Source organism: Loxodonta africana, chromosome 22, assembly GCF_030014295.1.
Source record: "Loxodonta africana isolate mLoxAfr1 chromosome 22, mLoxAfr1.hap2, whole genome shotgun sequence".
In the NCBI taxonomy this organism is placed as follows: domain Eukaryota; kingdom Metazoa; phylum Chordata; class Mammalia; order Proboscidea; family Elephantidae; genus Loxodonta; species Loxodonta africana.
In genome coordinates, this window is record NC_087363.1 from 29,961,983 (window position 1) to 30,078,853 (window position 116,871).

Below are 116,871 nucleotides of genomic sequence, written 5' to 3' on the forward strand. Positions count from 1 at the left end.
GAACAATGTGTCGAGTGTGATGCTAAGCCCTTTACATTCACCATTGCATTTAATCTTCCCAATTACCTTAGCCTGCTAATATTGTCCTCACTTTACAGATGAAGAAACCGTGGCTACTAAGGTAGTGATGGCAGTCATGAATCCAACTGATTCCAATAAATAAATAGCTTTACATCCACGTGAGCCACATCTAAGAATTTCCAAAATCTGACATAGCCTACACATCAAACCTAATTTACCACTGAAAAAAAAAAAGTTGGATGTTTTTGGACCATTGGTGTGTCATTGCTTCCATGTCTTTCCCACTATTCTGCTTGAAGGCATGATGGTCTTTTTCATCCCAAGTACCTGGCATTAGTGCCTGACTCAGAGATATTCAGTAAATGTTTGCTGAATTAATTAAAATAAGGAGGTTTTGTTTTTTACATTCTGCATCCTGCTGTCCCTAGAAAAAAACAAAGGTACCTATTTCTACTTAATAAGCAACAGTGACATCTGGTGGCGAGAGTTGGAATTTGACTCCACGCTTAGGAACCTAACTACGCGGAACTTCTGCACCATAAAGTCAAGAGGCTTGGTTATCAAGGCTGTGCCTCTTGCCTCATGGATGAGGCACTGTCACTTAAAGACTTGAAATTCAGGCTCTTTCACCGTGTAAATCCACAGCCCATCACATATTTACTAGACCAAAACCAAGCAGAATAGATTTTAAAATCTTTGTGTATCAAATGGTGGAACTACCAAGTCACATATTTGATGCTGTTTTGAAAGCTCGTCAAACATAATGGGGAAACGGGACAGCCGTCTTGATTGGGCTGCCTTATGCCCACTTTATTAGCGACTGATTAATCTGTTATAAGTTCATGAGAGAACTAACTCTGCTCAGCCATCCTAGGTTTACTCTCAGTCAAATCTCTCGTTAGTCACCGAAATGCGGCAGAAGGAAGAAAGAATTTGCTTTTAGCAAGGCAAAAGTGAGATTTCCTCCTAAATTCGGTACTGATAAATGGCTCAAGAGTGGAGGCCTGTGTCCACTTGGTCCTCTCAGAGAGGGCCAGGAATGGATCCTCTCTAGTATTCTGGGCTTCTCCTAACACTGGTGTTCGGTCCTTTTCCTGTTCCCAGGGTAATTTGGAAGTGTCCCAGAGCAATTAAAATTTAACAATGTGAGGGGGAAATGCCGTTATACATTTCAGCTAGAGTACTACTAACACCTGAAACTCAGCTTGTCTACAACCAAATTTATGATCGTCCCCACTGGTACCCCTTCCAAACTCTATTTCTGTCAGCGATCCCCCTACCCCATCCCCCAGCTCCCACTGTCATTCCCTGGGCTCAGACTCTTAGAGGTGTCTTTCCTTCCTCCTGTTCTTTTATTATCACTATTAAACCAGTCAGCAAGTCCTATTGGGTTTTCAAAAGTAGAGTCTCCTCAGATTTGTCCTTTTCCTCTCCCTACTCAGAGCCCTGATGGTGCAATGGTTAAAAACTTGGCTGCTAACCAAAAGGTTGGCAGTTCAAATCCACCAGCCGCTCCTTGGAAACCCTGTGGGGCAGTTCTACTCTGTCGTATAGCCTCACTATGAGTCAGAATCGACTCGAAAGCGATGGGTTTTTGGTTCGCCTCCTGTCCTAACTGGGTGCCATTGATGCTAAGGCCCTGTGCTCTCCACTGCCCCCCATACCTTTGCTCATGCTGTGCTCTTCCTGAAGTGTTACCCTCCCCCACTCCCAGTCAAGTCAAATGTGGACCTTAAAGACCCAACCCCAGTTAGACTTTTGGTAACGCTTCTAGGCTACAATGAACGTTCCCCTTTTTTCAACTCTTAACAGTATTTGAGGAAACCCTGGTGGTGTAGTGGTTAAGTGCTATAGCTGCTAACCAAAAGGCCAGCAGTTTGAATCCACCAGGCTTTCCTTGGAAACCCTATGGGGCGGTTCTACCCTGTCCTATAGGTTCGCTATGAGTCAGAATCGACTCGATGGTAATGGATTTGTTTGGGTTTTTTTGGTAGTATTTGAGTCTAAAACACAGTGCATGCTCCGCTGTGATAACATTTTACTTTTGTACAGTGCTTTGCTGCATATAAAATGCTCTAGTGCTTTTTCTCATTAGTTCCTCACAAAAACTCTGAAGTCTGTATTTTCCTGACTTTCATCAGTGAGGAAGGCTGTGATTTACTACTCATGGTCATACAACTAAAAAAGCAGCAGAGCGGAGACACAAACCCAGAACGTGAGGCTCTTGGTCACGTGAAGAGGGTGCATGACGAAAGAGAAGCCAGGTACACAAAGCAATGCTTGTTCTTCCCTTTCCTTCATTTCCACCTTCCACCACACACATACACACACTTGCCCCTCACCAAGGTCCCAAGTCTCATACTTTTTTCCAGTACAGCAGAGCTGCATTGTCCCCAGATTTTTTTTCATATATGAAAATCCCCAGTCAGTATTTGCTTTGTTGTTGTTGTTTTTAATTGTGCTTTAGGTGAAAGTTTACGGAAAAATTAGTTTCTCATTCAAGATGTACACACAAATTGTTTCACGACCTTGGCTGCAATCCCCACAATACCTAAGCACTCTCCCTTTCCATCCTGGGTTCCCCATTACCATTCTTTCAGTTTTGCTGTCCTTTCCTGTTTTCTCCACTTTGCTTTTGGGCAAGTGTTTCCCATTTGGTCTCATATGCTTGATTGATCTAAGAAGCACGTTCCTCACATGTGTTATTGTTTGTTTTATAGGCCTGTCTAATCTTTTTTTTTTTTTTTTTTAATCTTTGGCTGAAAGGTGGACTTCAGTAGTGGCTTCAGTTCTGAATTAGAAGGGTGTCCAGGGTCCATTGTCTCTGGGGCTCCTCCAGTCCTGTCAGGCCACTAATTGCTTTGTTTATAGAAGAATGAAGCTAAATAGATTCCCACATTCAAATGGTCTTCCTGTCGGGGTGGTAAATACCATTAAGTGCGCAAGGCTTTGGGGACCAAGTCATGGAGGAGAAACCAATATTCCCTGGGAGCAAATGACTTTCATCCAGTGTTATAGGAGACCAAGATTGGGCCAAGAATGAAGTTGAGATAATTTGAGGGGAAATATAAATTACGTTACCAACATAATTTTGCTGAGGGCTTACGCTGAGGGCTTGGTAGAGAGCCAAGGTAGACCTCATCCATCGGAAAAGCTCCTTGGAACTGCAGAGTGATGAAATTTGGCAGAACATTGAGTTTTCTAACAAAGTCAGCATATGATGAATGAGATCACCACGTATACAAACACATCTTAGACAAAATAGCTCCATGGACAAAATAAGACTTGACTAACCAAACTGGTCAAGCTAAAACACAAAGTGGGGCAGGGGAGGAGGGAGTCTAGGAGGCTAGTAGCCAAAAGCCCAAAACTGCAGGGAGTCGAAGAAGCAGAACTGTGTATCCAGCACCTTCCAGCTAGAGCCTTGAACCTGGAGAAAATGAACAATCTGTATCTATGTGTGGGCTCCTGATTGTGAAACGGGATATTTAATAAGGCTTAACCCTGGGTCAAAAATATCTCAAGACAGTTTGCCTCTGTCTGCTCTGAATCCATGCCTGCGATATCTTTCCAGTGATTCTTCTGGCTTCCTGGGTGCCTGATTCTGGGAAGGCAGAAGCTCTGGATATGGGGCACAATCCACTAATATAAACTGGTGGCTTGGCATTCAGGTTTGCATGTCAATCACTTAGTATGACTGGGTTAAGTCCAGCCCCAAGAGACTCTCATGGTTATAATGACCAAATTGGATTTTGGACCTGCAAAGCTGAGGCCCAGATTGGAGGGCTCTGAGACAGGGAGCACCAGATGGAACCTTGGTTTGAAACTGCAACAAAGCTCGTTTCCATTCAGAGGGAAACCAGCCAAACCTGCAATAATATATGACGACCGAAGAGCGGTTTACCAGTTTATAAGCACTTTCATGGCCTATTTGATTATCATCGTCATAATGATGCGATCCCTATTTTCAAGAAGAAAGTTGAGATTTGTGACTTGATTAGTGTTACAGAGTAAAAAGGTATTCTCACCTTGGCCTGAGTTTGTTCAACTCAAGTTTGCCTCTTGTACTAAGAGTAGGGTCATCAACTGCTTATATTATGTTTACTTATTTGTGGGAGAATATAATTTTAGTGAGGGGAGACCTGTTTGATGACTCCATTGTCATCTTTAAGACGATAAATAAGCATGGCTAGAGGTCCCACTTTAAGTTGGTGCTATGCGGAGCTGTGAGAAAAACCTAAATTAGAGATTAGAAACAGCAGTTACCAGTCAGTTGCTATAGGGTTGACTCCAACTCGTGGTGACCCCATGTGTGTCAGAGTAGACCTATAGGGTTTTCAATGGCTAATTTTTCGGTTAGAGCACCAGGCCTTTCTTCCAAGGTGCTTCTGGGTGGACTCAAACCGCCAACCTTTAGATTAGCAGCCACACTTGTTAACCATTTGTACCTTTTTGTAAGCTGCTGTCGAGTCAGCCCCCAACTCATGGCAACCCCATATGTGACAGGGTAGAACTGATTAGGGTTTTCTTGGCTGTAATCTTCTGTGGAGCCACTGTGGAACCGCTAACCTTTAGGTTAGCAGGTGATTGCAAACCACTCACACCACGCAAGCTCTTGTATTAGACCCGCACAAATATGCTCAAGTGGTTATTGACAAAGGTACAAAAGAAATTCAATGGAGAAAGGACGGCTTTTTCAACAAACAATGCCAGGGCAATTATATATCCACTGGCCAAAAAATGAACCTCAACTTCTTTTGTATAAGAGTCTCATATCTTAAACAAAAATTAACATCAAAATTAGTCATGGGCTTAAATGTAAAGCATAAAAGTATAATATTTTTGGGAAAAAATAGGAGAAAATCTTTGGGATCTAGGGCTAGGCAGAGAGTTCTTAGACTTGACCCCAAAAAGCACAAACCATAAAAAAAAAATTGATGAATTGGCCCTCATCAAAATAAAAAACTTTTGTTCTGTGAAAACCCACGTGAAGAGATGAAAAGAAGCTACAGACTGGGAGAAAATATCTGCGAACCACACATCCAACAAAGGACTAGTGTCTAAAGTATACAAAGAATTCTCAAAACTCAACAGTGAGAAAATGAGAAAAGACATAAATAGACGTTTCACTGAAGAGAATATACAGGTGTCAAACAAGCACATGAAAAAATAAGTTCATTATTATCATTATCCATAATGCACATTAAAACCACAATGAGATATCACTACACACTTATCAGAATGGCTAAAATAAAAAATGTTGTTAACACCATTTAGGTTATAGAGGAACTAGTCCGCTATAGAGGTGGTAGAGGAACTAGTCCGCTATAGAGGTGGTAGAGGAACTAGTCCGCTATAGAGGTGGTAGAGGAACTAGTCCGCTCATACGTGGCTAGTGAGAATGTAAAATGGTACACCCACTCCAGAAAACAGTTTGATAGTTTCTTCTCAAACCAAAGATGCAATTGCCATTATGACCCAGCAATTGCACTCTTGGCCATTTATCCCAGAGAACTTGTTCACACAAAAACCTGTACATGAGTATTCTTAGCAGCTTTATTCGTAACAGCTCAAAACTAGAAACAGCCCTAGATGTCCTTCTTTATATAACATTTTTGAAATGACAAAATTTTAGGACAGCTTAGTGATTACCAGAGGTTAGCGATAAAGGGGAAAGGGACAGGAGGGAGGTAGGTGTGGTTATACAAGGGCAACAGAGGGATCCTTATGGTGATATAACTGTTCTGTATCTTGACTGGTGGTGGATACACAAACCTACACATGGGATGAAACTATAGAATTAAAGAGACACACAAATGAGTACAAGTAAAATGGGAAAATCTGAATAAGTTCAGAGGATTGTATCAATGTCAATTTCCTGGTTGTGGTATTGTAACATAGTTTAGGAAGATGTTACCACTGGAGGAAACCAGGTAAGGGGTACAGGGGTATTGTGGGTTGAATTATCTTTCCCAAAAAGACATGTTGAAGTCCTAACCCCTGGTACCTATGAATATGACCTTGTTTGGAAATTGAGTCTTTGAAAAAGTTATCAGTTAACCTGAAGTCATACTGGAGTTAGGTGGACCCTAAATCCAATACGACTGGTGTCATCAATAAAAGAAGAGAGAACGTCCACGCTCAAGTCCCCCCACATGCTCACCAAAGAAAACAACCAGAAATTGGTAGACTCAACTCTGTAAGAATTCTGAAAAGAAATCGGAGGGTTGCAGCAACTAAGCAAGTGCTGAATCAGGAAAAATGCGACATTTAAGCAGTAGGAAAAATTTAATTTCTACTGACTGTTCCTCCCTGGCACAGTGGTGATGGCAGACTGTGGACTGTGCTCTCGGACAGGGGGGCCTGACTGTGGGTCAGTGGGTACAGCAGACTTGCTGGTAGATTATTGTCTATGGCTGTTCTGATCTGTCTGGGGCATGCCTGAGGGACTGAAGTGGGGTGCTTCCCTTGGCTGTCCTTGGAGCTCACGCAAGGTAGGGGTGGGTGGAGCAGTCCTTTTTTGCAGAAATGGAAAACGCAATCCTCAAATTTATAAGAATTGCAAGGGGCCCTGAGTAGGCAAAGCAATCTTGAAAAAGAAAAACAAAGAAAGAGGACTCACACTTCCCAAATTCAAAATGCACAAAGAATGGACAAAATAATGTACAAAAGCTATAATAACAAAAATAAGGGGGTACTGATATAAGGATATATATAAACCAATGGAATAGAAATGAGAGTTCAGAAATAAGCCCATACCTCTATGGTCAATTGAGAAGGGTGCCAAGGGCACTCAGTAGAGAAGAATAATGTCTTTAATAAATGATGCTGGGACAACTGGGCCTCTACATGCAAAAGAACGAAGTTGGACTCATTTCTCACTTGATAGATGAAAATCGATCAATGATGTACATATAAGAATGAATGCTATGAAAGTCTTATAAGAAAACAGGGGTAATACTTTAGGACCTAGTTCTGGATTCTTAGATATGAAACCAAAAGTACAAGCAACAAAAACCAAATAGTTAAATTGGACTTCATCAAAATTAAAAACTTCTGTGCATCAAAGGACTTAAGAAGTAAAGGGACAACCTGCAGAATGGGAGAAAATATCTGGTAACCACATATCTGAAAAGGGTTTATTATTCAGAATATATAAAGAACACCTACAACTCAACAACAAGAAAACAACCCAATTTAGAAGATGAGCAAAGGACCTGAATAGACATTGTCCCAAAGAAATACACAAATGGTCAGTAAGTTCATGAGAAAGTGCTCAGTGTTGTTAGTCACTAGGGAAAAGCAAATCAAAACCAGAATTAAGTACTACTTCACAGGATGGCTATCATCAGGAAAACAGAAAATAACAAGTATTGGCAAGGATGTGGAGAAATTGGAGCCCTATCCATTGCTGGTAGGAATGTAAAGTGGATCAAACACTGTGGAAACCAGTTTGGCAGTTACTCAGAAAGTTAAACTTAGAATTATCACATTGTTGTTGTTAGATGCCATCGAGTCAGCTCTGACCCACAGTGACCCTATGCACAACAGAACAAAACACTGCCTGGTCCTGCGCCATCCTTAGAATTGTTGTTATGCTTGGGCTCATTGTTGCAGCCAATGTGTCAGTCCACCTCATTGAGAGTCTTCCTCTTTTCCACTGACCCTGTACTTTGCCAACCATGATGTCCTTCTCCAGAGATTCATCCCTCCTGACAGCATGTCCAAAGTATGTAAGACGCAGTCTCGCCATCCTCGCTTATAAGGAGCATTCTGGTTGTACTTCTTCTAAGACAGATTTGTTTGTTCTTTTGCCAGTCCAAGGTGTATTCCATATTCTTTGCCAACACCACAATTCAAAGGCGTCAGTTCTTCTTCGGTCTTCCTTATTCATTGTCCAGCTTTCACGTACGTAGGATGCGATTGAAAATACCATGGCTTGGGTCAGGTGCACCTTAGTCTTCAAGGTGACATCTTTGCTCTTCAACACTTTAAAGAGGTCCTTTGCAGCAGATTTATCCAGTGCAGTGAGTCTTTTGATTTCTTGACTGCTGCTCCCAGGTTGTTGATTGTGGATCCAAGTACAATGAAATCATTGACAACTTCAACCTTTTCTCCATTTATCATGATGTTGCTCGTTGGTCCAGTTGTGAGGATTTTTGTTTTCTTTATGTTGAGGTGCAATCCAAACTGAAGGCTGTGGTTTTTGATCTTCATTAGTAAGTGCTTCAAGTCCTCTTCACTTTCAGCAAGGAAGGTTGTGTCATCTGCATAACACAGGTTGTTAATGAGTCTTCCTCCAATCCTGATGCCCCATCCTTTTTCATATAATCCAGCTTCTCAGATTATTTGCTCAGCATACAGATTGAATAGGTATGGTGAAAGAATGCAACCCTGACACACACATTTCCTGACTTTAAAACAATCAGTATCCCCTTGTTCTGTCCAAACAACTGCCTCTTGATCTATGTAAAGGTTCCTCATGAGCACAAGTAAGTGTTCTGGAATTCCCATTCTTCGTAATGTTATCCATAATTTGTTATGATCCACAGAGTCAAATGCCTTTGCATAGTCAGTAAAACACAGGTAAACATCCTTCTGGCATTCTCTGCTTTCAGCCAGGACCCATCTGACATCAGCAAGGATATCCCTGGTTCCACGTCCTCTTCTGAAACCGGCCTGAATTTCTGGCAGTTGCCTGTCGATATACTCCTGCAGCCATTTTTAAATGATCTTCAGCAAAATTTTGCTTGCGTGTGATATTAATGATATTGTTCTATAATTTCCACATTCGGTTGGATCACCTTTCTTGGAAATACGCATAAGTATGGATCTCTTCAGTCAGTTGGCCAGGAAGCTGTCTTCCATATTCCTTGGCATAGATGAGTGAGCACCTCCAGCGCTGCATCTGTTTGTTGAAACATCTCAATTGATATTCCATCAATTCCTGGAGCCTTGTTTTTTGCCAATGCCTTCAGAGCAGCTTGGACTTCTTCCTTCAGTACCATCGGTTCCTGATCATATGCTACCTCTTGAAACGGTTGAACATCGACTAATTCTTTTTGGTATAATGACTCTGTGTATTCCTTCCATCTTCTGATGCTTCCTGTGTCATTTAGTATTTTCCCCATAGAATCCTTCATTATTGCAACTCGAGGCTTGAATTTTTCCTTCCGTTCTTCCAGCTTGAGAAACGCTGAGTGTGTTCCTCCCTTTTGGTGTTCCATCTCCAGCTCTTTGCACATGTCATTATAATACTTAACTTTGTCTTCTCAAGCCGCCCTTTGAAATCTTCTGTTCGGTTCTTTTACTTCATCAATTCTTCCTTTTGCTTTAGCTGCTCGACGTTCGAGAGCAAGTTTCAGAGTCTCCTCTGACATCCATCTTGGTCTTTTCTTTCTTTCCTGTCTTTTCAATGACTTCTTTCTTTCTTCATGTATGATGTCCTTGATGTCATTCCACAACTCGTCTAGTCTTCCGTCACTCTTGTTCAATGCGTCAAATCTATTCTTCAGATGGTCTGTAAATTCAGGTGGGATACACTCAAGGTCATAGTTTGACTTTCGTGGACTTGCTCTGATTTTCTTCAGTTTCAGCTTGAACTTGCATATGAGCAATCGGTCTGTTCCACAGTCGGCCCCTGGCCTTGTTCTAACTGATGATATTGAGCTTTTCTATCGTCTCTTTCCACAGATGTAGTCTATTTGATTTCTGTGTGCTCCATCTGGCGAGGTCCATGTGTATAAGAGAATGTGGTTCATTCTCGCCATTTATGTTGGTGAAAGAAGGTATTTGCAATGAAGAAGTCATTGGTCTTGCAAAGTCCTATCATTTGATCTCCAGCATAGTTTCTATCACCAAGGCCATATTTTCCAACTACTGATCCTTCTTCTTGGTTTCCAGCTTTTGCATTAAAATCACCAGTAATTATCAATGCATCTTGATTGCATGTTCCATCAACTTCAGATCAGAGCAGCTGATAAAAATCTTGTATTTCTTCATCTTGTCCCTACTGGTTGGTGCGTATATTTGAATAATAGTCATATTAACTGGTGTTCCTTGTAGGTGTATGGATATTATCCTATCACTGACAGCACCGTACTTCAGGATAGATCTTGAAATGTTCTTTTTGACGATAAATGCAACACCATTCCTCTTAGAGTTGTCATTCCCAGCATAGTAGACTATATGATTGTCTGATTCAAAATGGCCAATACCAGTCCATTTCAGCTCACTAATGCCTAGGATATCGATGTTTATGCATTCCATTTCATTTTTGACGATTTCCAATTTTCCTAGATTCATACTTCTTACATTCCAGCTTCCAGTTACTAATGGATGGTTGCAGCTGTTTCTTCTCATTTTGAGTCATGCCACATCAACAAATGAAGGTCCCGAGAGCTTTACTCCATCCACGTCATTAAGGTCAACCCTACTTTGAGAATTATCATATGACCCAGCAATTCCACTCCTAGGTATATACCCAAAAGAAAACAGATACTTGTTCACCAATATTTATTGCAGCATTATCCACAAAAAAAACCAAAAGACAGAAATAACGCAAATGTCCACTAACAGATGAATGGACAAACAAAATGTATATACATACAATGGGATATTATTCAGCTATAAAGAGAAATCAAGATCTCCCCTGGGGACATGCTATGGTGTGAATAAACTAAAAAAGTTAAGCTGAGTGAAATTAATCAGATACAAAAAGACAAATATTGTGTGATTCCCCTTACATGAAATATCTAGAATAAGAAAATACACAGAGTCAAAAGTTTATTAGTAGTTACCAGGGGCTGGGGAAGGGACAAATGGGGAGTTATTGTTTATGGGGTACTGAGTTGCCATTTAGGGTGATTGTTATGGATTGAATTGTGTCCCCCCAAAATGTGTGTCAACTTGGCCAGGCCATGATTCCCAGTATTGTGTGGTTGTCCACCATTTTGTGATCTGATGTGATTATCCTGTGTGTTATAAATCCTACCTCTACGATGTTAATGGGGCAGGAATGAGATAGTTATGCTAATGAGGCAGAACTCAATCTATAGGATTAGGTTGTATCTTGAGTCAATTTCTTTTGAGATATAAAAGACAATGAGCAGAGAGACAGAGGAATCTCCTACCAGTAAGAAAGAAGAGCCAGGAGGAGAGTGCATCCTTTAGAACCAGGGTTCCTGTGCTGAGAAGCTTCTAAACCAGGGGAATATTGATGACAAGGACCTTCCTCTAGAACTGACAGAGACAGAAAGACTTTCCCTGGAGCTGGAGCCCTGAATTCAGACTTCTATCTCCTTAGACTTTGAGAGAATAAACTTCTGTTTGTTAAAGCCATCCACTTGTGGTATTTCTGTTATAGCAGCACTAGATAACTAAGACAGTGATGAAAAACATTTGGAAATGGATAGTAATGATGGTTGCACAGTATGGTGAATGTAATTAATGTTACTGGATTATACACTTAAAAATGGCTAAAATGTCGAGTGTTTTGCTGTATATAATTCACCACTGTAAAATCTTGAAAAAGAGAGAGAGAACAAACACAGAAGCAGAGATACAGAGATACAGAGGGAAGACTGGAGTGATGCCTCTACAAGCCAAGAAACACCGAGGATTGCCGGTAGCCACCAGAAGCTAGGAAGAGGCAAGGAAGGATGTTCCTTTAGAGCTTTTAGAGAGAGCATGACCCTGCCAACACCCTGAATTGAGACAACTAGCCTTCAAAACCATAAGACAATAAGTTTCTGTTGTTTTAAGTCCCCCAGTTTGTGGTACTTCATTACGGCTACCCAAGGAAACTAATACAAGGACATCTGTCTGTATTATTTCTTACAACTGCATGTGAATTTACAATTACCTCAATAAAATTTTCCAATAAAAAAAATTGCAATGGTCCAACGTGTATTCTGGTTAGAGAAAATGAAAGTGGGCTGGGATCAACAAGTGTCTGTAGAAGACACAAGAGGAAGTACACGGTGACCCTTCTAGATTCATTGGCTTCTTGGATGAGAAAACAGCATGCTTATAGAGATAAACTACAGAAAATCCTTGAAAAACTGTATCAACAGAAGAAAAATGGCAAGAAAGCCTCAGTGGAGGCAGTGGACAGGTAATACACCTAAGAGAAAATCATGCCTGGTTTTGTAAGAACTGGTTGCTTTAAGAATAATATCCTATCTTAGTCATCTTTTTTTTTAGTCATCTAGTGCTGCCATAACAGAAATACCACAAGTGGATGGCTTTAACAAAGAGAAGTTTATTCTCTCACAGTCAGGTAGGCTAGAAATTCGAATTTGGGGCGCTGGCCCCAGGAGAAGGCTTTCTGTCTCTGTCGACTTTGGAGGAAGGTCCTTGTCATCAGTCTTCCCTTGGTGGGCGGGGGTGGGGGGGTGGGAATCTCAGCGCAGAAGCCTCAGGCCATGGGAATTGGCCTCCACCCCCGCCCCGCAACTGCCTGCACAGCTCTGAAATAGAGTAACGACTTAAATTGGGAAGTATATTTTTTCTTTAACTTCTAAATGCTTTCCTTTATGAAAATAAATCATGTTCACTATTTTTAAAATCCTACAAAGTGTAAAATTAGAAACAGCACTGCAATCCCAAATATAACTTTTTATTTTAATATTTCAATGTATATTAAAATAAAATGCATTTCCTCTTAGCCATGTTTCTGCGCCTAATTTTTAAAAACACACTCTGTTTGCTTAGCCATTACTATTTTGCGTCCTGCTTTTTTCACCTTCCATTGCATGAGGTTTCCCTCACAGTTTTACGTTTTTCAGTGACATTCTCAGTGGTCACGTTAAATCATGATAGGAACGTTCACTTTCCCTCGGGAATGTGCACCTTTGTGCAGAACGTTTACTCCACAAAACTTTTAAAAAATATATTCCAGAAGAGATTTTTTTTGGAACAATGTTAAAGACTAGGGACACACAACGGGCAGCGGATTGCTGTTATTTCCATAAGCCCTGGCCAACCAGGAGCCTTCTCGGCCTCCGTAGAGACGTGTTAACGTCACGCAGGCGGCGTTGCTGGTTCCCCCGGTGACGGTTGCCTGGGCAACGCGTGCTGGCGTCCGGAAGGGGTGATAGAGCCCCGACGGTCGTGGAACTGAGGAGTCGAGCAACCGCCGTAAGTGCCGCGGAGGGTAGCAGGGCCCAGGGCAGAGCCGGGGACGGGCTCTTGCAGCTGCCGGGGCCCCCGGTTGGCGTTGGAGCGCACACACGTTCTCTGGGGCGCGCTGCCTTTAGCAGGGCGCTCGCCGCGTGCCGGCCGATGAGCGAGGACGCCTCCCTTCTTTCTGTGAATCTTCACGCGCACTCGCTCCCTCCCCCCAACTCCAGAAACAAACATTTTTCGCGCGGTACATGGGGTTAGCGAGGCGCTGAGGGTGGGTTGCCTGTCCAAAGTCACATAGGAAGTGGCAGAACTGGGGCTTGAACATAGATCTGCCTGTTCGGCGCTCTTTTCTGGTCTCTGGCATGGAGCCCACCTGCGGGAATTACTGGTGGCATCCATTCCCCCTTATTCCCCGCCTGAGGGCCAGTCCTCACAGCACTGGGGATTCGGAAGGGGGCTCCCCCTCAGGGCTGGTCCCCAACACAGCCAGGCATCCGCCTTCCCCATCTGAGTTTTCTAGAGCAGCCATAACAAAATACGACAAAGAGCGTGCCATTAAAAAACAGATATTTATTTTCTCACAGTTCTGGGGACTACAAGTCCGAATTCAGGAAGTCAGCAGGACTATGCTCTCTGTGAGCTCTAGGGGAGGGTCCTTCCTTGTCGCTGTCAGCTTGTGGTAGCCCCTGGTTTTCTTGGCGTTTTTTGGCTTTTAGATGAATTTTCACATGGTGTCTATCTCCCCTTCGTGTGACTCTAACTCCTTGTCTGTTCTCCCCTTTTATAAGACACACTCAGAAGGGATTAGGACCCATCCTACCCCAGGATGACCTCGTTAACTGATAATTTGCAAAGAAAAACCCTATTTTGCTAGATATGGTCACATTCACAGGTACACGAGTTAGGACTTTGACGTCACCTTTTTTGGGGGGGAGGAGTGGGGGCCACAATTCAGTCCACAACACCATCCCTGAATAGTTGCTGGAGCAGGCAGGTGGTGAGCCTTGTCCAACAGTGTACAAAGCACTGAGCTGGGCATCTCAGGCATGTCTCCCTCCACCTGGAAAACCCCAAGCTGTTGCTGGAAAGACTCTATGAGGACACAGTAAAAAAAACTGCAACAAAGAAAAATGGCAGGCTGTTGAGGACGCCTCCCTTCTACAGGGAAGAGGCCTCAGCCCTTCTTCACTGGCCTCTGTCCTCTCTGCCCACTTTTTGGGAGGATGCTCTCCCTTGCCTTACCCACAGGTCTCCTGGGTGGGTGCCACTCTCCCCACCCCACAGCTCGAAGTCCTTCGGGAGCCGAGAGTTCCTTCCATGAAGCCTTAGCCTTAATGTTTGAACCTCTCTGTGCCTCAGTTTCCACCATCTCAGCCAGAGCTGGTAAGAGGACCCAGGCCATGCCCCAGGGCACCTAATGTAGAAGGCACAGATATTAAGAGTGAATTTAGGAGATTATACCCTGCTAAGCAGTTGTTAGCGTTATTGTGGATAGCTGTTCACAGATACAGCAGATAGTTATCAAGGATGGTTGGACTAAGGAAGGCCTGAATTCATTGATTGTTCCACAGATATTTACTGTGCATCTACTATGTGCCAGTCACTGCTACAGTTGCTGTAATACAGCTGTGAACAAAGTAGATAAGGACTGTGTACCTTCGGGTAGCTCACATACTAGTGTAAGAAGACAGATAAGAAATAGGTAAAATATACTGTCTATCAGATGGTGAAAGTTACTGGAGAGGAAAATTAATCCGTACAGGGGAGAGGAAATGCATAGGTGGGAGCTCACAGAGGGGCTGCAGTGTTAAATAAGGTAGTCATAAGAAGATAGCCTTTGAGTAAAGACCTGACCAAGGTCAGGGAAGGAGCTATGTGAAAATCTGAGGAAAAATGGTCCAGCAGAGGGAACAGCCATTGTGAGTTTGATGTGTTCTTGATAATGAAGAATAGGGTAGGAGAGGAACCATATTGTACTGCTGATTCATGTGTCCATCCTCATCTTTACCTGGTGTATCACCTCACCTTTATCTGCTCCTGGCCATTTCTCCTTCCCCACCCCCCACCCCCATTTCCCTCTTTCCTGCCACCTTCCCAGCCTTCTTCTCATTCTGCACCCTCTCTCCACACTACTTTCTCCACACTCAAGGTGTCAGCCACTTGAGGCTCCAGCCCAGACCACCCTTCAGAGCCCCAGAGCCACCCAGCCAACTGCCTCCCAAGCATCTTTGTAGGGAAGACCCAAGGTGTCTCAAACCCAACAATCCAACACCAGGCTTACCTGCAGCCCAGGAAACTGCTCCTCTGCCTGAGCCCATCATTTTCCTAGTCACTCAAACCGAGACCCCTGGGGTTTCCCTAGATGTTCCCCTCTTCTCCTGTGCACACCTGCCTCCAGTCCCATCCATTTGATGCCAATTCCTATTCCCCCTCTACATCCCACGGCCACAGCTTGATTAAGACAGTATCCTTCTGGTAACATCCTCCCAAAGGAGCCTTGGTGGCACAATGGTTAACCACTCGGCTACTAACCAAAAGGTCACCAGTTTGAACCTACCAGCTGCTCCATGGGATAAAAGACCTAGCAATCTGCTCCTGTAAAGATTACAGCCTGGAAAACCTTATGAGGCAGTTCTACTCTAACATACAGGGTCACTATAAGTCAGAATTGACTCAGCAGCACACAACAACATCCTCCCCACTAGACCTCTTGCATCTGGCTTTACAAAATGTAAGTATGATCCTGTCTGCCCACTCTGATCATCCGCAGGGCTCTCAGGATAAAGCCCTTAGCTGGGGCTGACAAGACCCAAATTCCAGCCCCTCCCCAAATCTCTACCCAGTCTTCCCGCCATCCTGAACCTTTATCAGTTCCCCGTATTGAACACATTTTCTCTGCAAATGCTCTTCTTCTGATCAGCCCAGCTTGACCAAGGCAAGGTCATGGAAGCTTCATAGACAACATCCACAATCCCTGAGGGACAGAATTACTGGACTGAGGGCTGGGGACTATGGTCTTGGGGGATATCTAGTTCAACCTGCATAACATAGTTTATAAACAAAATGTTCTACATTCTACTTTGGTGAGTAGCATCTGGGGTCTTAAAAGCTTGTGAGTGGCCATCTAAGATACTCCACTGGTCCCAACCCTTTGGAGCCAGGGAGAATGAAGACTACCAAAGACACAAGGGAAAGATTAATCCAAAGGACTAATGGACCACAACTACCATAGCCTCTACCAGACTGAGTCCAGCACAACTAGATGTACCTGGCTACCACCACTGACTGCTCTGATGGGGATCACGATAGAAGGTCCCAGACAGAGCTGGAGAAAAATGTAGAACAAAATTCAGACTCACAGAAGACCAGATTTACTGGTCTGACAGAGACTAAAGGAACCCTGAGAGTATGGCCCCCGTAGACCCTTTTAACTCAATACTAAAGTCACTCCTGAGGTTCACCCTTCAACCAAAGATTGGACAGGCCCATAAAACAAACGATGATGCATGTAGCTCAGCCAGTTAAAAAAAAACAGCCAGTTATATGAGACTAAATGGGCATACCAGCCCAGGGGCAAGGATGAGAAGGCAGGAGGAGGCAGGAAAGCTGGACAAATGGAAATGGGGAACCCAAGGTCGAGAGGGGGAGGGTGTTGACACATCACAGGGTTGGTGACCAGTGTCAGAGAACAATATGTGTATTGATTATTTAATGAGAAACTTAATTGTTCTGTAAACCTTTATCTAAAGCTCAATTAAAAAAAAAAATCTCTTCCCCTGGCTGGAGTGCCCTCAGCCCCCTCTCAGGAACCCTCCCTTCCTTCACCCAGCCTAATTCCTTCAGTATTCAGCCTCAGGCTGCCTCAGGTACCTGTGCTCTCTTCTGCAGCTCTTTCCCCTGCCAGCCTCTCACAGCACTTAATCCCTCATTTTCAACCCCAAGTGCACTGTAGACTCACCTAGGAAGCTTGAAAGATAGGCAAGTGCCCAGGCCACAGGCCACACCAGTTAAATCTCTGCACACTGCACAGCACATGCTAACACTCGGGGGGCTGAGTTGGACCATAGGTGTCTTGCCTGTGAAGGCATGACTCTGTCTCCCAGAGGCTTGACTGGGCTAAGGACACAACATTTCATATGATAAAATGTAGTAGTAGCTAAACTGAGTGTTTGTGTGCCAGGCACTGCGTTACCCACTTTTCATGCATTATCTTATTTAATCCTCACAGCCACTCCATGAAGTACATAGTGGTTATCATCCTATTTTACAGATGAAGGGAACTGAAGCACAAAGAGATTAATTTGCCCAGGACACAGTATATGTCCAAGAAATGTCGGCTTCTTAGTGAGCCAAGTGCAAGTTGGAAGTGGAAAAGGGCAAAGGCTTTACAAGTTACTGTGTTCATTCATTCATTCATTCACTTATTCATTCTGCATGTCATTCTTGAACACCTGCTATATTCATTCAATGACAATTAATTGTACAAATACTAACTGAAGGGCTATTCTGGGCAAGACGCTGAGGATTAAAAGATGATTAAGACCCTTGCCCATAAGAGCCCTTTTTGTAAAGGGAAGGAATATAAATAAAATCATAGATAATTATAATAAAGTGAAGTAAGTTTAGTGATCAAGGGAAGCCAGGGGATTCTGGGAGTCTATAGAGTGCCCAGAGGGGAATCCTAAAGGCAGAATGGGAGTTAGTAGGGAGGAGAAGGACTGAGGTAGGGAAGCCTGGGGAGAAAGGCATCCCAGGCAGGAGGAGTAGCCGGGGTAAGTGTTCTGAGATGCCTGCAGGCTTGATCCTTAACAGGGGTCACAAACCCAGAGCCTGCAGGACCGGGTGGGGATGGAAGTGGATGAGTCCAGCAGGTGTAAGAGGAAGAAGAATGTTTACGCGCGATGGTAACGGGCAGCTGGCATGCTGGCTACAGCACCTGGCAGTGGTGGGGACAGTGGTTGAGTGGAACGAACATACCCTGCCCAGGGAGGACTTCCTCTGCCCAGCAGCTGCTCACCGTGTGGTGCTATAGGTCCAGCATTGCCAGATCTGCCAACTTTTAGAAAAGAAGCTGGAGATCTGGATTTAATTGAAATCTACAGATCTTTGCATATTTGCAACAGATTCAAACCTTAACAAAGCATCCTGTGAGCCTCAAACAAAAAAGTCTTCGGAATGGATGTGCAGCCCTTAGGCCAGCAGGAGCACACTCCATGGGTCCTGGCAGGGTCACACAGAAGCAGGGACCGCTTCGATCTGGTTTTAGACAGGTCCCCAGATGGTTGTGTTCAGTATGGATTAGAGGAACAAAGATGAGACCCAGGGAGCTGGGGTGGGAAGCAAATACCCAGAGAAATGAAAAGGCAGTGGGGGGATACTGGGGTGAACCCAGTGTCACCCTGAGATCCAGAGTGAGGAGATGAGGCACAGAGGAGGTGGCCTTGTGATACTAGGCAGTGGGCGTGGAGGCGAGACGCAGCCGCGTTGTGGGACGTGGACACTGTGGGCCCAGCAGCCAGGGAAGGACTTCTGCTGGTGGGTCACAGCATCGTTGTGGGGGGCAAGAAGGGTCTGCATGTGGGCAAGGAAGAGGAGGAGGGGAGTCCTCAAGAGAGACCAACAGGAAGGGAAAAAATAATAACAGATTTTGTTTCTAGCAATTTACAGTCGGCAAAGCGTTTTCACACCCTCTTTGCATTTGCCCCTCACAGCACTCTGTAGCCTCCATATCATCGTCTTCTCTGTTTACTGAAGATGGGACTGAGGCCCAGAGAGGCTCACCCAGCCAGGAGAGAACCAAGTCCACCCTTGGCCCCAGGTGCTCTCTCAGCTCAGGTTGGGCTACTTGAATGGCAGCCTGGACCAGCCACATCTACCACCTGACCCTACTCTGACCAATGACACTAGCATCCCTGGGCACAGGACCCAGGCATAGTGCCCTAAAAGCCCCCCAGGTGATTCCAGCGCACAGCAAGGGTGAAAACCATTGTTTAACATGATGCTCACAGCCTCCAAGTTGCTTTCCTGACTCACTGGTGACCCAGCATGGTTATAAATAGCTCCTCCTTTCAATTCTACTCTGTCCGTAGAGTCGGAATCAACTTGACTGCAGTGGGTTTGGTTCCACTCTCCAGGGTGACCCAGTTTGGGCAATGAAGTATATGGTCATCCCTTCTTATAATCTACAGGGTGTCCAAAATGCTGGGAAACATAGGATAATCTTTTTTAGGTGAAATTCACATAACAGAAAATTAACCATTTCCAAGTGAAGAATTCAGTGGCATTCAGTGCATTCGCAGTGTTGTGCAGCTGTTACCAGAATAAGGTTCTTGCCTCTCACTGGTCAAGAATGAGCAAGTGAGGCGCGTAGAGTTTTCCACACGAGCAAAGCCCTGTTGAAGAGGCTTGCGAGCAGGGATGAGGAGGGCCTAGAGCAATGCTTACCCTCGTCTCACAGAGCAAAAGATGGGCCTGAGTTTTTAAAAGTTCTTGGGCAGGTGGGGGTGGGGGGGCAGGGGTAGTAAGATTCATGTTTATTCATAGACACAGGCGGGGATGTGTTAACTATGGTGCATATGCAGCAGCTTTCCAAGATGGCTCCTGTCCTGGAGGCCTCTGGGATTCGTAGCAGGACTTATTATGGGGTGTTGCGCCTGGGCAGCCTCTTGCTCCCCAGGTTCAATTCCCTGGCTGGGGCTGCAGGCCTTCACTGCCCCTGGTGGAAGGTCACACAGCTGTCACAGGTGGATGTTCTGCGCACGTCTCTGGAGCTGGTTTTCTCCAGCTTCTTCTGAAAGGCAACTTTAAAGAAGTTTGCGGGCTATTTTTAGATACCCTGCCCCATTGTTCTGGGCAGTGGCTTTGTTTCTGTGCCCTGGCCCATTTCTTGTTACTTTGTTTGCAGATTTGGGGGCCCCTCTGTTCCCTGTCTCACTAGGTCTCTAGCGTTCCACACCCAACCCCCTATTACTTCCCTGATAAAAAAAAAAAAAAAATAGTCTATTTCTCTTTTACTTGCTTCTCCTCTAACCACACCAGGCTCTTTCCTATTCCTCAAACGGGCACCCTCCGATCTCAGGGACTTTGCTCCCTGTCCTAAAACCACCACCTCTGTCTACACTCAAATGTTTTCATCACCCCACAGGAAACTCCATAGCCATTTAGTGGTTGCTCCCCATTTCCCCTTTCTCCAGCCCCTGGCAACCACCAATCTATATTCTGTCTCTCTGGATTTTACCTATCCTGAATATTTCATATAAATGAAATCATACAGTATGGGATCATTTGTATCTGGGTGTTTTAACTCAGCATCATGTTTTCGAGGTTCATCCACAGTGTAGCTTGGAATCAGTACTTCATTCTTGTTTATGATTGTATGATGTCCCATTGTATGTACACACCACAATTTGTTTATTCATTTATCCACTGATGGACCTGGGGATTGTTTCCATGTTTTGGTCATTGTGAATAGCGCTGCTATGAACATTTATGTAAATGTATTTGTTCGAGTACCAGTTTTTCATTTCTTTTGGGTATATAGGTACCAGCAGAGTTGCTGGGTCATATTATAATTCTATGTTTATCTTTTTGAGGAACTGCCAAATGGTTATCCACTGTGGCCGAACCATTTTATATGTCTACTAGCAATGGACAAGGATACCAATTTCTCTACATCCTCACCAACACTTGTTTTATTTTTTGTTTTCCTGATGATAGCCATCCTAGTGGGTGTGAAGAACTCTGACGATTCCATAAGAATAAGACAAACACAATTTTTAAATAGGCAAAAAACGTGAACAGACACTTCACAAAAAAAGATGTACAAATGACCAATAAGCACATGAAAAGATGCTCAACATAATGAGTCATCAAGGAAATGCAAATTAAAACCACAATGAGATACTGTTACTTAGCCACCAGAACCAAAACCAAACCCACTGCCGCTGAGTCTATATAGGACCCTATATAGGATGCCATAGTATAGGGTAGGACTGCCCCACAGGGTTTCCAAGGCTGTAATCTTTATGGAAGCCTACTACCACATCTTTCTCCCATGGGGCCACTGTTTTTGAACTGCCAACTCTTTGGTTAGCAGCTGTGCACTTAACTACTGTGCCACCAGGGCTCCTTCATACCCATAAGAATGGCTAAAATTTAGGCTGACCATACCAAGAGTTAGCAAGGATGTAGAGCAACTGGAACATTCGTGAATTGCGTGTCCAATGAATTGCGTGTAGGAATGTTAAATGGTACAGCCACTCTGAAAACAATTTTGTTGTTGTTGGGCACTGAGTGGATTCTGACTCATGGTGACCCCATGTGACAGTAGAATTGTCCCATAGGGTTTCCTAGGCTGCCATGTTTATGGGAGCCTGTCTTAGTCCTCCAGTGTTGCTATAACAGAAATACCACAAGTGGATGGCTTTAACAAAGAGAAGTTTATTCTTTCACAGCCCAGTAGGCTAGAAGTTCTAATTCTGGGCGCCGGCTCCAGGGAAGGGCTTTCTCTCTTTTGGCTCTGGAGGAGGGTCCTTGTCATCAGTCTTCCCTTGGTCTGGGAGCATCTCAGTGCAGGAACCTTGGCTTCAAAGGATGTTCTCTGCTCCTGGCGCTGCTTTCTTGGTGGTATGAGGTCCCCATGTCTCTCTGCTCGCTTCTGTTTTTTTAATATCTCAAAAGAGATTGGCTTAAGACACTACCTAATCTTGTAGACATCATCAGTATAACTGCTGCTAATCCATCTTATTACATCGTAGTGATAGGATTAACAACATATAGGAAAATCACAGAAAATGATGGACAATCCAATAAAAGTGTGGACAGTCACACGATACTAATCATGGCCCAGCTAAGTTGAAAGATGTTTGGGGGGGACACAATTGAATCCATGACAGAACCAATTGCCACATCTTCCTCCGGAAGAGCCACTGCCTGGATTCGGACCTCCAACTTTTTACTTAGCAGCCTGATGCTTAACGATTGTGCGACCAGGGCTCCCCAAAAACAGTTTTAAAAACAATTTCTTATGAAGGTATAACCCAGCCTTTCCACTTCTTGGGATTTACTCAAGAGAAATAAAAATATATGTTCACAGAAAGACTTACTTATACTTACTTACTATAAATATATTCACAGCAGCGTTACTCATAATAGCCCAAACTGGAAACAGCTCAGGTATTCAGTGACAGGTGAATGGATAAGCAAATTGTGGCATCCAAATGTGAATTTCATTATATCCAGTGAAATACTCAATGGTAAAAAAAAAAAAAGGAAGAACAAACTAATGATACATGCAACAGCATGGACTAATCTCAAAAGGTAGGGCTAATGAAAGGTACCAGACACAAAAGACTATCTACTGTAGTCTCCTAGTTACATGAAATTCTAAAAAAGTCAAAACTACAGTGACTGAAAGTAGATCAGAGGTTGCCTGGGATTTGGTTGGCAGGAAAATTGACTGTAAAGGGATAAAAAGGAACTTTTGGGGGTTGTGGAAATGTTCTATATCATGATGGTGGTAGTAGTTCACACAGGCATATGCATTTGCCAAAACTCATTTGTACACATAAAATCGGTGTATTTTATTGTATGTAAGTTATATTTTCAATACAGATGGTTAAAAAGAAAATAGACAAAACCTATCTTCAATGGTAGAGGTCAGAATAATGGTTACTTTGGAGGACAGTTAACTGGAGGGGGCAAAAGGTAGCCTGCTCAGAGACTAGTGCTGCCCTATACCTTAATCTGGGTGGTCACCACAGGGCTGTCTACCTATGTAAAAATTCATTGAGCTGTACACTCAGCATTTATGCACTTTATGTAAATTATACCTCAGCTTAAAAAGGAAAAAAAATCAATGATGCCTGGGCCCCATTCCTAGAAATTGAGATTTAATTGGTCTGGCGATGGGCCCAGGCATTCTTACTTTTTAGGAGCTCCTAGGCAATTCTGATGTTCAGCCAGGGTGAGAGCCACTGTAAGGGATAGGAAAGAGTCAAATGTTGAGGCTGAATGATGGGAGTTTTTCTGATGCCACTTGCAGTCTGGTGGCACGTTCAGGGCTGGGGGAGAATGCTCAGTTCAGCTTTGGCTTTCAAGGGATTGGAGGTGAAGGTGGGGCTTCTGAGCTTCCACATGGACATGCATACGAAGTTAAGCAGGAAACCTCAGGGTTGGGGTCTTTAGACAGGGCTGGATATATGCTTGGAAGCCCTCATGATGTAGTGGTTAAAAGCTGCGGCTGCTAACCAAAAGGTCGGCAGTTTGAATCTGCCAGGCACTCCTTGGAAACTCTATGGGGCAGTTCTACTCTGTTCTATTATAGGGTCGCTATGAGTCGGAATCGACTCGACGGCAGTGGGTTTGGTTTTTTTTTTTTTTTGGTTTGGATATGCGCTGAGCACTCCTGGGAAATGGGTACTTTATGGAATTTGCATGAGTTCAAGCTGCCTTTTTGACTCCTAGGGCAAGATGGCAGCAGATACAGGCTCACAGGACACCTTGCGGCTCCAGTTCAAGATGCTGCAGGAGATGCAGCAGAAAAGGCTACAGAAGCAGATGGAGAAAAGAAAGGAGAAAGAACTGAGTCTCCAAAGCAAAGACAATGACCAAGAAGAGCTACTAGAGATCTCTGACAGATTCAGTCTCCTCCACACAGGGGAGCAACACTCAAAAGACAGCTTTGAGAAGAGGTAAAATTTGAACTCTCCCTGGGGCACTGCAGTGAGGTGGGGAAAGGGAGGGAGAGATGATTGCTGACTTCCTTCAGCAATTGGGTTAACTAGATGTGTGTTTATATGTTGAGACATAGAGCTTGTTATTGAAGACTCATATCCAATGGAATGTCACATAATTTGATGTGAAATGTATTTATAAACCATTTAGAGTCAAACAGAAAATTTGAAACTCATTAAGGTATTATTCATTCACTTGAATTTCTTTTGCAGTCTCTCTCATGAAAACTGTACTTGAGTTTCTGAGGAGCTGGTTGGCTGACTCTGCTGACTCATTGTGACCATTGCTCCAAATCTCATCTGGGATCATTCTCCCATGCCAATGTCCCTTTCCTGACACATAACACATAACACGTAAACACATCCTGTCCTAAAGAAGCTCTTGGTAAATTCCTTGCTTTTTTACAGTTGGTGAAAAGTTTGAGGGAGTCCAGAATTTTCTCTGTTTGCTCTAAATTTGACAATGTTACACAGATGCATATGGATTTCTACTGGTTATTAGAAGCAGGAATCTGTTTTGATACAAAATTCCCTAAAGTCAAGAGTTAACTGACCCTTTTTTTTTTTTTTTTGCTTCTAGTTTCACCCAGATTCTACTTTCTCCATCTTTAAATTCTGCTTTTTATGGTGCGAAATGGGACTAGTACTAGTAGTAGTAGTAGCATCAGAACCTGTCTAACTTCAGGGGGGATAATGCAAATCAAGATCAGCCCAATGCTGACCCCTATGAGGTGGAGGTCAGACCTACCTCCACTCTGCAACCTTTTTACCAATTCTAATACTAGCTGTCCCCACAGCACTTTCTATTTCTCTTCTGTGTTTGATATTTCATTGCAACGGCCACACAAAACTCACAGACCATACTTACAGTTAAGTGCTTTATTAAAGAAGTAACAGGGTACAAGTCCGGATCAGGATTAGGAAGCATGTTGGCTAAGTCTCCCTTCAGTGCAGGGCAGCTCTCTCAGCTCCTCTCAGCTGTGCAGGCCTCCTCTCAGTCCCCTGAGTAAAGGCCTGCTCTCAGCTCCCTCAGGACAGGCTTCTCTTGGCCCTGCTGTCTGGTATAGCTGTCTTCAGTATTACAGCTCTTGACCCATGTTACAGCTCTTTTAGGAAGTTCCTCACCTCCTCTCTCAGCTTCTCTCTTCCTTCTGCTTCTTTTCCTGCTTCTTTCTGTCTGAAAAACCTGTGGGGTTGGCTGTTTACATACAGAACTCAGTTTCAAGGCATGGACTTGGGCCACGAGCTGACTAATCCTGTCTCAGTAGGCTATAGACTCTTTATTTGCATAGTCTACTGACCAGTCCCTGCAAGGTGCACACCAATCACAGGGCAGCCTAAAGCCCAGGACCAGGCAAAAAGTATCAAATCACAAATTGTTCGCAGTTTATCCAGGAAATGTCAATCAACCTGGACAAAAGTAACAAACCCTCTAGGATAGAAAACTAGGGCAAAGGTAAATCCTCAAGGATTAGGGGAAAAAAATCTCTCAAGCTGTTTTTTCAAAGACCAAGGCAGAAGGTACACAAAGGAAGCTATTTCACCACGTATGGTTTCCCAATTTTTTTTTAATATTCTACTAAAAAAAAAAAAGTTAATTGGGAAAGAAATAAAGATTTCTCGATAATTGAAAAATTCATTTTGCCTCCTAATCACTAGCTCTAAATTAACCCCAGACCCATTTCCAAATGATCTTTCTCCAAATCGGGGAAATGAATTGGTGGAGACTCAAGCCATTGCTAGGATAATAGTAATAGTAGTAATAATTACTATCACCTTGGGCCTATGGAGCCATGGTGGTGCAGTGGTTAAGCATTTGGCTGCTAACCAAAAGGTCAGCAGTTTGAATCCAGCAGCCTCTCCTTGGAAACCCCATGGGGCAGTTCTATGCTGTCTTATAGCATCACTATGAATTGGAATCGACTCAACAGCAACTTGGGTTTGGTTTGGGCCTATAATTTCTATCACTTATTTACTTCTTGTGCAACTGTCTCTATGGGGTCCTATGCTGTGTGTAACGATAAAAAAACGATAGAAGCGTTTAAAAGTTCTGGAAAGAGCCTTGCAGAACAATTTGTAACACACAAAACCAACCACCTGTTCTGATTTCCCCTTGGGTTTACCTGCGATCTGGAGGCTTCACCTCAATTTAAGGCTTAGAAAATTCCTATTTGGTCTTTTAATACATACGTTTAAGACTGAATTTCCTTCTAAGTACTGCTTTAGCAACATCCCTCAAGTTTTGATATATATTGCTTCTGCTGTCATTCAGTTGTAAGTACCTCATGATATACATTACTCTTTCTTCTTAACCCATAAGTAATTTAGAAGTGTGTGTGTGTGTGTGTGTTTAGTTCCAAACGTATGGTAGGTTTGGGGGTTTATTTATTTATTTTTGCTTTTAGTATTGATTTATAATTTTAATCAATTGCCATTAGAGAAAATGGTCCGTGTGATGTTTGCTGTTTGGAATTTGCCCAGACTGCCTTTGTAGCCTAAAATGTAATACGTTTTTATACATATTCCCTAGTTGCTTGAAAGGAGTATGAATTCTCTCAGCGGAGGGTTTTATATAGCTCTCTGATGAATCCAGCTGGTAAACAATGTTATTCAAACCCTCTTTCTCCTTTCTGTGTGTGGGTGTGCGCGCGCGTGCGCACGTGCACACAGGTGTACGCTCTTAATCACTCAGTTCTGAGAATGATGTGTTAAAATCTGCTCATTGACGTTAATTTCTCCTTCCTGTTTCGTACAGACCCATTCTTGTCCCCACCTAGTGTCCAATCCAGGCACAACAACCCTGGGCAGTAGAGGCCGGACCCCTGCCCGTGGGACCCTGTGAAGGGGCAGTTAACTCTGCCTTTGCCTTGTAGGGTGCTCGAAGATGAGATTGCACAGCTTCGAGATCAGCTCAGAGAAACAGCAGATGAGAATGGAAGATTGCATAAGCTGCTGAAAGAACGGGACTTTGAAATCAAACACCTCAAAAAGAAAATAGAAGAGGACAGATTTGCCTTCACAGGTAGTTATGACGGCCTGACCCATTTCCCTGCCCAAGAGTCCACGTGGCAGACGGACAGCAAATTCCAGAGGGCAGGTGCCCCAGAGTGAGTGCCAAGGGCCAGTTGTGATCAGGTTTGTCCAGATAGGTCCTGACAACAAGGGAGGGGTAGAAGGAGACAGAAGGCCCAGGGAGGCCCCCACACCAGGGAATGGGAGTGCAAGGAACCTCAGGGCAGCAGGCAAGCATCCAGGCAATGCTGGGGACCCAGCAGGGACCCATGACAAGGGTTCTCTGAGATGCTCACAACATGTTGGGTGGGCCAGCAGGATCCATTTCACCTTGGTGCTTGGCTCAGGCATTGTGTCATAAGGGTAAAGCCCCAGTAGAAGTGGACATTTACTCTACAGCACCTGCTGTTGTTGCTCCAGAGGGATGGACAGGGAGGTTGGCTGTTCCAGGAGGACTTCCTAGGCCCCAGCCACTCTCAGCAGGGTCTAGGCTGGACCTTGACCTTGTAGGTCTGGGCTGGACCTTGGTTCTTTCAGTGGGGACCTTGGCTTTATGGGCCTGAGATTGCCTTGGCCCTGCACACTGTCCTAGATGTTGGCTCTGTGGCTATGTGCCAGACCTATGGTGTCTGGTGGTAACCTTGGCCCTGATTGGGCTCTTCTCTTTGTACTGTTGACCAGAACCAGAACCTCTGCTGAATTTGCATTTCTGTGACTGCTAAAGTAAACGATTTTCCCAGTGATCTTATAATGTCTATTTTTGCCCCACATCCCCTATTAAAGGAGCAAGAGAGCCAAGTGTGCCATCTCTGTGCTAAATAATGCCTGCCTCCCTCTAGATACCCCAGGACTCTAGACCATTCTGAGCCCCTTCTTTTAATACGTACTTATCCTCATCAGCAGACACGAGGGTGCCAAGGGCAGCCATTCCTTGTCACTCAGCTTGCTGCCTAGCAGCCTCAAGTCTGGACTGAGTTGATTTGAAAAGTGTCAGTGCTTTTGTTTTGCTATCCACCAGTTGTTACCCTTAGTCTTGTTCTGAGATGAATCTAGGTCATGTTGAAAAGTAAGTCTGAAAAAGGGAAACTACAGATGGGAAGAAAAATTTGGCTACAACATATCTGACAAAGATCTAATCTCGAAAATCTGTCAAATACTTCAACATCTCAACAACAAAAAGACAAATAACCCAATTGAAAAATAGGCGAAGGGTATAAACAGACACTTCACAAAGAAGACATTCAGGTAGCTAACAGACACATGAGGAAATGCTTGCGATTGTTATCCATTAGGGAAATGCATATCAAAACTACAATGAGATACCATGTTACCCGGACATGACTGGCGCTATTCAAAAAAATAGAAAATAACACATATTGGAAAGGTTGTGGGGTGATTGGAACTCTTATGCACTGCTGGTGGAAATATAAAATGGTACAACCACTATGGAGAATGATATGGCACCTTCTTAAAAAGCTAGAAACGGGAATACCGTATGATCCAGCAATCCCACTCCTAGTAACATATCCTAGGGAAATAAGAGCCGTCACACGCATAGACATATGCACGCCCATGTTAATTGCAACATTAGCCACAATGGTAAAAAGAAGGAAACAACCTAAGTGTCCATCAACAGATGAATGGATAAACAAATTATGGTACATACACAAAATGGAATATATGCAACAATAAAGAACAATGATGAATCTGGGAAACATCTCCCAAATGGATGAATCTGGAGGGCATTATGCTGAGTGAAATAAGTCAATCACAAAAGGGCAAAGACTGTATGAGACCACTATTATAAAAAACCAAGGGAAGGTTTACAAGCAGAAAAAAAAAACTTTCATGGTTACGAGGGAGTGGAGGGGTGACGAGGGGAAATCACTAAGTAGATAGTAGACCAGTGTCAACTTTGGTGAAGGGGAAGACAACACACAATATAAGGAAAGTTAGCACAACTTGACCAAGGCAAAGTCATAGAAGCTTCCTAGACACATCCAAACACCTTGAGGGACTGAGTTCCTGGGGCTGAGGGCTTGAGATGGTCTTAGGGGACATCTAGGTCAATTGGCGTAACATAGTCCAGAAGGAAAATATTCTACATCCTACTTTGGGGAGTAGTGTCTGAGATCTTAAAATCTTGTGAGTGACCATCTAAGATGCGTCTGTTGGTCCCATCTCATCTGGAGCAAAGGAGAATGAAGAAAACCAAAGACACAAAGAAAATATTAATCCAGAGGACTAATGGACCACATGAATCACAGCCTTCCCTGGCCTAAGCCCAGAAGAACTAGGTGGTGCCTGGCTACCGCCGCTGACTGCTCCGACAGGGATCACAGTAGAAGGTTCCTGACAGAGCAGGAGAAAAATGTAGAACAAAATTCGAATTCATAAAAAAAAGACCTGACTTACTGGTCTGACAGAGACTGGAGGAAGCCCAGAGACTGTGGCCCCCAGACACCCTGCAACTCAAAACTGAAGCTACTCCACAAGTCTGCTTTTTAGCCAAAGATTAAACGGTCCTATAAAACAAACAATAACACACACGTGGAACGTGCTTCTTAGTTCAACCAAGTGTATGAAACCAAATGGGCAACACGTGCCGAATAGCAAAGATGAGAAGCCAGGAAGGGACAGGAATACTGGGTGAATGTTGGCCAAAACTCTAGCTGAGCCCCAAGTCAGGCAGGCATTGAGGGGTAGAGGAGACTGCACCCTGCTCACCAGAAGGCACAGCAAAGTTCCAGGGCATAGGTGGTGGCTGTATCATCCTATCGCTGGGGATGGCTTGAAGAACTGGAGCAGTAAACCTGTCCCCACAGAATTAAAATGCTCCTTTCTGACTGCATTGTCTTAGAACATCCTGAATTTCCACTCACTGGAGATGGGTCTCGGCTCCTGGGCATGTGGCGACTCACCTGAGCCTCCACCCTTTTGAGCGCATTCACGCCAAGCGGCTGTAACTGCTAAAGCCTGGTGCTGTTGGTGACGTGGCGTGAGTCTGACGAGCAGACCTGTGTGTTTAATTAACCTCACCATTTCCCTCATTTTAGGGACAGCCGGTGTGGCCGGGGATATGGTCGCCACCAAAATCGTCGAGCTGTCCAAAAAGAACCGGGTGCTGATGGCAGAGTCGGAGGGCGCGAAAACCAGAGTGAAGCAGCTGAGCAATCGTGTCCAGGAGCTGGAGCGGGACGTGAGGGGCCTTGTCCATTCCTGCCTCTGGAGGGGACTCTCAATGCCTAGGCCACTCCTCCAGAGATGGAGCCACATGTAGATACCTTGGGTGCTTCTGAAGGGTTGTGGACCAGTGCTTACAATGAGTTCCTGGGCCTTTGTCATGTTCTGAGAGGGGGAAGTGTGTCAGGAAGCAAGGGGGACACAGGTCACTGAGAGGCAACCTGGTTAAGGGCACGAACCTGGAGCCCGACTGTCTGTGTGTGAATCTCAGCTCTGCCACTGACTTTCTTTGTGACTTCGAGCAAATTATAAACTCTCTGTGCCTCAGTTTCCTCCTCTGTCACATGACAGTATTAGTAGTACTCACCTCAAGAGTTTCTGAGGATTAAAAGACCAGTACCTGGCACGTAGTAAGCACTGGATGAACGTTTGCTAAATAAATTAAGCAAATAAAAGCAAAGTTACTGTAATTGAGTGAACAGGGATCCTTGCTATCTTGAAGCTAGAGGCAGGAACAACCCCTCAGTCAGGGTTCCGCTGTTGTCCATCTTCTCCTTTTTGGGACCACCAGCCCTCCCAAGCTGATCACAAAGCCCTCTCGGCAAGGACACAGCCAAGTGGTCCATGGCCCTTAGGAATTAGAATGGAATCCACGTGCTGGAGGGAAAGTCTCCTCATATCGCTGAGGAGCAGAGGCTGGGAGACACTCAGAGGCTTTCTCAAGTCACACAGCCAGTGAGTGGTGGCACTGGATTGCAAATCAGTGCTTTGCCCTCCAAAACCCACCTTGTCATTATACTTGGCATAAAATTAGAGCTTCTTGATTCTGTAACAGATGTTTTGAGCACCATCTCAGGCCCTGGGGATGCTGTGAGGAACAAAATAGATATTTTAGCAAAATAGACAATTTGTCCCCTTCCTGGGGGACAGGCCAGCACCAATTTGTAATATAGTTGTAAACCGCGGCCGAGGAAAAGGAGAGCAGTGGGTGGGTGGGTTAAGGAAGTACCTCTCAGAAGAGGGCCCAGTGGGTCCCTGGAAGGTGGGGAGGGGCCTCCATGCAGAGGGCCCAGCATAGAGTAGAGAAGAGGGCCTGAAAGACCAGGGTGGCCAGGAGTGGAGCAAGTATGAGGTCAGAGAGCTGGGAGGGCCGGGTCATGCCAGGCCTTTGTGTAAAGAACAATCAGGAGATGATTAAAGGGTCAGTTGGTTGTATACCGCAGTCTCAGCCACGAGGCCATGAGCCTGTGTGGCACGTTTCTGCGTGTCTCTGACCCTGTCTCCTGGTCTGTAACCTGACGTCTGTAATTCCTTTACTCTCTCAGGCTGTTTTTTAACTCCAGGAGACAGACCGCGGCTGCAGTGTTACCATTTATTAAGCATTCTCTGGAGCACGAGTGGGAGCTTTTAGTGAATCCTGGAGCCTCTCTTACCCTGTGGCTGGGGAGCGGGGCAGTGGATCAATTAACCCCTCTCCCATCGCAGAGCAGTGGGTGAAGGGGAATTCATCCACTCAGTCCTAAAGCGGGCTGAAAGGACAAACCACCAAGACCGCACACCCAGTGGCTCCAGACCACTTCATTGGGCTGCACAATTTGCCAAGCAGAATTAAATACTAAGTGCAAGGATTTGCTTTTTCAGCTGCAGACAGCTGTGGCCAGGCTGCCAGCCCAGGGGGGAGCCGAAGCGGGAGCTAAGCCTCCGAGGACCCCGATGGGAGACAGAGCCTTGGTATGAATTCTCTTCTGTGATGGGGAGTCTGCCAAGGCAGCTGCCAGCCTGGGCCCCCCTCCTCCATACAGACGCAGTTGCCTCTGCCCTAGGGCTGCCCCCCACCCATGGCCCTGAGCCGTGTGCTTATTGTTCACCATTGCCATGTCCTCAGAGCAGAGGACCAGGGAACAGTGACCGAGCTGCTGGCTGAGGCCAAGGATGCCCAGGGGAGGCTAGGGAGGATCTAGCTCTGATTCAGTCCCCAAAGAGAGAGTGTGGGAGGGGCCTGAGGACCCTGTAATCCTAGAAGCTCAGTTCTAGGGGAGAAGGCCTAGTCCAGCTAGTGTCCTCTCAGCCAAGACTTCTCCTTACAGTATCCTCACAGGGAAGACACCCAGCCTCCACCTTACCCCAACGATGGGGAGCTCACTACCAGCTCAATATGATAAAGAGTCTTCCCTTTATGGAACTCAAAATCTACAGCATCAAATTGGTTATTTGGAATGGGGCTTGTTCCCTAGATTCCGTTTTACTAAACCAGTGGGTGAAGCCCAGGAAACAGGAATTGAAGCTCTGTGAAATGAAGCAATCTGACCCAGTGGACAGCCAGGCATGTGGAGCCCAAGCCAGGCAGATAAATAGCATCAGAGTCTCGAGAACATCCCAGGGGTTTCTTGGGGCAGCCAGGCCAGTTGGTGACACAGGGAACCCAGCCTCAGGTCTCCCAGATCAGTGTTCCTTTCCCAGCCCCATCTCCCCTGTTGTCTACACTGCAGAATCAGGCAGCCTCACCGTCATCTTGATGAGAAAAATCAGCCCTCCATGTACAGGGATGGGCCTCTGTTTGGAGGTTTGAGTCCACCCAGGGGTCAGTCTGTTCCCTTAAGGTCCGTCCTGTGTAAACCAGTCTCATTCCTTGGGAGACAGTAGAGGGGGCCCTTCCGTGGGCAAAGGCTAGTCTGAATGTTCTCCGGGGCCTCTCCTGGCTCTGAGGGACACTGCTAAGATGCCCTGGTTTATTCCAGACCATTGAGTACCTCCATGTCCCTAGAGCTTCACTGGACAGGAGGCTGCTTGTTCAGTCACTTGTTGAGCCATGACATAGGGCATCAAAGACAGGGCCTCTGTCCACGGGCCTTCTGGTCTAGGAGGTGAGATAAGCAGACATATTGAAGGAAGGACGTGGCCAGGGCCTTCAGAGATAGCTCTGAGTTCAGCAAAGGGTACACACCCTCCATGTGAGGCAGCGGGAAGGCCGGACGGAGGAGGGATCCTTGAGGTAGGCCTTGCTGGAGAAGGAAGGTGGGGCAGGACCTTCTACAGGGAACGGTGTAAGCAAAGGCACAGAGGCCAGGAAGCACTAAGTATTCCTGTCCAGTTTGCTTAACTGTCAGCTTGCAACCCAGGACCCATGAAGGGAAAAAGGGAACAAAAGCCAAAAAAGCTGAGATGGAGTCATAGAGGGAGGCCCTGAATCAAGCTGGAGCGGGAGTTTTGACCTGGTTCTGTGGCTGCAGGGACCCTGGGGTTTGTTATCAGGGAGTGGGTGATGGGCTACGAGTCTCAGCTCATCAGTGCAACATGTTTCTCTGGCAGCCTCTGATCAGAGGGAGAACAAAAGCGGTTTACCCTCCTTAGACCCACCAAGGCAGCCCGAGCCTGAGTCACACTCAGGCCTGTAGACTCACTACATTCCAACCCAGGTTCTAAAGCACATTCCAGAGAGGAGCTAAGCACCCTCCCTCAGCATGGGGCTCCAGCAGGCTATGGCATGAGAGGCATTGGCATTGCCCCCTGTGGACAGAAAATAGCCGGGGCAGTGGGAGGGGGGCATGTGTGCCCACACCCAGGTCCCCCCGAAGGCTGTGAGATTTCACTCTGGGCAGAAACATCTCTAAAATGGCTGGGAGGTAGGGTTGACCCAGCTGCTGGGTGCGGGGAGCAGGGGGAGACAGGCAGAGGGGAAGCAGCGATGGCTACTCCTGTACGTGGGCCCCAGCCATCTCGAGAACACCACCTGGCCCTTGGCCCCCTTTGCCAGCTGCCCACTGAGCCTGGTTAGGCCACCCGGTGTGGCCCCCGTCAGAACCCGGCCCCAGACAGGACCCTTTGCATGCATCATCCCGTCAACCTTCATAGGTATCCTGGAGGTTAGTATTAAAAACCAGAAGCTGTCGAGTTGATTCTGATTCAGGGTGACCCCGTGTGTGTCAGAGTAGAACTGTGCTCCATAGGATTTTCAGTGGCTGATTTTTTGGAAAATAGATCTCGAGGACTTTCTTCCAAGGTGCTGTCTGGCTGCACTGAAACTTCAAACTTTGAGTTAGCAGCTGAGTGCATGGATCATTTACACCACCCAGGAACTCTGAGGCTGGTATTACATACTTTTATAGATGGGGAAACGGAGGCATGGTGAGGGGACCTCACTGGCCTGGTGTCTTAGTCATCTAGTGCTGCTATAACAGAAATACCACAAGTGGATGGCTTTAACAAAGAGAAATTTATTTTCTCACACTCTAGAGGGCTAGAAAGCCAAATTCAGGGTTTCAGCCCCAGGGGAAGGCTTTTTTTCTCTGTTGGCTCTGGAGGAAGGTCTTTGTCATCAGTCTTCCCCGAGACTAGGAGCTTCTCGCACAGGAACCCCGGGTCCAAAGAATGCGCTCTGCTCCTGGCACTGCTCTCTGGGTGGTATGAGGCCTTCCACTCTCTGCTTGCTTCCCTTTCTTTTTATCTCTTGTAAGATAAAAGGTGGTGCAGGCCACACCCCAGGGAAATTCCCTTTATATTGGCTCAGGATGTGACCTGAGCAAGAGTGTTACATCCTACCTTAATCCTTTTAACCACAGGCGGAGATTATGATTTATAACACAAAGAAAAATCATAAAACGGAGGACAACCGCACATGGCCTAACCAAGTTGACACGTATTTTGGGGGGCACAATTCGGTCCATTACACCTGGGTTCTAAATCCAGGTCAAATCTGATCCAAGGATTGTGCCCCTCCCGCTGTCTGAGCAGACCAAAGAGATGCTGCAGGTCCCAGTATCCACATGGCAAGCTCATGCACTCCCACCGCTCTCAGCACCCCCAACTTGTCAGAGCCAGTGGGGCTTCCGGCACTGCACATCTTACAGGCTGGGATACTGCTTCCCAAAAAGTAGCACATTAAACCAAAAAAAGAAGAAAACAAGCCCAGCGCCGTGGAGTCAATTCCGACTCACAGCGATCCTATAGGACAGAGTAGAACTGTCCCATAGAGTTTCCAAGGAGCATCTGGCAGATTCAAACTGCTGACCCTTGGGTTAGCAGCCATAGGACTTAACCACTACACCACCAGGGTTTCGAAAGCACATTAGCAGGGGGAAAAAGACCGGCAACAGTGAGAAGGAATGACAGGCAGCCAAACAGGGAAGAACACACAAAACGTACTAAAAAAAAAGATACACCTTTTTTTTTTTTTTAAATAAGTTCTCAGTTTGCAAAGCCCATTCACACTGGTTATCTTATTCAGCCTTGTGGTGGTGCTGTGAGGAAGCAGGAGAAGGAAGTACACCCACTCCTCACTTCTGGACTATCTTCCTATCCACATTTCTCATTTATGACGATAGTAAACAATCTACTATCCTACTATTTTGTATATTAATGACATACATCCAGCAGTAATGAATGCCGAGGTGAGAGTAATGTTGGCTGTGATCGTTAAGGTTATGTGTCAACTTGGCTGACCGTGAGTTTCAGTGGTTTGGCAGTTATGAAATGATGTAGTCATCCTCCATTTTCATGTAATGCCGATTTTCACATAACAACTTGGTCTTTGAAACCTATCCGTGTCGATAAGTAAGGAGTGGGTATATTTTTACACCCATTCCACAGATGAGGAAACCAGAGCAGGATAGGGGTTCTGGACCATGTGTTCAGGTCTAGTTTCCTAGACCAGTGGTTTTCAGCTTGACCACCTAGGGCCCTTGGGGCCCATGAAACTTCCTGAACACCATCCACTGGGAGCTGCCTTTCACACTGGTATTCACATGAGACCTTGTTGACCACTGCTAAGGAAAAATCAGAAAGCCACTGCACTGCCCACCCTGCTTCCCGGAAGTCCACCCACCCAATTTGTGTTAGGGCAGTACCAGGTGGTCTCAGTACCACTGACTGGCAAGATGCTCAGCACACATTCCTGCTGTTTTGGTAGCATGAGGGTCAATGAGATGATAATTTCTGTTGTACTAGCAACAGGTGAAATTGGGAGAACCAGCAAGTGCAGGGAAAGAACCAGGGTTCTAATCCCACTTCTGTCACCCCTAAGGGCAAGTTACTTCATCTCTGGGCCTTATTTTCATCACATAAAATAAAAAAAAAAAAATTTTTTTTTTTTTATTTTTATGGAAGGGGTTTGAACGGCCTGACTTTGGAGGTCCCTTTAATGTCAAACTTCTGTGAGTTTGTGCCCAGGAACCTCTGTTAAGCACAGAGAAGTGGGCAACATCTTTGAGAAAAATTTACGTCCAAATGTAAATCAATAACATTTTTTTAAATGACATTGCTGAGTACCAACAGGCAGAGTTTTCATAATGGCTGCGGTTCTTCAAGCCACAGAAATGAAGTATTTGTGGGAGTAGACTGGGCCCTTATTTTTGTTTGGTGGGCAGCTGCCAGGAAAGGGAGGCCAAGGCCCAGCTGATTATTCCCGGGAGAGGGAAGCCCTGAGTTAGGATGATCAACGAGCTAGTTCCCTCTTTACTCTGAGTCAAGATGGATTTGGTGTGATGGTGGCCTCTGAGCACAGGAGAGTGAGCTCACCTTCGGGAAGTGTCTGGGAGATGTGGAGCCTACATGCCTCGTCCAGATGCTCCACCTCTGTGGCCTCTGCACATGGGCATGAGCGTGTGCATGTGTGTGTGTGCGCACAACACGGAGCAAAGAGCTCAGACCCCAGAGTTGGACTGCCAGGATTCAAATCCAGGCACTGCCCTTACCAGCCAGGCACCCCGAGCCAAACAGACAGCCTCCACCAGCCTCAGTTTTGCATCTGTACAGTGGGGCTAACAATGGAACTATCTCACAGGGGTTGGTGAGGATTAATGAGTTACTCCATGCCAAGCACTTTAGCACAGGGTCTGGTGCATGCTTGGGTAAATGAGGGCTGTGATGATTATGACTGTTGAGGCAACAAGTGACTGCTGTCCCTCCTTCCCAACCAGCCTGAGAGCCCAGAGGTGAAGGCCCTGCAGGACAGGCTGACGGCTGCAAACCTGAAGATGAGCGACCTCCGCAATCAGGTCCAGGCCATGAAGCAGGAGCTCAGGGTAGCCCAAAAGGTAGCCCAGAAAGCATGGCTCAGGTCTTGTGTGGCCTAGGCTGGGCTTGGGGAGCATGCGGCCAGGACATTGGGTTCCATTCAGGAGCAGCAAGTGCTCAGCCGGGAGCATCTTACCGCATGCTCTGCTTCGCGCTCCAGGTCTGCTAACATCTTTCCACCAGCTCTTGGTGGACACCCATTTGGTAGGCAGGGCCGCTTGCTGCCCAGGGGGCCCTGAATGCGTGCCCAGAGGTACCCTCCCTGCTCTGGACCCTAAGTCAACACTGCTCCCCCCCCAGGCAGAGTCCTTTAAACCTTCCGTGTGCTACCCGCACCCCAGCAGGTCTCTCCTTAACAAGGTATGTTGGCCTTGGGAGCCTGCTGGAACCTGCCTCCTGCCCTCTGCTCTGTGTCTGTGATATTAGAAAATGAATAGGTTGTTTGTTTATTAAAGGCCCCTTTCAAAGGCAAATGTTCAGACTTGGGATGCAGGCCCAGCTGGTTCGCTGTTTATTTTTATTTACATAGTGAATTCTCTGGCATTTGTCTTCCCTGCTGGAACCACTCAGACCAGCCAAGATTTCTGAAACAGTGCTCTATTGTGGAAACAAGCACCAGAGACTTGGTACACAGGATCAGGTTTCCGTGACAGGCTCCAGGCCCATGTCACAAGCTGAAGCATATTTCTCAGAGCCTTAAGGTAGGACCTAAGTGGTGCCCTTCACCAGCTGCAAAGTTGGACCTTTCTGGAACCACCGCTTCCGCAATTGATGTTCCTCCTTGCTGCACCTTGCTGCACCCAGAGATGGCCACTTGAAGCGAGGCCCTGTGACGGTGTGCTTCCTGTAATCATCTACAATTACCTGGATTCTCCAGGGCTGGCAAATGGGTTCAGGAAGCAGGTGTTGATCGGCTTTGTGGTTCACTCATCCCAAGGATATAACAAGGGCAAGGGGCCCCATCTGGGCATTGTGGGCAGTCTCTCTGCTGCTCTAAGCACCGTCCAGGAAATGCCAGGGAGAATGGGTTTACTGCTTTCCCAGGGATCGGGGTAAACTGACCCTTGAATGCCATACACCTAAGCAGAGGGAGACTGTGCGCAGAGGCAGGACCCTCTGGGGAGCCCCACGCACCTTGCATTACTACTGAACTGTATGCAGCATTAGGGGTCTGGTCACACTGAAGGCCTTGCCTCATTTCAGGTCTTGGCCAGTGAGGTTGGAGAAGACGTGAACATCCAGCACCTCCTGTCCACCCCTGGGACTTGGCGTGGTCGAGCTCAACAAATTCTTGTTTTGCAGAGCAAGGTGAGCGAGTCAGCAGACTCCTGGTCCTGAACAAAGGGCTTGAGATGCCCCCGAAAGACCCGCACTGACCCACCTGAAAGCCTTAAGCACAGGGACCCAAAAGAAGGTCTTTAGTACTGTAAAGCGCGCTCCTAGGCTGCTGTTGTACATCTGCCTGACCAGCCTGATTTTAATTTGCTATTTAATGAGCAAGCACTTACATAACAGCACACACGAGGCACTGCTCTTAGCGCTTCACAAATGCCAGCGCCTCTGGTTTGATTTATTTTACTCCAGACATATTTTTTCCTAGCTCATGTCAGTTTGCGTGACTGTTGGAATTGTAGGCTTTTTCCAAGCAGTTTGGTCCAGATGCTCCCAGTCTTTTGAAAGTTTAAATACCCAGTAAAAACTTAGCCTGCCTTCCTCTTCGTTTTCTGAACATTTTGGAGCATACCTAGAGCCAGACTGCTTGGATTCAAATCCCAGCCCTCTGCTCAGCAGCTGGGTAGCCTTGGGCAAGTTACTTCATCTCTCTGAGCCTCAGTTCTCTCATCTGTATGATGGGAGTGATGATAGTGGGGTGGTTGGAAGGACTGAATGACTCAGTGTGTGTCAGGGGCTCAGCACAGTGACATAGGTTCACTGTGGTTATTTTCCTTTTTGCCTTCAAACTGAGAAACACATGAATAGATGTGTGACTTCCAGTATTTGCCAAGAGTGTCCCCTTCATTCCCAGGGACTTGAGGGTCACAGTTCCTGGGTGGCTTTTACTCCTCAGGGTCTCCTATGGACTCCTTGAAGCCAACATGAAGGGGGGAAAAAAAACTCTAAAAAGCTGTAATTGATGATGAGTGTGTGGCCTTAGGGTTCAAGAGATGTGAGTTTGAGTCTGGTCTCTGTCACGGTTCATAGCTCGTGACCTTGGGCAAATTACTTCATCTCTCTATGCCTCAGCTTCCTGTCCTGTAAACAGAGATAATACCTTCCTTGCAGGGTTGTTGTAAAATTAAGTGAAGTAATACATGGAAAGTACCTGGCCATAGTAAGTACTCAACAAATTAGTTATTATTGTTACTGCTGTTAAGGTATATAAATAAAAAATTAAAATACTGTGTTAACACTTACATGAAGTTACCACACAGAGCCACACGAGGGCACTGGCATGTGCTTTCCAAGCAATGCTGCCTCGTTTGCCAGTGATGCTGGTGGATTTTGCCTCCTTTCCTGGCTCAAGTTTCCCCAACTTTGCTCCATCATTTGGTTGGGTCAACATGGGAACCAAGGTTAGAAGGGCCCTAGGAGTTATCTGCTTCAATCCCAGTCTGATGAAACCATGGATTTGTGGGATGATGTTTACCTGCCACATGCCCATATGTGCCAAGATCCATGCTGTCTTAGTCATCTAGTGCTGCCATAAGAGATACCACATGTGGATGGCTTTAACAAAGAGAAATTTATTCTGTCCCCGTCTAGTAGGTTACAAGTCCAAACTCAGGGCGTCAGCTCCAGGGAAAGACTTTCTCTTTCTGTTGGCTCTGGAGGAAGGTCCTTGTCCTTAATCTTTCCTTGGTCAAGGAGCTTCTCAGGCGCAGGGACCCCGTGTCCAAAGGACGCGCTTTGTTCCTGGTGCTGCTTTCTTGGTGGTATGAGGTCCCCCACTCTCTGCTTGCCTCCCTTTCCTTTTATCTCTTGCGAGATAACAGGTGGTACAGGCCACACCACTGGGAAACTCCCTTTGCTTTGGACCAGGGATGTGGCCTCGGTAAGGGTGGCATTACAATCCCACCCTAATCCTCTTTAACATAAAATTACAATCATAAAATGGAGGACAGCCGCAGAATACTGGGAATCATGGCCTAACCAAGTTAATACACACATTTTGGGGGGGACATAATTCAATCCGTGACACATGCCAGGGGCTTCACCTGGGCCATCTAGGGGTTTCTCAAAGTTACCTAATCCTAGAGATAATCCATGGTTGTTGTTAGGTGCTGTCGAGTTGGTTCCGACTCATAGCAACCCTACACACAACAGAACGAAACTCTGCCCGGTCCTGCGCCATCCTTACAATCATCATTATGCTTGGGCTCGTTGTTGCAGCCACTGTGTCAATCCACCTCATTGAGGGTCTTCCTCTTTTCCACTGACCCTGTACTCTGCCAAGCATGATGTCCTTCTCCAGGGACTGATCCCTCCTGACAACATGTCCAAAGTATGTAAGACGCAGTCTCGCCATCCTTGCTTCTAAGGAGCATTCTGGCTGTACTTCTTCTAAGACAAATTTGTTCATTCTTTTGGCAGTCCATGGTATATTCAATATTCTTCACCAACACCACAGTTCAAAGGTGTCAGTTCTTCTTCAGTCTTGCTTATTCATTGTCCAGCTTTCACATGCATATGATGCGACTGAAAATACCATGGCTTGGGTCAAGTGCACCTGAGTCTTCAAGGTGACATCTTTGCTCTTCAATACTTTAAAGAGGTCCTTTGCAGCAGATTTACCCAATGCAATGGATCTTTTGATTTCGTGACTGCTGCTTCCATGGCTGTTGATTGTGGATCCAAGTAAAATGAAATCCTTGACAACTTCAATCTTTTCTCCATTTATCATGATGTTGCTCATTGGTCAAGTTGTGAAGGATTTTTGTTTTCTTTATGTTGAGGTGCAATCCATACTGAAGGCTGTGGTCTTTGATCTTCATTAGTAAGTGCTTCAAGTCCTCTTCACTTTCAGCAAGCAAGGTTGTGTCATCTGCATAACGCAGGTTGTTAACGAGTCTTCCTCCAATCCTGATGCCCCATTCTTCATATAGTCCAGCTTCTCAGATTATTTGCTCAGCATACAGATTGAATAGGTATGGTGAAAGAATACAGCCCTGACGCACACCTTTCCTGACTTTAAACCAATTAGTATCCCCTTGTTCCATAGCACTTGTTAAAAATACAGATTCCCTGGCCCTTCCCCTGGAGCTCTGATTTGTTGGTCTGGGGTGAGCCCCAAGATTTGTCATTTTAAGAAGTATCTTGGAGAATTCCCGGGCTCAGGCAAGTTTGGGATACCCTGCCTTATCTCACTGAATCCCCGTGACCACCTTATGTAGGGTGTACCCTTGGGCCCGTTTTATAGATGAGAGAACTGATATTCAGAGGAGTAACTTGTGCAGTCACATAGCCAGTGAGGCTTTGAGCCAGCCTCTCAGCTTCCAAATCCTGCCTTCCTCTGTGACATTTCCTACAGGTGACCAGGAACCTGTTGCCTCCTGATGAGCTCACCTAGTCTAAGGTGGTCCAGCTGTTAGAGAGTACTTCCTTGTACTGAGACCTTCTACCCTTTCCCTCACAGATTCCTGGAGGCCACAAGCCTGGCTCTCGGCCTCAAACGGTCCTTTAGAAGTAGGGTGATTTTTCTCATTTACCTTAAAATTTCTCTTTTCTAAGCTAAACCTCTCTGAGTCTCTTCCCTGTTTTACGCAAAATCCTAACTCAGATTCCTCCCTGTCTGTCCCTCGCATGTGGGACTCCCATAACCACCTGTAACAGTGGTTTGATACTCAGTCTAGTGGGGTCTTCCATCACACCTCAGGGCAGCCCCTCTGTGGGGCAGAGTCTGTGACTGCAGACCTGTTACAGAATAATGAGATTTACCACCCTCAGGTTCGAGAGCTGGAGAAGCAATTGGGACAGACCCGGAGCCAATCTGCAGGAATAGCTGGTGATGAGCTGTCCGTCCATTCAGACCCAAGGAAGCTGTCAGCACAGGAGAAAAACCTGCTGAGAATCCGCCTCCTGGAAAGGGAAAAACAGGAATGCTGGGAGGTAATGCATGCCCGGCGAGGAGGTCAACTGGGCTGGTAGGAACCGAGATCATGACCACCCCTGCAAGGGCTCTGAGGTACAGGCGTCTGTCTTAGTTATCTAGTGCTGGTATAACAGAAACACTGCAAGTGGACGGCTTTAACAAACAAATTTTTTCTCTCATAGTTTAGGAGGCTAGAGCTCCTAATTCAGGGTGTCAGCTCCAGGAGTAGGCTTTCTCTCTCTGTCGGCTCTGGGGTAAGGTCCTTGTCCTCAATCTTCCCCTGGTCTAGGAGCTTCTCAGCACAGGAACCCCAGGTCCAAAGGACACACTCTACTCGTGGCTGTTCTTTGTTGGTGGTAATGATGTTCCCTCTCTCTCTGCTTGCCTCTTTCTTTTATATCTCAAAAGAGATTGACTCAAGACACAACTTAATCCTGTAGATTGTGTCTTTCCTCATGAACATAACTGCCCCTAATCCTCCCTCATTAACATCGTAGAAGTTAGGTTTTACAACACGTAGGATGGAGGACAACCATGCAGTACTGGGAATCATGGCCTAGCCAAGTTGACACATACTTTTGGGGGACATAGTTCAATCCATCACAGTGTCAGAAGCTCTGAGCCATCCTTGTAGGCAGGAGTCACTTGGGGCCGTGGTCACCTCTATGCATGGTCCTCGGGTTCCATTGATTCAGCTTGAGTTTTCTTACTGGGATCTCACCCACTTTGGGTGGCCCCATCCTTGGCTGTTTGGAGATATTGGACATTGTAAAGGGGAGAAGGAGAGGGTCACAGTCCCAGAGGTATAATATGGTTACCTGTTACTGTCAAACCCGTTCCAACTCATGGCGACCTTGTGTGTTATAGAGTAGAACTGCACCATAGATTTTTTTGGCTGTGATATTTATGGAAGCAGGTTGTCAGGCCTTTCTTCTGCAGTGTTGCTGGGTGGGTTTGAACCACCAACCATTTGGCTAGTAGTTGAGCACAAACCATTTGCACCACCGAGAGACTTAGTAATATGGTTAGATGGGGCTTAAAGGAGGAGAGCTCCATGGTGATGAGAGGTGGGTAGGATGGTATTGGCACCAACAGTTGTGTCTCACTAGCTATATCAGGAGTTTCAGAACCTAACTCTACCAGGCTTTAGCAACAAAGGAAATTTAAGAGCCGAAGTAGATGAACAGTCTAGAGGTGGCCTGACTTTAGACACAGATGGATTGAGGATTTGGGGGGACTTAGTCTCATTGCCATTTTCCCCTGCGTTGACTTCACTCTCTCCCGTGGAGACAATTACAACTTGTAATTCCAGCTTATACCTCCAGCCCAGCCCCACAGACAAAGGCCTTCTATTTCCTAGTAGTTGCAATAGAGTCCCAAAATTGAGTCTCACTGGCTTAGCTTGTGTCATGTTCCCATCCATGAGCCAGTCACAGTAGGTGAGGGTATGAGATGCTTTGATTGGCCAAACTTCTGATGTCAGCCCCTAGGTCTCCCCCAACCAAGGACTGAGAGTGGTGAATGGGGGCTTCCTCAAATAAAAGTAGAAGAAGTGGGAGGAGGTGCTGGTAGACCAAACAACAGGCCACTTCAGTGGCCCTGGCAACGGACTTCCTAAAAGTAAGGACCTTACCTTTCCATTATGGGATTTCCATTTGTGAGTGCCAACTCAAGGCTAAGCCCTGTACTAAGATTATGTGACCATCACCACAGTGCACCCTCTACCACTACTAGACCATCAGGTGTGAGTAGGGGAACAGTGAGACTGGAGAGGTGGGTGGGGCTCAGTCACCTTGGACCTTATGCTGTGACCAGAGATTTTGACTTTTATCTTGAAGGAGGTGGACAGCCACCAGAAGGTTTTAAGTTGTAAAGGGACATGCTCAGATGTGCATTTTGGAAAAGTTGCATGGTCAGGCATGTGGATGGTGGGTTGGAGGAGGCATGGGAGCAGAAATAATAACTCACTAGAGGCATGACCGAGGACCTACACCAAAATAGGAGGACTGACAAAGAGGAGCCGGACATGTGTGACCTTGAAGGGCCAATGTTATGAGGCTCAGTGACTGAAGGGACATAGGAGGGTGAAGAGTAGGCAGAATTGTGGAGGACTTCCCGAGATTATAGCGGGTAAGTAGGTGAGACAGGAAGGGGATTAGGCTCAAGGGGAAATGGAAATGTTGGGTTTGAGGTGTAGCTACCTCAAACTTACACGCACAGAGAACAGAATTATGTTGGAGTCATAGAACCAACTGTAAGCCACACGATGAGTAGAAGGAAATGATGTCCTGTGTGCCTTTCCTCTGTTAGGCACCCACTGGCACCTGGAATGCGGACATCATAAAACAGGTGAACAATGGCTGCCTCCCTGCAAAGAGCCAGAATAGCTTTTATTTGCTTGTGGTTCTATGGATTCATCATGTTTTACAGTTTTGCATTTCTGTAATTCACTTCATCCAGGATCTGAAAACACTTTTCCAGAGATAATTGCACCCTGAACGCAAGTCAGATTATATCACCCACTGCCCGAGACATTCCTCGGTGTCTTGATCTCGGCTCTGAGGATTATTTACTCAGACCTTGCCCTGACCTGCCCCTTCGCCCACTGTGCGCCAGCCACACTGGTTCCATCCCAGGGCCTCTGCTTCTACCCTTACCTCCTTCAGTCTCTGCTCAGATGTCACCTTTTCAGAGAGGCCTTCTCTGACTGCGCCCCTGCCTACTGTTCCCACTTTTAGCCTTATCATCATTTGATTTATCAAATAGGCATTGCTGTTGATTGTCTTCCCTGCTAGGATGTTTGCTCCCTGGAAACAAGGACCTTTGTTTTGTTCTATGCTGTATCCGGAGCACCTGTAGCAATGGCAAGCACACAGTAAGCCGTCAGGAGGTATTTGAGACTGAAGGAATGAATTACTGAGAGACTGCCAAAGGCATGAGAAGCACATGCATTTCCAGCTTGTAGCCCACCAAAGCAAGGCAGAGTCTAGGGTGATGTCCTGGATTGTGTGGGGGAAGTGAGAGAATGGAGTGGCGAGTGGAACCTTCTTCTCATTCTAGCTTTCAGTGTGGTGAGGTGCTTCAGCTTGAACCCGAGACTTTGTGCTGTTCGTGCTCAGGGAGTGGCAGAGGGTGGGGACAGCCATGCTCTCTGGAGGACACACACAGAGATGGCCAGTGGGTCTCCTCTTGTGTCCCAACTCTGGCAGAACAGGGGCAGCTGCCTGGAAGCCTGTGTCCTTGGGCTGCAGAGAAGAGTGCTGCCTTGCATTAGTGAGTCCATTGTGTGCGAGGGGAGGGGAGGAAGGCTGCAGGCCCACAGACAGCCCTGAGAGTCCTGGGCTGGAAGCCCTATGCTGGGAGTCTGCTGGCTTGTTCTGTGACCTTCAGCAGGTGTCTTTCCCTCTCTGGGCCTCACCAGTGACAGAAGTGGCCGAGGTCCCACTAAGCCCTGTTGCCCATGATTGTGTTTTCTGGTTACAGAAACTTGCGAGTGAGCGGGACACCCTCCAGAAAGAGCTCGAAGAGCTGAGAAAGAAATTTGAGGGTGTGAAATCTCGGAATAAGGTGCTGTCAAGCGAAGTAAAGACCCTCAGGAGTCAGATGGGCACCTTGGTGGAGAAGGGCAGGCATGACGATGAGCTGATCGATGCCCTCATGGTACGGCCCACCCACTCAGCTCACTGGGGCCCTCATGGTACAGCCCACCCACTCAGCTCATTGACTCCCTCATGGTATACAGCCCAGCCACTCAGGCAGGATGGAGCCCACCCTGCCCAGAGCACTGTGACCCAGCCCCCACCAGATGGACCTTCTCACTCTAAAATGCCACCTGTGCAACCTAGAAGCCCATTGCCTCCAGATGGGCCCCAGCCCCAAAGCCCCGTCCCAGAATGGGAGCAGCTCAGAAAGGCTGCCTGCGACACTGGCTGTGCCAAACATGAGCCACTGGCCTTGCAAATCCCAACGGAGAAAGAAATGTGTGAGGAGGAAGGGGACAGGATTACATCTGTGCTGTTTTGCATCAAGGAATGGAAGGGACAGCTGAGGGGGCCAGTACAAATTATTGTCTGTGTGAGAGCAGTAACCTCCATGTAGAGAGCACCTCCTCTTTGGTCACTGGGAGGGTGGCTTATCATGGTTAAGCCCAAGACAACCCCTAGGGTCATCTATTATAATCTCATTTCACGGAGGGGAAACTAAGTCAGAGGACTCATCCAAGGCTGCACACCTGGGTTCAAACGTTGTTTACCTGACTGTAAAACCCCTGTTCAGTTAGGAAGGCCACACTGCTATTCCCACCCTACAGCCTACTGGGCTTTCCTCTCTGGGAACTTAGGCACCCCAGGGCTTTGGTATCTAAATTCCAAGTGGTGCCCTTTGCTGGGATGCTTGGGGGGCCAGTGCTGGCTCAGGCACCCACCTTAGTCGGTAAGAATTTCACAAGACAAAGCAGTGGGCAGGACACAAAAGATCAGAAATCTAGGCCTGGCCCTGCCCGTAGTTCTTTTTGTGGCCCTGGGCCAGTTACATCCCCTCTCAGCCACAGCTCCCCAGTTTTTAAACTAAAGGTGTGAGGAGGGTGTCCTCTGAGGTCCCTGTGTGCCCACCATTCTGGTTACTGAAGGTGGCATGATGGGAGCTGCTAACCAGCCCCAGCCTGCCATTGACCAGCTGTGTGCCCTTGTGTTCTCTAGCCCTTGGTTTCCACATCTGTGAGATGGGGACAACAGTCTCTGCCTGGCCCAAATCACTGACACAGTCCCTCTTCATTGGCTCCAGGCAGGAAGCCTCTGTTCTAGGAATCTCCTTGGAGGCATCCCCAGGGCGTGGGCCTCAGTCAGGTGCTGGAATCTCAGGCCTAGCGATCCCTGGCAAGGGCTCCATGCACTGCCTCCCAGTGTGGTCTCCCAGCAGAGTGGGATCAGGGTTTATTTCACACAGATATCCCTACCAGCTGAAGCAAACTGTTTTCTGCTGTCCTCAAGAGCCCCTTGGATGGCCTTCATGGCCCAAACTCAGGGAGGAGAAAGTTGAGGACAGGAGAAGGAAAGGTACAGGTGTTGTCCCCACCTGCCTGGTTGAAGCATCCTGGGCCCAGAGGGCAGGCAAGGTAGGGGTTCCTGCTGCCTCTCAAAGGAACAGTCAGTCCTCTGTCAGTTTCCTCTGGGAGCAGAGAGGGGGTGGGTGCTGGGGGTGAAGGGAGGCAGCCAGTCCTTGTCCTTCCTTCCCATGGCTGACCCACAGCCACCCTCCCCCTGACGCCCCAGGACCAGCTGAAGCAGCTACAGGAGATCCTGGGCAGTCTGAGTCTACAAGAGGAAAAGACGAGAGCGTCCCACCACCGCCTGGACCAGAAGCTCAACAGCGAGGCTCAGCGGAGCAGCAGCCTCGTCGCCCAGCTCCGGGCCATGGTGGCTGAGCGGGAGGCCAAGGTGCGGCAGCTGGAGTTGGAGATTGGGCAACTCAGTGTGCAGGTGAGTGGGGCACTGGCATTGGTACCTATTTTCAGCCCCTGGCAAGCCCATCCACCCTCTGGAGGAATCTCGACTCTTTTCACTTCTTTTTACCTGACTTAGCTCAAGCCACACCACGTCCTACCTGCCTCCACCTGACCCCCTAGCACATTCTGCATACAGTTTTCCTTTCTAAAATACAAACCTGATTATGTTCCTGCTCTGCTTAAAACCTGTTCATGGCTCCCCACGATCCTCTGCCTCATCAATTCCTCAAGGATCCAGGCTCCTTCCCGCTCTCTGGCTCCCATCCGCAGCTGTGGCCCTCATCCTCATGATCCAAGATGGTAGCTACAGCTCCGGCCATTACATTCACATTCCAGGCAACGGGATGACAGGTGGAAGGCCAAACTTCTCGTCAACCAGCTTCCAGGCATGTGACTAGTTCTTGCTGCCACCACTCCTGCATCTTCTCTTCATCCTTCCCTTCTCCCCACACTCTGGCCCATGGACGCCATTTAGCACCTCACGTGGGCTCTCTGTCCCCTGACTCCAGGTCTGCTCACATGCCTCAGAACGCTCCTTCCCCTTCCTCCCCCATGGCCTCTGCCTGGCCAGCTGCCCCTCAGCCTTTAGGGCTTACCTAGTCACGACCTCTTATGGGAAGTCCCAGGACCCCCACTGTATATGTTATGTGCGCCTCCTGGGCACTCTCCTAACTCCCTGTGCGTCCCCAAGCCAAACCTTTGTCATGCTGTGTAGTCGGTTTCCTGTTGCATCCCCTGAAGTCTCCTCGAGGGAGCATAGGCGGTGGCCCAGGACCAAGCACACAATAGATACTCAGTAAATGTTTATCCAGTGGTGAACCCCTGAAGATATTTTGCCTTGCAGATGCTTTGAGGGCGTAGCTTGGGGCTGCTTAGAGTCAGGCACCTTCAGCTCTCTATGGCTCCTTCCTGTGGTGGTGGTGGTGCTGGAGGGGCAGAGAAGGGTGTCACTGGTGGTCTCTGGAGGAAGGATTCCTTGACAGGCACTCAGGTCTCCCAGTGGAAGAGGAGCCCCACAGCCTCTGGCACCCTGGGAACTTGACTGGTACAGCCAGAGTTGTGTCAGAGAGCAGCCTTGCCCTTTGTTCTAGGGACCCGTGGTCTGGTCAGAGGTGTGGGAGCCCAGGAGCCCCTTGTCTCAGCCTCAGGTGGGGTGGGCTGGCCAACCTGGTTTGTCTTGCAGCCATCTGTCTCTGGAGGCCAGGGGAGCCTGGGACCACAGGATTGGCTGTGGTAGAGATACCTGAAGCCTGAGGCTGGAGGAGCCCGAAACATGGAGAAGGCCTGAGAGCAGAGCATGTGTGGTTATGAGTGGGAGTGTTATCTTGTAGTCCTCACCCTGCTTCCCGTTGCAGGCTCACTGGGAAGTGAAGTCTGAAGGGGCACAAGAACATTCCAGAATCTTCACCTCACTGCTGTCCCTGCTCTAGGTCCACAAGGGAGGACCAATCCTTACCTCAGAATTCATCAGCCAGTTGGCCAAGCATTACCCACCAGACAATTAGCATACATCGTAGGTTATCTCAGAATGGGTGGGGCTGGAGGGCATGCCAGGCTCTTTAGGGTTCACTTCAACTGTCTTCCCATCAATGGTGGGGGTCCTCTAATGTTCCGTCTTCAGCCAGGCCCCACCAGGTATCCAGAACATACCTAGGAGGGGCACGATTCAGGGAGAGGCCTAGGAAGCCCAGCCTCCACCCAAGGCTGCTGACCCTTGCTGAGGCCCTGCCAGCCTCTCTGGCTCCAGGTGCCTGGAAGGAAGCTGGCCTCAAGCTGTACCTAGCTAGCATTCATGAGGCTGCCAGAGAGGTAGGCCCCGAGGAGACGGGCAGCCTCTGACCTGCCTCATATGGAAGGCTCCACCTCTCTTTGGGACCTGTATGTTGACCAGCTTCCTGGCTCAGTCACCATCCTCACACCATGTAGTTCCCTTTTTGAAAAGAGGCATTATTAGATGTCATTGTCATGCAAGCAGCAGCTCCACCAAACTGACCTCGTTTTTTCTCTCTTTAAAGAAGCCTGTTTCATACTCCCTGAAAGACCTGAAATCAAGCCAAGCCCCTTCCTGCCTTCTCCAGGCCTCAGAGCCAAAGCCCCAAGAATCAGACCCATGTCTATTCCCTGCAGTACCTTCGGAATAAAGGCATGGGCGAGGGGTCCAGTGGGCCTGAGGTCAGCCATGCCTCCGCCAAGGTCCTGGAGGAGCCAGGCCTGACCAAGTCCCCGGCCTCAGCAGGCGATCACGTTGGCAGGCTTGGATCTGCTCGGTAAGAAAAAAAGGAATGGTGGGGTTGGAAAGTAAATATTAATTATTCAGAAGAAAGGCTGCTTCCTGCCGTCTTTGATGGGAAGCCACGGAAACAATTTTAAGATGACTGTAGCTCTGGCTTTCCAATATGTGGGCCTCTCCTATTATGTAGCACTGCATCTGCAGGTGGGAGCCACTGAGGCCGAGATAGTATTGTGTGTTGGATTCACTCTCAGCTGGCCCCAAAACGTATCTGCTCCAAGGAATCTCAAAGAGACCTGGGTTTGATTGTCTGAGGCTCTGATGTCTCCTGGTTCTGTCTCATTCTGAGCAAGTTGGAGTTCTGGAAAGAAGGGTTGCAAATCCACACGGCTGCCCAGCCAGGGCTGCTGCGATGGCCGGTACTGGCTACTTGCTCAGTCTCCTGGGATCCCTGCTGGCCCCTGCTCCCCTCCCAGCTGAGCACATGCAGAGAAGTGAGGCCCAGTGGGGCCCAGCCTGCCTTGCCCTGGTGATGGGCCTCTTCCACCTTCACGCAGCTCTGTGACCAGCCTGGGCCACACGCTGGTGGAATCTGCTCTCACGCGGCCCTCTCTGCCCAGTCCTCATGGGCCCTCACCCAGGTATGGAACCCAGGACACTCAGACCCCCATGGCCCTTCCCACCCTTGGTTGCTCAGCCAACATTGACATCCCATTTAAAAGGAAGGGAAATGGAGGCCAGGCAAAATCCGGGGACTCTTCCAAGGTTACATAAGGACATGGAGGATTGGGAAGGTCCAATTTCTTGCCTGAGGTGGCAGAGCAAGCAGGTTTCAGGACTAGACCCTCAGCCCTGTGACTCCCAGGCCAGTGTTTCTTCCTAGTACCAGAGAGTTAACACAAGGAATCTTCCAGGGCCTGACTTCCAGCACCTTCCCTTGCCTTCTTTTCCATTGAGAATCAGTCTGTAGGGGGAAAGTTTCACGTCATATGAGTTCTCACTCTAAGCGACTGATATCCCCTCAGCTCTCTGGCCCCTCTTTGTTGATAGAATCAAGCCTTAGGGCTTCAATAGGCCCTTTGTTCCTCCTGCCAGCTCACAGACAAAGGATGACTTTTTCCTGCCTCATAGTCCCGTCTTGAGCCCTGCCCACTGTCCACTGGAGCCCTGCTCCTGCTGTCAGCCCCCTGAGGCAAGTCAGCCCAGGTTCCGGGCAAGGCCTCCGAGTGCCTCTAGCCCTGTGTTGGAACTGCTGTGTGACTCTGGGCAAGTAGGTTTTTCATCTGGGCTGCTGTCTCCCAAGGAGTGCCTACAGCACTCAGGTTGCTCAGGCACTATGGGCCAAAGCCACCCCTGTAGGTCATGAGGGGCCATAAGGGTACTTGGGGGAGAGTGAGCTGACTCTGAGCCACAGGGAGCATGCCACACCCCTGAGGGTGGGGAGGTCTCATCCCACCACCAAGGAGAACAGGCAGGCTCTGCCTCTGAGTTTTTAGTTACAAAAGAAACCACTCTCCAGTAGTGGGAGCCAGAAGGTAGACAAGATGACCCCTTCAGCTCCCTTCCAGGCCTATGTGGCTATGACTTTTGCCCTCCACAGGGATGGCAGGAACCAATGTGCTCCTTGGCTGCCCAGACTGACGATTCTCAAGCTTGTTCTTCCTCAGCGTGCAAACATTTACGGAACTACATGCAGGCCCTGCCCTCATGGAGCTTCCAGTCCCCTCCCCTCAGTGGCAGGGCAGGAGTGATCCCAGAGAGTGATCCCAGGGCTACATGGTTTGAACCCATTCCCTTCTGCTGGGGTCTGAAGGGGCAGAAGCCCCTTCCCCCTGCTCCCCTTCCTCCCATTTGAGAATCCTGGAGGTGACTTGGAGCAGGGCTTTTCAAGTTGCAGCATGCCCACAAATCACCTGGGTGCTCATTAAAGTGCAGGCCCTGACTCAAGAGGTCTGGGACAGAGGCCTTTTTCAGTAGCAAGGCCTTCAAGCATAGTCAGGAGTTAGAGCTTGGAAGGGTCTGCAGTCCCCAAGCCCGTTTCAACCAGCCCCTCAGTGTTCAGAGAGAGGACTAGGGTCCAGAGAGGGGAAGAGATCTGCCCAAGACCCCAGAGCAGGTTCGCCTCAGGACTAGGCCAAGATCCCAGGGCTTGTGTGCCCCCAACCCAACCTTTGGTCCACCACCCTCCTCTGAGGCCCTCCCTGTGACCTTCCATGCTGAGCGAGCAAGCCCAGGTCACCTGGCCCTCACTGGAAAAGGTGAAGGGCAAGGCAGAGAGCAGCTAAAGACTCAACTGTGGGCCCTGGGGCAGAGCTCACCTTCTGTCCTGGCCCCAGACAGCAGGTAGGGGGCTGGGAGGTGGGCCAAATGGGAAGGGGGAAGCAGTGATGGCCTGGTCAGGGCTGGAGAAAACTGACCTAGTCACAAAGCCAAGTTGTCCAGACTCCAGGAAAATGAGAAATACAGGAGGGCTAAGGCAAGTTGGCAGGGAGACAGGGACTGAGCCCACCTGGTATTGGGCAGGATGGCCAGGTCCCGGAGACCACACAGGTACCCAGGGCCTTTTCAGGCCCCCAAGAGCCAGCTTCCACAGCAGCTAGCCCCATGGGGATTGAGTGTTGGGGTGCCCATGCAGCTCTAGCCCTTGTAGCATCTAGCTTTGGAGCCAGCTAACTGCAGCCTTAGGGACTTAAGCAGGGCCAGGAAGAAGCCGGGGCGTGGAGGGGAGCCAAGAGGGGCTGAGCTGGCATCTTTCTCTCTGGCTGTCTGTGAGGACCCCTCAATTTCCTTCCAATCTCTCCCACCATTATAAGGGCCCCTGGTAAATGTATGTCTTCAAGCTACTCTTCAGATGACCTCTACTCCTTGTCCCCCACCCTGGTCCCCAGGTTCTCAGACACTCCAGAACAAAAGGGCTGGCAGGCGCAGGTGACGGAGTTCAAGGCCCTCTGGCAGGCCGCTGAGGTGGAGCGTGACCGGCTCACCGAGTTTGTCACTGTCCTACAGAAACGGTAACACATGGCACCCAGGGACACTCTCTCATGGGCCTGCATGGGATAGGGGTGGACAGCCTGGCACAAGGGCATCCTCCTTGCCCAGGGGCTGGGCCTCATCCAAGTCTGGGTCCACCTCACCTGAGAGCTTGGCTCCCACAGGGTTGGTCTAGTGTATTCCCAGTCATGACTTGTGTGCCCATCTAAGTGCCCCATAGCCTTGGGGCCCTGCATCATAGGGACAGCCCTATCCTCCATGTGCACAAGTTGGACTGTCACATGGCATGTGGACATGAGGTGGGAGTCTCAGGGAGAGACTCTCTGGAGTAGTTGAGTCAAATCAACCCACCATAATTAAAATCTAGGATGACTCTGGCATTCTGCTTGGTGCTGTTGGAGAGTTGGTGGGAAGAAGACATAGGTTAGACCTATGTCTGTAATTACAAAAAAACAAGAGAGCTGCTGACAGATGGGGTAGCTGAGACTTCTCTGGGCCTGAAGGCCAAGACAGTAGACCAGGCGGCACAGTTTTCTCCAGAGGGTCGTTGACAGACTTCCATTCAGATAAATCAGTACCCCTCACTCAAGTGACCCTTTTGGCAAGAATTGCTGCTGCCTGGTCAACACATGATCCAACTGTGTGGCCTCCGCACTGAAAAACACAAAGGACAGAACTGAGTGCCTGACAGGCCATATCGTGTATCAGTTAGAGCTCTTTGGTGGCAAACAACAGAAACCAATTCTGAACTAAATTAAGTAAAAGGGAGTTTTTTGGAAGGTGCTGGGTAGCTGGCAGACTCTAAGGTGCAGGGCAAGAGAGGAGCCCAAGAAGGTCCAAGGATCTCGGTAGCAGGATCTGAGGTAGTCTCTTCCAAGCCACTGGCATAGTGCAGGCCTAGTGGCTTTGTATTCTTATAGTGCAGGACCTTCCTTTCTCAGGGATTCTCTGTATGTATTCCCATCCCAGCCTTGCACAGGAGGAGGTCTTTCTGTGTATCATCCTCCTCTCCAGGACTCTACCCTACAAACCCAGCTGCCTCAGCCTCCCCAGCCCCCAGTCTCATCTCCTCAGCCCACTGAGAGCACTGGGCTCGGCCTGAGTTCACTCTCCCTGTATTCCAGGCAAAAAGTGTCTCAAACAGAAAGCCAGGTCTAGGGTAGAACTCATGTTATTTGTTTTCCTTCTCTCAGGGATCACAGCTGCCTGTTGTCCAGTGTCTGAAAATGCTTTCTTGTATCCATTTTTCTAGTTCTTTTTTTATGATAGGGAGGCCTAATCTGGTCAGTCTGCCGTGGCAGAAACCACTCAGTGCGTCTCTTACAAAAAAGCATATACTAGTTGGAAACCCTAGTGACATAGTGGTTAAAGAGCTACGACTGCTAATCAGAAGGCTGGTGGTTTGAATCTATGGGGCGCTCCTTGGAAACTCTATGGGGCAGTTCTACTCTGTCCTATAGGGTTGCTATGAGTTGGAATTGACTTGACGGCAATGGGTTTTTTTGGAGTTGGCTTTGTTTTAAAATTTAACCTGGGAGTTTCTGTGTTTTAACAATAGAGTTTAACCCATTTTCTGTTATTGTAATATTTGGAGTATTTTGATTATCCTTCTGTTTTCCATTTACCATGGTTTTTCTTTGCTCCTTTTTCTCCATTTTTCAACCTGATAGTAGATTGATTGAGTTTTATTTCCTTTTTTCTATTATTAGTTTGGAAGTTATCCATTCTATCTCTATTGTTTCCGTGGTTACCCTTAACTTTTAACATTAAACTCAGCAAGTCTAAAACCAATGAGTTTCTTTATCATCTTTCAAGCAATAGAATAAATTTAGAATGTTTTAATTCTGATTTTCTACTTGGTCTTCCATCACTGTTTCCTAATATTTATCTTTCACATTCTTTTTTAAATGCCCTGAAATTAAACCACCCAAATTCATTGTTCTTTTTTAAAAAATGGTTTATTCTTTACTCTTGCCAATATGTTTAATATTTTAAGCATTTTTTAAATTTTTTAAACATAGTTTCACTTATTTTGTTGTTGCTGTTGTTGAGGATATACACAGCAAAACATACACCAATTTAACAGTTTCTACAGGTACAATTTAGTGATGTTGAAATTTAAACGTTTTAAAATGTTTCAAAATCTCTTCACTCGAAGTTGCTTCTTGCGTCTCAGTCTTCCTTCTGGGTTTAGTTTCCTTTGGACAAAAGTACATCCTGTAGTTCGGTGAGGGTATGTAAATGATTAACTCTGAGTCTTTGTTCACTCTTAAATGTCTTTATTATGCTTTTCTCTTGAATGATAATTTAATTGCATATAAAATTCTAGATACATGGATATTTTTTTCTCAGCATTTTAAGGCTATAATTCCATCATCCATCATTGCTAAGAAGAAATCTGTATCAATTTGTCATTTCTTTGTCAGTAATGTTCTTTCTCTCTGGATGCTTTTTCAGATATTTTGTTTGTCTTTGATGTTTTGAAATTTCTCTATGATGTGTTTGGATACAAACTTTCTTTTCTTTTTCCTGCTCAGGAATTAGTGTGTTTTTTCAATCCAGGAGCTTCAGTTCTGAAAACCGTTCAGCCATTTTCTCTCCTCCATTTTCTTTATTCTTTTCATCTAAAACTCCTCCTAGTCAGCATATGTTAGATCTTCTTATTCTTTCCACTGCAGTTCTTAGTCTCTTAATACTTTGGGCTGAATTCTAGATAATATCTTCAAATCTATGATCCAGCTCACAAGATCTCTTCAGTTGTACTTCCTCTGGCATGAAATGTACTTTAAGAACTGTATTTTTCATTTCTAATGTAAACCTCCTGTTCTCTTTCTTGTAGCATTTGTTCTTTCATTAAGATTTCTCGCTTTTATCTTTTTAACAAATATTAGACTTACTTAAAAACCAAATACTTAGTCCCTTTAAAATTGCTCTATCTTCCTCATTACTTAGGGTCCGAAGTAATGCTCTTGACTCCCCTCATGGTGAATTATTTCCCTGTGTGGTTTATATTTTTGTGTTGTTTTTGTGAGCTTATCTTCAGCGGGGATTTTTTTTTTTTTTTCCTCTTAGGAGTCCTAAGGGGCCTGGGTTATGAAAGTGCTCCTACAGAGTGGCTCTGCTTTTGTTTCTGTGGAGCCTTTGGGGTTTCGGTGGTCTCTGATTAGTACTTTATGTTAATTTATTGACTTAAAATTTCCTGAACACATGAGTGCTGCCCTTGTGCTTCAGTTTCTCATGCGTGGTTTTTTTCCCCCACACTTAAGGCCCTGGTAAACTATGAGCTTCCTTGCCACTTCCCTGGGCTCGTAGATGGATAGTTTTTAAACCTCAAATGAGGCATTCTTTAGAGGCTTCCAGATTTATGTAGAAGACTCACTTCCAGCTTGCTGCCTTGTAGGCGCCCAAGTTTATGTCTTCTGCCCCTCACATTGGCATTAAAACCCTTATTGAAAGTTTTATTAGCTTTTCTATTACAAAAGTAATACTTCAACCAAAACCAGACCCATTGCTGTTGAGTCAAATCTGACTCATAGCGACCTCTATAGACAGAATGGCACTCTCCCATAGGGTTTTGAAGGAGTGACTGGTGGATTTGAGCTGCTGATCTTTTGGTTAGCAGCCAAGTTCTTAACCACTGTGCCACCAGGGCTCCAATGTAATACTTAGTTATTGCAAAAAAGCTTCCTTTCCCAGCCCCCAATTCCTCATTCTTCACAGATAAGAACTGTTATCCAGTTTTTTTTCTTTGTACATTCAATTTATATACACATGTGCATATATTACATATACTATTAAAAAATGGACTCACACTAAACACATCTTTACATTTTTGGGGGTAGCGTTTCTGTATCATAAATTCCTAAAAGTGGAATTGATGAATCAAAGAATATATACATTTAAAATGTTCACAATAATGGCAAACTGCCCTTTTAAAATGAATCAGTTTACATTCTCACCAATAATGTGAACTACTGACCATTTCCGCATATCCTCACAGACACAGTTTTATCAGTCTTTAATATTTTTGCCAAACTAATTTAAAAAATTAATAGTTTGCTGCTTTAATGTGCTTTTGCTATGGCCTAAAGAGAATAAGCATATTTTTAATGTGCTCATAGCCTTTTATGTGTTCTTTTCTGTTAAATGCCTGTTCAGGCCGTTGCACATTTTTAGAGGGTTGTTTTATATTTTTCTTTGATTTACAAGAGCACTTCGTATACTATGTATGTAATATTATGTGTTGTGCATATACTATATAATATTGTGTAGGTTTATCTTTGTAAAGATCGTGTATCATTGTAGTAAATTAATTTCTGGGTCTAAGGGACCTCCTCATCCGAGAATCCTCAGCATCCCCACAATTATAGTTTCCGTGAAAGCAACATTTTAAACATAAAAGCATTCACTAACGATCTGACTACTTAGTATTCTTCACTTCACACTGGCACTGGGTCAAGTTAATCAGACTCTTGCAAGTGTTTTAAATACAATGAAATTCAATTACAGAGTAAAAAGACAAATCTTTCGACATACTTGGAATTTCGTGAGGCTGGTTAGTACACATGACGTTGAAGAACTGTGAGAATCACACTCAAAGCCGTTGACAAATGAAGATCTAACAGAGTTAGACCAGTTAGTAATTGAGGAAGAGAAAATCAGTGTGGACAAAGACTGATCAAAAAAGAAATCTGAGTTTCAAAGGGTTTGAGAGGTCTTGAGTGGAGCTAGACATCCGTACAGGTCAGGCTAGAGGGGCAGCCTCCGCCCAGGCCACAGTGAAGAAGTGAGAAGGAACGGGCTTTGGGGTGTGTTTGGGGGAAAAGCTGCCGGGCCTGCTAATGGATTGGAAGCGGAAGGCGAGGAAGGAAGAGGAGGCAAGGGTGACTCCCAAGCTTTTTGACTGAGCAACTGCATGAGCGACAGTGACATTTTATCATGATGGGGAAGGCACGTTGGGGGAAGAACCTGAGAAATCAAAAGTTTGGTGGTTCCTAAATTTTGTGGGAATTCGTAAAACCCTTTATGATTTTATATGGTGTTTGCCGTTGATGTCTTTTATTATTTCCCGTTACAAAGTTAAACAAAATATAAGCATTACTGAAATACATAGCAGAGAAACGAAAGCCCCTTCCCCACAGATAAACTGGTCAATGATTCCTGCATATCCCTCTAACTTTGTTTTCCATTCATCAGCTGAGGTACCGTAGCATTAATATTTATCTGTTTTTGAATTTAAAAGGAGCCCTGGTGGCACAGTGTGATGGCACAGTGCTTAAGCGCTCTGCAGCTAACCAAAAGGTTGAAAGTTCAAAGCCACCGGCCACTCCATGTGAGAAAGATGTCGGCAGTCTGCTTCCTTAAAGATTACAGCCATGGAAACCCTTTGAGGCAGTTCTACTCTGTCCTATAGTGTCGCTCTGAGTCAGAATCAACTCAACAGCAACGGGATTTTTAAATTTTTAATTTGTTATAAATTTTTTAAGTTGATCATACATTATGCATATTCTTCTGCTACTTATTTCACTTAGCAGTATATCGCAGACATTCTCTTCATATCAGTAGCATATTCTTTTTATGGTTACTTAGTACTTTATTGTGTGAATCCACTATTATTTATTTACCGTTCCTCTATTGATAGGTTATTGGTTTCTGATTTTAAAATATTTTATTGTGTTAAGATGTTTCCTTCCATTCTCGTTTGACTCTTTTTTTTTTCAGTCAGAAATGGCTAATGATTTTACCAAAAGAATCACGTGGCTCTGACCCTAATGCTGAGTCTTATACCTCTAGTGTTGAATAAGCCTTGTGTTCCTTGAACAGTGTTCTGCTGCAGTATTCTCTTCCAATTCCACTGCATTTTATTTTCTTTCTTTTTCCCTCTGTTTTTACTGTGATGGGCAGAATTCTAAGATGACCACCAAGATTTCCACCCCTTGGTGTCCGTGGCTTATATACTTCCCTTCCCTTGAGTGTGGGCAGAACCTGTGAATATAATAGGATAGCATTCTCATGATTACACTAATTGACATGACAAAAGAGATTTTGCAGATATATACAGTAAAACCTTCTAAAGCCAGAACCTGCGTAAGATGGAAACCTGTCAGACAAGGAAAACTAAAAAATTTTCCACTAAGACGAGCAATAGAAAATATTAAGGCTGCACCCTGTCAAAGGCAGAAAACTTACAAAAGCCAAAAAACCAAACCCAGTACAGTCGAGTCGAAACTCATAAGACCTGGAAAAACAAGGCAGTCCCGTTGAGTTCTAGCTCTCATAGATTTCACTGTCCAAGGCTACTAATCAGATGACTTGGAGTTAATCAAAAGGGACATGACCTGAGTGGGCCTGACCAAACCACAAAAACCAAACCAAACCTTCTGCCATCTAGTTGATTTCGACTCGTCCTTTAAATCAGAATCTAGAGATCAGAGAGAACCCTGGTGGCATAGTTGTTAAGAGCTTGGCTGCCAACCAAAAGGTCGACAGTTTGAATCCACCAGCTGCTCCTTGGAACCTCTTTGGGGAGGTTCTCCTTGGTCCTACAGGGTTGCTATGAGTGGGAATCGACTCCACGGCCACAGGTTTTTAGAGGTCAGAGACAGAAGGCGTCAGAGAGTAGAAGCGGCAGAGACATTCCCCTGCAGCCCTTGAAGGAGCAAGTTGCCAATTTGTGGAGAGAGCCCCATGGTAGGGCTTGGTGGGCGGGCTCTAGGAGCTGCAACAGTTCCCAGCCAATGGCCAGCAAGGAAATGGGGACACTGTCCTACAACCACAAGGAACTGAACTCTGCCAGCAACCTGAATGAGCTTGGAAGAGGACTCCGAGCCTGGGATGACATAGCAGCCCCTTCTGACACTGTGATTTCGGTCGTATGAGACCCTGAGCAGAAAACCCAGCTAAGCCCAGTCTCGGCTTCTGCCCTAAAGGAACTGTGAGAAAATAAATATGTGTTGTTTTAAGCCACTAAGTTCACAGCAATGTGTTATGTGTCAATAGAAAATTAAAACATTTGCTCTCCCACTACCTGTGAAATTGGATCTTTTAGAAACATATGAGAAGCTGTCGGTTTTTTCTATGTTGTGGAATAGTCTGATCAGTAAGAATGATCAGTTCCTGGGAGGTTAGATAGAACTTCCTTGAGAACCTGTCTTGGCCTGATATCTTTTTCGAAGGTACATCTTTGACAACCTTTTTTAAAGTTCAGGCCTTCTGTCTCTTCTTGAAATATTAATGTGTCCTTTTGGTTGCTTAGAGAATTAAATAAAATAATGCATGCACAGTGCCTTACTTAACACAGCACCTGGCTCATGGAAAGTACTCAAAAATTGCTAGCTGGGTTGTTGATACAAGATTTTCACCTATCCTGGAGTTCAGATATGTCACCAGCTGTGTCTAAGGGTGTCTGTTTTTGTAATCCTATCTGGTGCAGTGAGCCCTTTTGATCTGAAAACTTCAGGTCTTTCTGAGCTCAGGGAAAATTTCTTTTATCATTTTTCTCATTATTGCTTCTTTTCTGCATTTCCCATTCTTACTAGAGGTCCTGTTATTTGGAGGTTAGATTCTCTGATTCTGTCCTCCATGGCTCTTATCTTTTCACTAATAGTTGCCACTTCTTGGGTTATTTTTACTCTGTGTTCCAGGATAACTCCCCAGTTTGTTTTCAAGATCACTGATTTGATTTTCACCAGGGACCATTTCATTTTTCAGTACTTCTGATGAGTATTTAAGTTCGGAGATGTTTCTTCTTGTTTCTAAGAGCTCTTTCTCACTGTATTAGCTCTTCTACAATATTTTTCAAATCTTGTTGAGAAGTCACTGAAACATGTTTAAGCCTTCTCCCTCCTGCCTCCTCTGCTATATCCAAGTCAACAGGTAACCTGGGCTGATTTTCCAGCCTGGACCCCTCTTTCAAGCAACTGATTCCCTTAAATGCCCAGCGGTTTGCCATCACCTATGTGTATTCTTACTGTACTGCTGGATCTGCCAGTCCTGGCCACAGGTGTAGTTTCCCTCAGCTTCACAGGGTTCTGACCTCTGGGCTCACTGGCAGCAGCAGGTGACTTCTGGGAAAAAGACTGCCCCTCCCTGTACACTGCCCCTCACTACACACCTAGAACAGTGCCTAGCATATGTGGGCAGTCAGGACATGTTTTGTGAGTGAATGAGTGAATGGATGATGGAGTGGTGTGACCTTCTTTCAGGATCAGGGCTTCATGAGGAAAAGTCACAGCCAAGACATAGTGAGGGTCATTCTGGATGAGAAATGCCAAGGCCAGGAGTATTTTAAAGGGGGCAGGAGGTGGATGGGTGAGGGTTAGCCTCAGCCTTGGGAAACACAATCAGATTTATGGATGGAAAGGATTTATCCTCCCATGCCCAGTGGGGGATGAGGCAGCCATGTGAGTCCCTACCTGAGGCTGATTTTTGAGGAGGCTGAGCAATGTGAGGCCCAGGTTGTTGGCTCCAAAAGCCACTGCTCAGTCACCCCCAATGGCTCCAGCCACTTTTCATCCAACATGCCAGGCAGGTGAGGATAGGCAAGGCCACATCTCATCCTGTACTGGCCTCTAACTGACAAATCACAGAAAGTCAGTGCCCCAGTCTTTTTATAAGCTTTTGTCAATAGAAATAAAAGATCGGAGCCTCCTCGTTACCATTCCAGGTAACAGATGAAGCTGAAGTCTAATTCGGATGTCGCCACCAAGCCTGCTCCTTGACCCACCGCACCCCCAGTATCTGTTGAGCGTTCCCTTCTAGACCTTTGCTCCTGCATTTACAGGCATGAATAGGTGGGCATAGAAAATTTACTATTTAGTGAATTTTTTTTAACATAAATGGTATATTATATGTCTTTTTCACCAGTCCTATGACTCAGAGATCTATCCATGTTTGTATATATACAGATCTATCTACTCATTCTTTCTCATTGCTCTAGAGCAGTGCTCTCCAGAATAACCTTCTGCAGTGACGGAAATGTTCTGTATCTGTGCCGTTCAAAACAGTAGCCACATGTGGCCCTTGAGCACTTGAAATGTGGCTAGTGTGACTGAAGGACTGAATGGTTAATTTTCATGAATAATTATTAATTCTCATTTAAATACCTACATGTAGATGTGAGGCTGGCAGCTACCATGCTGGCCAGCACAGCTCCATCATATTCCATAGTACAAGTTTGCTACCATTTTTTTTGTCTTTCCCCTGTTGATGGACCTTTTAGATTGTTTTAGCTTCTTTGGTTTAAAAATGAAGTTTCAAAGAATACGCTTCGACAGCCCTCTTTGGGCATGTATGTTTCTCTAGGGCCCTAAACCTTCCTTGCCAAGATTGTGTTGTTGTAGTGTGCTGTCGAATCAATTCTGACTCATAGCAACTGTATAGGACAGAGTAGCACTGCCCCATAGGGTTTCCAAGGACCGGCTGGTAGATTTTGGTTAGCAGCCTCAGCTTTTAACCACTTCACCACCAGGCCTGTATACTGTTCAAAACTGTTGCCATTCTGTATCTTTCTGGCCCATCACCAAGGTGGAAAGACCACTTACTGAGGCTGCCACCCTAATTTGCAGAGCCCTGGCCTTCTGGTTGAGCTGTAGTACCGCAGAAGCTGGAAACACCACACCCAGTCCCAGAGAGATTAAAACAAATCCTTGGTGTGAAATAACCACATAAAAAGGCCTTCAAGGCCCATGAATTTATGACAAGTACAGTATGTGGAAAATGAAACAATGGAGGAAAGTTGATCACTAACTCCAGGAAAAGCAGAAAATTACATATGAAAGGCAATCATTAGTGCACTGTGTATCTCCACTCTGAATAATTGGTCTAACGATGCAACCCTCTGTAGTAGGCAGAACTTTGACCCCCAGTGCCCTTCTCTCTCTGGTGTTACATCTATCAGTGCTTAGTATTACATGGCAGAAGGGACTTTGCAGATGTAATTATGGTTATGGACCTTAAAATAGGGCGATGATTGTGGATTATCCATATGGGTCCAATCTAATCCGCGGAGCCCTTAAAGGCAGAGAAATTTCTCCAGCTGGGGTCAGTCAGAGCGATGCTGCAGACAAGAGCAGAGAGTCTAAACATGAGAAGGACCTGCTGTTGCTGGTTTAGAAGACAGAGGTAGTCAGCTGGCCTTTAGAAGTTGGGAACGACCCAAACCGGCAACCAGCAAGGAAATGGAGGCCTCAGTCCGAAACTACCAAGAACTGAATTCTACCAACAACCTGAATGAGCCTAGCCACCAGTTGTCCCCCAAAGCCTCCAGATAAGAGCCCAGGGGAGCCGACACTTTGATTTCAGCCTTGTGGAACCTGGAGCAAAGAAACCAACTGAAGTGCCAGACTCTTGACTTACAGACCTGTGAGATGATAGATCTGGTCTGTTCTAAGCCACTAAATTTATGGCAGTTTGTTACAGCAGCAGTAGAAAACTAATACACCACCTAATATTAATTCAGAAAAAAAAAATGGTAATCTAACTACACTGAGAGATAGGGAGGTGACTCTGTTTTCAGGAGACAGTACTTTAAGAAAACTAAATTCTCATGTTACATGACAGGAAGTAAAAAAGATGCTATTTAAACCTTAGGAAAAATACCAGTATAAGCATCTATAGAAATCTGACGGTAAATATTCAAAGAAACAGCTAAAAGTGTTGGAAATGGTTGCTTCTGGAGAACAGGAGATAGACATGAGGAAGGGCTGCTGATTTTTTTCATCATAAGCCTTGGAGAGAATGATATGATTTTTAAATGCCTATTCCTGTGTCACGCCAATAAAAATTAAGAAAACTAAATCCCACCACCAGCAATGTTAAGAGTTGCCCACCTCGCCGAGCACCTGAGCAGGTGTGATGGGACCTGCCCGCGCTGCCAGGGGTGTGGCAGCTGCTCCTCTCTGATTCCCAGGGTGGAGGAGAGCAACAGCAAGCTTCTGGAGTCAGAGAGGAAGCTCCAGGAGGAGCGGCAGCGTGCTGTAGTGCTGGAGCAACACCTGGAGAAGATGCGCCTGGAGCCCGGGCGGGCGCCGGACTCACAGAAAGCAGCCCCCAGGAGCAAAGCAGGTAGGGCTGGGGCAGGGACTCTAGGTGAGGTGGGGATGGGGCCAACCTTACTGCTGATGGCGAAGCCAACCTGCAGCACTGTTCAGCCCCACTGGTGAGAATGTGGGAAGCAGAGGCCTCCACCAGGGCGGCACTCTCCCTGCCCCAGTTGCTGGGTATCCTCTTTCCCTGGCCTCCTAGTCAGAATCAGGAGCCCAGCCCACCTGTAAGCCCTTACCCCGTAGTGCCTCTGCTGACTGCCCTGAGCTACCACCTCCACTGCCATCCCTACCCTAGCCCTGAACCCACACTGTCCTGAGCCAACTGTACTCAGGGTTGGTTGTGGGGCAAAGTTGGTCTGCTGGGGAGACACACACAGCAGTGGCAGCAGTCAAGCTAAGTATCCCTCTCCATAGGTTCTGTAATGCAGGCTCCTTCTTGTGTCTGTGGCTCCACCACCCTCGATACTCAGCTCCTATGTCATAGTTTAAGATGGCTGCTCCACTTCCCCTACCAGCAGAGGGAAGGGGAGAAGGGAAGGAGACAACCCCTTCCTGTCCTTTTAAGGGTACGGCCCTCAAGTTGCAGGTGTTGCTTCTCCTCTCATCCCAATGCCCATATCCTTGTCCCCTGACCACATCCAGCTGCAGAAGGAAGCTGGGAAATGTTGTCTTAATCTAAAAGGCCTATTGCTCTAATACAGCAGTTCTCAAGATGTGGTTTCCAGACCAGCAGCATCAGCATCGTGTTGGGCTGGGGTGAGCTGGGGTTGTGGGATCCCAGAGCCAGAAGCCATTTCTGGGGTGGCTAACCCCCAGGGAAGAAGAACTTCCAGTGTGGAGGGGCTGGGCCTGTCTCCTTCTGACCTCCCTACCCCACCACCCTCCAGGTTCTGGGGTAGAGGTGCTGCTGCCCCCGCCGCACTGTCTCCCAGCATCCCCAGTAGTCCCCCACTCCCTCCCCCAGCCAAGGACACTCGGAATCTTGTTCCCAGCACTCAGCCCAGACGAGGTCAGAATGTTTCAGAAGGACATGCCAGAAATGGGTCACCAGGGGCCTCTTGCTTACCCTTCTCTCACCAGCAGGGCCAGGCCATGATAGGACTTCCAGCAACTGCTGAGAGTCCAGGCTGGAGAAGGTCCCTGGGGCTCAACCCTACTGACCTGCCAGAAGTATTGTGTCTCCAAGCTTCGGGCCCACCTCCTGTCAGGCTCCCAACCAGGGAGGACTAAGCCACACAGTTTTCTGAGGGCTCCAGCAAGAATGCCCCTTTGGTCTTGCATGGACAGTAAGGGAGCAGCTGCCTGACAGTGTCCATGTGGTCCCTGCTACTGGCTGGCCTGTGACATGGACAGAGCACTGCCTCTTTGGGGAGCGTAGCAACCTCCAGCCTGTAAAATAAGGAGACCAGAATCTGGAATTCCATTCCAGTGGGGGAGATAGACAAGAAACGAGTAAACCAGTAAAAGACGTGATAGGTCATGTGGTGACTTGAAGCAGAAGCGGGGTGGAGGGAGGGTGTCAGAGGAAGCAGCTGTTATTTATGGGTTGGCCAGTGAAGACCTTACTGAGGAGCTGACACTGAGCAGAGATGGGGGCAGGGACGTGTCATGCAGATACCTGGGGGGAGAGCACCCAGGTTGAGGGAAGGGCAAGTGCAAAGGGGCTGCTGCCTTGGGAGCTTGGCTAGAGGCTTGGAGGAACAGCAACGAGACAGCCTGGCTGGAGTGGGGTGAGGGGAGAAGGAATGAGAGATTAGAGAAGTCATGGGCCACTGAGGCCCAGTTACTCAAGGCCCCGAAGTCAAAGTGTGAACTCATGAACTCACTCAGGCCTCACAAAGCTCTAGAGGCAAGAACTATTATCTGCATCTTATAGGTGAGAAAACTGGCTCAAAGGGGTTGCTGGGTTACCTGAGGCCACACAGCAGAGGGGATGAAAGCCAGGTCTGATGCCAGGCAAGCTCCCCTGGGGCCACACCACTCCTGAGAACCACACCACCTTGAGGCCCTTTTCTGCACAGAGACTTTCTGATGCTGTGATTTTGCCCAAGTTCCCCACAAGTTGGGCCTTGTCTTCTTTTTCTGAGTATCAGCCTAATGACTTCAGTTTCCCTTCTCATGTGGCTCTGTGGTCGCTGGCTGCCCGAGATCCCCTGCTTCCTAGTGTGGAGCTGCTGACCCAGATGGGGGCTGGCAGAGGAGGAGGGGACCTAGTGGTGTGAGGGCATCAGATGTAGTGATGGCCTAGACTCGGGCCCACCACCAGGCCAGATCTCAGGCCTGCTGGCTTCTTTTGTTGGACACAAACTACCAGAAACTTGTAAGGCATAAAGATGGAGACAGTGAGATGGGAAACCAACTTGGTCCAAAGCAGGCTGAGCCAGGGCTGTTGCAGAGGCCAAAGCCAGGGTCAGGGGAAAGCAGAGCGGGTGTCAGGAAGGGCTTCTGGAGGGGGCAGCCCTCAGCCTGCACCTTGAAGGGAGTGAATGCTCAGCAAGAGGAGAAGCAGGAAGGGAAATCAGTCCAGGCGGTGGGAACACCCAGAGCAAACACATGGAGAGGGTGTGGGCATCGGGAGAGGAGAGGGAGGTGGCTTCATCACAGAAAGTGGCTGCTACCCCTGCAGGTCCGCCAGCTTCTAACACCAAGCACAGCCCAAGTGTGAGCAACAGGAAGGACCCGTCCTTCGCCCAGCTCTCTGACGTGCCCATGGAATCCCAGATGGAGGAGCTAACCACCAGGTGCTCCCCTGCCCCGCCTTCCTGAAAGGGTGAAGTTGTTTGGGTGGAGGTGGTTTGATGAGTAGAAGGACGGTGTCGGCTTTGCACCTTCAACTTCTGTTTGCCCAGAAGGCAGATCCAGGGCTCTAGGCCTGCAATTCAGGGACTGGCCATCAGAGGGCACACAGGCCCAGCAGGACCCTGATGACGCCATGGTCCCAAGAGGTTAATTAGGCGTGGGTTGCTGAACCCACTTGCCTCAGTTAAGCCATTTAAGATCAAATGCAGTGATGGGAAAGGAAGGAGAAGGAACCTCTGCCAATTAATACCCTCCTTATGCAGCCAACGTTTGATGGGAGCTACTGGGTGTCAGGAAACCCTGGTGGTGTAGTGGTTAAGAGCTACAGCTGCTAACCAAAAGGTCGGCAGTTGAAATCTACCAGGCACTCCTTGAAAAAACAAAAACCCTTCGGGGCAGTTCTACTCTGTCCTGTAGGGTTGCTATGAGTCAGAATCAACTTGACGGTAGTGGGTTTTTGGTAGGTTACTGGGTGCCAGGCCCAGGGCCGCGGGCAAGCCCCAGAGAGGACTCTTGCATGGCTATTCCCCCAAGGGTCCATGCTGGAAGCCCCATTCCCAGGGGCCCCTGTGTACACACAGCTGGGGCAATGCTGAGCCCTGTCTCCATGTGGTCCAGGCTGGCCATCCAGGTGGAAGAGAATGACATGCTGAAGGCTGCCCTGGGTAGTGCCCTGCGGGGGAAGGAGGAGGACTTCCGTGTGTACCACGAGACCCTGGACCAGGTGAAAGGGGTTTTTCTGCAGGCCCTGCGGCAGCAGAAGGCAGACAAGCACTAGCAGGGCGGCCCAAGTGTCAGCCTGGCCAGACTGGGCATCCTCAGGCCTTGAGAGGACAAAACTCTGTGTGAGGACTCCAGCCACCCCAGGAAGCCAGCCCAAGGCAGCCAGCTCAGCCCCTCCTCCCAGAAGAGGCTCCCCAAGGATAACCAAAGCCAAGAACACAGGCCAGGAGGGCAAAGGAGAAGCCCTGGTGGAGCCTGGAGATGAAGCCCTAGGCAGGCTTGGCTACAGAGAGGCCCAGCGGCCAGCTTGGCATCAGCAAGAGCTCTGGGACAGCCAGCCAGCTGTGCAAGAACAGAGGCAGTCCCTCCGGCAGGTGCTGACTGCCTTTGTCCTAGCTGGGGGCCCCTGCACCCCCACGCATCTCCTCATACAGGAGAGCCCTCCGTGCTCTGGCCTGGGTGTATCCCCCTGGCCACCCAGCCCACCCTGCCCCCACACCAGGGCATGAGTGCCTCATGCATCCCTCACACCCCCCAAGGCTCCATCTGTGGCCACCCCCTGCCCCCCCCCACAGACCTGGGGTACCACCTCCTCATGCTCTCAGCCATGTCAGCCTCTCCCTCAGCAGCAGACCCTTGGACTTGTAATAATAATAATGATCTTCATAGTTGCCATAGCTCCTAGTGAGTGAGCATCTACTGTGGAAACCTGACCCCGTATCGTCCTTCCAACCATCCAGGGGATTGTCCCCCTATTTTAGGAATGAAGAAACTGAGGCTCACAGAAAGAAGCAGATGTAATATTTAACCCTGGCCTGCCTGACTCCAAAACCAGAGTCCTCCAGTCAAGCAGCTTGCCCAGGGCAGGAGAGTGCACCCACAGCTGGACAGCTCTGCCCCAGCCAGCTGCCCCAAAAGACACCGCCCTCTGCCTCCAGAATGCTGCAGCTGGTGGGTGCTGGTGGTGGCAGAGGTGGGACTATGCAGGAGCTTTGGGCAGGCAGGGTGGAGGGTTCCGTGCACCTCCCTCGCCCTGGGACAGGGACAAGCTGGGAGGGCTTGCTGCGGGAGGCGCAGGACCCCTCTGTGACTGCCACAGTGTCACCTCCAGTTAACTTTGGTCGGAGCCATGGGGAGGAGGTGGCCCCAAGGACCCCAAACATCATGGCCACATGTGTGCGGACACAGGTCCACACAGAAATGCAATGCACACACACTAGATTCAGGAGCACACATCTGTGCATATGTGCACATGTGCCCACAGACACCCGGCTGACTGGCCCCCATAGCACCGCCCGCAGAAGCGTGCACACACCTGCATACGCACCCACACACAGGGGAGCATGCACGTATGTGCAGACACACTCCCACACGTGAAGACACAGTCACTTGTGTCACCTGTATAGTGGCACACACAGATGCAAGTGCACCCAGGGACACACACTCGCATGCCTGAGTGCACACACGTATCGGGGGACACCGCCTCCCCCAGGGGAAGCCCAGCTGAGAGAAGGCAGCCCTGGGCACGGGGTGTGAACAGGGGCCTGGGTAGATGCTTTCCCTACTCACCAGCTACGTAACCTTGGGCAAGTTTTTTTTAACCTTCCTGTGCCTCCATTGGAAAGCCTGGTGGCATAGTGGTTAAGTGCTACGGCTGCTAACCAAAGGGTCGGCAGTTTGAATCCGCCAGGCACTCCTTGGAAACACTATGGGGCAGGTCTACTCTGTCCTATAGAGTTACTATAAGCTATGACTCGGGATCAACTCGACAGCACTGGGTTTGCTTGGTTTTTGTGCCTCCATGTCCTGAAGTGTAAAATGAGGACAATGATAGAACCCTCCCTCATAAGGCTGTTATAGGGTCAAAGAATAACTCAAAGACACTGAGAAAATCAATTTAACCATGTATGTCCCTTGTACAGAAGTGAACATACATGAATAGATTGATTTCACCCCACAAAAAATGGGATTTACGTAAGAGGGGAGAAACACTGCAGACAATGGGGCACAGTAAATCTTGTTTGCCCATTTTTGGGTAAACTGATTAGCTGGGTCTTGCAGAGGTCAGTGTGGGCATGGTCCTTGCTCAGGCCAACTGTGGGTATAAAGACGACTGTTTCTGTTTATGAATTCTGCGGGCAACCTTGAGAGCCCAGCTGTGGAGCTTTGAGGCAGGCCCCTTGCCACATCTGCTGGCACCTGCCATCGGCACCCCCGGCTTAGGCCAGGTCTGCTCCATTCCCTCATCCAGGCTCTCTTCAGGCTTCAATGAGTTAGAGGTGCCAGATGCTTAGAGCGGTGCCTGGCACACAGCACTCAATAAATGATGGCTCTTAGTATTTCCTCTCTTAGTTCAATGAGTGCTCGTTGAGCAGCTTCCCTGCCCCAGGCACAGGAGTGCAAGGTGAGTCAGACACAGCCCCTGATCTCCAGGAACTCCCAGGCCAGCTGGGGAGACAGAGCCATCACAGGTCACCATCTACTCAACCATCAGTCACCAGCCTCTCCAGGCTGTTCGGGGATGGGAGGCATATCTGCTTGCTTCCTTCTTTCAGGGAGCTCCTGGTCCAGTCTGAGGCATGGGAAACAGGGCCATGAAGGGGCAGGAGGGGTGAGTGAAGGATGCAGTGATGGGCTGTGGCACCAGAGCCCCCCACCTTCCTCCCTGCGGCTCCCAGACTCCTTGTCCAGGGTGGGGAAGTGGAAGATGTCAGGAAGCCATCTGCCCATCACATCTCCCTGAGGTAGAGGGTGGTGGGAAGGAGAGGCCCAGGAGAGCCAGGGAGAAGAATTTTTAAGGGAAGGCAGGGTTGTCAAATGGGCCAAGGAGTGAGGCCCTGAGGGATCTAACCCAGGTGGGCCGAGTGGGGAGTAGGGCAGCCTGTCTGTCCAGGTTAGTGCCCATGGCCCCTCCTGGGCAGTACCAGCTGCCCCTGAGCCCTGAGGTGACCTCCCTATTCCTCAGGTAGGTGGGCAGCAGGCCGGCTGGACTTGCCTTTTACAGAGAAGAACACTGAGGTCCCTGCCCAGAGCCACAAGGTATGTGTGAAGGGGCAAGGACAAGGAGAGAGGCCAGGTGGTAAAGAGGCTTCAGGTGAGGCTTTGTGGCTGCACAGCAGGCAGGTGCTGCAGGCCTAGGTGCTCAGGTTCTGGCACTGACAGGTGAGACCCTGCTGAGCCGTGGCCGTGGCTCCTTATGGGGCCTCTGGGACACTGCAGCTGAGCTGGACAAGGTGACTCAGGCAGAGCCCCAAACACATTCCGCTGCCACTGGGCCCCTCCCTTTCTCCAGGAGCAGCTGGGGTGCTACTCTGGGTCCCCCACATTCAATGGGCAGAGCTGGCCTCTTCTCCCTGCCTTCTTGCCCAGAGAGCTCACAGCCAGGAAGTCTCTGCCTGCTCACCCCATTCCAGAGGTGCAGTCTCCACACAGTCTCCTAAGTCCCTGCTCCTTGCATACACACATAACACACACAAACACACACAATACGTATACACCACACACCCAGACACCACAGAACACACACACAACTCATGAATGTACACCTGCCACAAACAACATACAATGCAAAACAGTCACAAAACACAATGATAAACACACACGCACATAACACGTGAATATAAACCTGCCACAAACAACATGCAATACAAAACAAACAGTCACAAAACACAATGATAGACACACACAGAGAGGGTATTTTCCCTGCCTTTTTACTTCAAGCAACAAAAAACATGGAGAGGTGAACAACGATTTGGTGTCCCCGAGGCTGGAGAGAATCGGCCCCCTCCCCGCCATGTTTCTAGTGGCCCTTGTGGCTTGTGGGAAGTTGACCCCAGGTCCTTATGCTGGCCTCAGCCCAGTCACAGCTTCCTTCCTGCCCCTCCTTTTGTGGGCTGGCCACACCATGCCCCCTTCCCTCCCACCACCCCTCACACAGGGTAGAGCTGACTGTCTAGGCCCAGGTTCAAGGGGCCTCCCCTGTCCTCCACACCTCCTGCCATCCCCACAGGCCAAGCTCCCTGCCAGTCCTGCTGTGTGGGGCTTGCCTGGATGAGTGTGTGAGTCCCTGCCTTTCTGGGCCTCTGGAGGGCAGGGCACTGTGGGCCCTCACAGCCTCTTCATGAGCAGTTCATGGAGCCAAGCCCTTGTCAAGTAGTAAGCCCTTGGAAAACCACCACCACCACCCCCACCAAAACCCAGTGAGATTAGGGCCAGCAGTATGTACATTTCACAAATGAGGGTCTGAGGCCCAGAGAAGTGAAGAGAATGGCCCAAATCACACCAACGGGGCAGAGCTGCGGCTCAAGGCAGTGGGCTAAATCTGCGCTTCTAACCCCGGGGCCACACCACCTGCCTGATTCCCTCCTCAGGCCTGAGCTGGCACCAGCTGGATGTCAGGCTGGCCCAGGCTGGTCTCGGGCAGCGTGGGTGTGGATGAGCAGGGTCCTCACCCTGCGGGGCAATCAGTTCCAGAGGCTCATAGGCCTGACCCAAAGGCTTAACCTCCTTGTGCATCAGTTCCTCTTCTACCACGGGTTGTGGTGACATGAAAAAGAATCCAGGTACAGCCTTAAAATCAGGCCTGGCTAGCATTATTATTTTATTCTGACCATCACTGAGTACCTTCAGGACTGCTCTGGTGTCTCCCCCTCCAGGAAGCCTCTTTAACCTCTGCAGTCTGGCTCAGGCCCCCTCACTGGTCTCCTCTAGCGACCTCCACCCCTGACTGCAGCACCCACTCTGCAGTAATCATCATTCACAGCTCCTCGGGGTCAGGGACCAGTGACCCTCACAGGTGAGCTCTGTGCTGACACCTCACCCAGATGCAACGTCTCTGGATTGAAAACCAGGCTCTGAGAAGCGGGTGTGTTTGGGCCGTCTCCAAGCAGTCGCTGATTCCACAAATATTTACTGGACAGCCGCTACATGCCAGGTTCTGCTCTGGGGACACAGCAGTGACAGCAGGAAGAAAGCTGCGGCCCATAGATGGCACAGGCTCACAGCTGGGGTCTGCGTGGATTGCAGGTCTCTGGGTTTGTGGTTGCTGCTTGTCCTGTCATGCGCATGTGTAGACATGTACCACAGGGTCACTATGTGGTGTGTTGTCTGGGGTCTCCTTGCTTCTTCCTCTGGGCCAGTGGTGTCTGCAGGTTTGGGAGGATGCCCATTGCCTAAGTACATCGTGGTGGTGTGGGCAAGGGGAACCTCTCTCCTGCCTGCCCCTTGCTCAGGCACAGGAAGGGCCCCTGCTGGGTGGGGAGCAGCCCTTTCCTCTCCCATCCTCAGCCAAGCCTATGGCTGTCGTCAGGGGGTCACTGATCATGGTCACACAGCTCCTATCCCCAGGTGCATACATGAACAGGTAGGTCTCTACAGGCATGGTACAAACAGCATGCCCAAAAGGGACAATCAGAGGTCCTCACCCCAAAGGGGACAATCAGAGGTTCTCACCCCAAAAGGGACAATCAGAGGCTCCTGACCTCTTAGGTGGGGTCGTCAGGATACCCCTCCCCATTAGGTAGCCAGGGCTGAGGTCTTCTCTGCCCCTTTCCAGAGTATTGGCCCTGACTCTTCCCTCCCAGGAGACCCAGTTGGTTGGGGACATTCTTGTCTGCCTCCATCCTGCTGTCAAATGATGCCAGCCGCTCCAAGTGCCCACTCAAACTGTGCCAAGTGAGCCTGCTAGCATTCCTTCACCTGGATGACTCCTGTGAGACAAGGCTGGGGTATGAGGACCCCTCTCAGCCACATGCCTCATGACAGTTCCAATCCCATTAGGCAAGCCAGTCTTCCTCCAGGCACTATTGCCTTGCCAGCTAGACCTCTGGCTTAACGAGAAGGACCATGGCAGGGGCTAGACGATCTGCCCTGGGCAGCTCTTGGGAACTCACACGTCAAGACGGGAGCTGGGGTTCCCAGAGCCAAGATGTGAGTGTGTGTGCAAGTGTGGTGGGGTCAGGGCTCACAAGTCTGGTGAGGCTGGTAGGGCCACGGGGAAGGCTTCCTGGAAGAGGGAGTCCCGGGCAGCAGTGAGAGGGAGGCACAAGCTCTCTGGGGGCCAGGGGAGGCAGGTTGAGGTGAGGCTCAGGTGTCCCTGTCTGAGCCTATGCCACCGGCCACCCCTTCCCCCGCCCACCCCCACAGTCTTCTCTGTGGCTCCCTGTGGCCAGCAGCTCTGCAGCACTCGGCTCTGCTCCACAACGCTCAGCTCCGCTCTGGGAAGGCCACCTCCCCCCTGCCTTCCTCCTCCTCCCCCTCCTTCTCCGGCTGTCACCACTCACCACTCATAGCCTTGAAGGGGTGGGGACCCCAGGGCTGGACACACCCCACCGTGGCCCCAGAGCCCAGCTGGTCGGACAGACGCACGGTCGGACGCAGGACCTCAGAGCCCCGAGGTGGGCAGTGTGCCAGGGTCCCTCACGGCCTCCTCAAGGTCAGTGCCAGCTGGAGATGCAGCTACTCTGGGGCCCCTGAGACCTGTGGGGCCCATCTTAGGCCCCTCATCCAGACCACAGGCCCCAAAGTGGGCTTTACCCCAGGTGCACCTGAGCACCTGAGGCAACAGGACCCGGGGCAGGGGCACCCCTGTGTCTACAGGCCGGCCCAGGCCTGGGGGCGTCTATGGGAAGAGGCCCCAGGCCGGGGTCCAGCTCTGGCCCTGCCCACAGAGGCCACACTGGGGACACCCCGTACCGGCCATGGGGAGCTAAAATTGGAAAGTGGCGAGTGGGAGGCAGCTGACAAAGCTATTTCGCGGGCTCTTCATCGTGCTCTGGTTTCAAGCTCTTGCTCCATTAACCCGATCCCCGGGGCCTCTCTCCCCCCACTCGGCCCATGAGAAGGTGCCTCAGCCTTCTCAGCAGGAGTCAGGTCCAGCCAGCAGCCCCCCACCCCCTGGGCATGGAGGATTTTCCCTTATCTGAGACTGCGGAGGGGCTTGCTGAACACACCTGGTCCTGAGGGGAGGCAGACAGAAGCCTGCACCAGGCTCACTGCATGACCTTGACAGGTCCTTGCCCATCTCTGGTTCACGACCCTCCATCTGTATAATGGGGAGAATGCTGACTGGGGAGACCTAGGAGAGCTAGCTGCAGGGCAGGTGAAGGAGATCTGGGGGAGGCTCTAGGGTGGGAGCCACCGCCACACCAGCCACTTCTCAACCCAGGCCAAGAGGGGAGTCTGGATGATCCTCCCTTTAATTCAGGCCCTGACTCATGACAGTCTGTACCCACATGGCCCTTGGGAAAGCCCCAGGCCAGACCAGAGCAGGGTGGGAAGGGCATAGGTGCTAGCTGAAGCCCCAGGGATGGCCTGGCCTGGCAGGACTCCTGGGGATGAGCTAGGCCCTGGCAAGAGGGAGCTAGGCTCACCCTGGGCCTGATACCGATCAGCACCTTGGACAGCAGCCAGTGCCCTCCTTTGGTGCCCGCCTGGCCCTTCCTGGCCCCACACCTGCTATACCAGGGTGCCTGCTCAAATAGCACGGCCTCCGACCAGCATTCAAGACCTGAATGCACAGGCACTGAGACAGTGGGCTGGTGCTGCCCCAGAAACAGGCAGGGACCAGGGACATGGTATTGCTGGGGCTCAGGGGTTTGTTGGGGGAATGGGGGTCAGTGAGAGCCTGGAGGCTGGGGCAGGACCTGGGGAAGTCACAGGGTCTCAGGGAAGGAAAGGCAGCTCAGGGAGTGGGGGTAGGTCAAAGGAGGGGCCTTAGGGGAGATGACTGAGGAGGATGGGGACCCTGGGGGCTGGGAACGTTACTGAGGTGATGCAGATAGGGTTTCTCCATATGAAGGTCATGGGGGCTTTGGCAGGAGTGGTTTTGGCAGAGGGTGGGGACCGGCCTGCCCAAAAGATATGAAGGAATAGATGCAGTGAGGAAGACAGGCTGAGAGTGGAAACTAGGCTTCTAAGGGGAGAGCTGGGAGCTAGAGGGGCATCTAGGATGGGGCACTGGGTGTTGGGGGTCCTGGAAGGAGTGGGGGACACAGGGGACATGGGAGGGGAGAACAATGCCACAAAGTACCCAAGGAGTAGGAGGGGCAGTCTCTCATCAGAGTGGGGCCTCCACCACCTCAACTGGGGACCATGAGGTGGGGCTCGGCAGGGCTGGTGGCTGCAGTGTCCTCACTAAACCTGTGTCCCCAGTCCCTTCCAGGCTATGGGCATCAAGACGGCATTGCCTGCGGCTGAGCTGGGCCTCTACTCCCTGGTGCTGAGTGGGGCCCTGGCTTACGCAGGCCGAGACCTCCTTGAGGCTTCACAAGGTAACTTCTGAGCCTTGTGGCAGAGAGTGGGGCCCTTCTTCCCTAGGGCCCTCAGGGTTCCATCAAGCAAGGCCAGAAACACACAGGCTCCAGACCCAGGGTGCTCCCCAGGCCCTGGTGGCCAGGTACAGTCACAGGGACATGATGCAGAGACACTGACAAAGACAGGGAGATGCTGCCTCGGCGATGAAGTCAGAGACCCAGACTCAGACACACAGGAACCCAGAGAGAAGCAGACAGGGACAGGGACATACCCAATACTCTCCCCTCAGGGTGGGGGCCAGTCATAGGGACTGGGGATGTGTGAAGGGGCTCCATCCCCTGAGGCCACACTCTGTTCTCAGATGGGTCCCGCAGGAAGGCCTTCCGGGAGTCTGTGAGGCCTGGCTGGGAGTACATTGGCCGGAAGATGGTAGGTCCCCCAGACCTGAAGAATGTCTCAGGGGCCCTGACCCTTGGTACATCTTCCCCATTCCACGCCTTTCCTCCACTCTTCCCTGTTTCTGAAGTTCCCATGTAACAGAGGGCAAAACTGAGGCTCACAGTGGGGAGAGTTTCTGCCTTGAGCTTCCGCACCTTCGGCATCTCCACTGGCCCCTCCTCAGTTAGGAGATGGGTCCTGTAAGTGGAGATGTACTTCAGCAGGGGCCTCCAACACCACCCTTCCCGGGAGCAAAGCAATAATGGTGGAATGTCAGGCAACGTGCTCTGACTACACCAGGAGCTTTGAGGGGCAGGGCAGCCCACGTGGTGCCCCTCATTCCTCTCTATGCCTGGGCCCTTCCCTCACAGGGGAACAGAGGGACCTCCAGCCACTGTTGCCTCTTAATGCATAAGAAGAATGTGGGGGCTGGGAAGGTACTGGGGCCCTGACCAGCCCAGGTGCCAGCTCATCCTGTCCCCTCCCCCACTTTAACCTGCCGGCCTCCTCCTGCGTGGGCCCACCTCAGGATGTGGCTGACTTCGAGTGGATGATGTGGTTCACATCTTTCCGCAATGCCATCATCTTCGCCCTCACTGGACACGTGCTGTTTGCTAAACTCTGCACGATGGTAGCCCCCCAGGTGAGCTGGACCCAGACTACCCCAGCTGCCCCCTCCTCTACCTCCTTAGGCACAAGGGTTGGGGAAAATCCATGCTGGGTCCCAGCCCCGACTGAAGTTGTCTCCCTGTCCACAGCTCCGCTCCTGGATGTATGCTGTGTATGGGGTCCTGGCCGTGGTGGGTACGATGGGCCCTAGGTACATGCTGCTGTTGCTTGGCCACTGTGTGGGCCTCTATGTGGTTTCACTCTTGGGCCAGCCCTGGCTCTGTCTCGGCCTTGGCCTGGCCAGCCTTGCCTCCTTCAAGCTGGATCCTCTCATCTCCTGGCAGGTGTGCGATGGGCAAGACTGTGTGAGGGGTGTGGGGATGGGACCCCAAGCGTCTCACCTCATCCAAAGCCCTTGCCTCCCAAGTATCCCCAAGTGTTCCCCTTGCTTTCCCACTCATTTCCAAGCCCTTGACTACAGAGTACCCCTGGCCCACAAGGTGTTCACCTTCACCCCAGCAGGGAGGTGTCTGGCTCATTCTTTGCTCTATCCCAGCCATGAAATTGACGCTCAGTGTCCAATGTTGACTGGTTCTGGAAGTGAGGAAGGGACAGGGCCAGGATGGGCCCCTGTGGGAAGCTGGGTAGGCTTCCCGGAGACAGGGGCACACTGGTGAGCTGGTGGCCTGTTCTCTCCCATCCAGAGCGGGTTTGTAACAGGCACTTTTGATCTTCAAGAGGTGCTGTTTCATGGGGGCAGTGGCTTCACGGTGCTGCGCTGCACCAGCTTTGCACTGGAGAGGTGTGCCCACCCTGACCGCCGCTATTCCCTAGCTGACCTGCTCAAGTACAATTTCTACCTGCCATTCTTCTTCTTCGGGCCCATCATGACCTTTGACCGCTTCCACGCCCAGGTGAGGGGTGCTCTGTGGGCTCCCAGGGCAGGACTAGGCCTCTCCTGTCTAGGGAGCTCCCAGAGTGAGGTCGGTTCTCCCACCTCAGATAGGACTCCCTGGGCAGGCTGTGTCCCCACACTCAGGCATGACTCCAGGAAGAAGCCCCTCCCTCCTCAACACAGGGATCACAGAGCATGGAGGTCCCCCTGCTGCTCAAATGGGGTTACCAAGAGAGGTCTGGGTGTGGGTCTCCCCTGGTAGCCTGAGAGCCCTCCTCAGACTCCAGGTAGCCTGTGTCTCTATCCTCAGGCAGGAATCCCAGGATGTAGCCTGTCTCCCTTTACCCTCAGATCCCCAGGGAGATGGTGATCCCCCTCAGACAGGGCACCTCTGGCAGTGCTTGCCTCCCCCCTCAGACGCTCTGCTCCACACCTGCCCCCCCCCCAGGTGAGCCAGGTGGAACCGGTAAGGCCAGATGGCGAGCTATGGCGCATCCGGGCCCAGGCAGGCCTCAGCGTGGTGGCCATCATAACCGTGGACGTCTTCTTTCACTTCTTCTACATCCTCACCATCCCCAGTGACCTCAGGTTCACCAACCGCCTCCCGGATGGTGCTCTCGGTGCGTGCACGCAGGGACGGGAACTGGGATCACCAACCCAGGAAGACCTTCCCTCTGTGCCCCTCTCAGCCTCACAGCTGGGGAAGCTGAGGCCCAGAGAGGACACAGTACCTAACCAAGGGTGGAGGATTTATTCCTTGAAATTCATGAGACTTGGAGTTAGCTTTGTCCCATGACAGGGGAGCCATATCTGACACACCCCGCCCCACTTCATGGAGGCCTCAGGCTGATTTCCACAACTTTGGAGGGGGATTTTGTGGGCCAGGCAGAGCGCAGCACCTCCCCCAGGAAGTGGTCTCCGTTGGGGCGGGCTTGGCCCAAAGACCACCCCCAGAACAAGGCAAGAGCGGTCACCAAGGGATGGGGCCTAGAGCCTCCCCAGGAAGTAGGGGGCGGGGGTCTCTGTAGGGGCTGGCCCAGCGCAAGAGCCTCCCCCAGGACCTGGGGAAAGCGTCTCCTTGGGGAAAGCAGACCTCAGAGCCTCCCTAGGGATTTAGAGGCCCACGGAGGGGCGGCCAGCGCGGCGACCCCCCTCCCGCCGCCCCCGTGGTGACCGCGCCCTTTCGCCAGCTGGCCTGGCCTACTCAAACCTGGTGTACGACTGGGTGAAGGCAGCTGTCCTATTTGGCGTCGTCAACACGGTGGCGCGCCTCGACCACCTGGACCCTCCCAAGCCTCCGAAGTGCATCACTGCGCTCTACGTCTTCGCAGAAACGTGAGTACCAGGCCCGGGGGCATGCCCCTGGGTCCCCGCCTTCCCATAGCCTGGTCCCATCACATCCAGGGAGCCTGGAGCCTGGCTGATTGCCACCTGTCTGCACTCCCTTCACAGGCACTTTGACCGTGGCATCAACGACTGGCTTTGCAAGTGAGTTGGGCAAGAGTTGAAATGAGGGGTGGGGTAGGGGGTGGCCACATCTATCCAACTAGGAGTCTAAGCAGGGCAGTACTGAGATTGAGCCACGTTTGTAAAGATCACCCCTAGGCCAGAGGAAGCAAGAAGGGCTGTGAGAGGGTCATGGCCGAAGTGGAGGTGAATGACATAGAGGCTTGGACTGGGGAGGGGGCCCTAGAAGTGGGAGAGAAGTGGTGGGAGTAGAGAGACACCCAGCAGGCAACGTGAACAGGGGTTGTCCATGGGTTGGGGAACTGAGAATGGGAAGAAGATGACTCCCAGATTCCTCTCCACAATCTGTGAGGATGGAAGTGTGTGGTTTCCAGAGATGGGTTTTAGAAATGTTTGAGATCTGAGAGACATAGAGGTTCATGGGCATGGTTGGGGCTGAAGGTCTGCATTTCAGAGAAGGCTGGAGGACTCATGGAACTCTAAGCATCATGAGTGTGTGGGGGTGGTCTTTAGGCCATGGGAGTATATGAGTCCTGAAGATAGAAAGCAGAGCAAGAGGAGAGATGGGAAGGCCAAGACTGGGCCTGGAAGGATTCTGGTTGGGGGCAGAAGAAGGAGCCAGCAGAAGGGACTGAAAGGAGTGATCAGAGGAGCAGTAGAAAAGTCAAGACCGTGCTATACCCTGGAAGCCAAGGGAAGACCATCTTCCAGAAATGGTGGGGACAACTGGGTCAGATGTTGCTGAGGGTCAAGGAAGGTGGAGACTGAGCACTAGTGTTGGTGACATGGATGTTTCAGCCTTTCACTGGAGAGACAGGGGCAGGCAAGGAGTGAAAGGAAACCCAGGAACTATATGGGAGTGTGTGGACAACTGTGTGGACACGTACAGCACTGTGATGCTCTTAGGAGGCTGGGGAGGGTCCAGGTGGTCGAGGCAAGCCACCGTGTTCATGACGCCAAATAGGACGCCCAGTGTGGATGACATGTTGGATGTTGGTGTGGAAAGATGAAGGATTCAACCTGAAGTCTTCGGCTTTTTCCATGAAGTACGAGGCAAGGTCTTCAGCAAAGAGATGCAGGGTTGGAGGCATGGGGAAAAGCAGCGTCTATGCCTCCCCTCCTCCCTGCTCTGCCTGGGTCCACTACCACACCACTCATGCACGAAGGAGAGCTATGGGTGGAACAGCTATTGCAGAGCATGGGGGAAGCTGACTAGAGAAACCTTGGCATTGAGCAGCGAGGTGGGGTTGGGGGCAGTGAATTGATGGACTCCAGTATGTGAAGGCTCCCCCATCAGGGCTTTGCTGCTTGGAGGAAGATGAGGAGGAAGAAGTGAGGGATCAGGATTTTTAGGCTGTTTATAATGATGACTCATGTGACATAAGCCTGTTAAGGAGGGTGATGAAGATGGGAGGAGTTGCAAGATGGGAAAGGGGTCAGTGAGATTGAATAGATGGAGCTGGGGAGCCAGAAGGTCAGGAGGGACTGGGCAAAGAGTGAGAATTAGAAAGGAGTAAAGTGCAAGTAGTGACAAAGTCAGGGGTGTGGCCATGGAAACGGGTGGCTGGGGCGGTCAAGGACAGAGAGGCCAGTCACTCAACGGGTCTTCCACTGAATTCATCTAACAAATATTTATTGAGCACCTACTATGTGCCAGGCACTGTTCTAGGCACAGGGGATACAGCAGTGTACATGGCAAAGACCCTGAACTCATGGAACTTAGAGTCTAGTGGGGAGAAACAGACCGTAAACAAACACATAAATAAGATCATTTTAGAGAGTGGTAGTGTTATGAAGAAAATAAAACAGTATAATGGGATAGAGCCTACCTACAGGGTAGATACTTCTTTAGTTGGGGTTTGGGCAGGCCACTCCGAGTGGGTGACATTTGAGCTGACACTTGAGTGATGAGGAGATCTAGGAAAGAGAATTCCAGGTAGAAGGAACGACAAGTGCAAAGGCGTTGAGGCAGGACCCAGCTGTATATGTTTGAAGGACAGAAAAACCAATAAGGCCAGAGCATAGTAAATGGGACTCAGGGAGCCAGACTAGATGAGACCTTCTATCTATAGTGAGGGGGTTGAGTTTATTTTAATTGCAATGGGAAGCTATTGGAGGGTTTAAACACAGAGGTGATATGATCTGCGTTATATTGTCAGAAGATGCCTCTGGCTGCTGTGTGGAGAAGGGACTATAGGGGAGGGGCAAAGGCAGAAGAAAGGAGACCAACTTACAAGGCTCTTGCAATAGTCTATGTGAGAGCTATGGTTGCCTGGACTAGGGTGGTGGTAGTGGTGGTGGTGAGCAATGGTCAGGACTGAGTGGAGCCAATAGGATTTGCTGAATCAGATGTGGGCGGTGAGGGAATATGAGAATCCAAGATGGCACCAAGGCTTCTGCCCTGAGCGAATGAATGGATGGCGATGAGATGAGGGTGAAGCAGGTTTGGACAGGGATGGAGGAATAAGTGTTCAAGTGGAGATGTCTAGTAGCAGTCAGATATACTGCTAAAGACAAACTTGGGGTCATTATAGAGACAATATTTAGAGTCTTAGGTCTGGATGAGATCACCTGGGGAGTGAGTGAAGATCACTAGAGAAGATATGAAGTCTGCGGGCTGAGCCTTCCACATTTTGAAATTGGGCAGAGGAGGAAGAGCAGTTACCTGAGGGCAGGACTCTTCAGTGTACCCAGGGTGATAGGGTTGAGGAGGGCTGCTCTGTTGTGTATCTTCTGCCCATCTTGTACCTGTCCTTTCCCATACTGCCATCGGCTCCTTCTCCTGCCTTTCCTGCAGGTACGTGTACAACCACATTGGTGGGGAGCACTCTGCGGTGATCCCAGAGCTGGGGGCCACAGTGGCCACATTTGCCATCACCACTCTGTGGCTGGGGCCTTGTGAAATTGTCTACCTGTGGTCATTCCTTAACTGCTTTGGTCTCAACTTTGAACGCTGGGTGCAGATGCTGGCAGAGTGGGGGCCCCTAGCACGAATTGAGGTGAGCAGGGAAGGTCTGGGGCTGGGCTGCCTGGGTCACTGGAGGGGGCAACACTGCTACTCCCTAGAGTTGTCCAGCCACCCTTGCCCCCCAGTCCAGAACTTTCTCACCACCACTTTCCTGGTTGTCAGGGCAATGACTCACCCTGTAGGAATCCTGCCCTCCCTACCCTCTGCCCTTGTGTTCTCTACCTATGAGCCACTTTTCTTGGCACGAACTGGAGCCCCAACAAGGGCAACTGTGGGGCGTGGGCCACCAGGGCGTGCCTGTGTTGGTCAGTCCTGCCTTTTCTCTGGACCTCAGTTTCCCTATTTTCAACAATGGGAGAGAGCTGGCCTGGGACTCCCAGAGACCCAGCATATCCCCAGGCCTGAGCAGCCATATAGGAAGGCCGCTGACCACTACGTCCTCTTTCCTCTGGGCTTCTTGTCCTGCTGCCGACGCTTCTGTGGATGGGCAGGCCTCACTGTCGGAGCAGATGTCCCGCAGGGTCCGGGCCCTGTTTGGGGCCATGAACTTCTGGGCCATCGTCATGTACAACCTTGTGAGCCTGAACAGCCTCGAGTTCATGCAGCTGGTTGCCCGGCGCCTGCTGCTCACAGGTGAGGGACAGGGATGGGGCGATGCAGAATGTGCCAGGCGTCAACCTTGAGGAACATGACCTTCTGAAATGTTCTCCCACCTCACCTCCCCCCAAGGACTCAGCAGGGTCCGTCAGGTGGGGAGAGGGCTGGGGCGAGAGCACAGTCACTGAGGAAGGGGTGCTGCCCCAGGCATTGATGTCCTGTCCCCAACACAGGGTTCCCCCAGACCACGCTGGCCATCCTGTTTGTCACCTACTGTGGTGTCCAGCTGGTGAAGGAGCGTGAGCGAACCCTGGCACTGGAGGAGGAGAAGCAGGACAAAGAGAAGCCAGAGTAGGTGGGAGGGGGAAGAGGGAAGGGTTCAGCTCAGCTACGCCTGAGACCTGACCAATAGAATAAAAGACTTTTCTACCACAGCGTGGCTGTTCCTTTCCCCTTCTCCCAGTGGTCCCAGGTACCTTGTCCATGCTGGATAAGGAGCTGGAGGTTCTGGGCCCCAGGGAGGGGAGTCAAGCTCTTGGAGCACACAGAGTCTAGAGTATAGAGACCACCGACCTTGGCAACCCAACAGCTGAACACTGAAGCCCCGAGTCTTCCAATCTCCTGGTACAGACGCTTTAAGCACCTCATTCCGGACCCTGAGCTGCTTGCTTAGAAGGCACTTTATTCTTCTTAAAGGAGACTTATCCACACTGCGAGGTGTGCTTGGTGGGGACATTCCCCATCTGACAGGCAAGGAGACCGGGTCCTATGGGGAACTTTACCCAGCACACACAGCCAGGCTGGGGCAGGGCCAGGACTCAGCACAGGGCACCCCCAGTGGTTCTGGTTCATAAACCAAGAAGGCCCAGTGGGGGATATGGAGACACTGGCGAGGCCTGGAAGTCTTCTCATCTCTGCCTGAAGGCTACCAGTGGGCAGCAGTTTTCTTTCCCTGGTCAAGTGGCCACTCAAGCACCATGATGGGGTCCAGGGGGGCTCTGGCCTCTTCCAGATTCGCCCCTGCATTCCCCTTGAGGCCAGGCCTGTGTGGCTGCAGGATGGGGGGTGCTTGGGGTGGGTGCTCTGAGCTGGTCACATCTTGGTCAGGCGCAGCACGTTGAGCCGCACAGGCAGGAAGGTGGCTCCTGCTGCATAGGCGATCTCCCGCAGGACTCCCTCCCACTTCTTTTCCTCCTCGTTGTACCTGGGAATGGGCGGAGGGGAAGGGTGGGGATGAGGAGCAGGGACAGGGAGCTTGGTCAGCTGAGTTTATCAGCGGAGAGGGCTGGCTGGGTGCACCCTTAGCCCCAGGCCTATCCCAGGAAGCTCTGCCCTTAGGGAATCCCATGCTCAAGGCCCATCCCCAAAGAACACTCACCCCACACTCCAGGAAGGCCCACCCTCCCCAGGAACAGCTACCTCTCAAGAATTCCCCCACTCCTCCAAGCCAATCTCCAGGAAGGTCTATATGCCCCACCCTGCATTCTTCTTCTTGAGAATTTCCATTCTCAACATTCCAAGAAGTCCCCCCAAGTCTCACTCTCCCAGCAGCACTGTGCCCTGAGGCTGCCTGCAGCAATGGGGATAACTGAGATTCAGGGGGTGCCCCAGCTGGCCAAAACCTCTTCTCCCAGCCCCTATGAAGGACCAGCCATGAAAAGCAATGGCTTTGAGAAGCTGGGGTCCAGCTGCTTCCTAATACTGTCCTCAGCCCTCCCCTTCAGACCCATCATCCAGGAGGGAGAGAAGAAAGGCCTGGCTGCCTTTCCAGGGGGCCCCTTTTGCTACCTGGGCCCTGTTTCTGTGGATCTGTGCCCTAAGCTTGGGGTCAACTCCTGTGAAACTGTCAATGCTCTACAGCAGGGCGAGGTGCCACGTGTGCAAACTCAGACTTGCTAGCCAGACTAGAGAGAAATGGGCCTGAGTGGGGGGCACTTGCTGTTCCTTCCCCACAGGCCCACTGGAAGAGGGATCGGCCTTATCCCCAGGAGAGCTTGCCAAGTGCCTGGTGCCCAGCCAAGGTGCCTGGGCTGGGGGCACCTGCCTTGCTCACACTTCCCACCTTGCCTCCTTGGGGCCGGGCTCACCTCCAGATGTCATTGAGCTCTGTGGGGACCAGCTCCCCAGACTCCGTCTCCAGTGTGGCAAAGCCGCCGATGCCATAAAGGGTGCCCGCCAGGCTGACAAGGCTGAGGGAGCTGCGCTCCTGCGGGAAGGCCTCAAAGGGTGCCCACCTGGAGGGGAGGGAGTGAGGGAGTGCGTCACAAAGGGGGCCACGGGTGACCCCAAGCCCAGTGACTCCCTGCCACCCCAGCGCTCACAGTTCCGCTGCACCCCTCTGAAGCTTGAATCCCAGGCTCTCTCCCAGACTCCCAGCACTGCCCTGTTTTCCATCCCTCTCAGAAATGCCTGCCTGCTGCCCCTGCCTGGGCCTCATAGCATGACAATCCGTTTCCTCCTGTCTTCATTCCTCCCCAACCTCCTGTCCCCCCTTTCCTTTGTTGTCCCCTTGTCTTTCTAGCCAACCTGCCCAGTGAAGTCCACTGTGAATCCCCCAGTGTCCCTCCTCCCCTGCACTAACTGCTGCTCACTAACTCACCACCCAGCCCCCAGCAGCCCCCAGGCTCAGAAGTCTCACCCCTCAGGGGCAACTTAAGCCCTTAGCCCCGTCAATGTGCTATGCCCTCTTCTCCCTTCACAGCCCAGGTGTCTTCACTCCCTGCAGCCAGAATCTCCCCTCCCTCATTTGGGCCTCATCCACACCCTCCAAAACTGCTCTCACTGAAGTCTCTAGCCCCTGTGGGGCTTTGAAATACAGCATACTTCCCCCCACCCACCGCACGTCACCCCTCCAGCCACTCCTCAGACTCTGTCCCTCAGGACTTGGATCTTAGCTTCTCCCACTTACACCCTCTCTCCTGAGGGAGCTTGTCCCCTCCGTTTACTGTTGACCGCAGATCTCTCCCTCCAGCTCAGCCCTCTCCTGGGTTACGCACCTCTCTGCCCCAGGGGGCTCCCCCGGAACTGCCCCCCCAGCACCTCAATTCCACATCTCCTAGCTGGACCCTCACTTTTCCTAACCCCACTGGTTCTCCAATAAATGGCTTCCTCACCCCCACTCAGAAGCATCCTCGTCTCCCTCTCTCTCACCCCCAACACCTAATCATTCGCCAAGTCCTATCTCATCTTTCTCCTAAATTCTCACTACCCAGCGTGGTCCATGGAGCAGCAGCATCAGCATCGCCCGGGCACTTGTTAGAAGTACAGCCTCTCAGGCCCCATCCCAGATCTGCTGAACCAGAATCTGCATTTTAACAAGACTCCCAGAAGACTCAGGGGCACATTACAGTGTGAGAAGCCCTGGTCTAAGGCTTTCTCCCCTGCCCCCTCCCCACTGTGCCCTCAGCTCCCGGCCAGCATCACCTTTTGCTACGGCCACCCTTCTGGCCTCCCTGCCTCCTAGGAAGTCCCTAATCTGTTCTCTAAGTCAGCTGGCATGCAGGGTCTTAGGAAAACCCAGGTGGGAGCTTAAAATTCTTCACAGGCATTTCATTGCTCTCAGGATAGTCCCCTCAGTCCTGCTCATCACCTGTCCATCCCCAGCACCCACCAACCCCACTCCTCTTCAGCCATCACACTCCATCCAACCTGAGCAATGGCCTTGCCTCCAGTGTTGTTGTTAGGTGCCAACAAGTCAGTTCAACTCATAACAACCCTAGACCCTATGTATGTACAACAGAATGAAACAATGGACCCTACCTTTTTTCCTCTAAGTGCTTTGGCACCAACACTGCTTTGCCTGGGGCATCCTTCTTCCACTCACCTTCAGCCCTTTTACTAGCTGAGCCCTCCCAGTCTTCTCCTTCCTGGCTACCCAGAACATGGCAACTTCTGTCTTGTTCACCAATATGTCCCTATCACCAGGCCCATGCCCAGGTATGCTCCCTGAGTGAGGAACCCCTTCCCCATCCCTGGAAGTCCCCTCTTGCAAAACACACTGGCCACAACCCTTGCCCCACCTTTGGGGGTAGACCCTTCCCCACCTCACTGCTGGTCAGAGGACAGGGATTATTGCTGTGGTGCAATGGCATCGCTATGGCTTGTGTCACCCAGCGCAGTAACTCCTGGTGCCACCCCCCCATAGGCCTCCTCCCGTACCAGACCATACATAGTCCTTAGTAATATTTTTTGTACTAATGTTACTCGTAAATTGTAATTCCCGTAGCACTCCTTCTTTTCCTTCAATTACTACTTCATTCTCAAAAAAGTTATTAATATAGGTTCACAAATACTAATTACCACAACACCGTAGCTAAAACACCAGAAAATTGACAAAATCAGCGACTATAAAGACACTAGCAGCAGTGAAAACAACAGCAGGTGCTTATAGTCCAGTGAGTGGAAATCATGCGATTTGAAGCCTCCTGTAATTGGGTAATGACAGCTCTGACCAGAGCCTACTAAAACCCAAAAACCAAACCCGCTGCTGTGAAGTAGGTTCCGACTCATAGCAAACCTACAGGACAGAGGAGAACTGCCCCGTAGGGCTTCCAAGGAGCGGCTGGTGGATTTGAACGGCTGACTTTTTCGTTAACAGCCATAGCCCTTAACCACTACGCCACCAGCGTTGCCAGTAACCCCATAAAAAAACCCCATAGCAACCCTATATTAGAAGATTCAAAAGGTAAATTAGCATAGTTTTGGCCTTGTAGGTATATGGACACGTGTAAACTGGGCTTACAAAATATGTCCTTGCTGTAGTAACTAAACTACAGGGGTATTTTATAAAAAATAAAAAAATAAACTGATGAAACTGCACAAAAATTTTTCAGTCATTTTGGTGTCCATTCCCCCTGATAGTGTCACCTGGTGCGGTCTGCACCCTCGGCATCTCCCTAGTGATGCCACTACTGTGGCGACGTCCAAGCTCAACAGCTGAGACCCAAGATGGGGGCTGGCCCCCATCTGGGCAGACACAGAGAGGGCAACCACAGGCCCTAAGCCACATAGCACAGCACACAGCTATCCTGCCTTCCTGGGGTGGTGGGCGGGGCAGTGGCCATACTTGTTGTCTGCAATGTTGTACACCTCAGCGCAACTGGTCAGCCCAGTGTTGGTGACCCCAGCAGCTACAAAAATGCGACCATCATGGACCGCGGCCCCAAAGAGTGAGCGGGCAGTCTGCATGGGTGCCAGCTCCTTCCACTCGAACTTCTTGGGGTCATAGACGCACATCTTGTTCAGGCACTTCCTGTGGGAGGGGAGGAGGCAGTGAGTGAGTGGATGGAAGGGGAACAGAGCCGCCCCTCCCTCGGCCCAGTCACCCCTCCCTCCCAGCGCAGCCAGTCAAGCCGTGACAGCTCGGGAAGATTCTGTTTCTGCTCCGCCCGAACCTCACCTGTCGCTGCCTTTGCCACCAATGACGTAGACAAGGTCCATATGAGAGAGCACCGCGTGGCCGTACACGGCATAAGGCAGCGGGTCCGACTCGCCCCATTTGAACGACCTGGAGAAGACGGGAGAGGATGGAGTTGGGGCGAGCGCTCGGCTCAGACCGTGCGCTCAGAATCCGTCTCTCCTTTCATCCACCCATCCAACACATATTCCAGGTGCGTCCAATGCACTACAGGAAGTCCCCAGACCTCTCAGTTCCTCGCTCCAACCCCACCCCACCCCACCACCCAGGGCCATGGCCCCGCCCCCGCCCCAACCCCTGGGCGCTGGCTTCCCAGCCCCCACCCCCCCGCGTAGGACCAGCCCCCGGCCTCTGGTCTCCCGCCGGCCTCCGCTTCTCGGCCCTAGGGCCCCGGCCCCGCCCCCAGCCAGCTCCCCGGCGGGTCCCCAGCCCGCCCCGCCCGCGCTCACAGCCGGTCGTAGCACATGACCGAGTCCAGGCTGAGCTCGCCCTCCTTTAGCTCTCGGCCGCCGACCACGTAGATGGAGTTGAGAGCCTCTCCCAGGCCGAAGAGGCAGCGCGGCGAGGGCAGCGGCGGCATCCCGAGCCACTCGGAGTCCAAGTGATCAAACTGTGGGCCGGGCCGGGCGTCCAATCAGCTACCGCCCTCACCACTCCAGCCCCAGCCCAGTCCCGCCTGCCACTCCGGGTCACAAAGGAGATCGGGGCTTCAGGGAGGGCCAGCGCAGCCTGGAGGTGTCCTCCTCGCCACACAGTACCCCTCTTCCACTCCAGGCTAAGAGCAGGTGAGGCCTTCCTGGGGTGTGTGATGAGGTAGGTACCCAGGGACCACCATTATAGCGATGTGATGGGGGCACCACAAGGTGGAGCTGAGGAGGGGGCTCTGGGACCCAGCTGTGGGCTGCGCCCTGGCACCGAGCTGCCCCTCCCCCCTCGAGCACCTGCGCAGGCCTCACTGAGCACACCACTCACCAGAGTCCTCATTGTTGTCTGTTCCTTGCTCACACCATCTCCCCTTTACCTGTCCTCCAGAAACACCACCATCCTCTCCATGTCTCTAAATTCCACCCAACTGACAAGGCTCAAACTGGTCTCCAGGAAACCATCCCAGCGCTCTGAGATTCCACAGTCACACCCCAACTTGAACTGGGCACTCTACTGGCCCTTCCTTTCCCCATCTGTACAATGGGAGGACTAAACAGGATGGTCCCTTTGGGACATCCTGTGTTCCAGGCTCCAGACCTAGGTCTCATGCAGACACTCTACCCAGGACCCCTGCGCTGGCCCTGCTCCCCCTCACTGTGCCTGACCCCAACCCATGTGCAGGGCCAGGGCCTCCAACCAGACGATCCCGGGGCTCACATCCTCCTGAAACCCTGACACCCAAAACAGTGCAGCTCAGTCAGCTGCTTCGGGCTCTCCCCAACCTTGAGGCAAGTAGCTGTCAGTCTCCCTGGGCTACATCTTATCCTAGAACCAGTGACATTCCCTGACAAGTAGACACAGTCCTCTCTTGGCGCCCAAGGCTGCCTCAGTGCCCAGATCCTGGCCCTGGCTGCCCCCTCCCAGGGCTGCCTGGCACCTGCAGAAAGTATGCGCTCATGGGGTCCTCTTTGCTGTCCTCGTTGTAGAAGATACCTCCGGCCACAAAGATCTGGTTCTCCTTGGTGACGAGGCTGACATGGTTCTTGGGGATCTGGGTGGAGAGGGAGGCACAGTAGCATTCGTTGGCGGCCGGGTCGTAGGCCACGGCGCCCTCCTCGCTGATCATAAATATGAGGTCCTGCAGGAACATGCCGAAGCGCAGGGTGTCGTTGAGGATCCCGGGGAGGATACGTTCGCCCTCCTCCTCGTCCTCCTTCTCGGCCTCGGGCTCGGCCTTGGCCTTGCCTATGCCCTTATCAGTCGCCTTGGCTCCGGCTCCCTCCTTCTCTTTCTTCTCCTTCTTCTTCTTGCGGAGCACGGTAATTCGGCCCTCGTGCGCATCCTTCACCATCTGCAACTTGCGCAGCAGTTCCGGCTGGGCGCGAACCAGCGGGTGGCGTTCCACGCGGCTTTCCAAGAAGGAGCGCGGGAGCAGGCGGCAGCGCACGCTCTCGAAGACGGTGGGCAGCGCGCGCTGGCGCTCAGCCTGAGTCTCCGCGTCGCCGCCGCCGGCCCACCGCATCACTGCCTCGAATACCGCTTCCTCCTTCTCCACGTTGAGGCCATCGCTGGAAATTATGGCGATGAGCTCGTCCGCCGAGAGCCCGAGGAAGTCGGCGTCGCGCGCCACGAGCGCGAAGCGGGCGCAGATGAAGTCGCGGGCGGCCACGGCGAGGCGCGCGCAGTCGAGCAGGAGGCCTAGGCGGAAGACTGCCAGGCAGTTGGCAAGACACAGGCGCTTCTGCAGGAAGGACACGCAGATGGTGAAGATGGACGGGATCTGGAAACGGTGCGCCGCGGCGAACAGCTCCTGCACACTCGCCTCGTCCAGCGCGATCTCCGACGTGTACAGGTAGTGCAGCACCTGGGCCATCACGTCGGGGGACACTTCTTCCAGGCGCAGCTCGCCCGAGGTCTCGGGCTCGGCCAGGAAGCGCGCCCGGAAGTAGGGGCTGCAGGCGGCCAGCACCAAGCGGTGACACGGGAATTCGCGCTCGCCCGCCCGCACCACACAGTCCAGGAACTTGCCGTGGTCCAGCATGTCCTTGAGCCCGTCCTGCAGGAGTGTCTGCTGGTACAAGCGCTGTTCCTCGAACTGCTCCAGGCCCAGCGCCATGGTGGGTAGCCTAGGGTATGGCGACTGGGACGCGGGACTTCGGTGCTCCCCTGCCCTCCTACTGAGGCACTCTGGGTCTGCGCAGCTGTCTTCGATGGGCTATATATAGAGGCGGCCTAGGCCTGTAAGGCGAGTAGTCTCGCCTCCTGCGGATGACGTGGAGGGGACAGCTGGCCAGAGGCCCTCTCCCCCAGCAGCCTTGACTCAGTCCAGGGGACTCATGGGATGGGGTGGGGGTGGGGGTGGGGTGATGGTGGAGAGCGTCTGGACCCTCCACGCAAAGATGAGGGCCTCGCTGCTACATTTCTGAATAGAACGCAGTGAGGCCTTGACTCTGGATTCCTTAGTTGGGCAATACCCCTGGATGGGATGGCGAGGGGAGGGACGGCAAGCTCTGACTTTCAGCTGAGGGAGGGGGAAGCATTGGAGCCCCTCTTCCAGGGTCTCTTTTCTTTCATGCCTTTCGGGCCTTTCTTCCTCTCTCTAGTTTATCCCATTCCAGCCACTTCTGGATACTGCTGTGAACTTGGCTATAGCATTCACCCTGTGGCGGCCTTGTTGCCCCCACCTTTAAAATGGGGAGAACTTTCCCCTTTCTGCCCCAGCTCTGAGCCCCTCCTCGAACTGCAAGGAACTATCTTAGGTAAACAAGGTCACCACTTTCCTGTGGGGTCTGGGGCAGGTCAGGTCTCCCTGTTGAGCCTCAGTTTCCCCTCATACACAATGAGGAGATGGGGAGTTGAGCTCTAAGGCCTCAGTTGGGCACTGCTGAGGTTCAGAAGCTCCGAGGTGTTGTGTTCCTGGGAGTATACGCTAACATTTTAAGGTGAGGGACATGCTAAAATATTGATTTCCTAGGATTCTAATATTCCAGGTGTTTCAAGCCCCCGAGTTTTAACATTCTAGGGGAGTGACATTCTGGATTCTAATGTTAAAAAAGTAACCTTCTTAAAAGTTTAATATTTGTAATATTCCAGGACTTTAGCTGTCTGTCCTCACTGGTCTTGGCTATACTGGGCATGGCCTGAGCCTGCCTGGGGAAGGGCCCTATGCCCAGTACAGAGAAGTTGGCACAGCCCTGCTTGGCCTCAGGGCCCTTGCTACGGTCTGAGGGGTCTGGGTTGAGACCCTGGACAGCCAGTCCTAGTCCCTACCCTGCCCTGGACTCCTGACACCCCCACCCCCCACACACACATCAGCCTCAGCCACCAAGATTAACTTGTTCCCCAAGTGCCAGAGGCTGCAGCTGCGGGTTAAATTTAGCCCCTGGGGCACCGGTGTGAACTGCTGTGAAGCACTCCCCCATCATTCCTCTGAGTCATTTGTTTATAGCCCCAGGCTTGGGGGGAGGGGGCTGGGGGAGAATGTAGGGCTGGGTCAGGACTGAGTCACCTCCCCTTTTGTGATCTCAGGATATCACTGCCTGTCCCTCCTTATCAGTTTCTTCACCTGTCGCTAGCTTACCCCACCAACAGGTCCCAAGGGGGCACAGCACCTGGGCAGGCCTTGGAGGTGTTCCTGACGATCTTGCCAAAGGGGCAAGGGCTCACTCAGGAAGGGCAGGGGGTGAGCTCCCAGGTCAGCTCTGTGCCATCCCAGACTGCAGACATTTCCAGCAAGCACATCAGTGAAGAAACTAGGCTCTGACAGGCTCAGCAATCTGGCCAAGTCACATAGCTGGCAAGTGGCTGAGCCAGGATTCAAACCAGGTCTGCCCACCTCCAAAACCATGGGAATCCTTCCCTACCTTGCTAAAATACTCACTATGAATTAACTAACCAATGTGTGTATGTATTGTATTCTCGTTTTACAAAGGCCAGGACAAAAGCTACTAACAATTAGTTTATATTTATCAAATGACTCAGCAAGGTATTTTTAGATTGTGATGAATCCCGTAGTGCTCACTCCCTACCAGGCATGCCACTAGAATATTTATATGTTGCTCATTCATTCATCGAGAACCTACTGTGCGCTGTTGTCAATGCTGGGGATGCAGCAGTGAACAAATCAGGCAGGAATTCCTAACTTCATGGAGCTTACGTTCTGGGGAAGGGGAGGAGACAGCAACAAATAAATAGTTATACAGGACGTCAGATGATAACTACTGTGGAGACAGGGAAGAGGGCATGGAAAGTGACAGGTATAGGATAGTAACAGTTTTAAATGGAATAGTCAGGATGGACTCACTGAGAAGGTCACCTTTAGGCAGGTTCAAGCCATGGGAGAGGAGGATTCCAGGCCGAGGGGAAGGGCATAAGCAAAGACCCTGAGGCAAGAGAGTGCCTGTCCTGTTCAGGGAACTGCAAGGAGCCCAGAGGGCTGCAGCAGTGAATGAGATAAGCAGGAGAAGATGAGGGCAGAGAGGTGAGTCTGGGGAATCATGTAGGGCCATGTGGGCCAGTGGAAGGACTTTGGTTTCTCCCCTGAATGAGACAGGGAGCCATTGTTTGTTTGCTTTAACTTTTTATTATGGAAAATTCAAACATACAGAAGTAGAGAGAGTAATGCGATGACCTTTGATGTACCCATCACCCACATCATCAAGTCAGGGCAAATCTTATTTCCTCTCTACCCCCACCCACTCTATTCATCACCCAGGGGAGATGCGCATAGGTACCCAGCTTTGTTGTTTTTGTTAGGTGCTGTCAAGTCCATTCTAGCTCATAGCAACTTTATGTATAACAGAACGAAATGTTGTTTGGTCTGTGCCAACCTCATAATAGGCGATATGTTCAAGCACGTTGTTGCAGCCACTGTCTCAATCCATCTTATTGAGGGTCTCCCTTGTTTTTGCTGGTCCTCTGCTTTACCAAGCATGATGTCCCTCTCCAGCAGTTGGTCCCTTCTGATGGTATGTCCTAAGTAAATGAGACAAAATCTCACCATCCTTACTTCTAAGGAGCATCCTGGTTGTATTTCTTTTAAGAGTGATTTGTTCATTCTTCTGGCAACCCATGGAATATTCAGTATTCTTTGTCAACATCACAGCTCAAATGCGTCAGTTCTTCTTCCGTCTTCTTTTGTTCCTTGTCCAGCTTTATTGCAGTACAATTGGCATGCAATAAACTGCATGTATTTAAAATGTACAGTTTGTTAAGTTTTGACATATGTATACACCCATGAAGTCACCACCACAATCAAGATAGAGAACATATCCACTATACATAAAAGTTTCCTTGTGCTCTTTTTTTTATCCTTCTCCACATCCCTCCCCGCCACCCCCTTCATCCAAGACAATCACTGATCTGCTTTCCATCACTATAATTTGTTTGCATTTTCTACTGTTTTATATAAAACATAGTTATTTAAGCTTCATCCAGATCGTCTACTCATATTTTTAACTGATAGTTTCTGCCTTCATTAGGAGTCTTATCACATGGAAAGGGTCATTTAAGAGAAATACCATGCGAGGTTTTAGAGACAACTTGCACTCACCTTGCCGGGCTCAGGGAACACCTTACTGATGTACCAAGAAACCCAATAAAGTCCGCATCCCTCTTGCATGAGCAGGCCCCACTCTGGTGGAGAACCAGCATGCCAGCAAAGATGTAGGGTCTGGGCTATGACCTGGCCATTGAGTATTTACTTAAGTAGTCCTATTATATGTCCATATGTGAGAGACTGTTGTCACACTTGGAGGCCTCCAACATCTCTCACATGGCCTTCCTATGTTTGGGGCAGTTCCTATATCAGTAGTGCCATTTCCCCAAGGTAAAAACCAGAGCTTTTTTTCCCAGCTTCCCTTGAAGCTGGAGACACAGACGTATGACTGAACTCCACCAATCCTGTTCAGTGATCCCAGACTTCAATTCAGAAGTGGAAGCAGGAGCATGTAGAATCTGTTTTGGTGAGACTGGCTGAGGGACAGCACTGTTAGAACCTCTGGAGTCCACTCCCCACTGTCCACTGTATGAGCTCCCTGGATTGAAGGGAGTCCCTCTGACATCACCAGGCAAGCCGAGCACCACCAGTAAAGGGAACTGATCAAGAGCTCTGCTAACAGTAAGTGACCAGGTGAAGTGTTCTTCTTCCACACCAGGTCTGAGACTCTCCTCCCCGACCAAAAGGCATTGGGTGGTCTGGCCTGGCCTGGTAACTCCCTCAAATAGCACCACCAGGGACTAGTGGAAGCCCCAGTGGCACCAGATAAAGCAAGCAGATGAAAATAACACTGCAGAGACTCTGAAAATTAAGTTGTCATTGCAATCACGGCCCACAAATGTAGGCTGCATGCTAAACCTCATCAGGGTGACTGCCTGCTAAAATGAAAGATTCAAAGTCTCATAACATAATGGACAAAATGTCTAGGATACAAAAAAAAATTACTGATCAAGAACCAGTAAAATCGTAACTTGAATGAGGAAGGACAACCAACTGATGCCAACACCAAGATTAATCAGATGTTGGAATTATCTGGCAAGGATTTTAAAGAAGCTGACATAAAAATGCTTCAACAAGCAATTACAAATTCTTTTAAAACAAAAAATCTCAGCAAAGAAACAGAAGTTATAAAAAAGAATCAAATGGAAATAATCCAAACCCATTGCCATCGAGTCGATTCCAACTCATAGTGACCCTATAGGACAGAGTAGAACTGTCCCATAGGGTTTCCAAGGAGTGGCTGGTGGATTCAAACTGCCAACTTTTTTGGTTAGCAGCCGAGCTCCTAACTACTGGGCCACCAGGGCTCCAATGGAAATAATAGAACTGAAAAATACAGTAACAAAAACTCACTGGGTGGCCTCAATAGTAGAGTGGAGATGACAGAGAATAGAATCAGTGAACCTGAGGACAAATCAACAAAATTTCCCCCATCTGAACAACAGAGCAACAAATAGACTGAAGAATAAGAAGAAGAAGAAAAAAAAAAAGCCTTGAAGACTCATGGGGTAATAACAATAGACCCAATGTTTGTATCATTGGAGTCCCAGAAAGACAGAAGAAAGAGAATGGAGCTGAAAGAATAATTGAAGAAATAATGGCTGAAAACATCCCAAATTTGGTGAAAGACACAAACGTATGGATTCAAGAAGTTGAGTGAGCCCCAAACAGTATAAACCTAAAGAAATCCATGCTAAGGCACATCATAATTAAACTTCTGAAAACTAAAGACAAATTAAGAAAAAAAAAAATCTTGAAAACAGCCAGAGAGAAATAATACATTACCAATAAGGAAGCAGCAATTCAAAGAACAGCAGATTTCTCATCTGAAACCATGGAGGCCAGAAGGAAGTGGCTCAATGTTTTTCAAGTGCTGAAAGAAAAACTGTCAACCACCAATTCTACATCAACAAAACTGCCTTTCAGGAATGAAGGAAAATAATCATTAAAAAAATCTACCAAAAAAAAAAAAAAACTAAGCAACTTTGAAGAATATAAGATCAACGAAAAAATCCAACTGCATTTCTGTCTACCAACAATGAATACGAAGAAATCAAAATGTAAAACCTAACACCACTTGCAATCACTCCAAAGCAAATAAAAGTTTCCTGCAAACTTTAAAACGCTGATGAAAGAAATCATAGCAGACCCAAATAAATGGAGAGACATACTGTGCTTAAGGAGTGGGAGACTCAACATAGTAAAGATGTCAGTTCTTCCCAAATTGGCTTGTAGGTTTAATGCAATTTGTATCAAAATTCCCGAAAAGATTTGCATAGACATACAGACAAGCTTATTCTAAAATTTATATGGGAAAGAAGAATAGAGTGGGAGGACTCTTTTTACCCTATAGCTACAGTAATTAAGATTGTATGATAGTGGTGGAGGGATAGACACATAGATCAGTGGAACAGAATAGAGAATCAGAAACACAAGTATGCTCAACTGATTTTGACAAAGATGCAGAAGCAATTCAATAGAGGAAGGGCTGACTTTTCAACAAATGAAGGTGGAACAATTGGACATCCACAGGCAAAAAATAAACCTTGACCAAAACCTCCACCTTATATAAAAATAAAACTCAGAGTGGATCATGGACTTAAAATATAAAATTTAAAACAATAAAACTGTCAGAAAAAAAACAGGAGAGAATTTTCAGTATTGGTTGTTTGGTGCTATCAATTCAATTTTGAATTCATGATGACCCCACATGACAGAGTAGAACTGCCCCCGTAGAGCTTTCTAGGCTGTAATCTATACCAGAGCAAGTAACCAGGTCTTTCTCTTGTGGAATTGCTAGGTGGGTTCAAACCGCCAACCTTTCTGTTAGCAGCCAAGCGCTTAACCATTGTGACACCAAGGGCTTAGGGAAAGAGTTCTTAGACTTGACACCAAAAGCAGGATACAATAAAGGAAAAATTAATGATCTTTGATCATTTTTTAAAACAGAAACTTTTATTGAGATCATTGTAGATTCACACAGAGTAGTAAGAAGCAATATAGAGAGATCCAGCATATTCTTTACCCTATTTCTCCCAGTGGTAACACTTGTATTTGTACAGTCCACCATCCGTATCTGTGGCTTCCACATCCATGGATTCAACCAACCATGGATTGAAAATGTTCCAAAAAAAGACGTTATGTTGTTGCTGATGTGTACTATGTAGTTAGGCCTACGATGGTTGTGTCTGTACTAAACATGTACAGATTTTTTTCTTGTCATTATTCCCTAAACAATGTGGTATAACAACTGTTTACATAGTATTTACATTGTATTAGGTATTATAAATAATCTAAAAATGATTTAAAGTATATGGGAGAATGTGTGCATCAGTTATATGGAAATTCTACGCCATTTTATATAAGGTGTTTGAGCATCCACATATTTTGGTATCTGTGGAGGTCCTGGAACCAATCCCCCACAGATAACAAGAGACAACTGTACTCATTTGAATGTGCGTTTGATTTAGTTATATACAATGTTATCACAAATATAAGTTCGTACATTCACCACCACAGTCAAGATACACATAGAGGATGGTTCCATCACCACAAGGATTCCTCTGTTGCCCTTTTATAAGTATACACAACTCTCTCCCACCACCACCAACCCTGTCCCTAACCACTGGCAACCACGAATTTGTTCTCCATTTCTAAAATGTTGTAGTTTCAGAAATGTTTCTGAAGTTTCTTCCATTCTCAAATCTCTTCATGGGACATGGTTTTAATTTTGTGCACACCAGGGCCCTCTTGCCACGTTGTTTACAGTTTATAACGGTGGCTAAGCGTCATTCCTGTGCAGCCACTTTGCAGTTGTGTGGGGATAACCAGCTTGTGGTCCTGGGAGCCCTGCTGTCCCCTGCATTACCAGGTCTTGGAGGAAGGGATTCTGTCAGGCCCGGCCATGGTTTTCCACACTCGCATAAACTTTTCCTCAGGAAGCCACTGGAGGATATGTCTTGCCAAAACAAGGGAGCCAACCAGGGTAAAGGAAGACACAGGATCCAGGGAAACAGAAGATCCATCAAGAAAATAGGCAAAGGTAATTCTCAGGAAGATGGTGTTCAAGATGGATTGAATTGTGTCCCCCCAAAATGTGTGTCAATTTGGCTAGGCCACAATTCCCAGTATTGTGTGGTTGTCTTCCATTTTGTGATGTGATATGATTACCCTATGTGTAGTAAATCCTAACCTCTATGATGTTAATGCGGCAGGATTAGAGGCAGTTATGCTAATGAGGCAGGACATAATCTACAGGATTAGATTGTATCTTGAGTCAATCTCTTTTGAGATATAAAGGAGAGAAGCAAGCAGAGAGGAGAGGGACCTCATTACCACTAAGCAAGAAGAGCCAGGAGCAGAGCACATCCTTTGGACCTAGGGCCCTTGCATTGAGAAGCTCCTAGACCAGGAGAAGATTGATGACAAGGATCTTCCCCAAGAGTCAACAGAGAGAGAAACCTTCCCCTAGAGCTGGTGCCCTGAATTTGGACTTATAGCCTCCTAAACTGTGAGAGAATAAATTCCTGCTTGTTAAAGCCATCCATTGCAATATTTCTGTTATAGCAGCATTAGATGACTAAGATGGAGAAGGGAAATCCCAGGATGAGAGTTGTGCAGATGCGTAGAGAGAGATCAACCAGTCCAGATTTGAGTGAGGGTTCTGGGAGAGATGGCTCCAAGAGGAAACTGATGGACACCTGCTGTGTTTGCACCTATCAGAAGGAGAATTACATTTACTGCAAAGAGTTTGGCGATATAATAATGACAAGCATGTAGAAGCCTAGGTAAAAATTTTTTTAAAGAGACAAAAGGAAAAAAATATGCAAAAAAGGAAATGAAATCATATTCTATCGTATGACTTAGTTGAGAACAGTGTTTACATAGTCATAATATATACACTGAATATTAATTTAATCCAAAATTATAATATAGCTATACTGGGAGAAAGAGGGAAGTCATGTTGGTAGTGTTTGTGTGTGTGGTGGGGGTGATAGAGAGAGAAATCAATAGATGATTATCAAAAGTGAAAAAATCAAATAGTGGTGTTTGTAGACATGAAAGTAAATACCAAAGAAAACCAACTGCTATGGGCAGTTGGAAGGGAGGAGGGGCGGGAGACTTAAGATTTTTCTTTAAAACCTTCCAGAAATATTTGGCGTCCTAAACTATGTCCAAGCTCTAATTTAAAAAAATCAGATTTTTTTCCCCAAGTGCTTCTATAAAAAACCAATGATATGTGGCTTTGGGCTAGAGCTAATAGGAAGCACTGGCCCAACCCATCACCCAGAAGCAGCTGGCTCGATGCAGAAGTGGGATTATCTATGGAAGAATCAATTATAGCACGAGCCCAGAGACTCCACCTTGCAAGGTTGGGGAGCCTTCTGTGACCAGTATGGACCTGGTACAGTTTCTTTCAGATCACCTGGGTCCCAGAACCTGGGTGGTGGAGTGGGAGGCGTTGGGAGTCTACCCTAGGCTAAGGCTCACTCACAGGACTTTTGCTTCCTATATCCAAGGGAGGACTTTTCATGGGGCCTCGATCATATTTCCATTCAGTCGGAAGCTGAGAATGCCACTTGACCATTTGATTTAGGGCTCCGTGCACCTGGAATAAGTCAGACGAGGGACTGGGGCCATTGATTCTGGCCTTCAGGAGAAATCTGGTTGCTGCCACACAGCAGGGGTAGGAAGCAGATGTCTGGAATCCAGGGTTAGCCTTTGGGGGGCAGTGGAGAAAGAGATACTTGCATCCAGCTCTCAGTATGGTTCCTGTTGCTCCTTATCAAGAGGTGAAAGATAAGTGGGTGACTAGAGCCACCCCATACAGGATCACCAGGGTCTCCTGTCTTTCAAGATTGCAGATTTGGGACACCCTTCCAAGTGAATTCCAGTGACTATCTAGGGTACAGGCTAAGGGCAGGAGGGATGTATACGGGGTGTGAAATCATCAGCATCATCTCTGACCTCACAACAGAGGCTTAATAAGGGCAGTAGCATCTTTCTGTATTTCCTTCCTTGCTGAGTCAGACATAAATCTAAACTAATTTTCTTTCCCCCCTCCCATTCCCTTCTATTTTATAAAGGATCAGATTGGTGATGGCTACATTTACAGCATAGTCCATAAGTTCAGAATGCCAACACAAGATCACAGCTGAACTAGACAAGGAGTGGCCATCACCTACGGATCCTGCAGTTAGTGATAAGAAATTATTTTGTCCCCTTTTGGGAAGAGGATGAATACATTCCTATTTGTATAAGGAAGGTTGTTAACTGAGAGCATTTTGTTGTTCCGTTGGAGATCCGAATGTGGAAAAGGATGTATGTTGTTACTGGTCAGTGAAGGGCGAGATGGTGGTGTGTATTTGCTACACTTTGTTGCCAGCCTGCGTGTTTGGACTGACTTTCTCTGACTGGTGAGTGAACTTCATTGTGAGTCCCACCTGTCCAAAGTAGAAAACATAACATAATTTCCCAGCCTCCCTTGCAGCTGGGATATAAACATGTGACCTCTATCTGCCGACTAGGCACATCCACCCAAGACTTTGATTTAGATGAGAGAAAATCAAGGATGCAGACACCACACAGACACTAGGTTTGTGAGGGTGGCAGAGGAGGGGTTTAACCTTTGAGGGGCAGTAGAGACAGAGCTTGTGTCAAGCTGTCAGCTCATTAAGGCCCAGCTAGGGTGGCAGTCACACCACTCCAAGGGCGAGTTTTACAGGGTGGTTTCCGTGTTTTTCCTGACTCTGTTACTCCAGAGCCCAAGGCTCTGGTTCTCTTGGAGATTTTTCATTAAATCATTTTCTGCTTAAATTAGCTAGAGGGGGCTGGCTCTGTTGTTTACAACCAATAATGCCAGTTTGCCATCTACCACCACACTCCCCTGAGTGGCACTGTGTGCTGAGTGGGGGGGACACAGAGGAGTCAAGCATGGGAAAGTGGCATTGTTCAGTGGCTAAAGAACATGGCTTTGGAATCACACAAACCTGAGTTCGAATCCTGACTCTTATCACTTGCTGGCCATGTGCAGCCCTCTTTATCTCTCTTGAACCTCAGCCTCCTCAGACCCTCAGCTACCTCAGAAGGTTATGCGGTGAGAGTTGACTGTCAAGTGTTCATAGTAATGAGACCTGTGGTCTTAGGACAGGGGTCCCAGGGTCCTAAGGGATCCCAGTTTAGATTTGGCCACAGGATTTCCCAGATCTCCTATCTCCAGCTGAAGCGGGGTAGGGGTGAGAAGAAGGCAAGTTCAAAGTGGGGTCCTACTCAACTGCTTTTCCTTCCTTGAGTTTGGTGGGAGGCAGGATGGATCCCAGCATCTTCCCGACTTCCCACAAGCCCCAATGCTGTCACCTGTGGACACTGGGGTGACTCATCTCAACTTCTATCCTGACAGAACTTTGGAGAGGCACTGCCCTTTTATCCTGTTGTTGACCCTCCAGGGACTTTAGAAACCAGCTCTGCAGGCTAGGTTCCCAGCAGCCTGGCCTCTGGAGGCTCTACAGGCCCAGGTAGAGAGGACAATATTGCTGCCCACCCGTATTTCCAATTTTCTCCTTCCAGGCACACAGTAGGCTTGCATTTCCACACCCTCCTTAAGTAAGGCATGGTCATAGAACTTGCTTTAGATAATGAAATATAAACAGAACTGGTATGTCACCGATATGTCCGTTCTCTCTTTCCTGGCTCTGGTGACTCTGGAGGCCTGTTTTGACGTGGAGTCATGAGATCAAAGCAGCCTGAATTCTGAGCCACCACGTGGAGAACGACTGCCCTGGGACGCCACCCAAAGCCTCAGAGTGTTGACCCACTGAGGCTCGGAAGTGGTTTGTCACTGCAGCGTAACCAGCTGTCCTGACTCAGCCTCCAGCCGAGGCTCAGGGGAGCCACGTGATCAGGAGCAGGCCCATGGGCACCCCTAAGCAGGAAAGAAAGCCCAGCTTTCTCCCACAGGTCAGTGCTGCTCCGCCTGTGCTCTAGGATGTGAGGGGTTAGTGAACTGTTTGGTTCCAAAGACCAAAACTAGGGAAGGTGAGCGCTCTGTCATGTCGACCGTGGTGCATGCCCATCCACAGCTTGCAGCCACCTGCGGCCTCTGCCACACAGCCCTGCACAAGAAGTGCCGAGACACTCCTGAGTGTGAAGCTGGAAATATTGTGAGAACGAGGGGTGGGTGAGGGCCAGAGGGGAAAGGATGTGCAGAAACTAGCAGGAAGCAAGAGCAGAAGAGAACAGAAGCGCAGAGAGAAGCAGGGGTACCACAAGGGGCACGGGGAGCAGGCAGTCCCCCAGGTCTGTCAACGAGCCTCGTTTTTAGGGTGATCTGAGCAAGCAGCAGGTGCCTGACCTTTTCAGTCCAAGAAGAGAGACTGTACGGGAAGGCAGCGTCAGTACCCTCTGAGGCCACTTAGTCAGGCTCCTCCCCCCCCACCCCGTTGCGAGGTCCCAGCAGAGCCCTCTCTGTACCCACAGCAGCAGGAGCCTCATTGCTGGCATGCCTCCCAGGGCCTAGAATTCCATCCAGCACAGAGAGAGTGCTCAGATGGGATGTCTGGGTAAAGATGCCATCCCCAAGGTCCCAAGGAGAGCCACTGCTGCCTTCTTGGAGGCCACCACCTGTCTTCCACCTGAGCTTTTGTCCTCCCAGGGGCCCGTGTCAGCATTTCTGAGAGCGGGTCCCTTCAGACCTCCCCGGCCTGTGAGCTCCCGAGGGAGCAACGAGCCCACTTGCACATCACAGCATCGCCAGTACTGGGCCTGTGAGTGGGAAAGGCTGGTCCCTGCTGTTTAGGTCATGCCTGCAGGGTCTCTGTGGGCACTGCCTTTGGGACCTTGGCCTTGCAGTTCAGGACCTCTCCTGTGTCTGCCCCAGGACCTAGAACCAGTCGCAGTGCCCACCTCCTAACTCTGGTGTTCCCCAAGCCCACCCCAGCCTTCAGGGAGGAAGATGGCATCGGGGATGCTCCAGGCACAGATGCCCATGCAGCTTGTGTACTCAGCTGTCGGTATTGCTCTGGCCTGTCTTTGCAGTCAATAGTCAGGGTGGGCGGGTGGGCGGGCAGGCAGAGTGTAAAGAAGAGGCGGGGCCAAGGGACAGGAGTTGTATTGACTTTATTCCCCTTCGCTCTCCTTGATCACCCACCTGCGGTCCCCGACTGTGGTCATGGGACTGGAGGCCTGCCTCATCTCTCCAGCCACTTGCCCCAGCTGGCCAAGGTCAAGGAGCACAGGGGAAGCTGGGGAGGGGGCAGGCCCGGGCTCCAGACCTGAGGTCTGGCCACACAGGATGAGCCACCCAGCCAGCAGAGGTACAACCCAGCAGGCCTCTTGTGGGAGGTGATGATCCTGACCCTCCCCCATACCCAACAGACCTGGGAACTCTTATGATGCCCCCAGTCCCCTCACTCCAACATCGAGGTGCTTGTTAATTTGTTTTCAAAATAAGAAAGGAAATGTAAAGATGGTAAAACAATCCCTATTCATACCGGCCCTGCTGAGGTTCAATTATTGCTTTAGACCCTTGTGGTTTGGCCAGAAAGGAGCTCCCATCTACACTGGGCCAAGGTGAGGAGAGCGTTTAGCACCAGGGACATAGGACTCCTGTCCCCGCTGGGATCGGGCTTCCCAGAAGAGACTGGCAGTACCACCTACAGCTACAATGACTCTTCTTCCCCGGTGCCCAGCCTGCTGTCTGGGGCCCTCTCCTGCACCCCAGAGGGGAAGGGTGCAAGAACAGGAAACCCTGTTCTCGAATAGCACTTCACCACCAGCTCCACCCCCACCATCTTCAATCTCTGCTCGCCAAGGTGTGGCGGCGAGACACATGAGTGGCCGGCCTGGCCAGGACCCCCCAGGTCTGCTCAGGCTGGAACCTGGTGCCAGTGATAGGGCCTGGGAACCCAGGGGGATCCAGGCCTACAGCCCACTGGGGAACGTGGGCTGTTTTGGAAAAGCATGATCCAGCTCTGAAGAGCCACCAGGCGCTGGGACCAGAGGTCAGAAAAGCAGAAGGGGCAGGGGGAAGTGGGGAGAGGGAACCCTGGGATGTCACAGAAGCCCAGAGATCAAGGGTGCAGAGGAGGAACAGAGCAACAGTAAAGTGAGAACCTGGGAGACCTGCCCTGGCCTCGCAAGAGACTGGAACCTCAGCCTTGGAGTGTGTGTGTGCAGTTGGGAAGCCTTCCTTTCTCGGAAGGGCCCAGCCTAGCCTTCTCTTTTCGGAGGATGGCAGGGGCCCTGAGGGTGAGGTCTGTGGGCTCTGGCTTCTATCACTCCAGCTACAGCCCCAAATTCAGCCCAACAAGTGCAGGGCCCCAGCACAGGGAAACGCATGGCATAGCCCCTTCCAAGCCCAGAAAACCAGGTGGTGAGGGTTGGGTTATAAACCCTAAAATCACACAGGCGCCTTGGCCTGCTCACATCTGTACAGAATAAAGTGCTTCGTTTATTGATGATTAAGATGTCTCCTGCCCCCGCCCTGGCGTCGCAGGCCTCACGAGGAAGTCAGAGGAGTTCCGATCCCCTCAGCTCTCGGGCTGACGAGACCCAGCCCCACTCCACCATCCTCCAGCAGCCCCCTTGGGCTCATGCCCCATCCTACGCCAGCCACGCTGGGCAGGTGGTGGTGATGGTGGGGTAGTAGTGGGGGGTTAAGGTGCAAAAAGTATAACAAACAAAACCGTATAAACACAATAGGAGAGAGCTTAACTAGGAAACATGTAGCTTATGGAACCTTCCTCCCCATTTTAAAGGCAGGAATAAAGACGTTAAATGACAACAAAAAAGGTGTCCTATTAGTGCCCAGCCTCATGGGGGCAAGCACTGGGAACAGGCTGGGGCACCCTGGCAGCCCCCAGCCCCACCCCAGGGGCCCGAAGGTGCAGGCTCCCATCACTGCAGAAGCCCAGGAGGGACAAGGACGCTGGAGACCAACCAGGAGTGGCTTGTGTGCTGGGCCTAGGGTGAGGATGAGGCCCGGACTGGCCTCCGGGAGCAGAGACGGACACAGACACACACATCTCCTGGTGTGGGAGATATAGCCAGGGCAGCTGGTGAGGGACAGGGTGCCCATAAACAGCAGCCCTGCTCCTGCCCCACTGATAGCACCTTGAAACCCTAAACACCCAAGCCTGCTCCTAGGGTTGAGCCCACTTCAAAGGCCCCTGGGAGTCAGTGCTGTGGGAGCCAGCCTGATTGCCCAACCCAGGGCCTGGTCCACAGCACCCAGTGGCTTCTGGGGATGTCCTCCCCAGGACTCAGGGCCCTCAGGGAAGCCTGGCACAGGTTGGGGATCCCTGTGCCTGCCAGCAGGGGTGTGACTGGGGAGAGCAAGTCCCTGGGGTCCAGCCCCTGCCTGCCCCACTCCACACGTACAGAGCTGGGTCTGCGGTCTTTGTGCCTCATAACCCCCAACTCCAACACCCACACAGGTATCAGTTTCAAGCCCCTGCCTCGGTGTGGCAGACTGGGTCCACACCTCCTCCAAGGGGGGCCAGCTCCCCCAACTTCTCCCCAAGCCCTCAGCATGTGAGGCCAAGTTAGGGGGTGCAGGACAGGTGTGGAGGAGACACTGAAGCTGACCCAGGCTCAGCCTGGCCAACCTTTGCCAGCTCAGGCCTCCACAGAGTGACTGCCACGCCTGCTGCCCAGGGCCCACCCATCCTACTGCACCTGTGGCCACCAGCATCCCCTCACCTGGAGGGGAGCTGCTAACAGTTTCCTTTTTGTCCTTCACCGCTTCAAAAAAAGAAAAGCAAGGCTTCAAAGAGTCGCTGAAAGGGGAGCGCTCCGGAGGGAGGCACCCTCCACCAGCTCGGGGTCCCCAGCCTGCACACCTCCAGGGACAGGTGCTTCAAGTGAAGCATGACGGGCCACCTCTGGAGGTGGGGCAAGGGAGCCCTCCCCCAGGAAGGAGGGGCACTGGGGTCCCTCCAGGAGTCTGTCCTGGGCTCAGGTCCCAGCTCTGCCCACGGGCCGGGCTCAGTCGGCTGGCTGGCCGCGCTTTGGCTGCGCAGTCTGGCAGTTAGTTGTTGGCGTTCATCCTCCCAGCGGCGGTGTTGGCGGTGGTGGGGAAGAGCGGGGGTGGGGGCGGCAGGTGAGGCGGGGGCGGCAGGGTCTGGGGGAGGCCCGGGAGCAGGGGCAGTGCGTGGGCGGGAGGCTGGGTGGGGGACAGGCCTGGGGCCGAGGGGGCGCCGTCACCGGCCAGAGGGTGGCTGACGCGGAAGCACTTCTCCTTGTGGGCCTTGAGCATGTTGGAGAAGCGGAAGCGCTGGCCGCAGACGTCGCAGGGGTACGGCTTCTCGCCGGTGTGCGTGCGCCGGTGCCGCTTCATGTTGGGCCGGCTGGTGAAGCTCTTGCCACAGATCTCGCAGATGTACGGCTTCTCCCCTGGGGGAACGGGCAACAGGGCCTCACTGCGGGGGGTCGCCACGGTGGGGCTCAGCCTCAGCACTCTCAGGCCCTCCCCACCCTCTAAGGGGCAGCCTCCCCCAACCCTGGGCAGCAAAGTGGATGGCACTGAGCCTCATACAGAAGGGTAAACTGAGGCCCAGAGCTGCGAAGGGGTCTGGCTAAGGCCATTGTGGGTACCCTGAGGCGGGATGGTCTGTAAGCCTGGGGTGGAGCCCTGCCCCAGGGCAGCCGCACCTGTGTGGGTCTTCATGTGCTCGTCGAAGTACTGCTTCATGTTGAAGTCCTTGCCACACCACTGGCACATGAACTGCTTGTGGCCAATGTGAATGCTCATGTGTGAACGCAGCTGGTACTTGTACTGGAAGCGCTCGCTGCAGTTCTGGGGGTGGAGCAGGTGGTGAAGGGAGCAGCCCTCGGACCACAGGGCAGGCCAGGTGCTCCTGGGGTTGGGCAGCGCAGGGGCAGGGGGAGAGGGGCCACAGCACACCTGGGTCCAGGTGGGGAGGGGCTGAGGACTCAGGAAGAGACCGCACAGCTGAGGGCGTCTTCATGCATAAGGCCTCTGGCCCCTTCACCTTCCCGTCATCAGAAGGCCTCCCCATCCCCTCCACAGCCCGAAGTCTCGGCCTTGCTCTTCCTCTCTCCAGAGATCCTGCCCCCACTACTCCACCCAGACACACCTCCCACCCTGAATGTGTAGGGAGTGGGTGAGGGCAGGGTAGGCCACCCGGAAGGGCAGAGGAGGAGGATGGCAGAGGCCAGACGTCCAGAGGGGAAGCCCCCTTTCTGCACCTGTACTCTGTCTTCCCTAGGTCTCAAGTTTTTTAGCAGCTGCTGCCCTTGACCCCTGCCCCTCCCAGTGGCCCTGGGCAGGTGTAAAGAAGGGAACTCACCTCACATCTGAACGGCTTCTCCCCCGAGTGCTGCAGCGAGTGCACCTTGAGAGACATGCTGCGTTTGAAGGACTTCCCACAGGTCTCGCAGGTGAAGGGCATGTCCTTGGTGTGGGCTACGGGGCGGGCACCGGGCTGTCATGTCTTGGGGGGACCCCATAGCTCCTCCCAGGGGACCTCTGCCTAAGCACCCCCACACCTCCTGGGGTAGCCCCGTGTGACTGACCTCCCCAGGGACCTGCCTCGTAGCCTCTGTCCCAGGACAGGTGGAGAATGAGGCCATCATTCCAGAGCATGGGCTGACCTGCCACCTGTGAGGCTGAGGTCTGGCCCAAGGACCCCAGGTGAGGCTCCCTCAGCTGAGGGTCTGCCAACAAGCCCCCTTCCCTCTGGGACCTAGGATTCCCTGTCTGCTCTAAGGTCTGACTCATGCAAGTGCTGAGGGGCACCCTTGCTCTTAGCCTCTAGCCAAGGGAAACAGTCGGGGCCTCCTCACCCCCAAAGCTTCAGGGGATGATTGAAGGATCTCAGGTGGGACTGGTGGCCCAGCCACGGGTGTGTTAGTGCAGTACACACTGGCTCCCCAAGCGGCCTCTGGGCCTTGGGCTCCTCTTGTATAAAAAGGGGCTAATAATGGCATTGAAACCTCAAGGGTAGTCAGGCTTTATAGGGATGGCACTCATAAAGGCCCAGCCTCAGGCCCTAAACTCCAGAGGGAGTAAGCCAGAAGCCAGGGATAGATGAGAACCGAAACTCTTCAAGGACGATCTGGGAGGAGGCAATTGGAGACAGGCACCCCTTTCACCCTCACACCAAGCTCAGAGCTGGGGAACCCGTGCCCAGAGGGACCACTAGCCCTGAGTTACCCAGCAAATCCCTGACAGGGACAGATTACCCAATAAGCAAGGTAAGCACATGCTTAGTGTACTTACCGTGCCTAACACGTCATTTATTAGCATATATAGAGTTTTAAAGCTGAAGTTATAAATATTGTTGTTTACAAAACTTAGGACATAACTCTGTACATAATGCTATACAGTTAAAAAGTAACTTTATGGAATTCATTGCAATGGTCGACTTATTTGAGTTCCAAAAACTATTGGAAATATTAATGTTTACTTAACATGAAAAGTTGTAATATCTGTATCAAGTGAGTTTTGTTTCTTATTGTCTGTTGCGCGGGGGTTAAGAGCTCAGGCTGCTAACCAAAAGGGCAGCAGTTCGAATCCACCAGCTGCTCCTTGGAAACCCTATGGGGCAGTTCTACCCTGTCCTATAGGGTCCTATGAGTCGGAATAGACTCAACAACAACAGGTTGTATGGGACACAGTGCTTATCCTTACTCTGTAAATGCTAATAAATGATGTATTAGGCACAGTAAGCACACAAAGCATGTGGTTACCTTGCTTATTGGGTAATCTGTCCCTGCTGGCTAAACCTAGAACCTGGGTCTCAGCTGCCAGTCAGCTCCCAGGGTGGCCCCCCAGGACGCTCTAGTGGAGAAAGGAGGCAGGGCCTGGCCAGGGGCCCGATGTCACCTCAGCCACCATATGGCACTTTGAATGAGTAATTTCGGAAAAGGCATTCCTCCTCCTGGGTGGATACAACCCCATGGCAGAACACACAGCTGGTTAGCAGTGTGGCAGCTGGATACTGGTCCAGGCCATTGTACCTAATGTGCAACCTGCCCAACCGTCCATGGCAGCACTGCCCAGACCACACCTGCCACTGCAGCCAGCCTCCCCAGGCCTCCCAGCTGAGAGGGGCCTTCTCACCCCCTCACACTGCCTATGTCCTCATCAGGACAGAAAGTCCCTCCCAGCACACCTGGCAGGGGGTTCAGCTCAGGCCTCAGGCTCCCTCACCACCGGCCCACACTCACCGACCATGTGTTTGCGCACGTGGGCCATGGTGTAGAACTTCTTCTCGCAGATCTCACAGGAGAACTTCTTCTCTGCGTAGCCGTGCACGATCTTGTTGTGCTCATGGAGGGACCAGAGCTTCTTGAAAGCTTTGCCACAGGTCACACACTGTGGGGGGAGAGGACTTCAGGCTCTGTGTCCTGGACAAGGCTCTGCGCCTCAGTTTCCTCACCTGAAATGTGCTGGAGAGCTGTTGCTGTCCAATGACCAGCCAGATCTAATGTTTTGGGAGCTGAGAACGGTAACTTGTAGAACACTGACCACCCACCCAGAGGCCTGGGGTCCTCCTTCAGCCTTTGGAAGCCCAACTAGGGCCAGGGTCACTTCTTCCAAGAAGCATCTCCCACCTCCCGTCCTCATTTCAACAAGTCCATCTAAAGGCCTCTACAGAGACAGACAACTGGCACACAGTTCACAGAGAAGCCCTCTCAGGTGTGAGGTACCATAAAGCTGAGACATTCTCTCCATTGCCTCTCCCTGCTGGGGCCTATGCCCTGACACTATGGAGACCCCCAAGGGGACAGGTCCCAAAGGGACTGGCTGGGTGGGCCTGCAGGAGGACCAAGTTCCATCAGGCAATGGAGGGTCATGGGAACCTCAGGGACTACACTCCCCTTCCTCTCCCCTCCCCAGATCATGGTCCAGTGTTCCTGGTTGTCCCCTATCCCTATAGGACACCCCCGAAGGCTAGAGACCAGGCCAGGGTTCAGGCAGAAACTGTGTCAGGGTGCACAGGTCAGAAGGGAAACAAGCTTCTCTCCCCTTCAGGAGGCAGGATCAGGTGTGTGGCAGGTGGAGCGACAAAGGGCAGCCCAGCAGGCAGGCAAGTGGGAACAGGTGCACAAGGGTAGAACAGGTTACCAGGTAACCCTGAGGCAATGCTTTCTCCACAGGGCATGCAATTACCAATTAGCTCAGGGAATTAGCACCCACCTACCTGACCCCCCATGTCTCCTGCACCAGAAAAAGTAAAACCTTTCCTGGGGAGCCTGGCTGGCCCTGTGCCGCCCCCACCCACCCCCACCCTGAGAGGCCAGACTGGCACAGACTCAGGCTGGCCAAGGCCTGGCAGCCAGCCTAGCTCCCTAGCTCAGCCCCAGCACCCCCTGCTCCTCCCAAATTTCTCATCCCATGCCTTTTTCCCAGGTCCAGGCCTGCCTGCACCTCCAGAGAACTAACTGAAGGGCTTCCTCCTGCCCAGCTGCCCCCTGCTCTACAGTGCCTTCGAGGGAAGTGGAAAATGGCGGCCCCTCTTGGCAAACCCCTCCTCCCTTCACAAGTGCTTTTGTGCAGTGCACAACCTATGAAACTATACATGGTGGCCTTGCTGGCCTTCTTGCAGCCCTGGGGATCTGCTAAAACACCGTCTGACTCATCCTTCCCCGGCGTTTGCTATCCTCCTGGCCTCCTCCCCTGCTCACATAAGTCTCTGCTCTCTTCTTCCCGAGTCTGTGCTCCAATCTGACCTTCTTGCCAAGGGTCCTGTTCCAGTCCTCTCCATGTGCCAAAGCCCAGGTCTATCTACCTCTCCCAGGAAGCCCTCCCAGATGCTCCAGCTCCCCCTGAGCTTCCACCACCCTGAAAGCCTAGGCTGGTTTGACTGTCAGGGGCTAAGTCTGGTCTCCACAGGCAGTGTGGGGCCCGCAAGGCCTGCCGACTGTGGCGGGGCAGTGGGTGGCTGGAGCCCATTTCCGGCCTAGCCCAGCCTGGATGTCTGTGTGACCTTGGCTGGCCACCTGCCCTGTCTTCCCTGTGACTCCGAGAGGCCCACCTGGATGTTGCGCTCACAGTCCGTCTGCCGGTGCAGCAGCAGCTCGCTCTCCAGCAGGAAGCGCTTGCCGCACTGGTCGCAGATCTGCATGCGGCTGTGGGTCACGTTCATGTGCTTCTCCAGGTACCAGCGGTTGTTGAAAACGCGCGGGCACTTCTGGCAAGGGTGGTGCTGCTTCTCCTCCAGCTTCACCTTGGCCCCCAGCCCATCAGCGGCAGGTGGCCCCCGGGCCGGTGCTGGGGCCGCTCCTGGGGGTGGCCTTGGCCGCTTCCCACCCTCCTCAGGCTCAGGGGTGCCCCGGCGCCGGGCATTCTCCCGGGACCGTGTGGCCATGCGACTATGGGAAGAGGGGTCCACCCGGCTGTCCTGGCGCCCCCCGAGCCCCGCCGGCACCTGCCGGCTTCCAGCCTCCCCCTCCTCAGAGCTCTCTTGATCCTGCTCACTGTGCCCTTCTTCCTCCTCCTCCTCCTCTTCCTCCTCGCTATGCTCTTCCTCCTCCTCCTGGTCTTCCTCCTCTCCTTGACTGCCACCCTCCTCTTCCTCCTCCTCCTCCTCCTCCTCCTCCCCTCCACTCCCGCCACCCTCCTCTTCCTCCTCCTCCTCCTCCTCCTCCTCCTCTTCCTCCTCTTCCTCCGAGTGTCTCTGCAGCCCATCCTCCCGGCCGAGCACCATGGTGGCCGGGCTGGTTCCCACGCCTGGCTTCCCCTCAGGCCCCGTGGACACGTGCAGCGTCTGGTTGTTGAGGTTCACCTCCACGATGATCTGGGACTGCTCCCGGCGGCTGTAGGTCCCAGAGCCCCCAAGCTCTTCCTCCAGCTCCTCCCCACCCTCCAGCTTGCACAAGGGGGCCGGGGGCTCGACACTACCCTCCTTCTCCTCCTTGAAGAAGGGCTGTGCTGGCCCAATGGCAGAGGGCACTGTATCACCCGTGGCCCCTGCCCCGTCCTCCACACGCACCGAGTAAGGGTCAGGACCCTCGCGGGCATAGATCTTGGGCAGGCCCGGGGCGTCAGCCTCCTGCTTGATGTCACAGTAGTAAGGTGGTGCAGCCGGGGTACAACCAGTAGCCGCTTGGGCCAGGGCCACAGTGCCGGGGGCTGGAGGGCCAAGGGAGCGGGCATCCAGCAGCTCCTGGCAGGACGCGGCAATGTCGGCCATCTGCAGCAGCGAGGCAGCACTGAGCACCTCGTGGACGTTGGCTGCGTTGACCAGCAGCTTGGACGTGTAGATGAAGTTGAGGATCTGCTGCAGGCCACCTGGCGCCAGCGCCTCCAGGGAGAGCTCCACGCGCTGAAGCTGCTTGTTCTGGGTGAAGAGCGAGTGGAAGAACTGGCTGTAGGCGGCCAGCACACCCTTGTGTGCCGGGAAGACGCTACGTTGAGGCACCAGCACCAGGTCCACGTCGCACAGGTCAGGCTGGAAGAGGCGCTGCTCGTTCAAGCGGCCCATCAAGCAGGCAAAGTGCAGTGCCACGTCCTCCACCAGCGAGAACTCGGCCGCTGGTGAGTCGGTCGTCTTCTCAACCAGCAACTGTGGGGGTGGAGGGCACGGGAGAGAGTCAAGCCAGCTGGGCCCCTGCTGACCCCCTGCTGCCCACCCGTCCCCCAGCGTTGCCCACCATCAGGGGGCAGCCTGTCACTCCTGCTCCATGGGACAGAAGAAGAGCTGAAGTTCCAGCAAGGAAGTGGGGGAGCGGGAGCCAAGCCCTGTCAGCCTCCCCGCGGAGCTCAGACGCTGACCGGCACCTTTTGAGGCTGAAGATCAGCTCCTGGGCTAGTCAGCTAACTTTTCTGGGCCTCCAGCTCTTCCCCTGTGAAACGGGAAAAGTTATCCTGGGAAGGGAAAGGGACAAGAAAAGGAAGGCGGGGTTTGGGAAAGGAAGAGAAGAGATGAGAAGGCACCAGGGTAACCAACCATCCCGGTTTGCCCAGAACTGGGGGATTTCCCGGGATGTAGAACTTTCGGTGCTAAAACCAGGACAGTCCTGGACAAACCCGGACTAGCTGGTCACCCTAGAAGGGACCTGGGCATTCCTTCCGCATTTCTTGCATTCCCACAGTCTGCAGGCCCCACAGATTCTCTTCCACACACTCACATATACAGATGAAAAACAAGAACCTCAACAACAGAAGTCAGGCACACATACTCACAGCCTGGCCTCTGGCCTACTGCACGCCTCACCTCACCAACAGGCCTCAAGGCCTACACCCTGAGAGCTACAGAAGGAGAAAATTTTGTGAAGGAATCCAGACCCAGGGCCTGTGACGTGTCCCCACCCTGGTCCTGCTGCCCTGCCCAAGGAGGCCCTCATCATTTGTCCAGAGTTTGGAACGGTCACTTCCCCTCTCCTGCCCATGGCCACATGCCTGGCCCCGAGCAGCTCCCCCTCCCAGAGGGCGTTCTGAAGGGAACACAGCTGTGTTATCTGCTCACCAGGCTCAAAGGCAGGAGATCCCTGGGCCCCACCCTAGACCCTTTTTCCACTAGGGTTCTGGGATAGCTCCATCTTGGGGGCCACACCACTTGGGGCCTCTGGAGCTTTAGGGAGGCTCCTCAAAGTCCGATGGGTGAGAACATCTGGCCCTTGGGCCACATCTGGCCTCTGTGAATTGCTCAGAATAGGGCCAGCTCAATCACTCCAGCTCCGCCACAGCACCTCCCCAAAAGTGGGCCATGCAGACAGGCAGCCGGCCCAGTTCCCTGCAAGGGCCTAACAGCATATGTTTAATTACAATCTGCCAACTACCTGCTCAAGCCCACTGCTTCCAGGTTCTGGTCCTCCTCAGGTGTTGCCCACCCAGATCTCAGCATCCTACACCTGAGGGTGCCTTGCCTCACTGCCATAAAGCCATTGGCCCCCACCCTGCCCCAGCACCTCCCTGGAAGCCCTGGGATGAAACCCCAGCTCTGGCCATCCACAGCTTACCCCCACATGCCATGCCAATCCTTCCATCACCCAGGCAGCAAGTGGGTGGGCTCAGACTGGGTGGTGGTGGTGAGTGGTGGTGGTGTCTAAGCTCACCACCTCGGTCAACTCACCAAGAATCCACCCTGGACCTCTGGATGAGCCTGACAAGCTAGCGGAGCAACCTGCTCCTAGACCTGCCCTGGGCCCCACCCTCCACACCTACAGTCAGGCCAGTGCCCACCCTGCGCTCCCAGATCCCAGTCTGGCCAGGCCTCTGGAGATGGACAGTATCTTCCTTGAGTTCTGCCACCACACCCCTCCTCCCAGCCCTCAGCCAAGAAAACACACATCTGCCCCTGTCTTCCAGGGTTGCTGGCCCTCCAGGCCTGGCCCATCTAATGGCGACGTGGCACCAGGCCCCTCCTATCTTCCTTCTCTGACTCATTCTGATTCATCTTCTGGGACTAACCTCTACTGAAAAGATAGAGAAACTGAGGCTAGAAGTGGGAGGGTCCCCCAGAGAACAGCAGCAGACTCACTCCTCTGGACCAGACACCACTCTATATGTGGCTAGATTTCTTAGCCTTTAATGACTAGTACAGCAGAAGGTGTCTGGGAACCCTCCCACCTGAGAGGGACCAGCTGTGCTTCCCCAGGCCCCTCCACTATCCCTGGTGATGCCCCAGCCTCTTTCCCAGTCACTGCCACCTACGGGTTGCTGAAGGGTCAGGGTTCAACTTGGGTTGTAAAAGGGACTCCTTGGGGCCTCCAGAGGCAAGAAAATGGCAGGGGAAGTGATCTGGATAAAGGCTTGCCAAAGCCAGGCCTGTCAGGGGAGCCCATTGCAGGCACCAGGGCCCTAGTCCACCTTCCTCCCCTTCATGGAACGCCCTCCAGTGCCCAATCTTTCCATCTGCAAATCCGGCTCCAGGGCCTACATGACGCCTGCCCCAGGGTCTCTGACCTCAGAGAGGCAGAAGGGGTTAACCTAAGGGACAGTTGCCCCAAAGACTCTATTCCTAAGACAGAACCCCAGGGCACACCAATACCATCCTTGGCCCTTCAGGGGTGAGGGAACCACGCGGTCAGGCACCCCGACTGAACTCCTGTGACAGGGTACACACATGCTATCCATGTCCATAACTGGCAGCCGTGCCCCAGGACACAGCTGCCTCTTTGCCTGGCCCCTCCTGGGCCATGCCCATCATCTATGCCAGCCTCCCCAGCCAGATGTGCCAGCTCCCTGCAGCTGTGGATGCCCCTCCCCATCTGGCTCTGCTGGCTACAGCTACACTCCCTCTCCCTCCCCCAGGGTTCTGGCCACCCCAGTCTAAGATGCAGGACCAAGGGGGTGGTCAGACACCCCTATTGCTAGGTGCTTTGTGCCTGCAAGCCCTCTCCCCCAAGCCAGGCTGGGGATGGCCAGTACTGGGGACAACTAGGACAGCTGCAGTCTTCTACACTTGAGGGGTATCCTGACCCAATACTACAAAGCCAATGGCTCACCACCGTGCCTCAGCATCTCCCTGGAGGCCCCAGAATGAAACCCCGGGACCATCCATCCACACTCCGCCTCCCATCCCACTACACCTATCCTTCCTTTGCCCCCGGCAGCAGTGGGTGGGCCCAGGTTGGGCTAGGGGCTCAAGCCCATGACCTCCAAGCTCCTCCTCTTGGGGAGGAGTTGTCTATGCCTGCCTCCCGTGCACTCATACGCCCCCCCCACCTCGTCCTGGGAAACAGGCCCAGAGAGGGCGGGAGAGCGGCCCAAGGTCACACAGGAGTTTGGACCGGAGATGCGGGCTGCCCCCCACCCTTGCCCGCGGTGCCCCAAAGCCCCAGGACGGCTCCAGCGCCCACGTGGCCCAAGGCCCGGGCGGGAATCCGACCCCCCCCCCCATCGCCCCCAATACCCAACCCGAGGGCGGCGCCATCCTGGGAGCAGAGAAGCGCCCCCCTCTGCCCGTGCCTAGTGAGACCTCAGCCTTCCGCGCTGGCACCCCCACCCCAGGAATTTAACCCCCTTTTCGTCGAGAGCCGCGCGATAGCGCCGCCTTCCTGGCCCGCGGGGACCCAAGAGATGGGGGCGGGGGAACCAGGGGAGGGGGAGGATCCCTCCACCCCGAGACCGCGGGCCGTGCGCTCCGGAGGGCAGAGCGGGCAGGTGGGCGGATAAGAGGGGGGACAGGCAGGGCCCTGCGTACCATGGTGCCGTGGCGCTCGGGGCTCACAGTATTTCTCGGGATCGCGCTGCCCCCGGCGGCCAGGCCGGGGCCGCTCCATGAAGCGCCGCGCTGGGGGCCGCCCCCGCGCAGGGCCCCGCGACCATGGCCCCCGGGGGCGCGGCCGGGCGGGCGGAGGCACAGGGCCGCGGCGAGTCCAGCCGCCGAGCAGCTGCGGCCCTAGAGCCTCGGGCGCGGCGGGCGGGGGGCGCGGGGCGCCGATTGGAGCCCGCGCGTCAGCTGGGGCCGCCGTCTGGACGCTTAAAGGGCCAGGCCGCCCTGCGTGCCGGCGCGGGGCGCGGACACGCGTGGCGTTCGCCACCCCAGTGCAACTCGCCTTGCTTCGGTTCCTGAGGCCCCCAGCCAATACCCCACTGCTCACGTCCGGGAGGATAGACCCCAGCCTCACCCTTCCGCGCTGAGCCCCTTTTCCCGCCGGGAAGTTCGTCCGGGAGTCTAACCTTGATGTCCTCCAGCTGCGCCACGGA

At 50.6% G+C, this 116,871-nt stretch overlaps 4 protein-coding genes across 9 annotated transcripts in view; 2 read left to right on the forward strand and 2 right to left on the reverse strand.

Moving 5' to 3' along the window:
* The first annotated feature begins 23,126 nt into the window (after positions 1-23,126).
* CCDC13 (coiled-coil domain containing 13) lies at positions 23,127-67,552 on the forward strand. Its single transcript, XM_003409929.3, has 15 exons — positions 23,127-23,840; positions 26,756-26,904; positions 29,951-30,093; positions 31,719-31,808; positions 36,992-37,108; positions 38,292-38,396; positions 42,033-42,194; positions 45,661-45,837; positions 47,448-47,654; positions 49,808-49,947; positions 50,468-50,551; positions 52,799-52,921; positions 63,811-63,965; positions 66,573-66,687; positions 67,364-67,552. The coding sequence occupies exons 1-15, from the start codon at positions 23,620-23,622 to the stop codon at positions 67,521-67,523; spliced, it is 2,148 nt and encodes a 715-aa protein (XP_003409977.1). The 5' UTR covers positions 23,127-23,619; the 3' UTR covers positions 67,524-67,552.
* Positions 67,553-75,075: 7,523 nt separating this feature from the next.
* On the forward strand, positions 75,076-83,276 carry HHATL (hedgehog acyltransferase like). The gene is made up of 11 exons (XM_064274725.1): positions 75,076-75,738; positions 76,083-76,150; positions 76,689-76,802; positions 76,918-77,112; positions 77,473-77,682; positions 78,112-78,283; positions 78,854-78,998; positions 79,116-79,151; positions 81,928-82,129; positions 82,590-82,731; positions 82,929-83,276. The coding sequence occupies exons 1-11, from the start codon at positions 75,633-75,635 to the stop codon at positions 83,048-83,050; spliced, it is 1,512 nt and encodes a 503-aa protein (XP_064130795.1). The 5' UTR covers positions 75,076-75,632; the 3' UTR covers positions 83,051-83,276.
* An 88-nt stretch (positions 83,277-83,364) lies between these two features.
* Positions 83,365-90,924, reverse strand: KLHL40 (kelch like family member 40). Its single transcript, XM_064274724.1, has 6 exons — positions 89,694-90,924; positions 88,561-88,721; positions 88,094-88,201; positions 87,761-87,946; positions 84,783-84,929; positions 83,365-83,899 (listed from the first exon to the last, which is right to left on the reverse strand). Exons 1-6 carry the CDS (start codon positions 90,870-90,872, stop codon positions 83,788-83,790), a joined length of 1,893 nt encoding a protein of 630 aa, XP_064130794.1. The 5' UTR covers positions 90,873-90,924; the 3' UTR covers positions 83,365-83,787.
* Positions 90,925-104,680: 13,756 nt separating this feature from the next.
* ZBTB47 (zinc finger and BTB domain containing 47) overlaps positions 104,681-116,871 on the reverse strand; it is a 12,459-nt gene continuing 268 nt past the window's right edge. Inside the window, exons 1-7 of one of the 6 annotated variants that reach the window (XM_064274727.1) lie at positions 116,793-116,871; positions 112,872-113,063; positions 111,254-112,783; positions 109,443-109,590; positions 107,561-107,676; positions 106,902-107,046; positions 104,681-106,643 (exon numbers count right to left, since the gene is read on the reverse strand). The exon at positions 116,793-116,871 is cut by the window's right edge and continues 268 nt beyond it. In XM_064274727.1, coding sequence (XP_064130797.1) covers positions 106,279-106,643; positions 106,902-107,046; positions 107,561-107,676; positions 109,443-109,590; positions 111,254-112,783; positions 112,872-112,874 — 2,307 coding nt within the window. In that variant the 5' untranslated portion in view covers positions 112,875-113,063; positions 116,793-116,871 and the 3' untranslated portion in view covers positions 104,681-106,278. Of the gene's footprint in view, positions 106,670-106,901; positions 107,047-107,560; positions 107,677-109,442; positions 109,591-111,253; positions 112,784-112,871; positions 115,952-116,365; positions 116,469-116,792 lie in introns of those variants that run through there. The other 5 variants (XM_064274728.1, XM_064274730.1, XM_064274729.1 and 2 more) reach the window with 5 other exon arrangements.

What these genes read in the sequence shown, in the direction of transcription:
- HHATL (XM_064274725.1), top strand. Translation starts at nt 75,633, where the DNA reads ATGGGCATCAAGACGGCATTGCCTGCGGCTGAGCTGGGCCTCTACTCC. An exon ending in ATCCTCTCATCTCCTGGCAG is followed by an intron (nt 77,113 to 77,472) that starts GTGTGCGATGGG and finishes TCTCCCATCCAG; the next exon opens with AGCGGGTTTGTAACAGGCAC. An exon ending in ATCAACGACTGGCTTTGCAA is followed by an intron (nt 79,152 to 81,927) that starts GTGAGTTGGGCA and finishes CCTTTCCTGCAG; the next exon opens with GTACGTGTACAACCACATTG.
- CCDC13 (XM_003409929.3), top strand. Translation starts at nt 23,620, where the DNA reads ATGGCAGCAGATACAGGCTCACAGGACACCTTGCGGCTCCAGTTCAAG. An exon ending in AAAAACAGGAATGCTGGGAG is followed by an intron (nt 42,195 to 45,660) that starts GTAATGCATGCC and finishes TTCTGGTTACAG; the next exon opens with AAACTTGCGAGTGAGCGGGA. An exon ending in ATGGAGGAGCTAACCACCAG is followed by an intron (nt 66,688 to 67,363) that starts GTGCTCCCCTGC and finishes CATGTGGTCCAG; the next exon opens with GCTGGCCATCCAGGTGGAAG.
- KLHL40 (XM_064274724.1), bottom strand. Translation starts at nt 90,872, where the DNA reads ATGGCGCTGGGCCTGGAGCAGTTCGAGGAACAGCGCTTGTACCAGCAG. An exon ending in GGTGGCAAAGGCAGCGACAG is followed by an intron (nt 87,947 to 88,093) that starts GTGAGGTTCGGG and finishes CCCCTCCCACAG; the next exon opens with GAAGTGCCTGAACAAGATGT. An exon ending in GAGCTCAATGACATCTGGAG is followed by an intron (nt 83,900 to 84,782) that starts GTGAGCCCGGCC and finishes GCCCATTCCCAG; the next exon opens with GTACAACGAGGAGGAAAAGA.